Raw genomic sequence first — 144,179 nt, 5'->3', positions numbered from 1 at the left:
CAGGACTCATTTCCTTTAGGATTGACTGGTTGGGTCTTCTTGAGAAGACTCTCAAGGGTCTTCTACAACACCACAGTTCAAAAGCATCAATTCTTTGGTGCTCAGCTTTCTTTAGTCCAACTCTTGCATCCATACATGACTACTGGAAAAACCATAGCTTTGACTAGATGGACCTTTGTTGGCAAAGTAATGTCTCTGCTTTTTAAAATGCTGTCTAGGTTCATCATAGCTTTTCTTTCAAGGATCAGGTGTCTTTTAATTTCATGGCTGCAGTCATCATCTGCAGTGATTTTGGAACCAAAAAATAAAAAACAGACATTTTTCTGGAACTTTCTTGCTTTTTCAATGATCCAATAGATGCTGGCAATTTTATCACTGGGTCCTCTGCTTTTTCTAAATCCAGCTTGAACATCTGGAAGTTCATGCTTCATGTACTGTTGAAGTCTGGTTTGGAGAATTTTGAGCATTACTTTACTAGCATGTGAGAGGAGTGCAATTGTGCAGGAGTTTGAACATTCTTCGGCATTGCCTTTCTCTGGGATTGGAATGAAAACTGACCTTTTCCAGTCTTGGGGCCACTGCTGAGTTTTCCAAATTTTCTGGCATATTGAATGCAGCACTTTCACAGCATCATCTTTTAGGATTTGAAAGCACAAATGAAATTCCATCACCTCCACTAGCTTTGTTCATAGTGATGCTTCCTAAGGCCCATGTGACTTTGCATTCCAGGATGTCTGCCTCTAGGTGAGTCATCACATCATCATGGTTATCTGGATCATGAAGATCTTTTTTGTATAGTTCTGTGTATTTTTGCCACCTCTTCTTAATATCTTCTGCTTCTGTTAGGTCCATACCATTTCTGTCCTTTATAGAGCCCATCTTTGCATGAAATGTACCCTTGGTATCTTTAATTTTCTTGAAGAAATCTCTAGTCTTTCCCATTCTATTGTTTTCCTCTATTTCTTTGCATTGATCACTGAGGAAGGCCTTTTTATTTCTCCTTGCTATTCTTTTGGAACTCTGCATTCAGATGGGTATATCTTTCCTTTTCTCCTTTGCCTTTCACTTCTTTTCTCAGCTGTTTGTATGGCCTCTTCAGACAACTATTTTGCCTTTTTGCATTTCTTTTTTCTCTTGGGGATGGTCTTGATTACTGCTTTCTGTACAGTATCACAAACCTATGTCCATAGTTCTTTGGGCATTCTATCGGATTTAATCCCTTGGATCTATCTGTTACTTCCACTGTATAATCCTAAGGGATTTGATTTAGGTCATACCTGAATGGTCTAGCGGTTTTCCCTGCTTTCTTCAATTTCAGTCTGAATTTTGCAGTAAGGAGTTCATGATCTGAGCCACAGTCAGCTCCCAGTCTTGTTTTTGCTGACTGTATAGAGCTTCTCCATCTTTGGCAGCAAAGAATATAATCAATCTGATTTTGGTGTTGATCCTGGTGCTGTCCATGTGTAGTCTTCTCTTGTGTTGTTGGATGAGGGTGTTTGCTATGACCAGTGTGTTCTCCTGGCAAAACTCTGTTAGCCTTTGCACCACTTCATTTTGTACTCCAAGGCCAAATTTGACTGTGAACTATAACGTCCATGGAATTCTCCAGGCCAGAATACTCAAGTGGGTAGCCTTTTTCTTCTCCAGGGGGTCTTCCCAACTCAGGGATTGAGCCCAGGTCTCCTGCATTGCAGGCAGATTCTTTACCATCTGAGCCACCAGGGAAACCCAAGAATCCTGGAGTGGGTAGCTTATCCCTTCTCTGGCAGATCTTCCCAGCCCATGAATTGAACTGGGGTCTCCTGCATTTCAGGTGGATTCTTTACCGACTGAGCTATGAGGGAAGCCTGAAAGCACTGGAATAGTAAAATCTCAACTTCGATGACTTGCTGGATACTTAGTTGGACAAGTCTGAGAGGTAAAAGTTGTCTCAGTCGAGGGCAGTCACAGGGTCACCTCCCACGCTTGTGACAATTTAAACTCCAGGAGCTCTACCAGGTTCACAATCTGAATACTAGGGAAAATTTCCCTGTTTCCAGCAGGAGTTGGGGGAAAGTGCACATTCTGAAATATGCTAGAGAATTCTGTTCTTCTTAAGAAGGTCTGTCCTCAAGAGAAAGGTTCTCTATTCCACCAGAACCTAACTCACCAGGCTTTTGTCAGAGCCTAACTATGATGATTAAGTTCATGCATCAACTTGACTACATCCCAGGATGCTGAGATATAACTCTTTAAAAAAATTTTCTGTGAGGGTGTTTCTGGTTGAGAGTAGCATTTAAATCAGTAGACAGACTAAAGCAGGTTACCATCCTCAATGTAAATGGACACCATCCAATTCTTTGAGGTTAAAAAAAAAAAACAAAAACGAAAATATGGAGAAAGGAAGAAATTGGCCTATTTCAGCCTGACTAAAAGAGCTGGGATACAGCTTCTTGCTGCCTTAGGAGTATAACTTATACCATTAGTGTTCCTATTTCTCAGGTTTTCAGACTATTACTGGAAACACCACTGGATTTCCCAAATATACAGCATGCAGATGGAAGATTGTGCAACTTCTCAGCCTCCATAAGCATAGCTTATGAGCCAATTCCTAATAATTCATTATATGTAAATGTGTATCTCCAATTGGTTCTGTTTATCTGAAGAACCCTGGTTAATACACAAACCAGTATGGGGGAAGAGAAATACGAAACTCCAGCCTGCTCTAGAAATCTCCTGCCATCCTGTTAAATGGTGAAACAACTAAAATGCACTTGTAAAATTCACAGCTTATTGGCACAGGCTCACCAAAAGACTGAGATCTAATCATAGGAGTATAGAAACTTTATTTCGGGTTTCTTTTACCTACTATGTCCATTTTTTTGGACAAATGTTACAAAACATTCTAAAAGGAAAAAAAAATAGGTGAAGCAACAGATCATGAAACCAGACTTAGATATGGCACAAATATTGGAATAATTAGACCAAGAATTTAAAGAAACAATGATGTTAGGAACTCTAGCAGGACAATTTACAATAGGTAAGAACACATGGGTAACATAAGCATAGAAAGTGATGTACAAAGAAATAACCAATGAGAAATGCTAGAGATTGAGATTACTGTAGCAGTAACTTAAAATAACTTTGATAGGTTCCTTAATAGATGAGACATGGCTGAGGTAAGAATATCTGATATTTAGAATGTATCAATAGAAACTTCCAAAAACTAAAAAAGCAAAAGAAAACACTGGGGAAAATAGCAGAATGTCCAAGAACTTTGGGAAAACCACAAAAACTGAAAGGTACACACGATAAAGGTACCAAAAGGAAAAGAAAGAAGAGAAAAGAAAAAATATTAGGAGCAATAATACAAGACAACTTCCCCAAATTAATGTTAGACAGCACATCATAGGTCCAGCAAAATTAGAAAACACAAAACAAAATTAATGCCCAACTAAACACAAAACCCTACAGGCAGGCATCTCATGTTCAAAGTGTAGAAACATGGATAAAGAAAAAAAAAAGTTTGAAATAAAACACAGAAAAAATTACAACTTACTTTTATTCAGAAACCTTACAAGCAAGAAATGAGTATTTTGTATCCTGAAAAATTATCCTTCGTCATGAGGGAAATACAGGGTCTTCTAAGAAGATGGAAGAGCAGAGAACCAGAAAACTGTGTCTCCACCTAGCCAACTGCTTGGCAGAATGTATCTGGTTCAACTATGAGTGAGTGAGTGAAGTTGCTCAGTCATGTTCAACTCTTTGCGACTATATTTGCAACTATAACTATATTGGTACTCTGTTTAACTATAGGTTTAACTATATTGGTACTCTGAAGTCTGTTGAAGACTCAATTTTCAAGAGAAGTCATGGATGAAAAACTGCAGTTAATATTAATTTCATTTATAACACAGCTGAATTTATCCATCACTCAACCATCAGCCAGTGAAAGGCAGCTTTGAAAGTGTTCCTGGAGGAACTTGCACAAAAATTTCAGGAACCAAGGTCAGCAAAAAGAAACGTGTCCTCCAAACATTGGGCATCTGTGCTCTGATCACTGGTTGCTGCTTCTAAGCACAGAAATGTGAAGAAAAAGTTTGTAGTCATAGTTGTTGCATCTCCCTCTATTGTTGTAAATCCCTCCTCATCTGGCTAAATTGAACTAGAGGGGGATTAAAGGTCAGGATATTCCTATCCCTTTATTTTTCTATTTTCCCATTTTGGCAGACATTAAAAACGTTAAAAGCAACCATATATGTGAGGAAATTAGAAAGTCATGATGTATGTCCAAAGGAAGGCACAGGCTCAGAAAAGACCTTAACTTTACAACATAGAGACAGACTAAAGCAATAAAATCATAAGCTAAAAAACTGTGGGGGAGAGGGAAATTTTGGTTTCCAGAGTTACCATATTTTTAGACTTAAACGTCTGCTTTTCAACAAGAAAATCATGAGTCATACAAAGAAGCAGGAAAATTCAAAGTAAAAATGAAAACAGAAACTGTCCCTGAAAAAGATGGTGGACCTACTAGACAAAGATTTAAAACAATTATCATAAAAACACTAAAAGAACTAAAAGAAGATGTGAAAAAAGTCAAGAAACAATGTAAGAGCAAAATAAAGTATCAATATAGAAAAAATCTTAAGCAGAAATTTAGAAGAAATGCAAGAGTTGAAAAGTAAAATAACAAAATTAAAAAAAAAATCACAGTGGAATCTGAAGGTCAATTGAATTAGTCAGAAGAAAGGTGAACTCGAAGATAAAACAATGGAAATTATCATATATGAGGAGGCAAGGGAAAAAAAGAGATTTTAAAAAGTGAAGAAAACCAAAGGAACCAGTACACCACCACCAAGAAGACCAACATATGTACTGTGGGAGTCCCAGAAGAGAAAAGAGGAATCAACTCAAAGAGATTGACACTGAAACAAAATATAATCAAACTGTCAAAAGCCAAAGAGAACTTATGAAATGCAACTCTTTACATGTAAGAGATCTTCAATAAGATTGCAGAAGATTTCTCAACAAAACTTTGGAGACTATAGCCTGGTATATCTAAAGGGCTAAAATAAAAAAAAAAATTTCTGCCAAACAAGAAATCTAGATCTGGCAAAACTCTTTCAAAAGTAAAGAAGAAATTAATAAATTCCCAAATAAAAAAAGTTGAACAAGCTCAATTAGAATTGCCCTGAGAAATACTATAGAGAATGCTGAAGGCTGAAACAAAAGAAAATAGACAATAACTTAAAGCCATATTAAGAAACAAAGATTTCAGTGAAACTAAATAAAGTGAAAGTGAAGTCGCTCAGTTGTGTCCGACTCTTTGCGACCCCATGGACAGTAGCCTGCACCAGGCTCCTCCGTCCATGGGATTTTCTAGGCAAGAGTACTGGAGTGGGTTTCCATTTCCTTCTCCAGGGAATCTTCCTGACTCAGGGATCGAACCCAGGTCTCCCGCATTGTAGACAGATGCTTTACCATCTGAGCCACCAGGGAAGTCCAGTAAAAATAAATACATAGGCAATTATAAAAAACAGACTGGGACTTCCCTGTTGGTCCAGTGATTAAGAATCTATCTTCCAAAAAAAAAAAAAAAAAGAATCTATCTTCCAATTCAGGGGATGTGGGTTTGATCCCTGGTTGAGGAACTAAGATGATGTGGAGCAATCAAGCCTGTGTACTGCAACTAGAGAAACTTGTGCACTTCAAAGAGACACTTTGTGCCACAGCAAGAGAAGTGCACACACTGCAACTGGAGAGAAACCCTCACACTCTGCATCTAGAAAAAGCCTGTGTGTCACAAGGATCCAGTGTAGCTAAAACTAAAAAATAAAAATAAATTAAATAAATAAATATTAGTATTATTGTAACAATGGTACATAACTCCACTTTTTATGTTAAACATGATTTAAAAATTAATTAAAAATCATTGTCTAAAAGCTAGCTTTATCATAAATTTGGATTGTAACTCCACATTTTCTTTTCTACATAGTTAAAGGGACTACTGGATTTAAAAACTCTTTTGTTTTGGCTACACAATGTATAAAATTGCAATTTTGTGAAACTAACCAAAAGATGTGGGGACAAAGCTGTTAAACAAGCAGAGTTTTTGTATGTTATTGAAGTTAAACTGGTATAAATTCAAATTAAGATGTTATAACTTTAGGATGTTAAATGTACTCCCCATGGTAATTACAAAGACAATAATCAAAGAATATACATAAGAGGATATTATAAAAGAATTTAGCAATTTCACTATAAAAAATCAAGTAACTACTGAAACTGAAGAGTAGCGCAGGAAATACGGGATAAAAGAGCCACACGGACTATAGAAAACAAATAGGAAAATGACAGAAATAAGTACATCCTTAATTTTAATTTATACCTAATTAATTTAGGTATAAATGAATAAGCTTTCCAATCAAGAAACAGAGATTGGTGGATAGATTTTAAAAATACATAAATAGGTTAAAAGTGAAAGAACAGAAGAGGATATCCCATGTAAATAGTAACCAGAGGAGTTGGGGTGGATATATTAACATCAGACAAATAGAATTCAAATTAAAAGAGGTAACCTGAGATAAAGAAGTATATTATATATTAGTAAAAGTTTCAATACATCAGTAAAATAGACAATTATAAGCATTTACATATCTAATAACAGACTATCAAAATATCTGAAGCAAAAAGGCAGAACTGAATGGAAAATAGACAGCAGTACAATAATACTTAGAAATTTCAACATCTCATGTATATTAGAAAATCCAGACATAAGATAAGTTAAAAAACAAAACATAGAGGACTTGAACAATACAACAAACCAGCTAGATCTAAGAGACATGTACAACACATATGATGCAATAAAAACGGAATATATCTTTTTCTCAAGTATATGGTACATTTCAACCAAATATAGACCAAATGTTAGGCCATAAAGTGTTTCTATTGATTCATGAATTTGTGGTAATTTAACAACACACTCTTCTAAAAAAGATGGGTCAAAGATATAATCACAAGAGTAATTAGAAAGAATTAGAGATGAATGCAAACAAGACACAAGTTACCCAAATTTGTGTGGCATAGTAAAAGCAGTCCTAAGGGGAAATTTTATAGCCATAAATAATTATACTAGTGACAAATATCTCAAAACAACAAACTAACATCACAATTTAAGGAACTAGAAAAAGAAGAACAAATGAGACAAAGCTGCAGAAAAATAAGAAATAATAAAGATTAGGTCAGAGATAAACATAAGAGAGTAGAAAAATAAGAGATAATAAACAAAACCCAAATGGTTCTTTGAAAATTACAACAACAAAGAAAGGACAAATGTTTAGGTACATGGGACTGAAAAAAAAAAAAATTCAAATTACTAAAGTCAGAAATGAAACTGGGGACATCATTACTGATTCTCCAGAAATAAAAAGAATCATAATAGAACATTATTGGCAATCACATGGCAATAAATATGATAACCTAAATGAAATGTTCAAATTTCTAAAAACATAAAATCTACCCAAACTGGGTCATGAAGAAATAGAAAATCTAAACACATTGATAACTAGTTAGATTAAGTCAGTAATCAAAAATCTCCTTACCAAGAAAAATCCTAGACTTGATGGCTTCACAGGTGATATCCACCAAACATTTAAAGACTTAATAATCACAGTGATTCCAAAAATTTGGCGAGAATATTCTCTAATTTTACAAGATCATCATTACAGTGATACTAAAGCCAGAGAAAAGCACTATCAGAAAACTACTCACCAATGGCCATTGTAAACACTGATGCAACAAGTCTTAAAAAAATACTCACTAACCAAATTCAGCTACATATTTAAAAGATTACATGGCACAAGAAAACTAAGCTTATGCCTAGGACATAAGGATGGTTCAACACACAAATATCAATGAATGTAATACAATACATTAACAGAATGAATGGAAAAAGCATGAGCACATCATTCATTGATGCAAAAAATAATCTGATAGAATTGAACACACACACTCATACTGAAACACTCAACAAACTAGGAATAGAAGTAAACTACCTTAACATAATAAAAGCCATAAATAATAAACACAAAAAATATACTAAATGTTGAAACACTAAAATCTTTTCACCTAAGATTGATACAAATCTTAGGTTTCCTTGAAACAAATCAAAGATACCCACTTTTGTCACTTCTATTCAACACCATACTAGATGTTCTAGCCAGAGCAGTAAATAAATAAATAAATTTAAAGTATCTATATTGGAAAGGAAAAATTAAAATTATCTTTGCACACATTATAATCTAATATATAGAAAATAGAAAATCCTAAAGATATTTTAAAAAAAACCCTTAGAATTGATAAATTAATTCAGCAAAGAAGCAGAATACAAACCCACACACAAAAATAAATTGCATTTCTATTCAGTAACAATGAACAATCTGAAAACTGCAAAAACATTTCATTTGAAATGACATTAATTTAATAAAATACTTAGAAACAATTATCCAAGAAAATGAAAAACTTGTACAATGAAAACTACAAAATACTGCTGAAAGAAATTAAAGGAAATATCAATAAATAGAAACATATCTTATGTTCAAGAATTGGAAGACTTACTATTGTTAAAATGTGAATACTGTCCAAAATGATCTACAGACTCAAAGTAGTCACTATCAAAACTCCAATGAATTTTTTTCCAGAAATCAAGAAACTCATCTGAAAATTCATATAAAATCTCAAGGAACCACAAATAGCTAAATGAACTCTGAAAAGTAAGAACGTTGGACTACTCACATTACCTGAATTCAAAACTTACTACAACCTTACAGTAATGAAAAGAGTGCTGCACTGGCACAAGGAAATACAGACTCACAGAAAAAAAGAGTCCAGAAATAGACCAGCATAAAAATAATCAAGTGATTTTCAACAAGGATACCAAGACCATTCAGTCAAAAAAAAAGAAAATATTTTCAACAAATAGTACTGAGACACTGAGTATCCACAATGCAAACAAATGAAGTAAGACCCTTACCTATCACCATATGTAAAAATTAACTCAAAACAGATCCATGACTGATCTAAATGAGAGACTTAAATCATAAAATTCTTAGAAGAAAACACTAGAAAACAACTTCATGGCATTGACTTTGGCAAAGATTTTTGGCATATGATACCAAAGGCACAAGTATCAAAAGAAACAACAGAAAATTAAACATTCATTCATAATAAAAACTCTCATCAAAGTTTGTATAGAGGGAATATATCTCAACATAATACAGGCCAATTATGACAAAACCAAAGCTTACGTCATATTCAATAGTGAAAAGCTAGAAGTCTTCCTCTAAAGTCAGGGACAAGACAAGGATGCCCACTCTTCCCACTTCTATTCAACATAGTCTTGGAAGTCCTAGCAACAGCATTCAGACAAGAAAAAGAATAAAAAGTATCTAAATTTGCAGAAAGGAAGGAAATTGTCACTGATTTCAGATAATATGGTATTATATATAGAAAACCCTAAAATCTCCACCAAAATACTATTAGAACAAATATACGAATTCAGTAAAGTTTCAGGATACAAGATTAATATACAGAAATCTGTTGTTTTTGTATACATTAATAATGAACCTGAAGAAGGAGAAAGCAAGAAAACAAGCCATTTAAAATCTCGTCAAAAAGAATAAAATGCCTGGGAACAAATTTAACCAAGGAGGTGAAAGACATACTCTGAAAACTATAAAACAATGATGAAGGAATTTGAAAATGATACAAAAAAGTAGAAAAATATTCCATGCTTTTGGATTGGAAGAATTAAAATTATTAAAATGATCATACTCAAAGTGATCTATTGATTTAATGTAAATTTGGTCAAAATAACCATGAAATTTCTCACAGAACTAGAATAAGTCTAAAATTATATGGAACCATGAAACACCCAGTCTGCCAAAGAAATCTTGAGAAAAAGAAGAAAGCTGGCGGTATCATCCTCCCAGACTTCAGACTATACTACAAAGCTACATTAATTAAAACAGCATGGTAATGGTACACACAAAAAAAGACAGATAGATCAATGAACAAAATAGAGACCTCAGAAATAAACCCGCTCAGTTATTAGCAATTAATATAGAACAAAAGTGGCAAGACTATACAATGGAGAGAAGACAGTCTCTTTAACAAGTGGTTCTGAGGAAAGTGGACATTAACATGTAAAAGAAAAAAATTAGAACATTTTCTTATACCATATACAAAAGTAAACTAAAATGGATTAAAGACCTAAATATAAGACTGGAAATCACAAAGTTCTTAGAAAAAAATACAGGAAGAATACCATTTAAAATAAACTGCAGCAATATTTGGAAGGAAAGTTATGACCAACCTAGATAGCATATTCAAAAGCTGAGACATTACTTAGCCAACAAAGGTCCGTCTAGTCAAGGCTATGGTTTTTCCAGTGGTCATGTATGGATGTCAGAGTTTGACTGTGAAGAAAGCTGAGCGCCAAAGAATTGATGTTTCTGAACTGTGGTGTTGGAGAAGACTCTTGAGAGTCCCTTGGACTGCAAGGAGATCCAACCAGTCCATTCTGAAGGAGATCAGCCCTGGGATTTCTTTGGAAGGACTGATGCTGACGCTGAAACTCCAATACTTGGGCCACCTCATGCGAAGAGTTGACTCATTGGAAAAGACCCTGATGCTGGGAGGGATTGGGGGCAGGAGGAGGAGACGAGAGGATGAGATGGCTGGATGGCATCACCAACTCAATGGACATGAGTTTGGGGAAACTCCAGGAGTTGGTGATGGACAGGGAGTCCTGGTGTGCTGTGATTCATGGGGTCGGAAAGAGTCAGACACGACTGAGTGACTGAACTGAACTGAACTGAAGGACCTCTTTGGGCTTCCCAGGTGGCACTAGTGGTGAAGAACCCTCGTGCTAATGCAAGAGACTATGCGAGATATGGGTGTGATCCCTGGGTCGGAAAGACCCCCTGGAGAAGGGTATGGCAACCCACTGCAGTATTCTTGCCTGGAGAATCCCATAGACAGAGGAGCCTTACGGGTTACAATCCATAGGGTTGCAGAGAGTTGAACACAACTGAAGCAACCAGTAACGCTGAAGAAGCTGAAGTTGAACGGTTCTATGAAGACCTACAAGGCCTTTTAGAACTAACACCCCAAAAAGATGTCCTTTTCATCATACGGGACTGGAATGCAAAAGTAGGAAGTCAAGAAACACCTGAAGTAACCGGCAAATTTGGCCTTGGAATACGGAATGAAGCAGGGCAAAGACTAATAGAGTTTTGCCAAGGAAAAGCACTGGTCATAACAAACACCCTCTTCCAACAACACAAGAGAAGACTCTATACATGGACATCACCAGATGGTCAACACCGAAATCAGATTGATTATATCCTTTGCAGCCAAAGATGGAGAAGCTCTATACAGTCAGCAAAAACAAGACCAGGAGCTGACTGTGGCTCAGATCATGAACTCCTTATTGCCAAATTCAGACTTAAATTGAAGAAAGTAGGGAAAACCACTAGACCATTCAGGTCTGACCTAAATCAAATCCCTTATGATTATACAGTGGAAGTGAGAAATAGATTTAAGGGACTAGATCTGATAGACAGAGTGCCTGATGAACTATGGAATGAGATTCGTGACATTGTACAGGAGACAGGGATCAACACCATCCCCATGGGAAAGAAATGCAAAAAAGCAGAATGGCTTTCTGGGGAGGCCTTAAAAATAGCTGTGAAAAGAAGAGAAGTGAAAAGCAAAGGAGAAAAGGAAAGATATAAGCATCTGAATGCAGAGTTCCAAAGAATAGCAAGAAGAGATAAGAAAGCCTTCCTCAGCGATCAATGCAAAGAAATAGAGGAAAACAACAGAATGGGAAAGACTAGAGATCTCTTCAAGAAAATTAGAGATACCAAGGGAACATTTCATGCAAAGATAGGCTCGATAAAGGACAAAAATGGTATGGACCTAACAGAAGCAGAAGATATTAAGAAGAGGTGGCAAGAATACACAGAAGTACTGTACAAAAAAGATCTTCAGGACCCAGATAATCACGATGGTGTGATCACTGACCTAGAGCCAGACATCCTGGAATGTGAAGTCAAGTGGGCCTTAGAAAGCATCACTACGAACAAAACTAGTGGAGGTGATGGAACTCCAGTTGAGCTATTTCAAATCCTGAAAGATGATGCTGTGAAAGTGCTGCACTCAATATGCCAGCAAATTTGGAAAACTCAGCAGTGGCCACAGGACTGGAAAAGGTCAGTTTTCATTCCAGTCCCAAAGAAAGGCAATGCCAAAGAATGCTCAAACTACCACACAATTGCATGCATCTCACACGCTAGTAAAGTAATGCTCAAAATTCTCCAGCCAGGCTTCAGCAATATGGGAACTGTGAACTGCCTGAAGTTCAAGCTGGTTTTCGAAAAGGCAGAGGAACCAGAGACCAAATTGCCAACATCCGCTGGATCATGGAAAAAGCAAGAAAGTTCCAGAAAAAAACATCTATTTCTGCTTTATTGACTATGCCAAAGCCTTTGACTGTGTGGATCAGAATAAACTGTGGAAAATTCTGAAAGAGATGGGAATACCAAACCACCTGACCTGCCTCTTGAGAAATTTGTATGTAGGTCAGGAAGCAACAGTTAGAACTGGACATGGAACAACAGACTGGTTCCAAATAGGAAAAGGAGTACGTCAAGGCTGTATATTGTCACCCTGCTTATTTAACTTCTATGCAGAGTACATCATGAGAAACGCTGGGCTGGAAGAAGCACAAGCTGGAATCAAGATTGCTGGGAGAAATATCAATAACCTCAGATATGCAGATGACACCACCCTTATGGCAGAAAGTGAAGAGGAACTAAAAAGCCTCTTGATGAAGGTGAAAGAGGACAGTGAAAAAGTTGGCTTAAAACTCAACACTCAGAAAATGAAGATCATGGCATCTGGTCCCATCACTTCATGGGAAATAGATGGGGAAACAGTGGAAACAGTGTCAGACTTTATTTTGGGGGGCTCCAAAATCACTGCAGATGGTGACTGCAGCCAGGAAATTAAAAGACGCTTACTCCTTGGAAGAAAAGTTATGACCAACCTAGATAGCATATTGAAAAGCAGAGACATTACTTTGCCAACAAAGGTTCGTCTAGTCAAGGCTATGATTTTTCCAGTAGTCATGTATGGATGTGAGAGTGGGACTGTGATGAAAGATGAGTGCCGAAAAATTGATGGTTTTGAACTGTGGTGTTGGAGAAGACTGTTGAGAGTCCCTTGGACTGCAAGGAGATCCAACCAGTCCATTCTGAAGGAGATCAGCCCTGGGATTTCTTTGGAGGGAATGATGCGGAAGCTGAAACTCCAGTACTTTGGCCACCTCATGTGAAGAGTTGACTCATTGGAAAAGACTCTGATGCTGGGAGGGGTTGGGGGCAGGAGGAGAAGGGGATGACAGAGGATGGGATGGCTGGATGGCATCACTGACTCTATGGACATGAGTGTGAGTGAACTGCAGGAGTTGGTGATGGACAGGGAGGCCTGGCGTGCTGCAATTCATGTGGTTGCAAAGAGTCAGACACGACTGAGCAACTGTACTGAACTGAACTGAACTTAAAGGATTAGACATTATAATTTACTCCTGGAAAGCAAGGATGGTTCATCGTATGAAAACTGATCAATGTAATACACCATATCAATAGGCTGAAAGGGAAAAATCCCACATGAACATCTCATTTGATGCAAGAAAAGAACTTCACAAAATTCCACACCCTTTCATGATAAAACCTCTCAACAAACTAGGAGTAGAAGGAAGCTGTGTGCGTGCTTACTAAGTTGCTTTAGTCATGTCCAACTCTTTGTGACCCCCCAGGCACTTCTGTCCCTGGGGATTCTTCAGGCAAAAATATTGGAGTGGGTTGCTATGCCCTCCTCCAGGGGATCTTCCCAACCCAGGGATCGAACCTGAGTCTCTTATATCTCTGGCATTGGTAGGTGGGCTCTTTACCACTAGCACCACCTGGGAAGCCCAGAAGAAAGCTACCTTAACTAAGTGGAAGCCATTTATGAAAAATTCACTGTGAAACTTATTGGCGAAAGAAGAGAAACATTTCCTCTAAGATCAGGCCCAAGGCAAGGATGCCCTTTTAACATACCTTATTCAAGACAGTACTGGCAGTTCTAGCCAGAGTAATTAGGCAAGATAAAAAACAAACAAACAAACAAACATAAGAGATATCCAAATTGGAAAGAAGAAAGTAAAATTATGGCTTTGCATATTACATGATTTAATGTATATGTAAATAACCCTAAACATTCCACAGAAACTCAGAACTAATAAATTAATTCAGCAAAGGAACAGGATGCTAGGCAACACCCAAAAGCCAGTTGCATTTCTTTACACTAACAATGAACAATCTGAAAAGGATATTACAAAAGCAATTTGAAATTGAATTTTAAAATACTTAGTAATTAATTTGGAAATACAGTACACAGGATGGGACATAGGGAAACTCTGTACTAGCTGCTCAATTTTTCTGTAAATCTGAAAGTGTTCTAAAAATTAAAGTTTACTAATAAAAAATTTAGAGAACAAAAAATTACTTAGTAATTAATGTAGCAAAAAAAGATGAAAGACTTGTTTACTGAAAACTACAAAATACTACTGAAAGAAATTAAAGGAAATGTCAATAAATGGAAACACATCCTATATTGATGGATTGGAAGACTTACTACTTTGAATTGTTGATACTACAGAAAGTGATTTACAGATTCAATGTAATACCTACCATAATGCAAATGACTTTGGGTTTTTTTTTCTTTGAAGAAATAGAAAAACCTAAAAATTATATGATATCTCAAGGGACCCTGAGAAGCCAAAACAATCATGAAAAATAAAAAAGTCAGAGTTTCCAAAACTTATTACAAAGTAGCAATAATCCAAAACTGTTGTGTTGGCATAAGGACAGACTTACATAGACTGATAGAGTAAAAGAGAGAGCCCAGAAATAAATCCTTATATATATGGTCAAATGATTTTTGACAAGGTGCTAAGACGATCCAATGGGTAAAGGCCAGTCTGTTCAATGAATGGTTCTGGGAAAACTGGGTATCCCTATGTAAAAGAAAAAAATTAGACCCTTAACAATATATCCAAAAATTATTAAGTATCAGGAACCTAAATGGAAGACCTAACGTATGAAATTCCTAGAAGAAAACAGGACAAAACCTTTAAAGCATTGGTTTTAGCAATGGTTTCCAGAATGTGATAGCAAAGGTACAGATATCAAAAGAAAAAATAGGCAAGTTGTGCTTCTTAAAAAAATTATTTTAAAAAGTGATACATTAGAAGACACTGCCAATGGAGTAAAAAGGCAACCCACATAGTATCAGAAAACACTTGGAAGTCATATATCTGATAAGGGGTTATTATCCAGGATATATACAAAACTATACGTTGGTCATAACTTTTCTCCCAAGGAGTAAGCGTCTTTTAATTTCCTGGCTGCAATCACCATCTGCAGTGATTTTGGAGCCCCCAAAAATAATGTCTGACACTGTTTTCACTGTTTCCCCACCTATTTCCCATGAAGTGATGGGACCAGATGCCATGATCTTCATTTTCTGAATGTTGAGTTTTAAGCCAACTTTTTCACTGTCCTCTTTCACCTTCATCAAGAGGCTTTTTAGTTCCTCTTCACTTTCTGCCATAAGGGTGGTGTCATCTGCATATCTGAGGTTATTGATTATTTCTCCCAGCAATCTTGATTCCAGTTCGTACTTCTTCCAGCTCAGCATTTCTCATGATGTACTCTGCATAGAAGTTAAATAAGCAGGGTGACAATATACAGCCTTGACAGACTCCTTTTCCTATTTGGAACCCGTCTGTTGTTCCATGTCCAATTCTAACTGTTGCTTCCTGACCTACATACAGATTTCTCAAGAGGCAGGTCAGGTGGTCTGGTATTCCCATCTCTTTCAGAGTTTTCCACAGTTTATTGTGATCCACACAGTCAAAGGCTTTGGCATAGTCAATAAAGCAGAAATAGATGTTTTTCTGGAATTCTCTTGCTTTTTCCATGATCCAGCGGATGTTGGAATTGGTCTCTGGTTCCTCTGCCTTTTCTAAAACCAGCTTGAACATCAGGAAGTTCACGGTTCACATATTGTTGAAGCCTGGCTAGGAGAATTTTGAGCATTACTTTACTAGCATGTGAGATGCGTGCAATTGTGTGGTAGTTTGAGCATTCTTTGGCATTGCCTTTCTTTGGGATTGGAATGAAAAACTGACCTTTTCCAGTCCTGTGACCACTGCTGAGTTTTCCAAATTTGCTGGCATATTGAGTGCAGCACTTTCACAGCACCAGATATCAAAAATGCTGGTACTTTGATTTTGGATGTCCCAGCCTCCAAAATTGTGAGAAGTATTTATGGTATTTTTATAGCAGCCAAAATGGATTAAGAACACCAGTATTATTCATGGAAGTAATTAGCTGTCTCAGCATAAGTCAGGAACAGAGATGGATTATACTCATTACTGCTAGCTTGGACTAAGGGAGACAGAGATGAGGTGAAATGAAAGCAGGTGATCAGACTTCTGTTCTGGGGTACTACAGAATTGAATGGCAGAACTGTATATCTGTCAACATGATTTATCCTTCAAAAAAATGGAAGAATGACTTTGAAGATAATTCAGAGATCAGTACAGGGCTGCCTGACACTGCCACTGTTGTATCATAGAGCACAGGTCCAGGTGCCAAGATTGTTTCTTCTTTGATTCCAAATGGCATAGCCACCTCCATGGTTTTTGCAGGCCAGATTGCTGCCCAAGGTTCTAAGGAGAAGGCTGACATCTAGGCGTCAGGCTGGACAACCTCCCCAATGGGCTTGGAAGACAGAGCACTGAGCCAAACAGAATTATTCTCCAGTCTTAAAAAAGTCTAATGGAATGTTACTTGCTAGGTTTTCATCTCATTTGGAAACAGTGACTCCTGTCTTCTGATTTCTCCTTTTTGGAATAAAAATATCTAAAAAAGCAACATGGCTGTCTGGGGAGGCCTTAAAAATAGCTGTGAAAAGAAGAGAAGTGAAAAGCAAAGGAGAAAAGGAAAGATATAAGCATCTGAATGCAGAGTTCCAAAGAATAGCAGGAAGAGATAAGAAAGCCTTCCTCAGTGATCAATGCAAAGAAATAGAGGAAAACAACAGAATCGGGAAAGATTAGAGATCTCTTCAAGAAAATTAGAGATACCAAGGGAACATTTCATGCAAAGATGGGCTCGATAAAGGACAAAAATGGTATGGACCTAACAGAAGCAGAAGATATTAAGAAGAGGTGGCAAGAACACAGAAGTACTGTACAAAAAAGACCTTCATGACGCAGATAATCACAATGGTGTGATCACTGACTTAGAGCCAGACATCCTGGAATGTGAAGTCAAGTGAGACTTAGAAACCATCACTACGAACAAAGCTAGTGGAGGGGATGGAATTCCAGTTGAGCTATTTCAAATCCTGAAAGATGATGCTGTGAAAGTGCTGCACTCAATATGCCAGCAAATTTGGAAAACTCAGCAGTGGTCACAGGACTGGAAAAGGTCAGTTTTCATTCCAATCCCAAAGAAAGGCAATGCCAAAGAATGCTCAAACTACTGCAAAATTGCACTCATCTCATACACTAATAAAGTAATGCTCAAAATTCTCCAAGCCAGGCTTTAGCAATACATGAACCGTGAACTTCCAGATGTGCAAGCTGGTTTTAGAAAAGGCAGAGGAACCAAAGACCAAATTGCCAACATCCGCTGGATCATGGAAAAAGCAAGAGAATTCCAGAAAAACATCTATTTCTGCTTTACTGACTATGCCAAAGCCTTTGACTGTGTGGATCACAATAAACTGTGGAAAACTCTGAAAGAGATGGGAATACCAGACCACCTGACCTGCCTCTTGAGAAATCTGTATGTAGGTCAGGAAGCAACAGTTAGAATTGGACATGGAACAACAGACGGGTTCCAAATAGGAAAAGGAGTCCGTCAAGGCTGTATTTTGTCATCCTGCTTATTCAACTTCTATGCAGAGTACATCATGAGAAACGCTGGGCTGGAAGAAGCACAAGCTGGAATCAAGATTGCTGGGAGAAATAATCAATAACCTCAGATATGCAGATGACACCACCCTTATGGCAGAAAGTGAAGAGGAACTAAAAAGCCTCTTGATGAAGGTGAAAGAGGACAGTGAAATAGTTGGCTTAAAACTCTACATTCAGAAAACGAAGGTCATGGCATCTGGTCCCATCACTTCATGGGAAATAGATGGGGAAACAGTGGAAACAGTGTCAGACTTTATTTTGGGGGGCTCCAAAATCACTGCACATGGTGACTGCAGCCAGGAAATTAAAAGACACTTACTCCTTGGAAGGAAAGTTATGACCAACCTACATAGCATATAGAAAAGCAGAGACATTCCTTTGCCAACAAAGGTCCACCTAGTCAAGGCTATGATTTTTCCTGTGGTCATGTATGGATGTGAGAGTTGGACTGTGAAGAAAGCTGAGTGCCGAAGAATTGATGCTTTTGAACTGTGGTGTTGGAGAAGACTCTTGAGAGTCCCTTGGACTGCAAGGAGATCCAACCAGTCCATTCTGAAGGAGACCAGCCCTGGGATTTCTTTGGAAGGAATGATGCTAAAGCTGAAACTCCAGTACTTTGGCCACCTCATGCGAAGAGTTGACTCATTGGAAAAGACTCTGATGCTGGGAGGGATTGGGGGCAGGAGGAGAAGGGGACGACAGAGGATGAGATGGCTGGATGGCATCACTGACTTGATGGACGTGAGTCTGAGTGAACTCCGGGAGATGGTGATGGACAGGGAGGCCTGGCGTGCTGTGATTCATAGGGTCACAAAGAGTCAAACACGACTGAGCAACTGAACTGAACTGAACTGATTCTGTGTCTGTTCCACCATTGCATTTTGGAAGCAGAACTTATCTGATTTCACAGGATGACAGTTGGATAAGAACTTTGATTCAGAGTGAATTAGACTTTGACTCTTGCTAATCTGATATAGATGGTATTTAGATAAGACTTTAGATTTAGAGTTGATGATGGAATGGTTAAGATGTTTGGCTGTTGTGATGTGGACACATGTATTTTGCATATCAGAACGTGAATTTCAGAGGTCTAGAAAGTAGAGTGTTATGGGCTGAACTGTGTATCCTCAAACTTCATATGAGCTTCCCAGGTGGCAACGGTGGTAAAGAACTCGCCTGCCAGGGCAGGAGACATGAGACACAGATTTGATTCCTAGGTTGGAAAGATCCCCTGGAGAAGGAAATGGCAACCCACTCCAGTATTGTTGCCTGGTGAAGCCCAGGGACAGAGAAGCCTGGTGGGCTACAGGCCATAGGGTTGCAAAGAATCAGACATGACTGAAGTAACTTAGCAGGCAAACTTCGTATGAAATCCTAGTCCCCTGTTCCACAAAACATGACTGCTGTTGTTGTTATTCAATCGCTCAATTGTGTCTTGGAGAAGGAAATGGCAACCCACTCCAGTATTCTTGCCTGGAGAATCCCATGGACAGAGGAGCCTGGCATGGGGTTGCCAAGAGTCAGACACGACTTAGTGACTAAACCACCGCAGCACACCAGGCATCCCTGTCCTTCACTACTTCCTACAGTTTGGTAAAACTCATGTCCATTGAGTCACTGATGCCATCCAACCATCTAATCCTCTGCCATCCCCTTCTTCTCATACCCTCAAACTTTTCCAGCATCAGGGTCTTTTCTGATGAATAGAATCTTTACAAGAGGTGGCCAAATTATTGGAGCTTCAGCTTCAGCATCAGTCCTTCCAATGAATTTTCAGGGTTAATTTCCTTTAGGATTGACTGGTTTCATCTCCTTGCTGTCCAAGAGACTCTCAAGCGTCTTCTCCAGCACTACAGTTTGAAAGCATCAATTCTTCAGTGCTCAGTCTTCTTTATGGTCCAATTCTCACATCCACACATGACTATTGGAAAAACCAAAGCTATGACTATATGGACCTTTGTCAGCAAAGTGATGTCGTTGTTTTTTAATATGTTGTCTAGGTTTGTCATAGCTTTCCTTTCAAAGAGTAAGCATCTTTTAATTACATTGCTCAAGACACCAACCACAGTGATTTTGGAGCCCAAGAAAATTAAGTTTGTCACTGCTTCCATTTTTTCCCCATGTATTTGGCATGAAGTGATGGGACCAGATGCCATGATCTTAGATTTTTGAATGTTGAGTTTAAAGCAAGCTTTTTCACTCTCCTCCTTTCACTTTCGTCAAAAGGCTCTTCAGTTCCTCTTCTCTTTCTGCCATTAGGGTGTTGTCATCTGCCTGTGTTATTTCTCTTAGAATTGTTGATTCCAGCTTCTGATACACCAGCTGGCATTTAGCATGATGTACTCTACATAGAAGTTAAATAAGCAGGCTGACAACATACAGCCTTGTTGTACATCTTAACTGTTGTTTCTTGACCTGCATACAGGTTTCTCAGGAAGCAGGTAAGGTGGTCTTGTATTTCCATCTCTTGAAGAATTTTCCACTTTGTTGTGAACCACACAGTCAAAGGCTTCAGTGTAGCCAATGAAGAAGAAGTAGATTTTCTGGGATTCTTTTGCTTTTTCTATGATCCAACAAATGTTGGCAATTTAATCTCTGGTTCCCCTGCCTTTTCTAAATCCAGCTTATACATCTGGAAGTTCTTGGTTCACATACTGTCGAAGCCTAGCTTGAAGGCTTTTGTGCATTACCTTGCTAGCATGTGAAATAAGCACAGTTGTGTCATAGTTTGAACATTCTTTGGCATTGCCCTTCTTTGGAATTGGAATGTAAACTGACCTTTTCTAGTCCTGTGGCCACTGTTGAGTTTTCCAAATTTGCTGGCATGTTGAGTGCAGCATTTTCACAGCATCATCCTTTAGGATTTGAGACAGCTCGGCTGGAATCCTGTCACCTCCAATAGTTTTGATCATCATAATGCTTCCTAAGGTCCACTTGGCTTTGCTTTCCAGGGTGTCTGGCTCTAGGTGAGTGATCACACCATCATGGTTAGCTGGGTCATTAAGACGTTTTTTGCACAGTTCTGTGTATTCTTGCCACCTCTCAATCTCTTCTGCTTCTATTATGACCTTACCATTTCTGTTTTATTGTGCCCATCTTTGCATGAAATATTCCCCTGGTATCTCTAATTTTCTTGAAGAGACCTCTAGTCTTTGCCATTCTATTGTTTTCACTTAAGAATGCTTTCTTATCTCTCCTTGCTATTCTTCGGAGCTCTGCACTCAGTTGGGTATACCTTTCCCTTTCTCCTTTATGTTTTGCTTCTCTTCTTTTCTCAGCTATTTCTAAGGCCTCCTCAGACAATCAATTTGCCTTCTTGCATTTCTTTCTCTTGGGCATGGTTTTGGTCACCACCTCCCATACAATGTTATGAAACTCCATCCATACTTCTTCAGGCACTCTATCAGATGTACTCCCTTGAATCTGTGCCACTTCTGTATAATCATAAGGGATTTGATTTAGATACCTGAATGGCCTAGTGGCTTCCCTAGTTTCTTTAAGTCTGAATTTTGCAGTAAGGAGCTCATGATCTGACCCACAGTCAGCTCTCGGTTTTGTTTTTACTGACTGTATACAGCTTCTCCATCTTCAACTGCCAAGAATATATTCAATCTGATTTCAGTATGGACCATCTGGTGACATCCAAGTGTAGAGTCATCTTTTGTGTTGTTGCAAGAGGGTTTTGCTATGACTAGTGTGTTCTCTTGGGAAAACTGTTAGCCTTTGCCCTGCTTCATTTTGTACTCCAAGGCCTAACTTGGCTCCAGCTATCTCTTGACTTCCCACTTTCACATTCCAATCCCCATGATGAAAAGGACATCTTTTTTTTTTTTTTTTTTTTTTTGGTGTTAGTTCTAGAAGGTCTTATTGGTCTTCATAGAACTGTTTGACTTCAGCTTCTTCATCATTAGTGGTTGGGGCATAGACTTGAATTACTGTGATGCTGAATGACTGTAGATCATATTAATTAAAATGAGGCTGTTAGATTGTGACCTAATCTGAATGGTGTCCTTATAAGGAAATTTGGACACATTAAGATATACCAGTGATGTAAATGCAGAGAGACTATGGGTGAAGACATAGCAAGAAGGCAACTAACTAGAAGCTAAGGAGAGGACTCAGAAGAAATCAAACCTGCTGACACTTTGACCATGAAATTCCAGCCTCCAGAATTGTTAAGAAAATAAATTTGCTATTCAAGCCACCTAATCTGTGGTATTTTGTTGTGAAAGTATTGGCAAAGTAATATAGACATATACTTCACACAAAATTTTAGTTATTTTGTTTTCCTACCAATTTACACATAATGTTAACGTTCTCTATTCTATGGAAATTGGTTGCATTAAAATTTCTATTTCAGATTAAATCAATTTTGATAAATTACATATTCTTGAGAACTGTTGAAAATGTCAAATTTATTTCTATAAATTCATGCAAAGTATTCTCATTGCTTAACATTTTTGCTTTTTCAATTATTTTTCCTTAACAGTTCTCATTTTGTACGTTTTAATATTTTTTAAAAAGTTAGCTAAAATCTTATGTATTTTACTAATTTCTCCCCACAGCACCAGCTAATTGTCTTATTTGTTCTGTTCTTCTATTTTCTTCTTTTATCTTTTCTTACTTGAAATAATAGTTCAGTATGAGGAACTGATAACTGTATATACCTATCATACCATCTACTTCAAGATGGAGAATGTTTGCATCATCCCCAGTAAAAAAATTTATATTAGTTTACTAGGATTGCCATAACAAAATATCACAGACTAGGCAGCTTCAACAAATTTATTTTTTCATAGTCGTGGACACTAGCAGTGTGAGACCAAGGTGTTGGTAGGGTTGGTTTCTCCTAAGACCTCTATCTTTGGCTTGTGGATGGCCATATTCCCCCTGTGCCATCCTATGGTTTTCCCTCTGTATATGTCTTTGCTTTAATTTCTTCTTATAAAAATGTTAGTCATACTGGATTAGGCACACCCTAATGACCTTCACTTAATTATCTATTTAAAGACGTTCTCCACATAGTCAGATTATCAAGTCCGAGGACTTCAAAGTTAAAAATAGAAATTTTGGAAAGACACAGTCAATCTATAACAATCTCCTAAACCTCTTTCTAGTAAATTTTTCCCATAAGGATCACTTTCTGACTTCTATTTACCATAATTTCAACTGCTATTTTGCTTCAAATAAATATAATTATACATATTTGTATCTGTGTGTAGCTTTTCTCCATACAATGCTTTTGTGATTCATGTCATTGTACATTATCTGTAGCTTATCTCTTTTTACTGCCAAGCAGTATGCCATTACATAAATACACCTCAACTTATTTATCCATTTTCTTACTGATGGTCATTAAAGTTATTGTCACTCTTTAATTATTACTGATTGGTGGGAAGATCCTTGTTAGTTTTCTTGTGAACATGTTTTCATTTAAGTAAATTCCTATGAATGGATTTTTCAGGGTCACTAAGTAGATTTAGTTTAACTTTAGAAGAAACTACCAAAGCAGTCTCCCAATTGGTTTACCAGCAAGACAAGAGGTCCAGTTTCTCATAGTCTTACCAAGATATGGTGCTGTCAGTCTTTTTTATTGTAACCATACTAGTGGGTCTATAGCAGTTGTGACATTTATTTCCATTACTCTGATGAGTGCATCCTTTTCTTGTGTATTCATATCCTTTATTTCATGAAGTATCTTTCTGTCCTTTGCACATTTTAAAAAAACTGAACATGCACTTTTTATGTTCTTTATATATTCTGCATACAAGTTCTTTGTAAACTGTAAATATTATGAATATGTTCACCCAATCTGTGGTTTGCCTCTTCAGATTCTAAGTGGTATCTTTTAAAAATATTTATTTTGGGCTGTGCTGAGTCTTTGTTGCAATATGTAGGATCTTTTGTTGTAGTGGGTGGGCTCTGCTGTGGCGTACAGGCTCCAGAATGCTTGGGATTTGTAGTTCCTGGCATGTGGACTCTCTAGTTGAGGTGCCTGGGCCTAGTGACTGTGATGCATGGGCTAAGCTGCCCTGCAGCATGTGTGATCTTAGTTCCGTGACCCAGAATTAACTCTCAAGCTCTGCATTAGAAGGCAGATTCTTAACCACTTGACCCCCAGCAAAGTCCCCAGGGGGTATCTTCTGATAAAGAGAAATCTTAAATTTTGAAAAAAATCCTTCATATAATTTTCTTTTGTGTTGCTAAGAAAGCTTTGCCTCCCCTGATGTCACAAAGATATTTTCCTAAATTATCATCTAGAAGCTATACAGTTTGGGCTCTTTCTTATAGGCCTGAGATGAACCTTGATATATCTATACAGGACCAAGAAAAATGTTGCAGCTCACTGTTTTCCACTTGGATATTCTGGTGTAAGAGCATCAGTTGTTGAAGACTTTTTTTCTCATTACATTTTCCAGGACTCCATCTGAAAATAAACTGACTATGTAGGTATGGTCTATCTTAGGATGCTATCCCATTTTACTGGTGTATTGGTCTATCTTTATGTCAATAACTCGGAGAAGGCAATGGCACCCTACTCCAGTACTCTTGCCTGGAAAATCCCATGGATGGAGGAGCCTGGTGTGCTGCCATCTCTAGGGTCACACAGAGTCGGACATGACTGAAGTGACTTAGCATAGCATAGCATATGTCAATAACTACACCGTTTTAATTTAACATTATAATACATTTTGAAACCAGACAGCCTAAGACATGCAATCTTTTCAAGATTGTTTTGACTATTTCAGATGCTGTGAATTTCCAAATTTTACAATCACCTTGTCAATTTCATCATAACTTATTACATCTGAAATATCCTATTTCCAAATAAGGTCATATTCTGAAGTTCTGGATGGATGTGACTTTGCGGGAAATATCAATCAATACAGTGTATCAGTCAGCCTAGGTGTTTATCAATTTTATAATTTCCCAAAGTCTCACTTTTGATTTTGTTGATTTTCTGTTAATTTCCATTAACTTTGCAAATGTCCTCAGTCAATACCTTTCAAACATTTCTTCAGTACCATTTTTATCTTCTGAAACCCAATTATAAGATTAAGATCATTTAATTTTGCCTTCAAAACTCATTCAATTCTTTTTATTTTTGCTTTTTTCTTTGGTTTTCAGCTTTTATACTTTCAATTGCCCTATCTTTTAGTTTACATCCTTTCCTCTGCATAGTCATATGATATTCTAGAATTATTTTGCTTTCTAAATAAACATTTCTCTGCTGAAATCCCCCCTTTTCATGCATGTTTTCTACTCTTTTTACTAGCTCCTTCAGCACTTTTATCATAGTTATCTCCCTCTGATAACTACAACACCTGAGCAATCTCTGAGTTTGCTTTTATTAACAATTTCCTGTCTGTATCAAATTTTTCTGCTCCTTTGAATGATTTTATAAGTTCTGACTATATGCTGTATATATTCTATAAAAGAACAGTAAGTATTAAAAACAGCAGTTGCCTCCCAAAAGGGGAATGCCTATTTTGTCAGGTATATAGAATGGAAGGTTAGTTAACATGATTTACAGTTGAGGTGGAGATGAGCTTTGTTACTGCTAGTTTGATTCACGTGACTCTACTGGAATCTTTGTGCTTTTCATTTGAGCTGCCAGTTATCCAAACATGGGGAATTTCTCTCTGCCCTACATTCCAACTGTATATTTTAGAATTTCTGAGGCATTCTCTTTATATTCTGTTCAAGTCTTCTGAGTAGGTGAATTCTCAGATAAACTGTATGTCAAATTACCATGCCTTGTGGAGGATACAACTGTTTACACTGGTAAGACCAATAATGCCTCAGAAAGACTTTTCCTTTGTCTTAGATCTATTCTACATTCTTACCTTCCTAATAAATACACTGTTTTAAAAACCAGCACTCTGGTTGGTTGAAAAAAAGACAATATTAGGGCAGTAATCCAACATTTATTCAATTTCATTTCATGGCAAGTCTGTATAGAACACTGCACAAGAAAAGTTGTCTTTCTCTTTCATAAATCCACTGAGTATTTACAGCATGACACTATTCTAGAAACGGATAATCTTGGTAAGCAGGATAATTAAAAAGAGTTCTCACATTATATTAGATATCTAGGTTGATATTCTAAAATCTGATTAAAAGAGAACTAGTTCAGGCTCCTACATGTTAGTCTGCCATCTCCTAAAACCCTGTTCTCATCAATAAACAACTGATGTAAGGAGACAAAACTGGGAAACAGCATTCTTGTTTTTCAAAATCATAATGCTGAAATAGACACATCCAAATCATTTACATTTCATGACTAAAATTCATTCTTCTGCCTATACTTGACTAAAAGGGAAATGTTGTCTTGCCATGTCTTTAAGAACACAGGAAACAGTATCTGTTGATTTTGTCAGCTTAACCTCCTATTCTCAAAAGTCTACTTTTAAAACCAAATTAATTGAACTACCTTACCCATTCATCCAAGCTATTAATACTACTATCCGATAGTGTTGGCAAGACATACTTTGAGGGAGGGTATGGTTAGCTTCCATTACTTCAGGCTTAAGATAAGGGATGAAGGCACATTCAAAAATTTCTATTTATAATCTCTTTTTAAACTTATTCATATTTTCAGCCCATGTTATTTCTAAGGGTAAAAGTTAAATAATGAAATTAAAATACTATTCAAGTAATATTTTTTGTTTTTAAAATAATTTAAAGTTGTTACTGTACCTCTAAGTTCTAATATGGAAGCACAAGTCCATGTTCTTCCCTGTGCCATCTGGCCCCCACATAAACTATAATTTTATGAACTTTGATTTTATCTGTTTCCTTCTTACCATACTGTGGTCCTTTACAACTTGGATTACAGCTTCCTTGAGGGACAGCAGTCAGGACTAGATACTGTTTCACAGATGTGGTTGCACATGATGTGGTTGCACATGATGAAAATCATGATTTTCAGAGGCATTAAAAAGATGTTTTACGGTTTGTACTGAAAATTTTTTTCAGTGATGTCAGATATCAATCAGTGTTTACTGAAATGTTTCCCATGTTCACTGTTGCTTTATATAGCTAAACAGTATTGTATTCTATTTTCTATCTTATAAGTACAGAAGTCTTCAGAAACATTTACCTTTTTACAACCAGCAAGCTTTTCATAATTGAGATCTATGGTTCTACCATATAACCATCTTCCCTTAATTGCTCTCTCTTACACTTTAAACCTTTCCTTACCATCTTTTATTCTGGCTATGGACCCACTTCTTCTAAAAAGAAAAACCTTGTTAATCTTTTTCAGAGATTCTTTTGCAAATCATTTGATCACTGGGCACCTTCCAGATGAGTGTTTTCTTCTTCTGAATTTTATCTGGGATCTGTAAACCATTCTTTATCTGCACAGATAAGGATTCAAGTAGAAGTGCTCCAATTACTTGCATGTCCAGAGAGAAACAAAATTATTTTGGTGGGTGCATGTATCATCATTATTCTACACCTAGTTTTTCTGGATTGCTGTTTCTATCCTTTAGAATTGGGGTTCTACAAAGATCACATCCCATTAAAAAAAGGTCCAACGTCTGTTCAAGGTTTCTTTTTCAAATAATTATAATTTGCTATAAATGAAATCTTAATAAATTCTTGAGTGCAGTTTGAGGTGACTTTTACATTAATTATACTTGCTGTTATTCAGAAACTTCTCAGCCTTGTGTCGGAACATTAATCCTGTTCTATACAAAATGCAACTGGAGTACATTTACCTATAGCTATTTTTTTTCATTCATTAGTAATTAAAGTTTCACATCAGAGACTAACCTTCATGAAACAAGTGAGAGCGAGCAGGTGTGACAGACCATTTAGCATAGTATCTGGCCTTGTGGCAGCAATCAAATCAATATCCACAGAATATCTTGTGCAAAGCTTAAGCAATTAAAGTGCTCATGTGAATTCAGGTCTACTTCCCTTTAAAGTTGGATTCCAGAAGAAATAAATTTTATAAAGACTGTATGAAATATATTAATATGGTAAAACTATTACTTCAAAACCCATTTCTAAAGAAGCTGTTGAGCATTGCTGATTATTTGGGGTCCTGAAATGTTTCTCTTACATAACTGCTCCAAACAAATCATGAGTTTTAATGGTTTTAAAAATGTGAAAAGTTGGATTTTGCAGACTGCTTGGTGCAGTTCTGGTTGTTTCTCTTTTAAAAAAAAAAAGTAGAAAAAAAATATACAATGTTGTAGTCCTTTGGTTTTACTTTCTGGGCTAAAAAAGTATAGGCATAAATGTTTTTACATGATCCTCTTGAAGATGTCCTTTAAAACAACATCAAATGTCTTAATTCATGTCTCTTGATTATCAGGATTCTTTCATGTCACAGTCAGCCTTGATTAAATGGTTGAAAACTTCGGAGGAGAATAAGTAACTTTCATGAATATCTCCCCAATCCCTGAGAATCATAATCACCAAAGGTATATCTTGTCGTTTCATCATACATCTCTGGAAAGTAGCCATGTTCGTTCATTGTTAACAGGGCAAGGAGCAGTGTCATAAAGGGTTAATCCATGTAAAGTGGCTTCGACACGTAAAGAAATTTTCTGGAACAGAAAAGAAAATTACATGTAGAAGTTTGCTCCTTAAAGACAGATCACATGTTCAATATATTCTGGGAATATCTTGGGATCCAGAATGTAAACCAATTCTAATGAAGAACAAGAGAGAGATGGCTGTTGTACTGCCAAAAGTATCATCTGTAGTACAAACAGAATTGTGAAAAATAAACTTCTTTCCTCAGAAGTTCCTTGGTTTTCTCTGGTTTCTATGAAGAATCAATAAAACTAAATGTTGAGGATGGCCTATATAAATGTAGCCTGAGTTGATAAAAACTCTCTGAGAGAGTATCTGCAAATTTAATTGTTTTACAACCCTATTTTCAAGGCTTAACCTTGCTAACAGAACACTATTTCTCAAAGCACAGAAACAAATCACGTTAGAAGCTCCTCTTCTGGCTCACTGCTTAAGAAGTTAATTTTTGAAAAGGCGAGAGAGTTGCCTATAGAAAGTTTCTTATTCCACCAAAGGAAGTTTGACAGCATATATCTAATTCTATATTTTCTTACCTGAAAATCACGAATGTAAGTCAGGAAAAAACCAAAGAAGGAAAGTGACATAGACCATTCTGCTGCCGTAGTAATCATGTGAAGCACATAACCCTTAAGTGACAACAACAACAAAAAAAACAGTTCTGTGAAATTTCACTCATATGACCTCAAATAAAAAACCTGTAATATTTATAAACCAATCAGTATTCTGAAATATCAACCCCTGATTTATTTGACATATCTCTAGAATTAAAGGTGGACATTAAAGACATCCTAAATGATCTATCACATTTTCATTTATAGCAAGTAAAATTTTCATTCAAATAACTAAGAACAGGAGAACTTAACTCTACAACCAAGAAGTTACTGCCTTTTCCAAAGTCATGAGCCATTAAATGCCACTAAAAAAGTTTAAGTAAACAATGCTCAGATTAATAGGTGGCTCAGTGGTATAAATAATCTGCTTGCAATGCAGGAGATGTAGATTCGATCCCTGGGTCAGGAAGATCCCCTGGAGAAGGGAATGGCTGCCCACTCCAGTATTCTTGCCTGGAAAATCCCATGGACAGAGAAGCCTGGCAGGTTACAGTCGACAGAGTCCCCAAAAGTTGGATATGACTGAGCAACTGAACATGCACACATGCAAAAAATGCTCATGACAAACTTGATACTACATTTTGAGCATTAAAATATGGATTCTGATTAGGAGTATCTAGTAAATTATTTCAGTTCTTACTTTGTCCTCAGGGTTCCAATGGAGTTTCTGTACTATATCAGCACCAAAACTGCCATTGTACAAAAGTGATGAGCAAGTCAGCACTATTAAAAAGAAATGTCAAGGAAGAATCTCAAGGAAGACATGTTAAGTTTAAGCTAAACTCAAAATTAAAAACAAATATCTTCAAAGATCTAAAAGGATCACACATATATTTGTTTCCAAGGCCCAAAACCATTTTCTTAAAGACTTCATATTACATGGCATTAGTAAAATTTAAAATGTGCCCAGATTATTATAAAATGCTTTGCAGAGTCAGTTTCTCTTTGCTCAATAAATTCTTAGTTCTATCATAAGCTTTGCTACACAATTGTTCTTAAGGAGGGAATCAACTCATCTTTCCTATCTTTGAAGTGAGTATGATTAGGCCAGACATTATCTTTGCTTCTCACTCAGTTACCATGTCCCAAGTAAAAATTTGAATTTCATGATTCAAATTAATTTAGGATTTAGTAAACCAAGAAGCTCGCCCACAAAAGGCCTGTTTACAACATGTCAACAGTGTTCACTTAAATTTTGTTGTTCAGTTCCCTTTCAAGGGTAGCCACATTTTACAGTAAAGGATACTGCTAAATGCACTTACTCCACACCAGATAACCAATAACAGTCTGATCCAGAAGACTTGCTTGCCATGAATTTTGGGCTGCATTTGGTAGGAAAGGATAGTCTGAACAAACATATACAATGAGCCCATACCAAATGTGAGCACAGCTCCACACACATGTACAGCAAAAAAGGTGGTTTTCTGAGAGGTAAAAGGAAGAAATAAGTCAATAAAAGAAACGTCAAAAGCATCACAAACACAATATTTAAAAACACAAGTCCAGCAAATTCAACAGGACATTCACTGAGTAGGAAAGCTATGTAGAGTCTACAGATTATTTCCTGAGATAATTTTCTCTCAGTACTCAGAATAAACCTGAAGATTACAGTCATCCAAATTACTTCATATGCCACTAGTGAAAACATGATAGTAATTACTCATTTACTCATTTAATCATGCTTATTTGGGTGCCTCTTATGTGTCAAGCTACTGTTCTAAGCATTCAGATATATGAGTAAACAAATCAGATAAAAATTTGGTCCTCACAGATTACATTCAAGTGAAGGAACACAAACAATAAAAAATAAACTTTAGAAATAATTCCATATATGTTAAATAGTGATATGGGTTATAGAAAAAGAGTAGAACAAAGTAAAGAGAACTAGGATGGTTGGGAATGCAGGAGGCAAGGAGTATCAACTTAAATTTAAATAAAATCTAAATACAATTTAAAGGTTAAAGAAATTAAAACATTCTTGTTTCTAGTTTGACTTGTTTTGATAAATTATACAATAAGAGATTAGCAGGAACTGCAAATTTTTTCTGTTACCTTACTGTTTGTTTTTGTATTATTGTTTTCCTTTGCCTTACTCTCATTAATATCCATTTACATTTTACTTTTTACTATATATGTCCCTGTTTAAAAGTGATGACAGTAGCTTCCCAAAAATTCTATTATCAAAGCCTTTGGTTGAAGTATTAGGTTGGTGAAAAAGTAATTGCGGTTTTGGACCACTGCAACTAGGCTCAAACATATCTTTATTAATCAAAATGAGAACCATCACAATGACACATTTTTGTCAATGAGAAATAAGTTTGTTTACTCCTGTAGCATAAAAATTCTTGCCTTGAGATTCAACAAACTCTTGGAAAGCATTTTCTGCCTCCTGCTAGTTGTGGAAGCATTTTCCCTGCAAAAAGTTTGTCGAGATGCTTGAAGAAGTTGTAGTCAGTTGGCGAGAGGTCAGGTGAATATGGCGGACGAGGCAAAACCTCACAGCTCAATTTGTTCAACTTTTGAAGCGTTGGTTATGCAATGTGCAGTTGGATGCTGTAGTGGAGAACTGGGCCCTGTCTGTTGACCAATGCCAGCTTCAGGCATTACAGTTTTTAGTGCATCTCATCTATTTGCTGAACATACTTCTCAGATGTAATAGTTTCGTTGAGATTCAGAAAGCTGTAGAGGATCAGACAGGCAGCAAGCAGACCACCAAACAGTGACCATGACCAAGTTTGGCTTTGGGAAGTGCTTTGGAGCTTCCTTTCAGTCCAGCCACTGAGCTGGTTGTTTCCCATTGCTGTATGAAATCCACTTTTCATCGCACATTACAATCCAATTGAGAAATGGTTTGCTGTTACACAGAATAAGAGAAGACAACACTTCAAAATGATGATTTTTTTTTTGCAGTCAGTTCATGAGACACCTACTTATTGAGCTTTTTCACTTTTCCAATTTGCTTCAAATGCTGAATGACAATAGAATGGTTGACACTGAGTTCTTCGGCAACTTCTTGTGTTGTTTTAAGAGGATCAGCTTCAATGATCCTCTCAATTGGTTGTTGTTAACTTCCAACAGCCAGTCACAGTGTTCCCCATCTTCAAGGCTCTCGTCTCCTTTGCAAAATTTCTTGAACCACCATTGCAATGTATGTTCCTTAGCAGTTCCTGGATGAAATGAGCTGATGTTGCAAGTTGTCTCTACTGCTTTATGACCCATTTTGAACTTGAATAAGAAAATTGTTCAAATTTGCTTCATCTAACATCATTTCCCTAGTCTAAAATAAATATACAAATAAACAGCAAGTACTAAGTCATTAGCAAAAAAAAAAAGTGAAAAATGTGCATTAAAATAGTGTATAACATAATCACATTTACTTAAGAATGTATTCTAATAACAAACAGCAAAGTTCAACAATGCAAAATCACAATTACTTTTGTACCAACCTAATACAGTTTTCTAAATGGATGCTGTCTGTGTCACTTGGTTGACAAGATACCACACAGCACATGGTATGAGGGTATGACTCCCCAGCGTTCATGCAGCACTATTTTCAATAGCCAGGACATGGAAACAACCTAAATGTCCACTGACAGATGAATGGACAAAATGTGATACATATACACAATGGAATATTACTCAGCCATTAAAAGGAATGAAACAGGGTCACCTGTAGAGACGTAGATGGAACAAGAGTCTGTCATACCAAGTGAAATAAGTCAGAAAGAGAAAAACAAATATCGTACATTAGCACATATATATGGAATCTAGAATGGACATGTAGACACAATGGGGAAGAGGAAGGTAGGACAAACTGAGACAAAATGGGATTGACATATATACACTACTATGTATAAAACAGACAGTTAATGGGAACCTGCTGTATAGTACCGGGAGCTCGGCTTGGTGTTGTGATGATCTAAATGGGAGGGATGAGGGGAGGCAGGGGCGAGGAGGAGAGGTGGGAGCGAGGTCCAAGAGAGAGGGGATATGTTCCCTGGTGGCTTAGATGGTAAAGAACTTATCAGCAATGCGAGAGACCTGGGTTTCACCCCCGAGTTGGGAAGATGTCCTGGAGAAGGGAATGGCAACCCACTCCCATACTCTTGCCTGGAGAATTCCATGGACAGAGGAGCCTGGTGGACTACATACAGTCCATGGGGTCACAGAGTGGGACATGACTGAGCGACTACACTTTCATGGCTAACTCACTTCATTGTACAGCAGAAATTAACACAGCATTGTAAACCAATTACATTACAATTAAAAAAGTAAAATTTAAATTAAAAGAAAAAAGAGGGTATGACTAAGGTAATAAAAGAGAGATTAGGTTAGGGGTTGGTTCTCTCCTTCTACAATCAACTATGCTAATTCACATACAGTCTACTTTTTTTAGCTGAAGGTGTAAGAAGTCTCAAGTATAAAGAAATAAAGATAACAAGTTATTTGGATTCCTTTGGAGAAAGTGCTACTTTGATAAATAAGGTTTGGGCTGTTTTAACTGGCAGTAAGTTATGAGCACTGGGAAGGGAAAAAATCATTGTTACTGTCACCTTGGGTCACAAAGAAAAAAAAAGTTCAGCACCCATAAATCAATACAAAATGGTATTATCTTCTTGGTTCATGTGAATTTACCAGTATATATGGATACAGGCTGCAAAAATGAAATTGACTTAGGGCTAAGAGCAGGATTTTTCTCCTTAAAAATATTCTCACATATATTTGTTGACTGAAAAATATGAACAAGATAAAGGTTGAGCGTGTGCTGTGTTTAGTTGTTCAGTCATGTCCAACTCTTTGTGACCCCGTGGACTGTAGCCCACAAGGCTCCTTGTCCATGGGGATTCTCCAGGAAAGAATACTGGAGTGCCACACCCTCCTCCAGGGTATCTTCCCAACCCAGGGATCGAACCCAGGTCTCCCGCACTGCAGGCAGATTCTTTATCGTCTGAGCCACCTTGAAAGTTATATTTTATTTGGAAGACTTTCTGAAGACTTCATGTCCAGGAGGTAGCCTCTCAGATAGCTCTAAGAAACTGTCCTGAAGAGGTAAGGGAGGAACCAGATATATGTAAGTTTTGCAACAAAGATGACTACTATTAATTAATAAAGAAAACCAGATATCTCAACTTAGTTTTGTGCTTTTCTATATATGGAAAGATGCAAGAGCCTGGGCTCACTGAAATCATTCCTTTGATAAGCACCTTAGCTATCTAGGTCCAGTATCCAGTCCCCATCCTGAGTCCCCTCAGGGTGCACTGCTGGGCGGTGGCTGCAGTGGCTGAAGGCTTGGCAGCTGGGAGCCCATTTGTCTCCATCCTGAGTTTTCTCAAGGCTCACTGTTGGGAACGGCTGTAGTAGCTTGATGACTGCGATAGTCTTTGTTTATTGACGTGGCAGGCAACATTTTTCATTCATATATTGATGAAGCTAAATATAGATATAGTCTGATGAATGCCCACATGTGATCAGCACACAGTTCCATCAACAAAATCCCATAGTTAAAAGAAAAAGAATAGAGAACATTCACTACTATGTTTATAATCAGAATGGAGGTGTATAAAGCTAGTTTTAACTGACAGTACTTCGGTTTAACCCATTTAATTTTGTCATTTAGAGACTAGGGAAACAGCAAAAGATCTTGAAATGGGCAACAGATACCCTTTCAATAGAATGCTAGAGCCTGTGGGAATGATTCTATAGAAATGTTAATTGTACTTGGCTTTGATTAGGCTATTTTGCAGGGAGAACTTTTACAATGATAGACATTATGTGTAGAGATAAAAGTTAACTTATTGAAAATGCATAGTAACACAAGTAATCAATGTGAATAGAAAGGCATACTGTGTCCTACTGAATGCAACTGACTTTCACTTTGTGAATAATGACCAGTTTTGTTAGTTTAGAATCTATAGTTTAGAATCTATTTGTGAATTCATTTGAGCATTCCTTTTCTGACTTGTAATTGTATGGTACTCCGACTTCTTTTTGAAGTGGTTTGCAGTATCCACTATTCCTCTCATTAATTAACAAACTAAATGCAATCTTTGACACATGTACCACAACAATCACAATTTTATCTTCTTTAAAAATATATCATTTAGGACTTCCCTGGTGCTCCAGTGCTTAAGAATCTGCTTGCAATGCAAGGGACGGATACTGGTTCAACCCCTGGTCCAGAAAAATCCCACATGCCATGGAGCAACTGATTCCGTTGGCCACAACTACTGAGCCTACATGCACCCTATAGCCCACACTCCACAACAAGAGATGCCATCGCAATGGGAAGCCTGTGCACTATAACTAAGCAGCAGCCCTCGATCACTGCAAGTAGAGAAAACCCTCACACAACAACAAAGACCCAGCACGGCCAAAAATAAATAAATCTTAAAAAAAAAAAAAAAAAAAAATATATATATATATATATATATATATATATATATATATAAAATTTAACAAAGACAAAAACATACTCCTTGACAAAGACAAGACAAATTATAGAGGTATGTGTGTGATCAGGGGCAAATGTTTGCTACAGAAATTATAAACCATGTACTGAATACCCTGTAATCTTCACCTAAAAGTTTTAATGCAACTTAAAAACTAGTCATGTATGGATGTGAGAGTTGGACTATAAAGAAAGCTGAGTGCCAAAGAATTGATGCTTTTGAACTGTGGTGTTGGAAAAGACTCTTGAGAGTCCTTTGGACTGCAAGGAGATCCAACCAGTCCATCCTAAAGGAGATCAGTCCTGAGTGTTCATTGGAAGGACTCATGTTGAAGCTGAAACTCCAATACTTTGGCCACCTGATGTGAAGAGCTGACTCATGTGAAAAGACCCTGATGCTGGGAAAGATTGAGGGCAGGAGGAGAAGGGAAGGACAGAGGATGAGATGGTTGGATGGCATCACCAACTCAATGGACATGAGTTTCAGAAAATTCTGGGAGTTGGTGATGGACAAGGAGGCCTGGCGTACTGCAGTCCATGGTGTCGCAAAGAGTTGGACATGACTAAGTGACTGAACTGAATGATATTCCTTCCAAAGTCTTCTTGAAGATAAATTTTCTAGGAAAGGAGAATGCCATGTGATAACAGAGGCATATATTACAGTATGCTGCCACAAGCCAAGAAATGCCAAGAATTACTAACAGCTGAGAGAGAGGCATGGAATAGATTCTCGCTCTGAGCCCCCAAAAGGGAACCAACCCTACTAACATCTTGATTTCAGGTTTCTGGCCTCCTGAACCCTGACAGAATAAATCTCTCTCATTTTTTAATATCCAGTTTGTGGTATTTTGTTATGACAGCTCTAGAAATTCAATATAGATTCCTGCCTAGTTATCCCTTCCAAGTTTCCTTGAGGATAAATTTTTTCTAGGGTTAACTAAAGAATGTTACACGCCATCTGGACCTACAGGGATTAGCCCTGGTAATCATTCATCTTCAACACACTCTGAACAGAGCTCAGGGCAGAGATTAGGAATGAGGCACTCTGTGTGCTGGGAGAAACTGGCACAACAGGCCTTCAGAGATAATTTTCAAGAGATAATTTTATAAACCCAAATTCTTATATCCTCTCATACTTAGAAAAGCACTAACTTAGATAGTCCTGCCTTATGACTAGCAGCAACTTTCTATGAGACGTGTGTTTGACTGAATGTACTCTTTCTCCAGTATCACATATATGCTGATGGGAACCCCCTTAACTTCTCTGGAGCAGTTCCCCATAACTATCTCAGAGGATGCCTCCAGGCTATCGTCCTCAGTCAAAGTCGCTGAGTTGTGTCCAACTCTTTGTGACCCCATGCACTGTATAGTCCGTGGAATTCTCCAGGCCAGAACACTAGAGTGGGTAGCCTTTCCCTTCTCCAGGGGATCTTCCCAATCCAGGGATTGAACCCAGGTCTCTCGAATTGCAGGCGGATTCTTTACCAGCTGAGCCACAGGGGAAGCCCTCATAAGTCCCCAAATAAAACTGCAATTCACATCTCTCACATCTCTCACATGGTATATTTTTATTTCAGTCGACACACTAGGATGGGAAAAATTCCTAAACACTGAGGACACATATTTGTTTTGCTGCATTTTTTTTTTTTTTTTGATTGTTTGGCTGTATGCTTGCAGGATTTTAGTTCTCCAACCAGGAATTGAACTCAAGCCCTCTGAAAGAGAATCTGTCAATGCAGGAGACGCAAGAGACGTGGGTTCAATCTCGGGTTCAAGAAGATTCCCTGGAGCACAAAGTGGCAACTCACTACAGTATTCTTGCCTAGAAAATTCCATGGACAGAGGAGCCTGGCTGGCTACAGTCCATGGGACCGCAGAGAGTTGGACACGACTGAGTGACCGAGCACACATATACAAAAACTTTGGCAGTGAAAGCACAGAGTCCTAACCACTAGACCACTAGGGAATTCCCTTGCTGGATGCTTTTATACACACTTGTTTTCAAAGAAATTAAATAATGTATTTTTTTAAGTCAGAGTTTTCAAAGGCCATATTGTAATTATTAGGTCTCTTTCAATGCAGACCATCACAGTAATCACAGGGAATTTTTTATCCATCCTGCTTAGTTCCTTTAGCCCCTCTCAATAAGTTACTAAATATTAATACTTAGTATGAAAGCATGTCTGTGCTAAGTACTATGTTAGGTTCTGGGTATACAATGGTGAATGAAACCACTGAGCTATACTTAAAGGAGAAATATATCAACTTAAAAATTAAAAATAAATTTTAAAAACATAAATAAAAGATTATACTACCAGAAGTGCTGCAAAGAATTAGTTTTCAGAGAATTAGAGAACACAAAGAAAGAAAACCTGAAATTTAAAAGATGAAATCTGCTGACAAAAAAGACTTCCCTGAGGAAATCAAGTCTGCCTACATCTATTTAGGCTTGGTTTGTAGCATGTGCAACAGAAGAAACAATGTATGAAACAGAGTTAAGTAAACCTTATTCAAGGAACACAGAAAGACCCCTGCTATGTGAGAGTTGGACTGTGAAGAAGGCTGAGCGCCTAAGAATTGATGGTTTTGAACTGTGGTGTTGGAGAAGACTCTTGAGAGTCCCTTGGACTGCAAGGAGATCCAACCAGTCCCTTCTGAAGGAGATCAGCCCTGGGATTTCTTTGGAAGGAATGATGCTAAAGCTGAAACTCCAGTACTTTGGCCACCTCATGCGAAGAGTTGACTCATTGGAAAAGACTCTGATGCTGGGAGGGATTGGGGGCAGGAGGAGAAGAGGACGACAGAGGATGAGATGGCTGGATGGCATCACTGACTCGATGGACGTGAGTCTGAGTGAACTCCGGGAGTTGGTGATGGACAGGGAGGCCTGGCGTGCTGCGATTCATGGGGTCGCAAAGAGTCGGACACGACTGAGTGACTGATCTGATCTGATCTGATGTATAATATAAGGAGGGGCAATGATGCAGCATGAGGCTATACAGGTAGACAGCAGTCAGATCTCACAGGACCTTTTGATTAATTAAGTAGCTTGGCAGTTTAACAAATTATTTTTTTCTCTCTTGATTTTCTCTCTTTTCAAGTGACCTTGGACCTGTGAGCTTTAAGCAAATCAAAACCACTATGAGGTACCATTTCACACCAGTCAGAATGGCTGCGATCCAAAAGTCTACAAGTAATAAATGCTGGAGAGTGTGTGGAGAAAAGGGAACCTTCTTACACTGTTGGTGGGAATGCAAACTAGTACAGCCACTATGGAGAACAGTGTGGAGATTCCTTAAAAAACTGGAAATAGAACTGCCTTATGATCCAGCAATCCCATTGCTGGGCATACACACTGAGGAAACCAGAAGAGAAAGAGACACGTGTACCCCAATGTTCATCGCAGCACTGTTTATAATAGCCAGGACATGGAAGCAACCTAGATGTCCATCAGCAGATGAATGGATAAGAAAGCTGTGGTACATATACACAATGGAGTATTACTCAGCCATTAAAAAGAATACATGTGAATCAGTTCTAATGAGGTGGATGAAACTGGAGCCTATTAAACAGAGTGAAGTAAGCCAGAAAGAAAAACAGCAATACAGTATACTAACGCATATATATGGAATTTAGAAAGATGGTAACAATAACCCTGTGTACGAGACAGCAAAAGAGACACTGATGTATAGAACAGTCTTATGGACTCTGAGAGAGAGGGAGAGGGTGGGAAGATTTGGGAGAATGGCATTGAAACATGTAAAATATCATGTATGAAACGAGTTGCCAGTCCAGGTTCGATGCACGATACTGGATGCTTGGGGCTGGTGCACTGGGACGACCCAGAGGGATGGAATGGGGAGGGAGGAGGGAGGAGGGTTCGGGATGGGGAACACATGTATATCTGTGGCGGATTCATTTTGATATTTGGCAAAACTAATACAATTATCTAAAGTTTAAAAATAAAATAAAATTAAAAAAAAAAAAAGGGGTACAAGGAAACAGGAATGAGGTGTACATGTATTTCTAAAAGATTACTTTGGCTGCAGCATCAAATTAAAGGGATATAACACCGAATGCAGAAGAACTATTAGGGAGGCTATGGCAGTAATCCAGAGGAGAGGTGGTGAAATCTAAACTGGTTGAGAAGGAGATGGTAGAGACAGTAGGGAAAAAAAATGGAGAAGCAGATGATTTTAAGAAATATTTAAGAGATAAACCAACAAGTCCCTACTTTAAAATAAAGTGCTTGCCTCTCTTCCAATTTAAGCTCTGCACCTATAAATCCTTTGTAGACCTGGTTTGTGTACAATTTTTCCTATATGAATCAACTAGAGTTTGTCTCTGCAAGACAGAAGTGGGGAGAAGAGAAAGAGGCATTTAACTCACCATTTTAAATAAGCAGTGAAAGTTTACATTAGAAAGGAAGGAAGGAGAACTGTTTGCTATGTGAGTAATGCTACAGGGTTTGCTTATAAACAGGCAATGAAGCCATGAGTAAAAGATGTAGAGCATATTCATTCAACAGGTCCAAAGCTGCATGAAAATAGATATTATCAAAAGAAAAAGTAATTTGAATCAAAATTACAAGGTCAATGAGACCCTTGTGATGAATGTGAATTAGAATGGAAGCTGAAAATAAAGAATGTATACAAATATACACTGTTTTAATGGCTGAATGAGATTAAGGGAGAAAGGCAGTTTTGCATGGGTGCTATTAGGAACTCCCACTGGAATTCACTGGGCTGTGTAAAAAAGTATCAGCTACTAATAGAAGTAGTATGTTAAATGTGAAGGTCACTTTGCAATCCATTTTTACTATACAGTGATGAAGACTCTTGAGAGTCCCTTGGACTGCAAGGAGATCCAACCAGTCCCTTCTGAAGGAGATCAGCCCTGGGTTTTCTTTGGAAAGAATGATGCTAAAGCTGAAACACCAGTACTTTGGCCACCTCATGCGAAGAGTTGACTCATTGGAAAAGACTCTGATGCTGGGAGGGATTGGGGGCAGAAGGAAAAGGGGACGACAGAGGATGAGATCGCTGGATGGCATCACTGACTCGATGGATGTGAGTTTGAGTGAACTCCCGGAGTTGGTGATGGACAGGGAGGCCTGGCATGCTGCGATTCATGGGGTCGCAAAGAGTCGGACACGACTGAGAGACTGAACCGAACTGACTGAACTGATGAGAGATATTGTTAAATTGATCAAGGGATAACTGGAGCAAAGAATCACTATCCAAATACTAAAAACCCCCAAACACATTTTTAAACACTGAACTATACAAATTGACTACAGAAGGCAGGACCATATTTGTGGTAGACAGCTAGCTAGCTGTCCACACAAATTTCTGTATCTCTTCCATAGTATAGAGTTGCCCTGGGAACTGCTGCCCAGCAAGATTTTATTTCCCAGCCTTTCTTGTATCTAGCAAAAATGAATGTGAGTAGAACATGTGAGTCACTGCCAGGTCAAAGTTTTTAAGAAGCAGGTGTGAATTCTGCATGTTCTCTTTGTTTCAGGCAGCTAGATGCAGAAGACAAAAGATTCTTAAGGATTTGCAAGGCCCAAAGATGGGCAGTGTGTGGACCTTTAAATCACTGTGGAAGGTAAGCCATCTACCAACCAAAAATACCAGCATGTGATGCATCTATGTGAAAACTAAACTTCAACTGTGTTAAGACACTGAAATTGTGGACTTTGTTATAGCAGCAAGCATTACTCTAATATCTGCTTGGATTATGTAACTGGATCTTTAGGTTTCCTTTTTTAGCATGTATTTTTATGGACTTCAGGAAAATACTTACGCTAGGCTAAAACACAAACCTGGAAGTTTGCCACAAGAGAAAGTCCTAAACAACTCAGTAATCCAAGTACAAGGCCAGCCTTGTTTAATCTGATGATTCGGTTCTCTTCAGGATTCAGAGCATGAACTTGCTTATAACGAACATAAATGGTCGCAACGCCTGGGAAAAGACAATTGGAAAAACAAAAAAGTAATAACTAAGGAATAAAGTTGCCGATAAAAGGCTCACAAAAGTCAGTGGTATCTAGAAACATGGAGTTCCCCACCTCAGCACCACCCTCCCCCCCCCACCCCTCCCCCCCCACCTGCACTCCACCCCTTGACCTCACTGCATGTGGGATCTTAGTTCCCTGACCAGAGATCAATCCCATGCCCCTTGCATTGGAAGCTCAGTCTTAACCACTAGACCACCAAGGAAGTCTCAAGAAACATAGTTTCCTTTTAAAGATAATCTGAGAGAAGAAAAAACAAAACAAGCAAAAAACCAGCTGTAGTTTCTAAAGAACTTTTAAGATTGTACTGTAAAACTACTATTATCTCTGTGTGACTGAGCAAGTTCTTTGCTTCCTGTGGGCCTCATGTTAAAAATATTTTGGAAAAATTTTAGAGGTGCGTTTGATGTTTTCTGAAAATCTCTAGTAATACATGTTTTATAAAGCACAAACTGGGGGTGCTAGTGGTAAACAACACACCTGCCAATGCAGGAGATATAAGAGACGTGGATCCCTGTGTCAGGAAGATCCTCTGGAGGAAGGGATGGCAACCACGCCAATATTCTTGCCTGGAGAATCCCATGGAAAGAGGAGCCTGGTAGGCTACAGTGCTTGGGGTCCCAAAGAGTCAGATATAACTAAAGCGACTTCACACAAACTATTACATATGATTAGTATTAAAGTCTAAAGTAATTAGTTTGAAGAATATGGATAAGATAGACATAGGCAAAAAAACACCAAAGGATTATTTGCTTCACTCTCATTTCATTTCAAATTGCTACAACTTGGCTCAATCAGATAAAGCAGACAGTAACATAGGAAAAAAACACAAAATCCCACTTGACTGTCCTTACTGGTTAAGAAAGGGCCAAATTAAACCTTCCATTGCAAAAATATTGCCAAAGAACTAAAAGTGTAGGAAACATAACAGAGATACACTTTTGTAGAGACATATTTCTGAAAACTTTAGTTATAAGATGAACTTCTGTACACTGAAATAATTTTTTTAACTTAAATGTTTGCCCTGAGCAAATAATAAACATGATATGGAAAAATGCAAATATTTAAAACAATCACAATTGGTGGATTGTGAAAAAGCATTATTTTAGTAAACCATTAATTAAAAAATTAGCTCAAAAAATAATGAAAGGAATGTAAAATAGTATGGTAGAACTGCATTTCTTTGGCATTAGAATATCGCTCAAAAATCAAAACAGAGTTTCATAGCTATTCTCAAACTTCTCAATTGTTTATCTTGAAGGAATTTTGTTGCGGTTAGTTGTGGTCAGTGTGTTGATAGCTCTTTGTCCTCTACTGGTTGCTTAAGAAATCCCCTTAAGACCTCAAGGAATATTTGGTTATACTTTACAGCTTCTATTTGCATGAGTAGTCAAATAGCTCTATAGATATTTTAAAAGATTTATTTCCATAATTTAGCATTTCTAGACATTGTTTTTACTTTAAAAGAAACATATCTGTCATCAATAATTTAGTGATGATAACCCTCCTTCAGTGAAACTAGCAAGTAAAACAAATAACCAAACAGTAAAGGGCAATTCAGCTATAAATTTTGATTCCCAAAATCATTCTTACTACTTACATAAAACTGCAGCGATATTTAACATTGCCCCAAACAAGCATTTTTCTGGAGCCACTGTACCAGTGTCACTAGAAGAAAAAAAAAATAGGTATGAGGATTTCTCATATTAGATATACACGTGTATTGCTTCTAATGGATAAGAAACAAAAGAGGTTATTTCAAATCCTTTATCTTTTTATAAATTCCATGACTCAACCCTTAATTTTATAATGAGAACATGACAATTTCAGCTCTCAATATTTAATGTTCACTTTTTTCTCATATCACTTAGGGTTATTTCTTTTTCATATAATAGAATTCACTATAAATTGATAAAATAGCTATCCTTGTCATGTTGAGGCTGCATTACTAACTTACATCTGTCAGGCAGCATGTTTATCTGTCTCACCTGAATATTCCCTAAATACCAAAGATCCTTTCAGATTCTTTGGACATCTGTTGTTCTCTGCCTATAATTAAAACCTAATTGTTTCTTGATTACTTTTTAAAAATATTTATCAAGCACCTAACAGGATTGTCAGACAGCATTTTAGGGACAAAAACACTGTGGAAATAAAAGAGACAAAACCCTTGCCTTTGCCCTTCTGGAGATTCCACTCAAGGCCAGTTTTGAGTTCTCTCCTCTCTACAGCCTAGGTGACTCACACAGCTTCCACTCCAGACTTCTATTAAAATCACAGATCACACTGTATTGCAATGTGTCTGTTTACATGCCTGTCTTTCAGTGCAGGATGAAATGCATAGATCCTGATTAACAGCCCACCATTTACTAACTGGGGAACCTTGAGTATGTTCTATGTATACTCAAGAACCTTGAGTATGTTCTATGTATACGGTTCTCCCCTATCTAAAAAATGGAGCTATCAATTCCTTCCCAGACTCATCAGATCAACATAAGGAAATGAAACTGTGGTCATGCATGCAAAATATCTAGCCTAGCTGCAGGCACACAGAAGACACTCTGTGAATGTTAGCTCCTTCCCCTTTCCTCAAACTACTGAAAAGATTAAAAAGACAAAGTCTTTATCTTCAAACTGAAGTAATATAGTAAGGAGATAAGAAGGATCTCAACCCTGATAATGGTAATTTTAAAAAAAGAGCAAAGTCATATCCGTTAAGGAATCAATAATAAATACCTGGTGAATATTTGGATCAGGATTAGGAAAATAAGGTATCAAATACTGATTCTAAGGATTGCTCCTTCCCACTCTACAATGTTTCTTAAGACACAAAAGATTTTGTTACTCTTTGATCATCTTCAGAGAGTGGGGACTGTCTTTGCTTCTACCTTTCAAATTTTCAAGAATAAATGCATATGTATTATTCTTATAATCAGAAAAAAATCCATGGAACGTCCTTGGTGGTCCAGTGGTTAAAACTCTGTGCTTCCAAAGCAGGGGGCATGGGTTTGATCCGTGGTCATGGAACTAAGATCCCACATGCTGCATGGTATCACCAAAAAATAAAAATAAACTAGAAAAAAAAAATCCATAATTTTAACTGTGGTATTCCAAATGATGCTCCTGTTTTAGATTACCCATAAGTAAATAACTTATGGGGCTTCCCAGGTGGCTCAGATAGTAAGGAATCTGCCTGCAATGCAGGAGACATGGGTTCAATCCCTGGGTCAGGAAGATCCTTCGGAGAAGGGCATAGCAAACCACTCCCGTATTCTTGCCTGGAGTATTCTATGGACAGAGGAGCCCGGTAGGCTACAGTCCATGGGGTTGCACAGAGTCAGACACAACTGAGTGACTAACACTTTCACTTTCAAGTAAATAATAGCATGCACTTCCAAGATGGCTGGCTAAGTGTGCTCTGGATCAGAATGATAAACTGGCCTACAAATAAAAATAGCCAAGCCCATCACCTCATCAGCATTGCATTTCAACCCAGTGGTCATTATGCATCATTAAAAAAAATTATCTGATCACTATTATATGTTATTTATATTATTATGCATATATTAAATACAAGTTCTTTTCTTTTTTTTGGCCACGTAGCATGGTTTGTGGTATTTCAGCTCCCCAACCAGGGATCAAACCCAGGCCCTTGGTAGTGAAGTGAGGAGTTCTGACCACCGGACCACCAGGGAATTCCCAAATAAAAGTTTAAATATTTTGAAATATAAAATACATAGACATTCTAACAATTTCTTCTTATACCCCAGTGGCTAGTCTCAGGAACCCTACCTACACATTCATAACTTGAACCAAGAGAACACCTGAAGCACACTTGCAGAATTGTCTCTGAACTGTGAATTATCCCTGAAGTCAAATTTATATTTGTTTATGTTGTATGGGGTCTTGCCTGGAGAATCCCAGGGACGGCGGAGCCTGGTGGGCTGCCGTCTGTGGGATTGCACAGAGTCGGACACGACTGAAGCGACTTAGCAGCAGCAGCAGCAGCAGCATGTTGTATGGGGAAGGTAACAATGAAGTCTTTCAGGTAGGGTCTATGAGCTGAAAGGAACTTTGCAGAGTATCTAGTCTAACTCTATCATTTTTCAGATGAAGACAATGAGCCTAGGGGAAGTAAACATAAGTACCACTAAGTTTACATACATTAAAATGTGGGAGGAAATTCTCCAGATAATACTACTAAGTTCATTAGCAAAAAAAAAATTAAAAGGCAGCAGAACAGAGACAGAAAAGGAAGTGTCTAGTGTTCTATCAGAAAATCACATGCAGTACCATCAGAGAACTGAAACTCTGATAAAAAACTCAGTGGCCTCAAATTATAAAAAGCTCTTTGAAATGAAAGCAAATTCTCTAAGGGGAAATAAAAATGATGAAACACTCTCAGGAACATGTATGCTCTCTTGGAGTTACTAGAGAATGAACTGGCCCTTTAAGCTACAGGTCCTTTGATCAGAGTGGTAAACAGTGGTGACTTATCAAAATTATTCCTAGAAATGGAAACTTTATAGCTTTGGATTTTATAAATCTTCTTAAAGTAGACTCAATCTGTTGGTGACCTGTGTGCTACACCATACCATCGTGGAAACAGTAAATGACATGGCATTGCCCTGATCTCTTCCTGACATTTAAAACAGATAAATTTAGCCTTTAAGTTTATCACCTTTCAGAAGTGCTCTATTTTCTGTGTTGGAAAGGTTATTTTTCAGAGGGTAAACAAACAAATAAATGAAACAACTATGACAAACAACCAAACTGGAAGGAAATCAACCAAGTCGTTAATCATTCCTGGAGGGGCAGAAACTAGAGGGAGGCTGGAAAAGACTTTGAATTTCACTTTTATAATCACTCTAGTACTGTTTAAAACATGTTATAATAACAACATATTGCCTTTATAACTGGAAAAAAAAAAGATTATGGACATAGCACATGTAATCAAATACCCATACTTAAACCACAAGTAGTTTTGATATTTCAAAAACATTATCAACAAATTTAGATACTTAGTTGTGTCAGAAAAATCTAGGCAACATGTCATGAAGAGTAAGACCATAGTCTCTAGAATCAAATGGCTCGCCTGGTCAAACTGAATCTTGGTTCCATCAATTACTGAGTCATATGCCCTTGAACAAACAACCTCCTTGGACCTCATTTCTTCCTCTATCAAATGGGGGTAATAGTTCCTAACTCAAAGGGTGGCTGTAAAGATTCAATTATTTAAGACCTATTTAAGAAGAATGCTTAGAACATTACCTTGTACGTAGTAAGCAAATCAATTGATCTTTGCCATTACTGTTATCTTTGAAAGAAAGTGAAACTGTTAGTCACTCAGTAGTGTTCGACTCTTACCCCAGGGACTGTAGCCCGCCAGACTCCTCTGTCCATGGAATTCTCCAGGCAAGTATACTGGAGTGGGTTGCCATGCCCTCCTCCAGGGGATCTTCCTGACCCAGGGATCGATCTCGAGTCCCCTGCATTGCAGGCAGATTCTTATTACCGTTGTTCTAGTATTTTTGAATTGTAAGGGGAAAATAATTCCAACTCTATCTCCTGAAACCTTGAATACTTATTTGGAAAACAGGCATTGAGGTGTCACAATTCACTAAACCTTAACCATCTGTCTCCATATTTCTCTATCACACAGAAAGAACCAAATACAACTTCCTTTTTTTGCTTTTATTATTGTAATATCAAACATAAAATTTGAATTTCAAAATGTTAAAATTAAATGTTGAGTTCAATATTAAAATATGAACGATACATACCATTCTCCACAAAAGAATACATTTCACTGACCTGATATAAGGCAAAACAGGGTCAACATGGTGAAGTGTTATAGCAGTGATATATGAAAATATGAAAGCAGCCGCCGTCCAAATTACAAGGGCTGAAGGAAGGAAACTGAGGCCTTGCTGAAACCACCACATCTCAAACAGGTCTCCTGAGGCAGAAAAAAAAAAAAAAACAAATTAGGTAAGATTATTCAAGAGTATTTCATCTATTCTACTTCAGCCATCCCATCCCACAAAATTGTACTTTTCATCCTCAGCTGTTTCACTTCTGATCAATTCCCATACCATCTACTGACACCTATTCTCCTTCAGTTTTGCAGTAAATGGAACCAGGAATCACCCACTTTCTGCATCCAGACACTATCTCTCTACCCCATCTTTCCACACATAATCAATTACCAAGGACTGTTAATTTCACCTCTTGGATTTCCTAAAATCTACCCCTTCTCTCCATCTTCACTGCTACTACTCTACCTAAACCACCATCATTTCTTGACCAGATTATTATTATAACCTTCTAAATGGTCCTCCCTTGGAGAAGGCAATGGCACCCCACTCCAGTACTCTTGCCTGGAAAATCCCATGGACGGAGGAGCCTGGTAGGCTGCAGTCCATGGGGTCTCTTAAGAGTTGGACACGACTGAGCGACTTCACTTTCACTTTTCACTTTCATGCATTGGAGGAGAAAATGGCAACCCACTCCAGTGTTCTTGCCTGGAGAATCCCATGGACAGAGGAGCCTGGTGGGCTGCCGTCTATGGGGTCGCACAGAGTCGAACACGACTGAAGCGACTTAGCAGCAGCAGCAGCAAATGGTCCTCCCTTAGTCTGGACCACAACCAACCCAGACTCTACTATACATTTTTTTTTAAAAGCATTCTAATTCTAAAATACCAATCTGACCACTTTATTCTCCTCCAGAGAACCTTTCAGTGCCTCCCGCCATGCCCTTACAAGTTTTCTTTCCTTCTTGACATGGCCTATGGTCTTTTTATTGTCTGATCTCTATTTATTCAATACATTCCTCTCTGGCCACTTCTCTGTCTGCTCCCAGTTCCCTGCCTTAGCTATCACCATCTTCACCATCAATACAAAAACAGTGTTTACTGTGTCAGCAAGCCTATTAAGTACCTTAAACATATGATATCTTTATTCCTCAGAACAGAATCATAGAAGTTAAGAGAACTGCCCAAGGTCATAGGGCTGCAGTAGAGATAGTATTCAAACTCAGGCAGTTCCATTCTAACACCAATCATGATGCAAATCTCTTTCAGGTTGCCAAGTGTGTCATGCCCTCTTGCACACCTTTGAACCTTTGTTTTGTCTGGCTACAAATAGTGTCACACCTCCTCCTCCACTACCACACGTTAACTGCTATACATTTCAAGTCTCAACTCTTCTAGCTTCATCTGAGTACTCCTGCTTTGTTTCCGACGGCACCCTTACTTTCTCAACAAGGACACTGCTTGTTTGGTTCTCTTTCTCACTTAACTTTAGAAGGCCTATCTACACATATACCACACATCACCACTTTCTCCCTTAAATTCCAGACTGAGGATGTTGGTAACTAATTAAGTGTCAAAAATATGAATTAGAAAATATTAATGTATCTTCATGCATTTAATATTTAAAAATAGAGAAATACTTTCAAATTACAAGAAATTACTATTACACATGTGAAAATAATTTCATATTTGGAGGAGTATCTTCTCATAGTGTGACAGACTGCAATTCAGTATTTCCCATGAACTCTGTAAAAACTTAAACTCTTATCTCCACGATCCTCCAATGTGCTCAGCTTCCTCATCTCAGACTGACCTTCCAAATAATGAAACCTCAGCCATTTTGACTCGTACTTCTCTTTAACTCTGATCATCTGACTTGCTACTAAATATGTACATCTAAACTTTGCTAAATAAGTTTCTTTTCCTTTATCCCTAGAGTCACCATTGTACACTCAACTTGAGTAATTTCCTGTCTGAATCATCATAATCTCTTTTCTGTTCTTTCTTCCTGTCACCCCTTAACATTCCATCAATTTTACTCCTCTATTTAGTTAATCATGCTTGTTCCCTGGGGCTTCCCTGGTGGCTCAGATGGTAAAGAATCTTCCTGCAATACAGGAGACCCAGGTTCAATCCCTGGTGCAGAAAGATCCCTGGAGAAGGAAATGGCAACCTACTCCAGTATTCCTGCCTGGAGAAATTCCATGGACAGAGGAGCCTGGTGGGCTACAGTCCATGGGGTCGCAAAGAGTTGGACATGACTGAGCAACTAACACTTTCACATTGGGTGCCTTGCTTGGGAACTCTGCCTAGGCAGTAAATTGGACCCATTGTTTCCCATCTCTCAGGGATCACTCCCAGTCTTTCTTTACCTGATGCCAATTCCTTGCGAAGTTCCTACAGGACTTTCCCCAGCATGTTTCTGGACAATAATTCTTAATTTCTATAAATTTTGAGTAACTTCTAAAAATTTGAATTTAAAATCTTTAGGAGTCTAGTTTCGACTTTGTTGGTTCTGACAGCCCTTGCACACTTTTTTTTCCCCCAATTTTTGACTATGAGCTCCATAGTTTCAGTTCAGTTCAGTCGCTTAGTCGTGTCCGACTCTTTGCGACCCCATGAATCGCAGCACGCCAGGCCTCCTTGTCCATCACTAACTCCCGGAGTTCACTCAGACTCAAGTCCATCGAGTCAATGATGCCATCCAGCCATCTCATCCTCTGTCGTCCCCTTCTCCTCCTGCCCCCAATCCCTCCCAGCATCAGAGTCTTTTCCAATGAGTCAACTCTTCGCATGAGGTGGCCAAAGTACTGGTGTTTCAGCTTTAGCATCATTCCTTCCAAAGAAATCCCAGGGCTGATCTCCTTCAGAATGGACTGGTTGGAGCTCCTGTTTAGATGATCTTAATTGGGAGTATTCTAAAAGGTTTAGTTTAAGGGTGAATCATTGCAGAGAGGGTCTGTATTTTTTTCCAGATACTCTGGCATATTATGAACCTAGGTTGACTTTAATTTCTTGGCTTCCAAGTTTTTCAGATCATGTATACAAGTAAATTTAAACTTTGAATCTGAGCGATGACAGGCTCTATAGTTTTAAGTTCTTATGTGGTATCTTTAGTCCCCCACCTGGAGCTGTGATGAAAAGGAACAAATCTGTGCTCCTTCTTTGCCAGGAAGGAGATATTTTTTCCTAGCCCATCTTTCATTGAATATGTAGATTTTTGAGGGTCCTGGCTGATTTGAGGGAAGAGGTGGTTCTCCAAGGCCACAAGTTGTACAACTGCAAATGGGAATATTTACACTTTATTTTTTATGAAAAAGTCATCCCCTGACACACAGGCATTACCTACACCAACTATATAACATGAATGGTGTCTCTGGAAGTTATACATCCGGGAGGTCAAAGGGTTATAAATTCTCTCTCTCTAACTTGGGTGGTAACAGGGGTAGCCTATCATTTATCCATAATTGTACCTCATTTCAAAGCCCCCTCAAAAGACACACTACTAGTTTACTACCCTGGTGTCAACTCTCTTCGACTTTTTAACCCTGGGAATTTCCCCTTCTTTCCTATGAGGACTGCTATACATTTACAAGGCTAATATAATTTATTCAGCCTTTGGGTGTTTTGGCAAAAGGGATTTTCAAAAGATTTTGTCCACCCTATTGCTAGAAGCATGACCTCTTCTTAAAAAAACAAAACAAAACAAAAACAAAAACACCAAAACTCCCAGAATCCCAAGGGCCGTGTTAATCTCAGGTATGTTGGAGGCTATGGTCCCAGTCAAGTTCCAGAGTATGGGATAAAGTCAGAGAAGAGAGTCAGAGTGGTGGAGATAGATGATTCATTTTGTTCAAAGTTGGGGAAAGCACTGTCTTTGTCCAGGGAGAATGGGAAAGCCTATTTTATTTTAGTTTACTTTTTCGGCCTTGCCACGCAGCTTGCAGGATCTCAGTTCCTGGACCAGGGACTGAACCCAGGCCATGGCAGTGAAAGCCTGGTACTCTTAACTACTGGGCCACCAGAGAATTCCCACACAATCTCTTCCTTTAATTGTTTGTGCATGTCCAAATCCTTCCTATCCTTCAAAATCGGGCTTAGATAGCATATCCACACAACCTTCCCTAATCCATTTGGATCTGGAAATGAACATTCCTTCTTCTGAGAACATCTGACTTGCACATCTCTTACAGCTCATTTTCTTTGACAGTATAAAAACTGGGGAGGGTGTCTGAAGTGGATAAAATCCTTGATGAGGAATTCCATTTCTCTACTCACAGAATAGGGACTTGCCCATAAAAAGTATTCAATAACCCAGACCAGATCCTCATAAACCCCAAAAAGGTTCATGATTTTTCTATTTCAGTTAACAGTACAAGCAATCCCCAACTTACAGTTCATCTTTACAATGGTACAAAAGCAATTTGCATTCAGTAGAAATCACACTTCAAATTTTGCCCTTTTCCTAGCCTAGTGATATGCAGTACAATATTCTTGTGACAAGATGCAGGTCCTGGTCATTTGCAACCATTCTTATTCCTAGCTACCACTGTAAACACTCAAATAAGATTCTCAGTTCTCTTGGCCTGTGTTTTTCCTTCCCCTCCATCCATTCTACACGCACTGCCAAATTAACTTTCCTAAAACACATTTCTGCTCAAAAACTTCTTTAAATAAAATTATGTGAACTTGGGCAAGCTTCATTAATTTCTCTGAACCAGTTTCTCCTTTGAAAAATGACAATAGTATTATTGGCAAAGGCTGTACTGTCCAATACAGTCAGTACCAGCCACAGGTGAAGAGCTGACTCACTGGAAAAGATCCCGATGCTGGGAAAGACTGAAGACAAAAGGAGAAGGGGGCGGCAGAGGATGAGATGGTTAGATAGCATCACAGACTCTATGAACAAACTCGGGGAGACAGTGGAGGACAGAGGAGCCTGGCTTGCTGCAGTCCCTGGGGTCACAAAGAATCGAATAACATAGCAACTGAATAACAACAACAAAGCCACTTGTGACTATTTAAATTAAAAACTTCAGTTCCTCAGTTGTACTAGATACATTTCAAGTGCTCAGAAGCCACAGCTGTAGCTACCATACAGGATGGTGAAAATATGGAACATTTCCATTACCGTGGAAAAGTTCTATTGGACAGCACTGGATCACTATTACAGGGATTACACTGACATAGCACAAGTAAAGAACCTAAACACTTACTGATACTGGTACCTTTTAGTATTAACTGTTAAATGCTCTAAAAGAATACCTGCTTCAGAGAGGTTTATTCAAGAAGTAAATGAGATAATATATGTAAAGATGCTGTCATGGGTGGTCAGTAGACGTGCCTCTTTCAGAATGTAAAAGATGAAAGTTCATAAAATACCGGTCTTCAAATATGCCCAAACCTGCACCTTTTTGTAAATCCTGAAACTCACATATAAACAAAATAGAGGCTGTTTCAACCCACATGTCTTTGCTAAGTCACTTCAGTTGTGTCCGACTCTGTGCGACCCCATAGGCGGCAGCCCAGCAGGCTCCCCCGTCCCTGGGATTCTCCAGGCAAGAACACTGGAGTGGGTTGCCATTTCCTTCTCTAATGCATGAAAGTGAAAAGTGAAAGTGGAGTCGCTCAGACGTGTCCGACTCTTAGTGACCTCATGGACTGCAGCCTACCAGGCTCCTCTGTCTATGGGATTTTCCAAGCAAGAGTACTGGAGTGGGGTGCCATTGTCTTCTCATGTCTTTAAAACCTGTAAAATTTCAAGTCAATGCACCAATATTGTTCAAGGGTAGAGCACTATGCTATTAATTTTTTCTTTAAAGAGTTGATATGTGTGTATTTTATAATAATATAATACATAGAATTAAATATTTTAAATCTGGGATATCAATTTTCTCATTCTTTCTCACATTAGACACCTTTCACTGATATCAAAAAGGATAAAATTAAATGAAGAACACTGAGTTCCCTCCCACAGAAGGAAAAACAATAATGAGGAAAAGATGATAGCTTATTATTAAGCCAAATAGAGTACTGACTAGCCCCTGAGATGCAATGGGAAGAACACAGTTTTAAGATCAGATTTACTTAAATGCAAATCTCAGCTTTATCACATCCCAGCTGTACAATTTCAGGCAAGTTACTTAGCTTCTGAGTTTCAGTATTCTGATTTGTAAAGCAGCTATTCCTTAGAGTAGTACAGAGTAAACATACAAATAATCCTGATGCTCATACTTAATCACTTAGTCATGTCCAACTCTTTCCGACCCTATGGACTGTAGACTGCTGGCTCCTCTGTCCATGGGATTTTCCAGGCAAGAATACTGGAGTAGGCTGCCATTTCCTCCTCCAGGGGATCTTCTGCACCCAGGGATAGAATCTGTTATCTCCAGGGTTCCCTGAACTGGTAGGCGGATTCTTCACCACTGAGCCACCTGTGAAGCCCCATAATAATGATAGGTGATTTATCAACTCTGTACAACCACAATTAGCCACAGGGATGGGGAATGACAGTTCTTAATTCCTGTACATGTGAATCATCTTAGATTCCTATCTCCTTAGGTTTTGAGGGTTCTAGTTATCTAAATTGACAATTTAGAGGAAAAGCAGCAGCAAATGGTTGTTGTTCAGCTGCTCAGACATATCCAACTATTTGGGACCCCAAGGACTGCAGCGTGCCAGGCTTCCGGGTTCTTCACTATCTCCTGAAGTTTGCTCAACTCATGTTCACTGAGTTGGTGATGCCATACAACCATCCTATCCTCTGTCACCCCCTTCTCCTGCCCTCAACCTTTCCCAGCATCAGGGTCTTTTCCAATCAGTCGGCTCTTCGCATCAGCTGGCCAAAGTATAAGAGCTTCAGCTTCAGCATCAGTCTTTCCAATGAACACTCAGATTTGATTTCCTTTAGGACTAACTGGTTTGATCTCCTTGCTGTCCAAAAGACTCTAAAGAGTCTTCTCCAGCACCACAGTTTGAAAGCATCAATTCTTTGGCACTCAGCCTTCTTTATGGTCCAACTCTCACATCCGTACATAACTACTGGAAAAACCATAGCTTTGACTATACCGACCTTTGTTGGCAAGGTGATGTCTCTGATTTTTAATACTCTAAGTTTATCATAGCTTTTCTTCCAAGGAGCAAGCATCTTTTAATTTCATGGCTACCGTCACCATCCACAGTGATTTTGGAGCCCAAGAAAATGAAGTCTTATATTGTTTCCATTTTTTCCCCATCTATTTGCCATGAAGTGATGGGACCAGATGCCATGACGTTAGTTTTCTGATTGTTAAGTTTGAAGCCAGCTTTTTCACTGTCCTCTTTTACCTTCATCAAGAGGCTCTTTAGTTCCTCTTGGCTTTCTGCCATTAGGCTAGTCTTATCTGCATATCTGAGGTTATTGGGCAAATGGTTTACCAGTTTGCAAAGGACCACTGAGAAATTTAAGTGCACCGAGGTAAGGAAGACTACTGTTGCCTATGTATTATCACACTGGAAAGCTGGAAGCACTGCCAACCAAGCAAAATTGGAATTTTAATGCTTAATAATTTAAGAAACCTTTCAAGATTCTTGAAAATATGCAGGAATAACCTTCACACAGCAATAACAGAAACACTTAACAAAATGTTCTTGCATTTCTCACCTATCTTATCTCTGCTTTCCTTGAAGATCCCTGAACCAGAACTGCATCTACAAGTTTTAAATTCCGCAATATTTAATGCCACAGGTAAAAAAGATGAATTCTTTATGCTGTTTCCTCTAAGGGGTGACTGCTTAGGGACAATAAAAAAGTAAATTCTGGATATTCCAAGTGAAGAAAGAAAGCCACAGGTACACAGAATCATGCCCAAAGCAAAGCATAATAGTAAATGGTTATTTTTCTAAACTCTAATTTGGCCTTCTAACAAACATACTATTCTCATAATGATTAAAAATTAAATAGTCTAGAAAATTAAGTAACACTTTTACAAGTCGGATCAAACATTACAGGGAGAGAAGTCGAGGGAGAATCTGATGGTGCATGGCAAATTAGAGCTGTATTTAGTATTGGTTTATAAATTTAAATTTGGGAGAACTGGAAAAATGTGGCGTTTTACAAATGTATCCTAATGTAAGCACAGTTGTGAAGATATAAAGGACTAGATATTTACCTTTCTATACTGGACTTTCCTGGTGGCTCAGACGGTAAAGAATCTGCCTGCAATGCAGGAGACCCGGGTTTGATTCTTGGGTGGGGGAGATATCCTGGAGAAGGGAATGGCTACCCGTACTCCTGCCTGAAGAAGTCTATAGACAAAGGAGCCTGGCGGACCCCGGTCCAGGAGTCCCAAAGAGTGGGGAACGACTGAGCGACTAACATACACACATACACACCACACACACAACACACACACACACACTACTCTGCTCACCCCAGGGAAGACTTGAGCTTCGGGTAAACACAAAGTGAAAGCGAAAGTGAAGTCGCTCAGTCGTGTCCGACTCTTTGTGACTCCATGGACTGTAGCCCCGCAGGCTCCTCGGTCCATGGGATTTTCCAGGCATGAATACTGGAGTGGGTTGCTGTTTCCTTAGCTGCTGCTGCTAAGTAGCAAGTCACCACAAAAACCTTCCTCCCCTACCTACCCCACCCCTCCAGGAATCCAAGCCCGGGAGTGACAAAGGGAAGGTATACTCAACCACAGTTTTTTGTGGGACTGGGGCAAAGGTTCTCGATAACCGCTTAAAACAAATAAAACCAAGGAATTATTTACATCCACCGATGCCTTCTTCCGGAGGCGCAAAGAACTGGGACGAAGAACTCGATTAACCCGTGCCTGGGGCAGAGAAAAGACGTGGGAGGCGGAGGCTTGGCAGGGCTTGGAGCAAGCTAGGCGTGGAAGGGTGCGGGGGAGGGGGAAAGACCAAGAACTCACACTGAAAGGTGAGGCGCGGAGACCTGAACCCAGCCTGCACCCACTCAAGACCCCTCCTCCCCAATCGGATCCCCAGCAGTCCGTCCGCGCTCCGGCTGCCACCTGGTCCCTCTCCCACAAGTCGCACAGCGTGGTCCCTGGAAGCTGGACGCCTCGCACGCCCGCCACAGGGTTGTGGGGCTCCTGGCAGCATCCCCGTCTCTGACCTGCCCGATCCCATTCTCTAATACACCCCTCCTTAGTTGGGGCTGGAGCCGGCCCTTATTCCCTATTTGGCCTACCTCGCTCAGACGACCCTGCCAGTACGGACCGCCGGGTCCGGAGGCGGCCGGCTGAACGGAGATGGGGCAGGGCCCCGAAGCGCGCTCCCGAGCAGCCAAGCCGGTCCCGGGGCGCGCTCACCGCTCAGAGGTGCGCGCTCGCGCCGCCGCCTGCTCCGACACTGTATCCCTTTACGGCAATCGCGAAAGTGTCGTGAACGTGCTGCCGCGGATCAGAGTCACCCAGTCGGCTGGAGTCGCAGGTCTTAATTCTAGCGGTGTGCTTTTGCGGGCCGTGGTAAGGATGCGAGGCTCGGTCCTGGGGAAACGGCCAGAATATAAAGAATGTGTCGGGGGCCACGATTCTCAAAAGGGGCGGAGAGAGGGCTGCAAGTTCTGGGGTGGGGCATTGGAATATATCTCTGTATGGACTCGAGCGAGGCGAACGCAGTTTCTTCCTTGCGCAGGGTAGCCTCGCGCGCGGGCTTGTGGGGAGGGCGAGGGGCTACTGCTCCTCTGACCCCGGATGAAGAGATTGAGGTGGCGCATTGCCAGCGCGAGAGCTCGGGGGCTACTGTGCTGGGTGTAAGGCTGGAGAAAACCTCGGCGGCCCGGGCTGGGCGGGCCGAGGGCTAGGGGCGCTGCCTGCGCGGAACCGACCTTGCCTATCAGGTCCACACCCTCCTGCTCAGGTGTTGCTAAGTCCACAAACCGTGTTGAATCCTGTGCCGAATTTGCCTTCCGTTTGGAATACGGTGCTGGTGATTCGTGGCTGGGGCCACACTTCTTGGTCAGCAACTTTTCTAGAAATCTCAGAGTATACTGACGATCTCTAAGGTTGCCAACTAGGGTTTATTTCAGAAGTATTCTTGGAAGGACGGAAGGGTTTGCTAGTCTTTGCCGGTGTCCCTATAACACTAGATGAATGGGATCTTTAAATGTTGCTGTGTTTAACTTGTTTTTACTCCAGTTCGGTGATTGGCGTTTTTGTGTTATTTATGACATTTTGCATCATTGGTATTAATATATATATGTGATTTTGCTTTAAGTCTCTTAGTTCATTGATGAGTCCGTGTTAACGGTAATAGGCAAGTTCGTAATTATCTTTAAACAAACGTTAGTGTCGTGTGTGTGAACAAGGAATGAAGATTCTGTTTCTACTCTCGTGCTACTGGGCATGTGTTCAGTGGAGGTATTGAATTGAGAGCATTTAGACCATAAGAACTCAAGAACCATTGGGTTTCATGTAAAATTCCAGATATTGAAGTTCTAAAGGCATTTTGCTACATATTCATTTTGTGCTGAGCAAAAACTGTTTGGAAGCCCCTTGTGCAACTTGTCTTTACAACCCTTGCATTTGGAAAAAAGCCAGATAAAGCTTCCTCTTGTATTAACCTGTTCTGACAGAGGTACCTTCATTTGTTGTCCAGCTATTAGATTATTACTGAATATTTACAATTATGGTTTCATAAATGCGTTCTTCTTCCTTTCTCATACCCAATCTCTTAAAATTTACATTATAAACACTATTATATGTTTGATATTTAAATATAAACTTGTTTTACAACCCCCGTTAGATATTACTGGATAGTCAGTGTGTTTTCTAGGCAGAGTAGACTTGTTTAGGCTAAAAGTACCGGTGACATTCTTTTTGAGGGTCATGCTATGCTGTCTCTTTTAAGGGAATAGGAAAATAATCCACCAAATGTTAAGCTTTGGCTTTTTTTGCTTGTTTGTTTGTTTCTGGAAGAAGTTGTTTCCTTTTCTTTTAAGGAATGCAAGATTTCACTTCAGCAAAGCAGTAGATCTGAATTGTGTTACACAGTACTGTTTTAGCTTCCAAGTCTTCTGAAAAGGCTTTTGTTTTTGGTAACTTGTTCTGTGTATCACTTGTTAAATAATGCTGAATGTAATCCTGTGATCCGTTTTTTTAAGCTTGTTTTTTTATAGTTTGCTCTGCCTCCCAAATATTGTTCACCATTAGTATTTTCCTTTAGTCGTACCATAGAAGTGGAAAGAGCTGTGTAGTCACCAATTCCTGTGAAAGGGTTGTAAGCATACTGCTGAATCAGTGCAGCTCAAAACTTGGCACCCTTAGACATAGGGGGGATGGGAATTCTGGAATTTCACACTACAGGTTGGATATTGTGTGAGCTTACCTTATTCTCTGCTGAGCGGTTGGAGATTCCTTTTTTAGTGTGACACTTGTCAGATTTTCACCGGTGCTGAACACTGGAATATTGTAGGCAGCATGTTATTATCTTTAGCGGCTGTAAGCACAGATGTTTTGCATCACAGACTTAAGGTCTACAAATTGTATATAATTTTAGTAAAGATACTCATTAAATGTCTATGATTTAATTTTTGTACCTTCATTGGACTTTTTACATAAATACATGTATGTGCAAAGAAGAATTTTGTTAGACCATATGTGCACCCTTCCCTGAACTCCCACAGCAGTTTGTTCACAGTATGTTATAGCTTAGCTGTTTACAAGGCTCCCCACCACCACTTTGAGCTTGAGGGCATGGATGGCATATTTCAATCTTTCTGTTTCCTCAAAGATCTCAAACAATCCAGTGCTATTAAATAACTAGATGAATCACATTTGTTCATTGTCCCACAAATAAGTACTGATCACCCACCTAGTGTTAGGTATGGTATAAGATTTTGGGAAAAGAATGTTAAGACATGCATGGCTCCTGCACTCCTGTGTCTTACATATCAGTGTGGGGAAAAGACCCCAAAAAAACAACAATTAACAAAAAAAACTTCAAAATGTGGTAAGTGCTATGAAAGAAGTATCACGTTCAAGCCAAATTATAGCAGAGGAGGGAAATATGCTGGTTACAAGTGGAGAGGTTACATGGGACAGTGATCAGTATTATTGTAATCTGAACACCAGGTAATGAGGATTTTAAAACATTTAAAATGTTCACTTTTATTGTTATAATTTGTTAAAACACTTTCTAAGTTAATAAATTGGCTGTGCTGCAAAATTATAGATTTCTTTATAGGTTAATTGATGGCTTTCTATAAGATCAGAATAAAATATTAACTCCTTGCCACAGTCTATAAACCTATGCATTGTTGGGCTTTTCATACTCTCCTTAATCTCACTCTTTCGTATGGTTTATTACTGTCCAGCTATAGTGATCCCACAGATATGAATAAGAAAAATAAGCTGGATTTTGCCTCATGGTCTGTTTTCCTTTCTTGGACTGTTCTTCCTCTTGCGCTTGGAATGGCTGTCTCCTTTTCCTCTGAATTTAGTATGTGAAGTGAAAGTGAAGTTGCTCAGTCGTGTCCTACTCTTTGCAACTCCATGGGCTGTAGCCTACCAGGCTCCTCGGTCCATGGGATTTTCCAGGCAAGAGTACTGGAGTGGGCTGCCATTTCCTTCTCCAGAGGATCTTCCCAGCACAGGGGTCGAACCTGGGCCTCCTGCATTGCAGACAGACACTTTACTATCTGAGCCACCAGGTATAAATGCTTCTTTTTCATGGTCTTCAACCACCTTGTCTACAATGTTTGTCTTCAACTATTTTCTGACTCTACATCTTGTTTTCTTCATACTGCCCATCACAGTGTGTAAGTGTGTAATGTCATTTGCTTATTTACCTTCTTTTACTTATTTTCCATTGGATTTGGGAACTGGGATCATGTCTATCTTGTTTACTGCACCCAGATATTGGCTGAATGCATTTGAAACTTGGAATCCATTTTCTCATAAAAACTTATCACTGATGGCTGGGTTTCTAAGCTACCCAGCACTAGTTTTAATTTCTTACATTAATTTTTTAGTTCCTTGTAGTGTGGGTAGAAAATGATGTTTTCTCCTCAACCTTTAAAGGTCATAGGCTTGACTCTAGATAAAAATTTCAGGTAGCCAAAATAATTTTTGTAATGTTTGTACCTTCTTTCCATACTCCTATCTCAGATCCTTTCCCCTTTCTCTCCATGGAGTCTCCTCTTCTATTGTAGCAACCTTCACTGTCTTGCTCCCTTGATATGCTTGCTTTTCACTTGCTGAAATTCAGAAACTCCTCTGTTTTTCCAGAGATGGTTTTCCTGGCAGTTGCCTCCTGGTCTCAGGTGTGATGGGAGGAAGGAAGAGTAGAGATGGATCTGTGGCAGTGTCAGCAACCTCTGACAAAGGGCAACATGTATCTGAATTTTTATTTGCAATCTTGTTGCTAGTAAGCTTCACAGAGATAGTGTTGCCAAATTGAAATATCCTTTTTACATGTATGTATTATATAATAACTAGGTCTAGGAAGGTTGGTCAAGATGTAGATTTTTCTTAAACAGAAATAGAAGGACAAAAATCTAGGTCAGAAGGGGAAAACACTTAAAAGGAAAAGTATCCAGTTTATTATATAGTCCTGCCAAATGCTCAAACTTAAAACCATTAGGATCAGAAACTTGTAGCTGTTTAGTGCCAAAAGCAGGCCAGCATCCTCAATATGTCACTTTTTTTTTTTAAACTATGGGAGAATGGGTCACTACAATAATAAAATATAAATTGAGTTGACCAAACTTTTTATTCCCATTTAAGTGGAAATCTGTAAGAGCTGATTGATTATAGCTCGCCAAATATGAAAATACATCATTCAGTTTGACTTCTGAAAATTTGGCCGCTTGATAGTATGGTATTTTGGTGGTCATCGGTCTGTTATTTCATCATCTAAAATGATTTTGTAACCAGATGTTTGACATTACATAGATATTACTTTAAAACAGTTTAAATCAGTTTCTTTATGATACAATTGAGTGTGTGAAAGAATTCTTAGAAATGGTAGAAAATTAACTTTGGTTTGTCTTGGCTTGAAATTATTTTATTATTTTTATTTCAGAGCACTTGAGTTAGTTAAACTGGGCTTCTTTCGTGATTTCTGAAAATGTAAGTCAGTTAATAACTACGGTAACTGTTCTCTAAACCAATTATTGAGATACAGGATTAACTGAGGTTTGGGATGCCACTTTAGATCATTAGTGACATTGGAATTTATTTATGGGAATAGAGAGAAGTTGTGGGCATATTTTGATACTAAGTTCATTGCTGAGTTGTCCTAGACCCTGTATCACATTCTATATTCCCATAGTGCAGCATTTCTGGGAATTTCGTACTGTGTTCTGGATAGCTTTCTGCCAGATCAAAGTACACCTGTGTTGATCAAATGCCACTACCCTTTTAGTTCTGTTAAGATTTTTTTTTCTTTTTTAATCCTTTAATGGTTTCTCTTCCTGCTTACTAACCATGAGTTTCCTTTTCTCTTCATACTTAATCCTTTTAAGAAATTTTCTGCTTTCCAATCTTCAACTAGACATTAGCTTCCTAGTTAAAAAATTGAAATTTTGATTTCTCACCCAAACTCCAGTCATTTGATTTTTGTCTAAAACATCTCTACATAAAAGTTGCATGTATGTCTTTCCTACTTTCATTCCGAGATCCCCTCTCATCTCATACCTCCCAAAAGTCAAAATAACTGATTTTCCTTCTAAACTCTTCTAAATATTTCCTCTTGATTCCTCCTCCTAAGTAGAAATTACTTACAGATTTGACTGTCTTCATATTTCCATTTTTACCACCCTACTGTAGGCCCTCACCACTTCAAACCTTTGGTGTCACCATACTAATTTTTATATGTAATCAGCTTGTCATTGTTTTCTTAACATTGGTTATTAACTTACGTAATTATGTTATTTCTGATCCTTTCTAAGTCAGGTACAAGTACTTCATGGGTTTAAATTTAAGGTTTATAAAAAACCTTATGAGGGACAGGGAGGCCTGGCCCACTGCAATGCATGGGGTCGCGCTGAGTCGGACATGATTGTGTGACTGAACAACAACAACATAAACAGTCATCACTTAATGCACTTATAATTGTTTTTTACTACGTCAGTTTATCAGTTCACTCTGCTAACACATAAATACTGTCCTCTTAAAGTTAATTTTTTTCATTGTTGTTTATTCCCTCATGGAATATTATCTATATCCCTTTCCACTAAAAAGGTCTGTCTTTTAATTTAAACAGAAACCCAGTTTATATGAACCTCATTTAACAGCTGTGTGAATTTGGACAAGTTAATTAGCCTCTCTGTGCCTTAGTTTAACTTTCTGTAAAAACTGGAGTAATTAATAGTATTGCCTGGAAAATCCCATGGACCAAGGAACCTGGTAGGCTGAAGTCCATAGGGTTGCAAAGAGTCAGACACGACTGAGTGACTTCACTTTCACTTTTCACTTTCATGCATTAGAGAAGGAAATGGCAACCCACTCCAGTGTTCTTGCCTGGAGAATCCCAGGGACGGCAGAGCCTGGTGGGCTGTCGTCTATAGGGTCGCACAGAGTCGGACACAACTGAAGTGACTTAGCAGCAGCAGCGGCAGCAAGTGCTCAATAAGTATTAGCTATTCACATTAAATAAAAATCTAGTTTAAGACCCATTCTATTTAAGTCATTTCTCCAATATTAAGACTGGTTTACTAGTTGTCTTTGAGTGTGTCTTGGACCTCAGTTTCTGCATATGTGAAATGATCAGGTCATTATTAGGTTTTTTCCAATTTATACTATGATAGCAGTGTGAAATTGAAAAAAAAATCATGAGCTTTGAAGTCTGGTAAGCTATAAGGTAACAGGAAGCATATTATTATTAAAATTCTTAATATTTTTCACATAAAGATGAGGTTATATGACTTCTTTTAGCTTTACACCAGTAAGAATTAGAACTAAAAGCAGATCCCTGTTTTTCTGATCCCTGTTTAATGTGTATTATTTTTTTGCCAGTTTGATTTTTTTTTAATTTACTGACATTGGTATAAATAGTGGCTGACAAATATATCTTTTTTTTCCTACCCCCAGGGAAAGACCATCCACCAAAAGCTATAAAACAAGATAAAGTATTCTCCTCAAATAAAAGAAAGCCAAGATCCATGAGTGGGCATCGGTCGACAAGGAAACGATGTGGAGATTCTCACCCGGAGTCCCCTTTGGGCTTCGGGCATATGAGTACTCCCGGGTGTGTATTAAATAAGTTGTTCCAGTTACCTACACCACCACTGTCAAGACACCAACTTAAGCGGCTAGAAGAACACAGGTATCAGAGTGCCGGACGGTCCTTGCTTGAGCCTTTGATGCAGGGGTATTGGGAATGGCTCGTTGGAAGAGTTCCCTCCTGGATCGCTCCAAATCTCATCACGATCATTGGATTGTCAATAAACATCTGTACAACTGTTTTATTAGTCTTCTACTGCCCTACAGCTACAGAGCAGGTAAGAGGAATTTCTTTTATAACAGATATAAACATTTATTGCATGCCAGAAACACTATAATTGGGATTTTTAGGTCATTTTAGCTAAAGGTAAGATAATGTGACAGCTATTTGTCAGCTGTTTTAAAGTATCCTGTCATATATACTATTAATAACTCTCATAACTACAACCTACTTTACATACACTATGTTTATGAGAAACCAGAAGCAAAGTGTGGACTCTGATGCCAGTAGATAAATTAATGTTAGTTGAGATTAACGTGAAGTATTCCTTTAAAATCAGTAAATCTCAATGCTTTACAAAAAGAATTTTATCCGCCTTTATTATGGCTAATAAAGTCTTAGCAAGGTTTAAAATGATCAGAGAGGAAAGTCTCTGGTAGGAAGATGGCACAGCTATAAATTAGTCATATTGAAAGTGTTCTCTTGATTTCCAGTGAGAGTTGTTGAATATCCCTTTTCTCTTCCTGTAAACATATCTGATAACCCTAGGTGTATCTCTGTCATTCTGTTATTTTAACACAGCAAAAAAAAATAGAAGAAAGAAACGGGGTAATGTATTTCCTGCTCTGTATCTTGCTGCGGCTGCTTTAAAAAAAGGAAACATGGTACTGCTGGGCATTCTCAAATACAAATGTCTTTGCTGCTCTTTCACCTTTACCTTCCCTCTACTCACTGCTTAAAACCAAAACTGAAACTCAGTGGGTAAATTGAAGTTATTTGGTTTCAAAATGTCCTTATCAAAAAGTTAACCAAGGTAGTTAGGTAGATGAAAGAGAATCAAAACATTTACTGTGCCAGAATGATCAGTACAGATAAGCCAAGAAGATAGAAGGTGATCCTCAAGTAAAGCTGTTGAAAGTGACTGTGTAAATCATAATGGCTACAATGCTCCTTGTCTTGTTTTAAATTTGAAGTAATTTTTTTCAATGTAGTCTTTTTCAGCTGATTTTTTTTTTTTAGGTAAAATTATCACCATTTAATCCTTTATCCCTTTCTGTTTTCATTAATTCATTTGTTTCCACATATAGCTCTTAATGTAAACAGTTATTGAGGGTCACAGTTACATATAAAACATATTTTTGTTTTTTGTCTTTTTCCAGATACTTATTTTCCCCTCGCCCTTGATTACCTTTTCTCTTTTACTATACAGATACAATTCATACAGATTATATGGATATATTTCTGGTTTCTCCTCATTTTCTTAACTCTCTTGCTTTACATCAATCTGGAAATAAAAAATAAACACCAATACAATTGTTTAAATATGTCTTGGGATTCTTTATCATATTTCCTTGGAGCTGTTTTTCCTGTAGATCACTTGAGGCTCTGACATCTGCTTCCAGAGGAATCTGGTCCAGATCTCACACATCCTTAGAGATACAACAGGGAAGTGGGTTGGTTCCAGTTGAAACCTTCTAAGTCCTAAACTAGTTCCAGGAGAAAGATCAGGGAATGAGAGCAAGTTCAAGATTAGCTTGGCCACTAATAGTCATTTTTTGAACACCTAGACTGTACCAGGCACCATGTTCCCTGTAATACTTTTCCTCAGCCTCTTTTCTTAAGTAATTTGGAATTATTAGAGTAACCCTGGCATTAGTTAAATCTTTGGGAAACTTCCAGAATAGGAACTATGCTAATTTCAGAATGCTACTTTGAGAAATCAAGGTAGATTATGACTATAATAGTTTCCTGACTTACACATTCAGTGTATCAGACTCTCAACCCAGCTGAGACCGTACTTGCTCCTGAATGAGAAGGCTTTCTTCTTAAAACACCTCTGCAAGTTGTGAAATAATGGAAACAAAGAAGAAATAGATAAATATTAAACTGTTCTATGTATTCACAAGAAAAAAGAAAAGTCCAAAGATAAGAAGGCTTTGCTTCTCTCTCTTATATATGTAATTACCATCTTGGTGTTTTCTAAGTGGTGGTTATTTAGTCACTAAGTTGAATCCAGTTCTGTTCCAGGGTAACAGATTTCCCCATTAAAATCCTAAACCGCCCCCTCCCCCAAGAAGTTCCTTGTTTTTCTAGTCCCCTAAAGCAGTAGTGTTCAATAGAATTTTCTGTGATGATGATAGTGTTCTGTGTCTGTGTGATCTGATATGGAGGCCATAGATACTTATGGCTATTGAATATTTGAAATGTACCTAGCAGCTGAGGAACTGAATCTTTGGTTTATTTTAATGACTTTAAACTAAAATAGTCACAGATGGCTGGCTCATGGCCATTAACAGTGCAGCTCTAGAGAATTACTGGATTCCTCTAGAAGTAAAAAGCAGTAAACCCAAGTTTAGAAGGGAGAGTTCTTAGTCACATAAGAGTAATCACTTAGTGGACTTCTCTGGTGGCTCAGTGGAAAGAAACCACCTGCCCATGCAGGGGACATGGATTTGATCCCTGGTCCTGGAAGATTCCACATGCCTTGGAGCAACTAAGCCCGTGCGCCACAACTGCTGAGGCCACTCTCTAGAGCCCACGGGCTGCACCCACTGAGCCTACATGCTGCAGCTACTGATGCGTGCACACTCTGGAGCCACAGCTCCTCAGTGCACATGCTACAGCTACCGAAGCCTGTGCGCCTAGTGCCTGTGCTCTGAAATAGAGGACACTGCAGTGAGAAGCCCATGCAGCACAACTAGAGAGTAGCCCCTACTCTCCACAACTAGAGAAAGCCTGTGCACAGCAATGAAGACCCAGCACAACGAAAAATAATAATGAAAATTTTAAAAAACAAATACATTAAAAAAAAAAAAGATTAACCACTTAGTCCAGTGCTGCCATGTAAACTTGGTTACAAAATCAGTTATTCTTTTCCAGGTTTGTAACTTGAGCTTGGGGGAGGTATATATATGATGATCTTTTTAGCAGCCTCAGTGTTTTAAAATATGAGACTCCAAAAAAAAAAAAAAAAACATTTAAGAGAAGATCTTTACCTTTAATAACTGAGTCTAAATAGGTCTCTGGGCTTCTCAGGTAGCTCAGTGGTAAAGAATCTGCCTGTCAATGCAGGAGATGTCGGTTTGATCCCTGTGTTAGGAAGATCCCCTGAAGAAGGAATTGGCAACCCACTCCAGTATTCTTACCTGAAAATTCCCATGGACAGAGGAGCCTGGCAAGCTATAGTCCATTGGGTTGCAAGAGTTGGACATGACTGAGCACCCACACACAAATAGATCTCTCTCAGGGAGATACCTCTTTGTAGTGCAGAATATACTGAATATTTTTTGCAGCTGAGTAGTATACTTTGCAGCTCTGAGCATTTAGTACAGTTAACTTGAAAACCAATATCTGAGAAAATATCTTGTGGTTATAAAATTGTTTTCATGGCCCTAGGCAATGAAAAATAGGAAAAAATGATGCAAAAACTCTCACTTTCTTACAGAGAACATGCGAAATAGAAGCTCTCTTTTTTAATGCATCACATTTAAATTCAGTTTTAGTGGTTTAGTTTCTGTCTGACAAAAGAGAAATTGTTTCTTGAAAATGTGACCATAATAAGTATTTGAAAAGTAATATAAGCACTCTGTCTAGTAAATAGATCATTATTTCCATAGTGTTGCTTCATGAAACAGTGAAAAAAATAAGTCACATGCTCAAATACATTTGGGAAATGGCAGCATGTTGTATCCTCCTTGAACATGCACAATATGTATTAGCAACCTTAAGGGCTGGAAGCAGTCCTACAGTGGAAAAATCGGTTTAACATTGTTTAATCCAGTGTTTTCCAACTGAGTTTAACATGGAAATTTTCTTTTTGAACATCTTCAAAAATACAACTTAGGAAAAACCTTATTAGCTATTCATTAATTGATTCTTAGAGTCTAAATGTTAGGAGGAATCTTACACAAGTCACCTAATCTAATCTCACATGGCATTTCTGTATTACCCCTGTGAAGTAGTTACCCAGCATCTGCTTGAGTATCCCTGCAAAACAGGGAATTTAATTCTCTCATAATTCTGATTGTTTTGAGAAGTTTTTCATTATGTAGCACCCGGATCTTCTTTCCCATAGCTTCCAACTTCTCTGGAGAATGAAGATAACATATCTGCAAGTAAAAATATACTCGCCAAACATAATATTAATATGTCTTGTTACTGTTTTTTAAATTTTATTTCACAGGCACCCCTGTGGGCGTATATTGCTTGTGCATGCGGCCTTTTCATTTACCAGTCTTTGGATGCTATTGATGGAAAACAGGCAAGAAGAACTAATAGTAGTTCTCCTTTGGGAGAACTTTTTGATCATGGGTGTGATTCACTATCGACAGGTATTATTGATTTTTTAATGTGAATGATTAACAGTGTTAAAAGGAATATGAAAACAATGATAAGATAAATAACAGGCTTGTGATATTATAGTAGTTATCAGAAGAAGTGATTTTATATTAAGTTTTAATATTGTCAAAAAATATAAAGCTGGTTAATACTTGTTCATTTGATAATATCAGGAAATTTAGAAATTAATTTCTACCTGTTATTTTTAACCCTAAATATTATTGTTTTGGCACCTGTTGTTTTTAAATTCTTAGGGCATAATTGTATGAAAAAAATCTCATAAATTATAGGTGAGAGTTCAGTAATGGGACACTAAGAAATTCATAGTCTTTGTATTTTTGTTTTTGCCTTTTTGAAGTTTTTATTAAGATATAATTCACTTACTATAAAATTCATCCTTTTAAAGTGTACAATTTAGTGACTTTTAGGGTAGTCACAAAATTATGCAACCGTTACCATTATCTAATTCCAAAGTGAAAAGTGAAAATCGCTCAATCCTGTCTGACTCTTTGCGACCCCATGGACTATACAGTCCATGGAATTCTCCAGGTCAGAATACTGGAGTGGGTAGCTGTTCCTTCTCAAGCGGATCTTCCCAACCCAGGGGTCAAACCCAGGTCTCCCAGGCAGATTCTTTACCAGCTGAGCCACCAGAGGAGCCCAAGAATACTAGAGCGGGTAGCCTGTCCCTTCTCTAGGTGATCTTCCTGACCCAGGAATTAAACTGGGGTCTCCTTCATTTCAGGTGGATTCTTTACCAGCTGAGCTACCAGAGAAGCCCTCTAATTCCAAAACATTTTGTCAGATGTCAATTTTTTCCTTTCCACTCCAAAAAGGAATCATTTGCTAGTAGTCACTCTGCATTCCCTACTTCCCCCAGGTCCTGGTAACCACTAACTTACTATCTTTATGAATTTGCCTGTTTTAGACATCTCATATGAACACTTAGTAAATTCAGCCATTATTTCAACTCTAAAGATATTTATGAATTCTGAGTCTACTCCAGGTTATATTAGCTATTAATTTTGTACTGGTAGATAAATGTTGATCAGTTTTATAAGATAGTCTTTAATTTAAATGGATATTATACAGAAATTTGGAATTTCATTGTAGACTTAGACTGTAACTGTGATAGTGGGCTTCAATGAAAAGACTAAAAAAAAGTACACTAAGGTAATTATTACACAAATTAGTACACAAATGTAATAATGGAAAAAAATTGGAAGTATTTTAACAATGACCAAAATGTGACACAGAGATACTAAGTGAGCTAAAACTGTTGAAAAGAAAGTGGCACTGATAGACATGCAATGCAAGGCTGCCACAAACCTTTAATTGAAAAAAAAAATGCAATATCTGGAAGCACAGTATCTGTAAAGTGTAATAAAACGAGATATGCATATATTCCCAAAAAATGCTAAAGTATTTTAGTTGCTTTCAAGAAGTTTGTTTTCACCTAGTGGTATAGTGAAATAACAGATTGAAGTTACAGGGTAAATGTTAATATAAAAGACTATAGCCTGCTTTCCTGTTTCGTAGATGACTAAAAAAAGATTAAACATTCATAGCATGTTTTCTTTTTGCTTCTTCTAAAATCATTACGGAGATCAGTCCTGGGTGTTCTTTGGAAGGACTGATGCCAAAGCTGAAACTCCAGTACTTTGGCCATCTCATGCGAAGAGTTGACTCATTGGAAAAGAATCTGATGCTGGGAGGGATTGCGGGCAGGAGGAGAAGGGGACGACAGAGGATGAGATGGCTGGATGGCATCACCGACTCAATGGACATGAGTGAACTCCGGGAGTTGGTGATGGACAGGGAGGCCTGGTGTGCTACAATTCATGGGGTCGCAAAGAGTCGGACACAACTGAGCAACTGAGCTGAACTGAACTGAAAATCATTACCAGCTTAGTTAATGTTTGTTAATCAGATTGTTTAGTTTTCATTGTAATCTTTCTTTTTCAGTTTTTGTGGTTCTTGGAACTTGCATTGCAGTGCAACTGGGGACAAACCCTGATTGGATGTTTTTTTGCTGTTTTGCTGGGACATTCATGTTCTATTGTGCACACTGGCAAACATATGTTTCTGGAACATTACGATTTGGAATGTAAGTAACACTTAATGGTGTGTGCTTTTTCTCTCTCAGATATGAAGAATGTTGCTTATAGATGTTTAAGTATTAGAAATTGATCAAATCACTAGTAAATAAAAGAAATTTTCATTATTTTATCATGTGTCCTTCTGTCACACTGTTTAAAAGGAAATATTAGAAACTCCCAGCCAATATTTTTAAAGTAAAATAATAGCCCCTTCACTCATATCCAACTGTATTTCCCTCAAATTCATTTTTCTTTTTCCGCACTGTTATTCATCTTAATACTGTGTTTTATTTTGACCTATGAAGTTGTATTTGCAGGAAAGAAAAGATAGTTTATGAAAGCTAAGAGCAACTCTTTAAATATCATAGCTTAATTAGATTTTACTCTCTTCACATTGTTTTTATTTATGAGTCTGTAAATATCTAAGCTCTTGATATTTTAGTGGACATGAGCACACCATATAGATTATTACTGCCAACAAAATGCTTAAGAATTTAAAAAATGAAATAGGAACTTTCTTTAAACTCAAAATGAATAGTTCCTACTTGATGATTAGTGCTTTTCTGTAAATATTGTGTGTGTGTGTAAATATTAATGAGTAAGCCAGTCTTGGAAAGGTTAAGGATGGAATTCACCAACTCGTGTTTAAGTATTATAGATCTGATTTACACTACTGTAGTTAGTCTTTTATTTTTTTCCTGGTGTAGGTTAAATGAAAAAGAACGTGAGAAAAGACTCTGAAAACTTCATGGAATATCATAATAAAAATCTCTGATGTGAAGTGATAGGAGACCATCTTAACCAAGTCTTTCATTAAGACAAATCATTAATGAATTTTAAAATTTTAGGTCACTGATAAACTTAGTTTTCTAGTCCTTGAAAAAGCCAGAATGCATAGAAATTTAGCTGTCCCCTACAAGTTCTCTTCAGGTGATTTTTGCTAACCTTATTTAAATAGGATTTAAGATGTTCTTATGACAGTAAATGAATAATTAATAATAATTTGAATGTTAACTAAAAGACATGTCTTGGAATGACTTAAAAATAGAGGGATTTAGAGAATGTGTGTAAAGCACAGCTTAAGTGACAATAGTGGCCATGAGTTTCTAATTGAAAACTGTATTCTGTGCATTCATCAACAGTTCATAAAATGATCTACGCTCAGAAAATATAGAAGATATTAGATACTTTTAAAAAAAAAAGCAGTAATCAAAAATATTGTGTACAGATTTTTTTCAATATTTTCATAGTTTCATTGTAATCTCAGTAATGTTTTCATAGTCTTTATCTGCATTAGGTAAAAACCACAAAATATAAAGGACTAAAAAGATCACTTGATTTGCCCTAATTCAGTTTTAATTGTTAGTGATGTTATTGTTTTCAAAAATAGCAGAATTTGTAGTACTTGGGTTTCACATAGTTTATGTTTCATTGGTTATTATGTTAGGGTTAACTTTCAAACCCTTATTTTGAAAGCTTATTTATCATTTAGTCCTAATTTATTTCCTTTCCTTTCAAGTAAAGCAGCACCAGTCTTACGGTGTGGGAAGTGAAGAAAGGAAAGAAAATGAACCATGGAGCAGGGGAAGGGTTAAATAGACAGTATTTTTAGGAGTGGTTTGCTGTGACTGCTTTCTTTTTGCCAGTCTTGAAATTGCCTATGTGGTATATTCCTTTGATGAAATATATACTTGGAGAATTGCAGGCAGTTCTATATTGTTAAATCATAAGATGCCTGTAGGGGTATGGTAGGAGATAAGGCTGGAGAAGAACCGGAAAATCATGGGCCTTCTGTATTCTGCCAAGAAATGAGGGCTTTTCATCCTCAATCAGTGGAGAACCTTTGCAGGAAATGAGAAAAGATCAGTCTGGCAACAGTTTGGAGGGTGAATTGGAGAGGGCTATGACAGAAGTTAGATCCTTTAGGAGGCATTAACGTAATTAAATATGAGGAATGATGAAATCTGAACTGGCACAGTCACAGTGCTATTGTAGAGAAAGGGGCAACTTCTCTGACCATCCAGTGGTTGGTACTTTGCCTTCCAATGCAGGGAGTGTGGGTTCAGTCCTGGTTAGGGAGCTAACATACAACATGCCTTGTGTCCAAAGAACCAAAACATGAAACAGAAGCGGTATCATAACAAATCCAATAAAGACTTTAAAAATGGTCCACATCAAAAAATCTTAAAAAAAAAAAAAAAAGACAAGAAAGGGATATGTTGGAGAGAAACTTAACAGGTACAAACTATAGGCCATAGTCTGTATATGAATATGGAGAATGAATGAGAGAGCAGAGGTTGGAATGAGTCCCATTTCCCCTTCTAGATGGGAAAAGGAACCTATTTGGAGGAATAGTTTTCTCTAGAACATGTATGTGAGGGAGAGGAACCTATTTGAAGAAATAGTTTTCTCTAGAACATGTATGTGAGGGATTTTAGACATCCAAACAGAATAAGAATAGCAGAAAATGTAGAGAGCAAGCCTAGAAGAAGCCTGTGAAAATTATTGAACAGCCAGAGTAGGAGGAGGCATACCAGAATGAAAAGCCAGAAGAGGGATGAATTTCAAAAGAGAACAATGCTAAATGCTGCCAAGACTCAAAATGAGGCCATACTGTAGGGAATAGAAATGAATGGAATTATGAGCTGTATCTTTGCTCTGATCACTGAAATCTGATTTGCTAAAAGCTGCCTTGCACAGAGTATCAATACCTTTCACATCTAGACAGACCTCTGTCCTGACGGTGCTTCTGGACTAAGCAAGTAGAGATCTGATGGAGATAAGTACTACTAATTGGGACCCTTCTTGACCCAGTTTATACCTTTGGAACTTTTCCTAGCCCTGGATATGAAAAACTGAGGGAGGGATATGGCCTTAGATGTTAGAACTTCATAGAAGCATAGGTTAGGAGGAAAAGAAAAATTATGAATTGAAGCTCATGGGTAAACATTTGTAAAATAGTCTTTAATTGTTCATGCATTATATTAAATGAAAGAGTTCATATTTCTTAAGGCCTAAGCCTTCTATATCTAGATACTTTTAAATATATAACTTGTATGTATAGAATCATTTTTATAAATTAAATGCTTAGAAACCCTAAACAATTTTTAATAAAACTATATTTATATAAAATGAAGGCCTTAAAAAATCTTACACATTGTAAAAGGTAAAGCCATTAAATTACTATTTCAGGGGAAAAAAAATACTCAAGTTATCTTTTCAGAAGAGAATAAAAGAAAGAAATTGTAATAGATTGAACTCATGCCAGTGTCTTTCCTCAGGTGTTATCTCTATATTATCTGCATCTCAGCTTTGGCAAGGCCCATGACTTTAGTGAGCCTCATTTCCCAACTTGTAGGTGTTTTGATATCTAAGGTTCCTTCTTTGAATCTATTACTTTTACAGATATTATTTCAGCTTATGGCATTTTTCAGTTCATACATCTGAGGTTTCACATTTACATTAACCAAAAACCTGGCCACCAACATTTATTCCTATGTAAATAAATAACTTATGACTTTTTCCTTGTCTGTAGTTAATTGAAAAAAGTTACTAGGCTATGTATTTACTGGTAGTCTGACAAATCAAGTTCATCTTCTTATCCAAATAACCTCTATAAAGAATAAGTACTCAGAGACCTCCTACCTCCAAGTAATTAAAAATTGTTGTCTGTTAATACATAATCTACTTTCTGTGGATTAAGAATTAGGAAATTTCCTATATATAAAATAGATAAACAAAAAGATCCTACTATATAGCACAGATAAACCATAATAGAAAAGAATATTAAAAAGAATATGTGTATTATATATATAAAGCATATATTTTATATATATATAATGTTATATCTTGTATAACTGAATCACTTTGCTATACAGTAGAAACTAACATGACATTGTAAGTCAACTATACTTCAATAAAAAATAAAAGAAGAAGGAAGTTTCCTATTGAATGCCTGTATAGGGTCTACCTGTCTTTAAATGTTTAAGATTTATCACATGAATTATTTAGTACCAGAGATTTTCCTTTTAGTTTCTAGTTCCTGTTTTTTTTCCCCTCAGTAATAATTAATTCAGTTGGACTTGCCCATTTATATTTTATGAAATTATTATAGGTAATACTTCCTTGGTGGCTCAGACGGTAAAGCGTCTGCCTACAATGCGGGAGACCTGGGTTCAGTCCCTGGGTTGGGAAGAACTCCTGGAGAAGGAAATGGCAACCCACTCCAGTATTCTTGCTTGGAAAATCCCATGGACGGAGGAGCCTGTTAGGCTACAGTCTATGAGGTCACAAAGAGTCGGACACGACTGAGCGACTTCACTTTCATACTAAAATAACTATTTATATTAATGTAAAACCTAGACTGTAGTTTGGACTCTCAGATCATCAGGTAAAATCATAGACTTCTTATTCTCATTCCTAAGTTCTTAATTTTTATTGTGTAGTTTTTATTGAAGTCTCTTCTATACTGCCTCTCTTTTTCTGTCACCATGTGTTCCAAAACTTCTTTAGTGATTGCATTGGATGTTTTAATGATTTTTATGACTAATAAAGTAATCCCATACAGTAGAGAGATATAATGCTTATGAGGAATTAAGAGATGAGAGAGGAAGAAGAATAAGATTCTAGACTAGAGATTATCCGGAAGCAGGATAGATAAATGGCCAATTTGATTTTTGCTCTGACCGTATCAAAAGAAGTCACACGTTCACTTTCCTACCTGCCCTTTCTACATCCATGTGATAAATTTTACTGAGCTTGCAAAGGCAGGAGCAGGATGAGGTACGGAGAAGTAAAGGGGTGTCAGATGATTAGTGGTTTTGCAGACACATAGATGACTGTCCACTGGGGCTCCTGGGAAGTATTTTTATCCACCAGGAAGTCTGGGTAGGTTCTGGCACTGAAGGGACCTATGTCACAGACAGCGTGATTATTTTTGACAAGCAGTATTCAACATTCCTAGGTAACTGAGCATTGACTGTGTGTTTTTAGTTGCATTGTTGCCAACTGCCTATTTGTAAGTCATTTGTTCAGTGTATTAGTTTTGATTTTTAAACTTCTATACTATTTTGATTTGGGTGAGAATACCTGTATGCATAGGGATAATAATAGTGCTGTATAAATTGTATCATTGAATCTTCAGATGTCTTTATAAGGAGAATGCTGCATTTTAAATCTGTTTTTGCTCCCTTGTTTTCGTAGGGCTCTTTAGCAAAAGTTCTGAGTAAAGTTACTTTGAAATGTTTGTTTCCTTATGCATAGATTGGATGTTACAGAGTCCCAGATCATAATTATAATATACCAGCTTCTCACAGGAACCCTGGGACCTTGGTTCTGGAACTTCACGGTAACTGCTAGAATATACATGCTGTCCAATGAACAATGGCGTGAACTCAATAAAGACGGCACCTTTGTCATGCACAGAGTAATTAAAAAACAAAAATTCAAAAGTCTTCCTGGTGGTATTTCACAGACAAACAGGTCATTAGAAAACAAATAATTTTAATATATAATAGGGCAATAAAAATCCACCCTATTAAAATTTTTTGAAATTAATATTTCTGGTGATTTGATGCTAAAAACAGTTCTTTCCCATTTACCTGATGGACCTTATATTATTTTTGCTCTATGTAATATTTTTGAAACAAATACCTTTCCACCATTAAACAGAACTTTTTGGTATTTATATTTTGAAAAAAATAAGCCAAGCAGAGTTTTCCTTAGATAGGTAATTTGAGAAGCTTTTTTATAATTATATAGGAAAGATTCTGTTTATTCTTTTAATATTCTTTAAGATACCTGGTACTAGTTCTTCTGCTTCTATTAAATGATCTTGGTTTAAAAAAATAATACTAGAAGCTATTGTCACTTCTATTTGTTTTGCTTACTGTTTTCCTCTCTTAGTTGTGCTTTAAAAACTAAGTATTCTTAGCTTTTCATGTTACTATTGGTTGTTCTTTGAATACTTTCTTTTTTCTATTTTGTTTTGGTAAATATTATTTCCTTAATGCTAACAGATTAAGTAATAGTCTTTTTTCCCCCTTCATATTAGAATTATAATTTTGGCCTTATGACTTTTAAAAGTTAAAAAAAAACTTACTAGGAAGTGGTTTCCCTGTGAAATTTTCCAGAATCCTTTACACTTTAGTCTGAAAGGTTTTATTTACAAGAAAAACAGTTTTTCAAAAAAACTTTTACAGTTTAAATAGTATTGGAAAAAAATAATATTGGGGAGCTGTTCATATTATAGATCATTCTAGCAGTACACGGCTGTTGCTGCTGCTGCTGCTGCTGCTGCTGCTAAGTTGCTTCAGTCATGTCCAACTCTGTGCGACCCCATAGACGGCAGCCCACCAGGCTCCCCCGTCCCTGGGATTCTCCAGGCAAGAATACTGGAGTGGGTTGCCATTTCCTCCTCCAGTGCATCAAAGTGAGAAGTGAAAGTGAAGTTGCTCAGTCGTGTCCGACTCGTAGAGACCCCATGGACTGCAGCCCACCAGGCTCCTCTATAATACAAAGCTAGAAGGCTGTATTACATTTTGTGCATTGAGTCCCCATATCCAAAAATGTTTCAGTAATATGATAGAAATAGTGAGTCTCTGATAGTAGCGTGCTTTCTGAAAAGCATCTTGCAGCATTGTAAATCCATTTATTCAGTGGTGGTAGTGGTGGCTGTGGGGACAAATTAATAGTGAGGGATGTCCTACACCATTTTTTCAAATTAACTTGGAATATGGAATATATTAAGAAGTACTATAGGCATGTTTTAGAAGCAAAACTGAAGTCATTTTCAGTTGAATTACAACATATTGGCATAGTTATTTGTGAGATTCCCTCCTAGAGTAAAATAATGTGCATAGTTTAGGATGTGTCATTCTCTAGCACTCCTTTACCTTTAGCCTGTGTCTAGTACCTTCTCCAAAGACCTGAAGCTTTATACTCACTGCAGTTGTCTAGATTTATAATTTTTGATAGCTCATTTATTAATATTAAACTTACCAAAGGTTTTTCCACTAGTGTTCTTAATTAAATTAATAGTCAAGATATTGACTCTTTTACCTTCACCTTGTCTGTCTATAACAAAGTACCTTCTGTTTATAGAGTGCTTCCTATTAAAATGTTTTTTAAAATGTATTTTAATTTTACCATCATGAAAAATGTTTTGGAAATACATTTTTTTCTCCAGATATATTGTCTTTACTTTTATCAATTGCTAACTTGCATAGATTTTCCTTTGCTTTTAATGTGTGTTGCTATAACTGATTTGATCATAGAAATGAAATTGTCAGATGTACTTTCTTTTTTCTTTACAAAGTTCAGAGGACGTTCTAAGCTTCAGAAAGAGTTGTTCTTTCTAATTTATTTCCAACTTATTTCAATTTATTAGTATCTAAACCTGTGTTAGCCGTTGCCTGTTGTATTCTGCCATTTTAGGGTAAATTGTGTTAGAATATGAGAAGTGTCATGCTAAAACATACAGACATCTTAATGATAGCAAGTTAAAAGCATATGTCAAATGTTTGTCCCATATGGTTAGTAGACTGAAAATTAGAAGAGTTTCAGCACTGTGGAGGAACAATATTAATTTCTTTCAAGACTCTTCCACTTATCATTCTATAACCTTGCAAAAGTTACTTACCGTATCTGACCAGATTTCCTCATCTATAAATGGTGGTAATATTTCCTACCTCCCAGGATAGTTGTGAAGGTTAAAAAACTAAAAAAATGCTGTGTGCTGACTACGGTGCTTATCATATATAGTAAGTGTTCATTTTCATTATAAGGCCTGTGTTAATAACTCCCACTAATTTCTAGGTTTCTTCCAAAATTGATATTGCTATTTTGAGAGGAAGACTATGTCTATGACCTCTTTATTTAACTCTGAGATTATTACTAAATGAGATAAGAGTCCTCTCTTCTAATTTTTCTATTTCCAAAGGTGATAAGGATAGGCTGCCCCTTAAATTTGAGACCTAAACTTTCATTCCTCTTAGAGGACTTGTTCTGTTCTAGCCTTTGCCTATTTTTCTCTTATTCAAAGTCACTGAATGGATTGTTTTGTTTTAGTTTTCTCAGATATATAACACTTGACTTTAAAATACTCTTAGTTGTCTCTTAGCTATATGTTTAATGTTATTAACATTAAGTTTGTCATGCCCAGTTTGCCCATTATCAAGGGTAGAATTGGAAGGCAGTATGTTGAATTTTTAGGTCAGTCTTCAGTCTACTAATACCAATACAGCCACTAAGTTGAATCTGACTCTTTGCAACCCCATGGACTGCAGCACACTAGGCTTCCCTGTCCTTCACCATCTCCCGAAGTTTGCGCAAACTTATGTCCATTGTTAATGATGCCATCCAATTCTGCTTATGTATAAATTCCCTAGAACATCAGATTCATTTACAAATAATTGCAAGTCTGTGATTAATAACAATCTAATCCTTAACTAGGACTCCAGCCCGCTTCAGTGACTTCTAAGAAGAATACTTCTTTTAAAATAACAACTGACAAGTCAGATTATACAAATCAGAATTTCTGTGACATTGTGAATTTAACCCTAGTGCACATTCTCTGTTAACTAAGCTAGTAGCCAACCCAGTTAAAAAAATCATATTTATTATATGTAGTTTAACAGAAAAATTAACTTCCAAATTAACTGCAAGTACATCTTTGTAATACACATGTCATATGTAGAAAAAAACTAGATTAAATTGTCTTATTTCTGATATTAAAAATTCTAGGAAATAATGATTGACATGCTTATTAGTGTTCACAGAATGTCAGTTAAACCCCTTCACATCCCTCAGTTAATGCTGAGTCTTGTTGGAATTCAAACCAAATGCATAAAATGAAACATTCAGAATAGAAATTTTCTTTACAATTAGGTAGCTTAAATGATTCGGAGTTGTTATATCCCTTAATCACTTTTTTTAAAAGCTGTACTTCTCATGTAGTAATTGTCCTGATCAGGGAACTTTCTAAGCTGCCTTTCTATGGTGATGAAGGCTCCCTGAGATCATCACTCCAACTAGAAAATTTCTATTTCCTGTTCAGAAGTTTAAATTACTCCTATTTATTTAGGACACCCTCATATCTTTACCTCTTAATCAGTAGATCACTAGGATGCTGTAAGGAGTGATGGACCAAGGGATTTGCTATAAGTCTCTAAGGTTATTTTTACTCAGGACTGCCACACTTGCAGCCTCCCAATCAGAAAAATGAGAGAGCTGTCTCCACAACCAGTTTGCCTTTTTTCCATCTTTCTTCTGTGACAACCACCAGAATATTGTTTGTTGTTGGCTTGTTGTAGTAATTTTTTGTGTTCTGACCAGAGCACTCATAGATTTATCCACAGCATTTGGGGAGTTTTCTTTTGTTCTTTGACAAAACCTATTCTAAAATAAAGTAGAAGTAAGAAATTATTAACCAATACCAGTCAAGATATTTAAATACTTTCATGGTTATAGAAAATTGTATTTATTATCATCTAGTTCCCCCCTGTCTGAAACTCTTAGGCTGTGGGACTCTAATCCTACAGATAATGAGATTGGTTTTCCCAGGTCTTTTAAAAAAATCACTGTGGTGTTTTAGGTGGTTTTCTACTCCATAGCCCTTGTACTCTGAAGGGTTTATTTTTTGCTGTAGTTGTGGAGATTGATTTTTTTGTTTGTTTGTTTGCTTTTGTTTTAGAGAAATAGTTCCAGCACTTGAAAATATTATCACCCATGTTGTCATTTTGAAGAAAAAATTATAAGCAAGTGGCTATAGAAATGCCAAATTCCTGCCTTTATATAGAATTTTCCCTCTAGATAATTATGTCTTTTCTGTATAGCCAAAAAAACATAAGATGAGCCCCCTCCTAATATGTGTCACAGTAAATTCAGCCCATACTGAGAGACTTCTTAGTGGAGGATGAAAAAATAGACTGTCAGGTAACCAATTCTCTTCTAAACAGAATTATTAATTCTTGTTCACTGTTAATTGTTTCTGCCCCGTGTCCCTCTTAGCTTGCTTTTTCTGTCTTTGGGGATAGCCTTACACTGCACTCTTTTTCATTAACAGTCGGTGATTAGACTGATAATCATTAGAATGATTAGAGCCACACATCCAGGAGTGGTAATAGGCAGTTCTCATGATTGAGAGTAGGAGGGAGTACAGAGTATTCCTCTAAATCATATAATCACATGGGAAAAAAATATTCTTAACTAATTACCAACTGGTAAGTAAGTTTTCCTTGACTCTCCTTCCTAACATTAAGACATTGTTGATCTAAATTCAGTGATATTATCTGAATTGTTTACAAAATTCTGTCTTCAGAGTTTCCAAACAGGCTATAAAATCCATTAAAATCTCCCTAGGAATCCCAATTTGGGGCTTTGTAAAGATCATTCATGTTTCCTAATCTCTTACATTCATCCAAGGTACATAGATTAATTGCATGAGGTTCCCTCCATTTTTATTTTGTAATTCTATACTTCTGGCCCTTCCCCTCCCAGAAGGTTACTTCATATATCCAGCAAAATGTTGTAAGATGTCTACCCTCCTCCACCCAAGACAAAGTCGATCATCTTTGACACCTGCTTAGTCTCCTGAGTCTGCTACTGAGTGTAATTCCCCTTATTGGCAACATCACTCACCAGGTCAGCTCTACAGATTCTTTTTAGCCTAATTCAGTCCATTTTTCTTTCCAATATATGTGTGTATCAAGATAACTACATCACTATGTGTTTGCAGCTTAATGCGCTTCTGTTTAAAAAACATTCTTGAGCAATCAAAGATCAGTTTCTTCAGTTGTGAGAGACTGGCTTCAGTCTAGTTGTTTATGAGCATAAAACTCATATTTCTTAAGCTCACATTATAGATAGTCTGCTTGAAGTATCAATTTTAGAAATGGGGACTCTGTTTTGCTCTAGAATTTGAACCCCCTTGCTGTTGTTGCTATCCACTTTCTTAGACTGATTTTATTTTATTTTTTTAGTTTATCTTAAAAGATAAATTATTCACTTTGTTTAAAAACTAACATTATAAAAAAGTTATGCAGTGAATAGTTTCTTCTCATCCGCATTTCCCAGCTGTCCAGTTCTCACACTGCCCTCTCCAGTAGGTACCCACTGTTCTTAGTTTGTAATGTATCCTTCCAGAAATTTGTTATGTAATTATTGGCAAAAATTAAAATGGAATATTATTTTTCTTTTTTTACACAAAACGTAGCATATACCATTTTCTGCAACTTTTTTTTTTCACCTAATATAACTGATATTTTTCCATATCACCAGATAGAGCTGTCCCATTCTTTTTTTAAAAGACTACCTAATAGTCCATTGTATGGAAGTGCAATACCATACTTTCTATAACTATTCCCTCATTGAGGGATATTTTTAAAGCTTTGCTACCATAAATAATGCTGTAATAAATAACCTTGTACAAACATTTTGTGTGAGCATACCATAGGGTAAATCATCGAAACTGAAAGGCATTTGGACCCAATAACCTGAGAAGGACAGTCTCAAGATTATATAAAGTGCTAGTTTATAGAGGGAAAGGAACACCAGTTTATGCTTTACTTCTCAGTCTTTTTGCCCGTATTCTTTTTTCAGACTCTCAGGCTTCTAATTTCTACTGCCCTGTTTTTGTACCAGGTTTGTCTCTTCTTGACTGTAAAGATCATTTTCAGCAACCTCAAAGCTAATTCTTGACTGCTTTCAGTATCTTCTTTCTGGATGTCTTAGAGTAATTGACCTAATAAGCATAAGAATTTGAAAATTGGGTGAATTTTTTTTCCACACCCATACCATGGAAGGCATTAAATGAATATAAAGGGCAGTAAGTTTTGCATCTGTGATTTATGTTACTTTAGTAAAAGCTCACCATTTCTTCCATTTGATACTGCAAAGCACTTATTTCAAGATCTCATATACCAGTGCAGTGTAGTCCTCTGCTTGACATTCAAAATTTAATACACACACTTATTTTTTTCTTTTTCTTTCTTTTTTTTTTTTTTTGGTGAGAAAGGTTAAGCTATAGTTACAACCCAACTTCAGAAATTTTCTTTAGAAAGGAGGGGTTTTTATTGCTCTGTGAAATTGATTAAATGAAAATGCCCTGGATTTTATTTGATTTTGCTCATAACAAATTTTTGACATCTCCTTTTCCCCTTTCCTCAATATTTGAGATTTTTTTTCTATTGTGCATGATAGAGGAATGCTGCTAAGCTTGCAAGTAATTAACTTGAAATTGTTTTGAGTAATTCTGCTTTTTTGGCTTTTTGTACCTAATCAGAATTGATGTGACTGAAGTGCAAATCTTCATAATAATCATGCATTTGCTGGCAGTGATTGGAGGACCACCTTTTTGGCAATCTATGGTAACTCTTCACATTGTGTATCCCACGTAATGCATGTTGTCTTTTGCTTGTGTTTTTCTAATCCAGTATAATCCAGTTAAAAGGTGATATGTTAAATTATTTTGTTCTCTCTGGAAACAAAAAGTCACAGCAACGTTAGGACACAAACTTCTCTTTAGGGCATAGTGAATTTTACTATTTGGAGTTATATGGTTCAGTAGGTCCATTTCAAGGGTATTTTTAAAGGCTTTAGAATTATTATTTGTTATCCCATTGTATAAGTGAGGGAACAGCAGGTAGTGTATCAAGGTAACCAACGATAAGACTAAATCAGATCTTTTATTCTCTTGCTGAACTACATGAGTCTACTAGTTTCTCCATTATATGCTTAAAGCTGAATAATGAAATTTGGTAGTAAATTAATTCTGACCACAGAACAGAATAAATGCTTATTGAAATCAATGCTATAGGATTGTTTCAACAAGCTGAGACCCTGATTTTCAACCTGACCTGAAATATAGTCATCCCCAAGAAACACAAGTTCTTTCCACAGACTTCTGGAGAAAGAATATAACATATATATAATACAGGGGGGTCAAGAACACAGGCTAAGGAACCAGACTGCCTGAGTTTGGTACTGGCTTCACTGCCTACTAAGCGAACTTGATCTGTTATTCAACTTTCTGTGGCTTAGTTTTCTCCTCTTATAAAATGAGGACAATAATAGTACCTGTCTGATAAGGTTATTTTGTGGATTAAATGAGTATGTGTAAAGCACTCAGGAACAGTCCATCAAATGATAAGCCCTCAAGAGAAGTTGTGGCTGCTCTTACAATTGGAATTTTTCCTACTCCTAAACAAACACAGTTCTTAAAAGTCAGATTAATATTTAAGTATAAGGGAAATTTACTGAGCAAAATTTTCCCTTTACCTAACTCATTTAATGATGGTGAATTTGATACTCAAGGAAGTATAATTAACATGTTTCCTTAAGTATTTATTGCCAGAAATGCGTAATGCCTTTTGTTGACAGGATAGCCTTGTGAGGAGGGAAATGAAGGAATAAAAATAATCGTTAGTCAACCAGGAAAATTCTGAAACCGTTCATGCATAGTATCATTCAAAGTCACATCTTTTTTACACATTAGTCTCAAATGCCAGTACTGTTTCTAGTGAAATCCAAGATCTATAGATATATAAACATGTCCTATATTTATGTATCTCTCTGTAGATCTTGGATTTCACTATAATGTTATTTCTTTTGCTCTCTCATAGGCTAATTAAATAGTTAAACAGTTATAAGTAGCTATAAAAATATTAAATAGGTAATAGTTTTAAACAGTTTGGCTGTAGAAGGAAAGAAAAAGTAGTCTTCTCCTGAAACTATTTTATAAAGCCTAAAGCTTGCCTCTCACTTATTTTTTTTTATCTCTTGATGATATTATTTTTTTCATAGGCTTTGTGTTTTATACCAAAATATCTCCCCCTCCAAAATTACTTTGCATCTCTTATACACATATAAATTCCTTGTAGTGTTTCAACATATCAATAGCAAAAAATAGAATTTCTGGCTTAATTGTCTAGAAACAAGTCAACGTCAGGTATATACACCTAATTATCCATATCAGCATGAAAGTACGGGAAGCATTGTTGTCGGTGTAGTTGTGTATTCATTCACACAGGCTGTACACATATCCTTAATTTTTAGGTGATGCCTGGCAGTAAATTTGCTTCAAGTAAACATGTTCCCTTTGTTAAGATTTATACACAGAATCTGTACATGTGCATAACAGAAATTATTTTTCTTTAAAAGGATCAAATATTTTGTCCTGTCTTTATTGACAAGATATATACAATCATTATTTTTTATTATATGTTTAAAGAAGTAATCTGAGGAACTCTCAGACCCAAGACTGAATTGGAGGTCCCAGACCCAGCAATTCAATTCCAGGATTAGTGAGGTTAGATTGCAATAAGGAAACAGATTCCCAGACCCATGTCTTATTATTAGTATCATTGGTTCTACTGTTACCATCATTAAACTAAAAGGAAAGGACTTGCCCTCTCTGGTGATATTCAGAGGCTTAGAGAAATATTTGTGTTCTTTGAGCAGTTTTCAGTACAGATTCCCATAATTGACTTCAAGCACTCTGTTTCTTTTTTCTTTATACATGACCCCATGAGCTCATGGCTGAATAAGGTGTTTTGAAATGCATTGTCTTAGTTCAGGAAAGACTATACTTCCAGTGCTCTATTTGTGTGCCAAAATGGAGAGGAGATATTTATTTAGGGCCCAGGAATGAATTTTTTGTCTCTTTTGAGCCTGAGGACATAAAATGGAAATTGCCTTCCAAATCCTCATTTAAAGACTTTTACTGATATTTAAGAAAGCAGCTTTATGGTGAAAACAAATAAAAACGGTGTAAATGTCTTCTTAAAGCTGATTTTTAGAAGATCAGCTGTTTTGCAAAGGTAAGTGATTTCCATCTACTGCTTATTGATCACCTACTTTTTGCTTTTTTTTTTCCTTCAAAGAGATTTTGTTTGTTTTACCAGAGGTTGTAGTTAGTTTTTGTTTGTTTAGGTTGGTTAGGATTTGTGTGTGTGTGTTTGTCTCTTTCCCCCCGTGTTTTAAGAAAAGAAATTATTCTCATGCACAAAACTTACTACATAGTTTATACATTGCAAGAAACAAGACATTTTTTGTGTGTATTGCTTCTCCAAAAGAATATATCCTTTTGGGATGTCTTGGAACTATCTTCTATCATATATATCACTCTTGAAAAAAGGAATATTACTTTGGAAGGGATCCACATAAAATCCCCTGCTGTTTACTTTCACTGACAGTCGATTCTTTAAGTAGCAGTTGATGTGTGTTAAATAAATGTGTGTTAAAACAGGAGACACCTTTTCGAATCCAGTTTAAGCAAATTGTGGGTGTTATTACAGATGAGGAGCTTTACAGGAGAAGAGCTTCCCAGGTGGCACAGTTGGTAAAGAATCCACCTACCAATGCAGGAGACACAGAGATAGAGGTTCGATCCCTGGGTCAGGAAGATTTCCCCCAAAGGAGGAAATGGCAACACACTTCAGTATTCTTGCCTGGAAAATTGCCATGGACAGAGGAATCTGGCGGTCCACAGTCCATGGGGTCACAAAGAGTCGGACATGACTGAGCATACACACAAACATTACAGGTGAAGTTTCAGAATTCATTAGGTATCTTACTGTTAAACTGCAAGACTTCAGGAGTGCCTTTATACTTAAGTAAATCAGACATTCAGTTCAGTCGCTCAGTCGTGTCCGACTCTTTGCAGCCCCACGGACTACAGCGCACCAATCCATCACCAACTCCTGGAGTTTACTCAAACTCATCTCCATTGAGTCTGTGATGCCATCCAACCATCTCATCCTCTGTAGTCCCCTTCTCCTCCTTTTGAAAGATTGAAAAATTGAAAGATTCTCCTTTCAATCTTGCCCAGCATGAGGCTCTTTTCAAATGAGTCAGCTCTTTGCATCAGGTGGCCAAAGTATTAGAGTTTCAGCTTCAACATTAGTCCCTCCAATGAACACTCAGGACCGATCTCCTTTAGGATGGACTTGTTGGATCTCTTTGCAGTCCAAGGGACTTTCAAGAGTCTTCTCCAATACCACAGTTCAAAAGCATCAATTCTTTGGCGCTCAGCTTTCTTTATAGTCCAACTCTCACAGCCATACATGACTACTGGAAAAACCATAGCTTTGACTAGATGGACCTTTGTTGGCAAAGTAATGTCTCTGCTTTTTAAAATGCTGTCTAGGTTGGTGATAACTTACAAACAGACATATCCATATTCTTTGGAAGAAAGTAATCTCAAAATTATACTTTATGCTGAAATTTACAAAGCCTATAAGAGTATTTTATTAGTAACTTATATTTTGCTTTAATCCAAGCGATTCAACCAAAACCTGTGTCTGTTTTAATCTGTAAACCTGAGAGCTTAAGATTTTTTTCATCTCTGGAAAATGAATTACATTAGATAGGTATTATTTGGTTGTATAATTTGTGGCATGAGTCCAAAGGATTTTGGGCTTCGCTGGTGGCTAAGTAAGTGGTAAAGAATTTGCCTACCAAGCAGGAGTCAGGGGTTAGATCCCTGGGTCGGGAAGACCCTTTGGAGAAGGAAATGGCAACCCACTCCACTATTCTTGCCTGGAGAATCCCATGGACAGAGGAGCCTGTTGGGCCACAGTCCGTGGGGTCGCAGAGTCAGACACAACTTAACAACAACCAGACTAAGCAACAACTTGAGGATTTCACCCTAGCTATAGAGCAGACACTGTGACCCAGGTGAGTTTGTATTCTTTCCAGCCTCAAAGACTGAGGACACTCTGAGTAGGCCTGAGATGAAGGTGTTTTTAATACAGCTCTCTGTCAGTGTCTATAAAGTAGATGCACTTTGATCACCTTGAATACATTCCAGGAAGATGAGGACAGGAGGAGAAAGGTTGAGAAAGACAGACTGTGTCCACCCTCCTTGATCTTGAGTGAGGTGAAAGTGACAACTCTTTTTGTACTTTTTATAGGTGCTTCAGTTGGGCTGATCTTTAAGGGATCACGTGGTAGGACTTGGGATTCCTTTGACTTCAGATTTTCCTTCACGTTGCCTCAGATTTTCTTGTAGCTAACTTCCTTTTTCCTTCTTAATGAGGGGGCAAGATGTGTCTGCATAGTATCTCAAAAAAGTTCTACATGGAGAGTAAGAGAAAGGGAGGACATCTTAATCTATTTGACAAGTTTATATTGAGCACCTACAATATGCAGGGTTCTAGAGAATATAAAAATCAATTTAAGCATAAACCTACATTCAGGAGTGAATGTTTTGGTGTATATAGCTATCATATATGACACAAGTGAAGAGGGTCCTAAGAATGTTTATGATTCTTTGCCCCTAAGTCTGTAGCTTGGTTTGTGGTCCAAGCTTTGCCTGGCTTTTCTAATGTTGCTGTTTGTTCTTTCAAAGAGCAAAAACTTCCATGATCCTAAACCATTTTCACCAAATTTTAAAAACAATTGTGATGCTATTCAGTTCAATTGTGGCACAAATTACTGCTACACTCTCATTTAGTTGTGGCACTAAGTCACTGGCACTCATTTAGTACCCTGGCCCTAATAAAGGCATGCCCCTGTAATGGATTAATGGTTTGCTTCCTTTGAAATCTGAAAGAGTGTAGTATTTCCTCCTTAGCCAGGCAGGTCCTTTGTCTGGAGGGAAAGGGGAACTAGCCAGAGTATTGAATTTCAGCCAGGTGCATCAGATTTAGATTGTGATATCTTTAGTTTTCTGAATGAGAGCAAAGAAAAAAAAAAAAAGAAGAAATCTCTTGGAGTTCAGAGCGCCCTGTGGTGTTGATTTTCTCCTTTATTGAAAACAAACTTCGAATTTGGACTGTAAGGGTTTGGAGATCAATTAGAGAAAGAAGGGGACAATTTAAGGTGCTCCATAAAGTTCTGGGCTTAATTTTTTAAGTTGACGTATTTCATTTTAGAAAATTAAACACTGCCACAGTACAACTTGAAATTTGAATAGTTGATTTTCCCCTGTTTTTTTAGACTACAGTTTTGCAAGCGGTCCTAGAGTTGTGTAAATAAACTGAGTTCCTGAGAGTTTTAAAGAAACAGAGTATCTAACTGTTTAATTTTGTATCTGTCAATCTTCATGGGGTTTTAAACACAAAAAGAATGGGCAATGTCACATTTCTTTATTTGATTTTTAAAATATAGGCAGATGGCAGCCTTGAAAAGTATAAACAGCCCTGATTAAAATGTCTTCATTGTAAGAACTCATTGCCTATTAATCCGTTGTTTTTGGAATGATTGCTGTTGGAAAACCATTGCTTTTGGGATCTTACTCCTAGAGCCATTTTGTTTCTCTTAATAGAATGTATCATTTTACTATTGCTTTCTTTTCCTTCCATACTGGACAAAATTGGAGACTTGAAAAAAGCTAAAAAGAGAAGTGTAAAAAGGAAATTTTAAATGATTTTTAAGATTTAGTACAAGTGTGTTTTGTTTTAAATGAGGTTATTGTGTTTGCAAGGTTAGATACATGATCTCAATCTACTCAGCACCCCCCCCCCCCCCCACCGCCCTTACTTTAGGTAAATTGATTCATATTTTCAGTACACTACAAAAATTTATTACTTACTTCTGGAAAGTAAACTTGTATGTTAAAATTTTGGATACACAATTATAGAGTTGTACCTGCTTGGGTGTGTGTCATATATTTTTCCTCCTGTCCCTGAGTTTTCTGTCCTCCAGTGAGAACCTCTTGACATCAATATGGGAGCTGTTTTTACTTTTATGTGAAGCTACAATTTGAGATTGTCAGAAGCTTCTTGAATATGAATGATTTCTTAGTTGCTCTCTGCTTTTGCTAGCATCTTATATCCCAACAGTTTGGAATTGGGACCTCTTTTCAGTAGAACTTTGTCTTCCATTCTCAAGTTTGGAGATTTTTTTAATTCTTGTTGCACATACTTCTAGTCCTTTATACTCTATGCTTTTCTCATAACAATTAATAACTAGTTACAGATTTATCAGTAGAGTTCAAAAAATGCACAAAGAAAAAGGCAAAGCACACTTCTTTTATAAAAAGGCTGGAAGATAACCTGATTCAGTGTTGCCAGACTTCTGGGATGTGTTAGGTGAACTTAGCTATGACACAGACTAATAAAGTTGAATCAGTCTTTTTTTTAAGTTGTATCAGAAGTAAGATTAATTTTTATGTAGTCTCTCATTTGTTGAGATTTGTTATGTTGTTTATAATGGAAAGGCTAGGGAAAGTTCCATCAGTTTGAGTATTTACAAAGTATAGAAGGAATGGAGAATATATCAGAATATGAATCAAATAAATGTTTTGTTATTTTAATCTGTATATGTGTGTGTGTGTATATATATATATATATATATTAATTGCTCTCTCTCTCTACCTATTGAAGATTCCAGTGCTGAATATTCAAATGAAACTTTTTCCTGCGCTTTGTACTGTAGCAGGGACCATATTTTCCTGTACAAATTACTTCCGTGTAATCTTCACAGGTGGTGTTGGAAAAAATGGATCAACAATAGCAGTAAGTATTTCTTAAGATTTCCAGTGATTGTCTGTGCTCAAAGTTAGTTTTGTAATCTCTATACTTGGACTTAGTTTTGTAATTGCTTTGTTTTTCATTTGAGTTGTTACTTGAATTAATTAAAAATCACTTTTTAATTGAGAATTTGCACTTAGCATTAAAGAAAAAAGTAGTGTCTGAAACTTGTTTTATTTACACATGTAAAGATTTATATTTTCATATTTGCATATTTTTGTGCATGCACATATACTCACACACACACTTTTAAAAACGTGTATCTTTTTTAAAGAGTGCAATCTGCTTTGTAAAATATGTCTGGCCTCTTTACATAAAATCAGTTTGTGCCTAACCAGTCCACACTGCTACTTTTCCCTAGCAGTTCTGGTATTCAGTTATAAAATTGCTGGCTTTCAGACACCATGAGTTCTTAGAAGTTTGCGTTGCTCTGTCTTACATCAAGCAGATCCATACAGTATCTGATCGGTATAGAATACCACTAATTCCTCACTTCTCTTTACTCTAAACAGGGAACAAGTGTCCTTTCTCCTTTCCTCCATATTGGATCAGTAATTACATTAGCTGCAATGATCTATAAGAAATCAGCAGTTCAGCTTTTCGAAAAGCATCCCTGTCTTTATATATTGACATTTGGTTTTGTATCTGCCAAAATCACCAATAAGCTTGTGGTAAGCACCAGTTTTGTTTTTAACTTTCTTCTTATTTTGGTTTTATGGCCAGAGTTTTTATTTCACAGTTTGTTAAGCAATTCTAGAGTTTGCTCTCCTCCCGTGAAAATCTCTTAACATCAACATAGGAGCTGTTTTCACTCTTACATGAAGTTACAATTTGAGATTAACAGAAGTTCCTAAAACCTCTGCAACTCTTCTATCCACAGGTTAATTTGATTATTTAGTTTGTCTCTATTCTTCATTCTCATTCTGTACACTTAAGGCTCCTTGTGAAGAGCTTTTAGGGGGGTATTTAGTTGTCATGGTACATACCTTCACTGTATAGCTCTCAAACCCACTCTATGTTGTCATCTTAGTTTTGAACATTCAGTAGATACTGCTAAAGGATTCTTGAAACATGATATTTGATCACAATACTGATTATTGTGTAGCTCACAATTGCTGTAAAATGAAAATGGCTGCCTACATCACTCATTCTCTTTTATTCATAGGTGGCACACATGACTAAAAGTGAGATGCATTTACATGACACAGCATTCATAGGTCCAGCACTTTTGTTTCTGGACCAGTATTTTAACAGCTTTATTGATGAATATATTGTACTTTGGATAGCCCTGGTAAGTTTTGTACCGTGTTCTATTTCATGATTTGGAGGCTGCTTGTTTCTTGTTTCAGTGGGCCAGTCCTGAGACATAGATCATATAATGATTTAGGGACTTCCCTGGTTATCCAGTGGTTAAAACTCCACCTTCCAAAATGAGGAACTTGGGTTCTATCCCTGATCAGGGAACTAAGATCCCACATGCCATGGGGTGTGGCCAAAAATTTTTTTTTAATTGTAATGATTTAGAATACCAGAAAACATTTATGGGACTTCATGAGAGTTCCTTGTGACTTCGTCTTTAGTCATTCTTTTGTATTCTTATTAGTCCTGCCTACATCCTGGCTCATAAATTCCGTATTTCAGTAGTTGGCAGACTATACTGTATGGGCCAGTGGCCATGTTTTGTAAATAAAGTTTTCTTGAAACATAGTTATGGCCTGTCATTTATGTCTTGTCTGTCTGTGGTTGCTTTTATGCTTCAGAGGCAGAGTTAAACAGTGTGACAAAGTATGGTCCACAAAGCATAAAATATTCACTGAGTTTGTTGCTCCTTGGTATAAAGGAGATCTGTGGGGAAATTGAGTTACTAAATTGTATGGAATTGAAGATGAATTTCAGGAGAAGAGAAAGTCAGAAGCCTCTCCAGCTTTAGGGATGGCCTGAGCAGGTGCTGAGAATCTAATAATCTCTCTCTCTTTTTTTTTTTTTTTTTGTATTTTCCAGGTCTTCTCTTTCTTTGATTTGATTCGCTACTGTGTCAGTGTTTGCAATCAGATTGCGTCTCACCTGCATATACATGTCTTCAGAATCAAGGTCTCCACAGCTCATTCTAATCATCATTAATGATGTAACGATGTTACATAGGAAGCTCATGTTTTCTGCAGGAAAGAATCTGAACATATTAAGGCGAATGGGGCGGTTAAAAACAAGAATAATTTATAATAATCAATGTTGTATAACTTTTATTCTTTGTTATTGATAACACTTCTTATCTATCCCTGTGTGAGAATGGGAATTTCAAGTTCCATCCTGTAAATGTACGTGTTGTCATGCAGGGTTGGCCCAAGAAAGCATGCAAGAAAAAAATACCATGTGTTTGTAATTATCCTGGATTCCGAGTAAAATCGTCATGGGGAGCAGATCCCCACTGGTGGAGATTTCTAATGTAGAATATTTGCAGGCCAAAATTCGTTGCTTTATAATTTTAACAAATCATCATCTTTTTAGTGACATCCTTGTTTAGTATCTTCTCAAGCTTTCTTTACCAAGGAGCTCAGCTTGTGGCACAGATATATCCTACTAGCTTATGAGGTGGAACTTGATAAAGATTTTGAATTTGGATTGAAAAGTTTCCTATCTTTACATTGTTGAGAAAGTCATTTTTTTATTGCTCAAGATATGGTATATCTCATGGGCTTGGGAAATCCTGTTAGCATGCATAATAATGTGGTAACTTTGTCGATCCATTTTATTTTTTTAAATAAACATACGATCTGAAAGCCAGTCTTTTTTCTCAGTTTTATTCAGTGGAAAAACTAAATTTTAATGTCGCTTTTTCAATTTTTAAGCAAAATTTATTTTTGTTCCTTTGTAAATAAGGAAATTAAGTCAGCTACATCATTAACATGTGTCCTGTGACCTTTCTATTTTGTATAAAACTGATTAACTTAAAACATGGGAGTGCTATGTTCATTTTCCCTCTTGGAAGGTTTTTTGTTGTTGAGATAGTTGTCACCCTTGAGATTATAAGTCTTCTTTTCCCTTTTTAAAAAGTGAACCATAATCTTAAAAGTCCAGAGGAATTTAGTAAGTCTTTGTTGTTGTTCCTTGGCTGCTAAGTCATGTCTGACTCTGTGACCCCATGGACTGCAGCACACCAGGCTTCCCTGTCCTTCACTGTCTCCTGAAGTTTGCTCAGACTCATGTCCATTGAGTTGGTGGTACCATCCAACCATCTCACGCTCTGTCATCTCCTTCTCCTCCTGCCTTCAGTCTTTCCCAGCATCAGGGTCTTTTCCAATGAGTCAGCTCTTCGCATCACATGGCCAAGCTATTAGAGCTTCAGCATCAGTCCTTCCAATGAAAATTCAGGTTTCCTTTAGGATTGACTGGTTAGTAGCTCTCAGAATCTCAAGCCCTTCCCCCAGATTTAAAATAAAAGAGGCTTGTGCCTCTCTTGGCAATTGTTGAATATTTGCACTCTCCTTTTCTGGCTACAAGTTTGAAACAAAAAACAGGTGTCCTCAGTAACTATAAACCAGATCTGTTTCTATTGTGTATAGTTCTATTGCTTGAATGAAGAGGCAAACAGCAAACGTTTAAACTATTGACTAAAATGAGGTATCTTACTATTGATTCTTATTTATACCATTTCCATAATCATGGATACACAATAGCTGTGCTGCTTTGCCTGGCAACCAGAACTCTTTCTTGCACTTCTAATGATTCCATCAATTCCGTGTAATCTTGATGAGCAGTGGTAGTGAAACCTTTCATTTCTTTGTTAGAATGTAGCAGGAAAGGGAAGTTTTCACTGTATTTGCTTGCTACCAACTTCTGTAGCATCTGGGGTAGAGAAGTTCATATAAGAAAATGTTAGGGTAGATCAGATGTCACAAGGTAGGACAAAGGAAAAAAGAAGGAAGGATAATTAAACTTGGCAGGGTTACATCATTGTCTTATGAGACAGACACAGCAGAGGTTAACTGCCTACAGTGGAAACAGGTTTGGAGAAGCTCAATGGCATACCAATGTCACAACGGTTGTTCCTTTTCCAAATGGAGACTGGAATCCACATCTTCTGAATCCTGGTCCAGCATTATCTTCTACACTATACTAGGTTTTAGTGAGCTGAAGCTACAAACTGAGGTGCTAGAATCTTTTTCAGCATAATGGAAATCTGGAAGACATCTAGGTATTTGGTGTGTGCTTCCTTCAACTCTAGATAACCATCAACATGAGATCAAGTTATGTTTATAGTAAACCTCAGTTGGTCCTGATTCTTATGAGCATATTATATACCTGGTTAGGTGTCAGAATCAGCTGAAGAAGTTTTAAAAATATAGGTTCCAGGGTCCTATCTTTAATGATGATTTGGTAGGTTAAAGATGGAGCCTCATATTTTCATAAGCTCTGCAGGATTCCAGTCCTGAGATACAACTAGGATTAGGAACCACTGGCATAAACTACCTAAAAAGGTGCACTAACTCTTGAAAGCTGTGAAGAGTAGCAGCCTAGTTTGGGGTGGCATGTGGACAGTAGAACATGTGCCACCTGCAGCAGGTCTCTGTGCCCCTGAAATGAAATTATATTGACTTTAACTTCAATTCAGTAACCCCAGTCTCCTGTTCCATCCTGCAACAACATTTGTGTTCTCTGTACAGGATCCGGGGGCCTCTGAGGGCCACCCACACATACACACATTAAAAACATGGGATTTTTGAAAAAAAAGGATGCTTCTAAAAGTTTCCCATCCCTTACAGTATTTAAACAGAAGCTGTCAGTAGAGATACAGAGGGAAGAAGGACCAGGTGACTACTAAACTTTGGACTTTTAAGATGATGATTCTCTTTTCTTCCGAGAGAAAAAAATGTCAATGTGGAGATCCCTCTGCCCTTAGCCAAAGAGTTGAACTGGCTTCTCAAAATAATGAAGTTGGAAGTAGGATGTCTAAAACGGAAGGTTCCAAACTGGAAGTGATGGCCAGACAGACCTATTGATGGAAACAATGTAGTGTTCTTCACTGCCTTCTTCAGCTGCGATTCCTACTGTCAAGTCACTCTCAACTTCAGATATTTCACGAAAGGCTAGCAGCCTTTCGCCCCAGGATTCTGGAAAGCACACCTAACTTGAACCAAGAACCACTGCTGTATCCTCAGTGCTGCTGCTGTTACCAGTATCCCTCACCTCTTCTAGCAGAAGGCTCTCCTGGTGCCCATCATTCCCAGACACAGCACCAGAGTTCTGGGCACTGTTGCCAGTCCTCCGCACCTAGTCCAGTTTATTCTCACATCTCTTGCCTTGTTTTGCTGGTTATCTCTCCACAGTGGAAGCCAGAGATACACATGTAAAGAGCAAGATTTTCGTCTTTATTCTTATCCTCACATGTCCACAGACCTCTGTTTATATGTGAAGAAACTGAACATTTGGGCGACAACTTGTTTCTCTGTAGAGGATTTTGTAATAGTGCTTCCTGGGAGAGGGCAGTTCCAGAAATTTCTGGGGCTCTACACCACCTCTACTACTGTTCCTTGCCCTGTGTCACCTCTGCATAAAAGGCAGCTATGTGCCCAGCTCTGTGAGCACAGAGGTCCGAGCCTTCCAAAGTCTTGAGAAAGCTGATTTCAGAAATCCCAAACTCAAGACACCAACTTGAAGCAAGACCTGGTTACCAGGACTCTGAAGAAGGCTGTGGATTCTATTGACTGAGAGCTTCACATCATACCGTGCTGGCAGGGGTCAAAGTCCACTACTGGCCTATAGGTCTAGGCAGTCCTGTTCACCACAGCTCTTATTTCACAGTCTTTTCCTTTGGTTTCTTCTGTTTCTTCTGTTCCTCATATTCAAGTATTTTCTTTTGGAAATAATCTGTGGTGTTAGAGATATAGGTATTAGAGGCAGCTAATCTGGCCAGGCAGACTAAGATGAGCTCAAGAACAAGGGTCAGAGATACTCTCAATGTCTGCTGCCCATGCTCGCCCACTATACCCACATTCCTGTCAGGATCCCCATGCCATCCTAGGCCTTTGTAGATCTAGGTATTCAATTAGGCTCCTAAGGGGTCCTAAAACAGAATAATTAGTAGGAATTAGCTCTAGACTAAAACAAAAAGCAAAGATCCTCCTACTGGCTGATGAACAGAGCAACGTCTACAAAACGTCAGCCTCGGAGGCATTTTCTTAGGCTTCAGGACCTTTCTTTCCAACCCCATTTGATAAGATCACAGCTATTTTTGTGAACCTCTCTTAGAAGTGCTCTTCCCTCCCCTCCTAGGACCACACCTGATTTGGAGGCAGTGACCCTCTGGGCTTGGGTTGATAGGGAGCTTTCACTGAGTACCTGCAGGAGGGTTCTTGCTCTTTTCGGCTTCTTGGATGAAAAGGGAGAAGAGCTGTGTCTTCACAAATTTCTTCACAAACCGGCGGTTGGCCTTGGAGGTCAAAGCCTTATAGAAGGCCCGTTCTTGGAAGCGGCCTTGCCCATTCGCCTCCCGCTTGATGTAGGAAGCATAGTGGCCCACAGTCTTGACAAAGAACTGCACAAAAGGCCTTGAAACATGCTCATTGATTTGTTCAGAAGCTGCAGGGGATATAAAGAGACCATCTCTGGGGTAGCAGAAGAATGAAAACTACCCACCCTTAGCTGCAAGTGGCTTTCATTGCAGGCTGAAAACTCTTGGGCAAGGGGTGGGGTGAGGCAGGGTTCATAATTACTGGTTGATGAAAATGTAAGACTGGAGATGGGTTCACCATTGCTTAGGAAGAGTAAAATCTCATACTTGCCCTTTAGGATCAAGGCCTCTGGGACTAGCCCAGGACTGCGGAGTGAATTCCTTTTAGTTCTAGAAGGGAATTGTTGGGAATCATGCCCTTAAACTCTTTGGAGAAAGCCAGAATAAGAGGGACCTGGGACTTACTCTGTGACTCCTTGATGCCCTGACTAAGAGATTCTAAGATGTCATCCTGAAGCTTGGGTGGTAGGATGTCTTTTTCATCACCAACCTAGGGAGAGGACAGAGTCAGCTCAGAGGTCAAACAGTCAGGGAGGAGGTGTGAAGTGTTGACAGAGAATGTGAGGCATGAATTCTACACCCCATTCCACCCCCAAATAATTGGCCACATACAAGAGAAACAACAGAAGCTTCAACTCTAAACACTAGGAAGTCTCTGTCCCTCTGGTACTCGGTCTATGTCCTTGCTCTAAAAGCACTAACACTGACTGCCTTGTGAAGTCACACTGTCCTTGAGAGAGGTGAAGTCTTGTTAGCATACTTAAAGTTTGTTAAAGTAGTGGAACTCTGATGAGCCAAGAGCAAGTGAGTTGGTTGTGGGTCTGCAAGGGATCTGAACCCAGACACTTACTGACATTAAGAAGGTTCCTTCACAAAGATTCACCAACAGGACCTGAAATAAAAACGGGACAGCTTGGTTTCTTCCCCTTTCTCTGTTTCTGCCTGTTGCTGTACCTTTCAGCCCAAGCAACAACAAAATCAGCATCTTCAGTTCTCATTTCCTGTCTGCTACACTCCTTTCTCACCACCCACTCTTTCCTGAGAAAAGGGTATGAGGGTATAGGAAGCAGGAAATAGGGGAGGGAGCTAAGGAAGATGGGTTATACAATATGGGTAAATTGAAGCCAGTCACTCTTTCAATAAAAAAGCATTGATTATAGTAATAACTTCTATGTATGAAGCATTAAATGGCATACACTGTGCTCTGCACATCTTATCTCATTTAATCTTCCCAATGCTCCTGTAGAGGCAGATACTGTGCCTGTTCAGATGAGGAAATACCCAAAGAAGTTAAACTGCCTGAGCTGATACTGCTATCAAAGAGTAGCGCCAGTTTCCAAGCCTGGGTTGTGCTGTCCTTGGTAGCGCATCATTCTTCCTACAGTTCTTCAGTTCCCTTCCCTCTGGTGAGCTTTAGGACAGGGATGGGCATCTTTTGATTTTTTTTTTTAATGTTTACAACAACTTTATGTTCAATTGCCTAGAATTCCATTTTTAAAACTCCCACAGGGCTTCCCTGGTGGCTCAGTGGTAAAGAATCTGCCTGCCAGCACAGGAGACACGGGTCTGATCCCTGATTCAGGGAAGATCCCACATGCCACAGAGCAATTGAGCCCATGTGCCACAACTACTGAACCCAGGTGTTGTAACTACTGAAGCCTGCATGCCCTAGAGCCTGTGCTCGGCAACAAGAGAAGCCGCCACAATGAGAAACCCATGCACCACAACTATGGAGTAGCCCCCCGCTCTCTGCAACCGCAAGAGAAAAGCCCACACAGGAACGAAGACCCAGCACAGCCAAAAATATATAAATAAAAATTATTAAAATTCCCACAAGAGCTTTGGACCTTCCAGCAGGGAAGAGTGAGAGGAGAAAATAAGCCTGGGGGCAAAAGGAGGAGGGACGGAGAGGCAGTCATCACATGTTGGTAGGGTGCAGGCAGGACAAGCACAGGGCTGGAACTCGGGGGACCTGAGTTCTAGTATCAGCTCCATCACTGCCTAAGGGGCCTTTAGTCTAGACTGGAGATGACCAATACGCATCCTGCCAATTAGATTCCAACCTACAGACCTGTTTCTTTGAGACTTAGAGAATTTTCAAATCATTGAATTAGTTTCCAATATTTAAATTAAAACATTTCACACAGAATTTGGATCTAGGGCTTCTCTGGAAAAGTCAGGAGTTCTAACACTGATCCACATTCAGAGGGAACTGAGTTACAGCTGCCTCCTTTAGGCAAGGCAGGTGCTCAGCAGTTTATCATAATCCCCCAAAGCCTGTGTTGGCCATTTAAATGCCTGCTGGGTCCCTCTTTTCAGTTTGTGACCTTGGTCTCGACAAGAGGGTGAGTGATCCCTCCATGCACCCATCTCCCTAATAAAAAGAAGAGAGAAATAGGAATGTGTGCCAAAAGACAGAGCAGGCACTGTAATTATCCATCATCAGGGGAGAAAAGTTGAACTAGTTTAGGCGTGAAACCACTTGTATACATAGGCTGAGATGCCTTCATTTAGGGCAGGCTGTTCAGTTTGTGGGCTGGGAGGTAAGAGCATGTGTAAAGAATTTCTTTCTAAAGTTGTTCCCAGAAATCTTTCCAGTACTTGAGTATATTACTGTCTGTCCAAGGAGCCTTTCCAAAGAGCTGACCTGGGAGTCAAGGAATGCCCCATCTCTCTCCCTGACCCCTAGCCCTCTCCCATCCCTACCCCCTGCCCATTTCATCAGCTGGGGCTCTTGGACAGCACAAGCTGGAGTCTGACTAGCCTTCGGATGTCTTCCCGCCAGGCCACTGGGGGAGAAATCACAGCGTCCAAGAAGATGGCGCTGCAGCATCAGGAAGTTTCATAACTGCTGGGATTGGGACACTTATTGAGTTGTATTACTAAACATGGGGCTGACACTCTGTCCCAGTTAGTCACAAGGCAGAGGTTGGCTCAAAGGGCATGTGTGCTCAGCAGTTCTGAGGAGGGCAGGGCAGGCTAGGGACACAAGGAAGAGAAACAGCCTGCTTCTTCCCAGCAGCACTGCGGAAGAGGTGCTTTGCTTCTATCTCTGCTAGATTCCGGGATTGCCTGTGCAGCCTCGATAAGTGGATTGAGCTCTCTGGACCTTGGTTATTTCTTATGTAAATGGAGGAAGTCCTCCCACTAGGGCTGGTGCATGCCTCCAGTAGCTTACTTCGAGGCTCTGCCTCTTCCCTTTCTGTCTACACAGAGGGAGTCGGTGGTTAGCCAGACCAACCTAAGTAGCTCTTTGGCTTGAGATTATAGTAATGTTCTATCTCTTGAAAGTTTCTGTTGACAACTCAAGCAAAGCAGAAGTTGTTTTTCCACCACTGGAGGTAGGTTTATGTAATTAACACCCATTCTCACCACTGAGCTCTTTGGTGTATCTGGGGGTACTGCCAAGACTCAAGAGGCTGACAAAATCAAAGGGGATTTGGACCAATATCCTCATTAACCAACTGAGCTCTAAGCTAATTGGAAGGATGACCCCTACTACAAAAAAATATCTGCATTTTCAAAACTCATTGTTTCCAGGAAGACTGTTAGTTCACTTCCAAGCAATGTGAATAAATTCCAGTGGGGTGTGTGTTGTACAGACCAGCTGTGCTTGTCCATTCAGAAGAAAAATGGGACACCCAGGGCCTGCTCACTAGGACTAGCTAGCCTAGTACAGTTGGGTGAAGCCCAAATTAGCCATGTGCTGCCCCTTATGTCCAAAGGGAAATCATTCAGAGAAGGGAGCAGGCACTTACTGAGTATCAGCTATATGTCAGGCACCAGGCTAGGTGCTTTATGCTGATTTTTTTCCCCTAGGATCTTTAGGGTCTAAATGTTGCCATTCCAGTTTTACAGATGAGGAAGCTGAGGCTTAAAGAGGTTAAGCAACTTGCCACAAAATCACACAGCTATTAACAACAGAGGTGGGATATGGATCCAGGTCTGCCTGGCTCCAAATCAGGCCCCCTTCTTGCTGCATCGTACCTCTTCCATGGGGCTGTCCAAAACCTCCTGCCGGAAGCGCATTTGGACTCCAACCATGAAGGGAGTGGGGCAGCAGACAGTTCCCAGCAGGCTCTCGGGGACCACGGGGATGTAGGTGTGGGCCCAGCTGAAGGGGTAGAGCAGCGCGGCGGTAGCATGGATGCACTGAGACAGGGTGCTGGGGACAGGGCACAGAAAGTGAGAGTCAGAGGGGCCTGCCCAGGCCCCCACCCCCATGCCACCTCCCCACTGCCCGCCATTGACAGCAACTGCTCATGCTGGCTGTGCCGGAGCTATAGCAAGTCTGGGAGCCATGCCGGTCACAGAGCTTCTGGCTACCCGAAGCTGGGAGGAAGGGGTAGAAATCAGAAGAGGCTGAGGCTCCTCTCGTCAAGTATGGGGCCTCTATGTGATTCTTCTTTTCCACTGGGGGTGGGGTGGAGGGAGTGTCTTTAAAGAGAGAGGAGGAAGAGGAAATGTCTTCCATCTATGAGGTAATTGATCATTGATGGAGTCCCTTCTCTATGCTCACTACTGTGCTAGGGATGTGGATAGCAGGAAGCAAAAGACCAGCCCTGCTTTTAAGGCACACAGTGTAGTTAAGGAGACAAACATGTAAACACTGGGGTGCAGCAGAGAGGTCAAGTCTATTTCCTCCTTATCTCTCATCCCCAGGCTTTAACTCTCAGGGCTCCCTATGACCACTCATGGTTATTTAAACTTATCAGGTTGGTGCCTGAGCTTGCTTGGGAAATTCCTGGATTCCAGGAACCTCTGATCAGTAATTCCCACCCGGAAAGTCCCCCCGAGAGGACTCCTCCACCCTTTCCAAGGAAGCATTCCCTGTGTAATTACTGCCTAAGTCACAACTCAGACCCAAGTCCCCTCATGCCCCCTCCCTTTAACCCCCTCAACACACACACCCTCCCTGTCTTCTCTATTCTCCACTAGCTTTAGTGGCTCTTCAGTTCTCCAAACTGCCCCAAAGCCAAGGCCAACAAAAACACAGATGCGGAAACCTTGTTTCAATTCTTGGTATCAAGCTAGCGCTTCCTGAGTTAGAAAGATGGAGTCTCTGAGAGTCTAGCCAAGGCTTAGGCTGACTCGAAGTCCCTTTCCTGGCTGAGCGACAGAGATCTGAAATACTCAGTGTAGGAAGGAAGTGGGGAGTGGTGGGGTTTCCCTGAAGAAAGTTAACGCCTGAGAGGTGAGTCCTGCCAACCTTTGCCTGTGTCCAGGCCAGCTGACACCTGGAGTCCCCTTTACTTTCTAAACATTGATCCTAGGGGACAAAAGCCAGAATTCCAGCTCTAGCCACAACAGAAACTTCTCAATTCCCTACAGCAGCAATCCCCAAACTTTTTGGTACCAGTAACCAGTTTTTTTCCCACAGACCAAGGGCTGGGGTTGCGGGGGAGGGGTGGGATGGTTTCAAGATGATTCAAGCACATTACACTTATCGTGCTAATGATAATCTGTATTTGCAGCAGGTCCCCAGCATTGGCATCACTGCCTCAGTTCCACCTCAGATCATCAGGCATTAAATTCTCATGAGGAGCATGCAACCTAGATCTCTTGCATGCACAGTTCACAGTAGAGTTTGTGCTCCTATGAGAATCTAATGCCACCTCTGCTCTGACAGGAGGCAGAGCTCAGGTGGTGATAGGGAGTGGCTGTAAATACAGATGAAGCTTTACTCCGCTGCTCACCTCCTGTTGCATGGCCCAGTTCCTACCAGGCCATGGACCGGTGCCTGGGGGTTGGGGATCCCTGCCCTACAGGGCCAAGAGAGGAAGAGCTATGTCTAAAGCAAGAGATTTACACTGCTTCCCACAAAGATTAGCCCACAACTGGTGCCTTCTGGGGCTTCCCAGGTGGCGCTAGTGGTAAAGAACCCACCTGCCAATGAAGGAGACAAGAGATGTGGGTTCTATCCCTGGGTTGTGAAGATCCCCTGGGGGAGGGCCTGGCAACCCGCTCCAGTATTCTTGCCTGGAGAAGCCCATGGACAGACAAGCCTGGCAGGTTACACCTCATAGGGTTGCAAAGAGTTGGACATGACTGAAGCAACTTTGTATTGCACACACGGTGCCTTTTTGGTTATCACTGATTTTTACAGAATTTTCAACCCACAGACCCCACTGCCTGCCCAAACTTCCTTTCCTTTAAAACCCATGACATTCACCTGACCATCTGGTCTAACATTTGGGTCCCTAAAGTCCTTTCCTTCTTCTTTCCTAAAAGATAAAACCAGGATTGTCAGCTCAACATAAGCAGTTTTCTCCATCCACAGACATAAATGAGCCAACCTTCTACTGTCTTAAAATTTTTCTCCTGTCTCCATCTGTCACGTATCTCCCCATGTCTTAACCAGACTTGAAGCCTCTAAGAGGCAGAGACCAAGATATGATAGTATTCTGCTTCAACTATACACTATACAGGGATATACTCAACTATGAAATTATTATTAAGAAAAACAACTGGCACTTACCAGTGGGCCTGGCAGGGTGCTAGGTACCTAAAGTGCGTTACTTCATTTAATCCTTACTACGCTCTTATGAGGTAGACACAGTTGATCTGTCCAATTACAGATAAGGAGATCATGACTTCAAAAAGTTAAGAAACTAGGGACTTCCCTGGTGATTCAGTGGTTAAGACTCTGTACTTCCCTGGTGATTCAGTGGTTAAGACTCTGTACTTCCAATGCAAAGGGTACAGGTTCAATCCCTGGTCGGGGAACTAAAGATCCCACATGCCCATCCATCCAAAAAATAAAAAAATAAAAGTTAAGAAACTAACCTAAGGAACACCATATTGCTAAAGGTATAAGAAAAGAACTTGAATTGTTCTGCTAATTTCTACACTTGTGCTTCCTTTCAATCAGGAGTAAGTCTATATCTGCTTTAGGTCTAGGACCATCTTTTGTTTATCTGTATCTCCCTCATGCTTGGCATCTGGTTAACAGTTGACACACATTAAGTGTTTGTTGAATGAGTAAATAAATGGACAAATGAGGTGTGTTTGCCACTAGGATAATGGGTTTGACCTCCATACCATTGTACATACACCTTCCTGCCCTGTCCTCCCTTAGCCTTTCAGGAGCAGGATCCTCTGCATCCACCCTAACTGGTTTTCCCCTAGGCTGTCACAAGAATGCTTCATGTCCTTCTCAGAGCTAAATCACAAACCTCCTTCAGGCTTAGGCAGCAATCAAGTTTGGAGGCAGGAACCGGGAATTACAACAGCTATTACAGCAGCTATTTTCTAGGCTTTAGTGCAGATCAAGACAGTGTGGAGGAAAGGTGAGCACACAGGTCCTACAGCCTGAGTTCCTTGGAGAACCGTCCCGTCTGTCCCCTGGAACCCAGGGATGCCGGTCAGTTCAGGCGACCTGCTCAGTGACTGCACCAACCTGAGACCTTCTGCCAAGAAGATGATTCTTCTTTCCAGCACTGCAGAGGCAAAGATCTGAAGAATCTGCTCAAAACTGAGGCAACGCATGAGAGAACGAAAATCCACGTGCTCTAGGTGGGAATCCAGGGGCCGTGTCAGGGAAATGAACTGTCGGGAAACCAGAGAGAGAGGGTGTTACCACACTGAAAAATCACACAAGCCCCAGAAAGCTGGGTCTCTACCTACCTCTACCCTATCCTCCCCAAAAGAGTATATCTGATCCTACCTCCCCACTACTAAAAATCCACCCATGGTTTCCCTCTGCTCGGAGGGTGATGTAAACCTCTGTGTGGCCCACAGCACCCTGCCTCCCTCACCACCTCCACCACCTTGCTTCCCCATGTCAGCTCCCTTCTGTTCCTTCAGCGTGCCTTCCTTCTTTCCTGCCCAAGGTACTTCCCTCCCCTAGGTTGCCTTTCATTAAAAAAAAAATATTTATTTTGTTTTATTTATTTATTTGGCTGCACTGAGTTTAAGTTGCAGCATGTGGAATCTAGTTCTCTGACCAGGGAATGAACCTGGGCTCCCTGTATCGGGAGCATGGAGTTTTAGCCACTGGACCACCAGGGAAGTTCCTCATTCTTTTTCTTTTTTTTTAATTAGTTAACTAGTTTTTCATTGAAATGTAGTTGACTTACAGTATTTTCTCTCTTCATTCTTATCCTCCTTTATATCTCAGAAGCCTTCCTTGGCCACCTAATGCAACACCCATTTCTCATCATTTTCTCATGTAGCATCCTGTTTTCTTTTCCTTCCATCAATATAATTTTCAATGATCTATTTATTTGTGTGTTTATTTAAGTCTGTCTTCCCCACTAGACTTTTATCTCCATGAGGTCAGGGACCACACTTGTTTTATTTGCCATTTTGTAGCCAGAAAACAGCTGACTCAAAACTCAACAGTCTTTGAAAAACTGAGATAGTGGCATCCAGTCCCATCACTTCATGGCACATAGAGGGGGAAAAAATGGAAACAGTGACAGACTTTATTTTCTTGGGCTTCAAAATCACTGTGGATAGTGACTGCATCCATGAAATTAAAAGATGCTTACTCTTTGAAAGAAAGCTATGACAAACCTATACAGTGTATTAAAAAGCAGAGGTATCACTTTGCTGACAAAAGTCTGTATAGTCAAAGCTAGTAGTCATGTATGGATGTAAAAGTTGGACCATAAAGAAGACTGAGCACCAAACAATTGATGCTTTTGAACTGTGGTGTTGGAGAAGACTCTTGAGAGCCCCTTGGACTGCAAGGAGATCAAACCAGTCAATCCTAAAGGAAATCAATCCTGAATATCCATTGGAAGGACTGATGCTGAAGCTGAAACTCCAATACTTTGGCCACCTGATGGGAAGAGCTAACTCACTGGAAAAGAACCCAATGCTGGGAAAGATTGAGGGCAGGAGGAGAAGTGGGTAACAGAGGATGAGATGGTTGGATGGCATCACCAACTCAATGGACGCTACTTTGAGCAAACTCAGGGAGATAGTGAAGGACAGGGAAGTCTAGTGTGCTGCAATCCATGGGCTCACAAAGAGCTGGACACAACTTCGTGATTGAACAACAACAACAAGCCGGAAAATAGTACAACTTGGGGCCTAGCAAGCCTTCCACACTTTTTTTTTTGAGTAAGTGAAGATGCCCAACCCCTCCCCTTATTCTGATATGGGAAAGCCAAATTCAGAGGGACACACAGAAATATCCGGAATACCAGGGGTCAAGACTGGGATTCTTAAAACAATGTTCTACTTGCTGCTTTGTCTGTTTAGTGTCTTAAAGCAATAGCATCCCCAGTATCGAATGGGTGGGGACTCAGGGGTGGGGATGGGTGATAAGAAAAAGACAGGTGGAAGCCATAGGTAGGGATAAAGGACAGACACGGGAAGATAAGGGAGGTAATGGTGAAGAGTGGCAGTTTGGGAACTGGAGGCAAAGGCCATTCTAGTACTGGGAGCCTCCACTTACCATAGTTTATTATAAAAAAAAAAAAGATTTTGGTTACTTGAACAGTAACTAGGTCTTTGTGAGTATCAGGTTGAGGAAATCAGAGAACTGGGGTTTAAGTTCTGCCAATAATAATTTTAGCCAAGTGCCAGTCCCTGCCTAGCTCAGTTTCTTAGAATGTTAACCTGGTAAATGGGCACACTGTGATGGGAGGTGCTGCTGGAACCCACCCCCTCCACCCAGGGAGGGTCTCCCCCATTTTGCTCACCCACCTCAGTGCCTGAGTCAGGAATGAAGCTCTTGAGGGTGACAGTCTTCCCAGGAGCGGGGAAAGCTGCCTCTCGGAGGCCCTGCATGAATGGGTAGATGATGGCCATGGAGATTTGATGCCTCTTTTCCACTTCATCCAGGATCTGTATGGAAAAGAACCACAGGAGACATGACTCGAGGGATGCTCCTGGGCTGCCAGCCAAGATCGCATGTGTAAGGTTGCTCCAGCCAATCCTTAACTGGGTTCTTTCCTCTTGGCAGAAACCAGTCTGCTGTTTATCTCCTGCTCAAGACCTGATGTTTTTCCTAGCCTTCTTCTTTTCATCCTCTCTCTGCCATTTCATATTCCTCCCTTCTCCTAACGTCAACCTGAACTGCCTTCCCCAGGAAGTCATCCTAGAGTAAACTCCTCATCCATGATGGTACCATGTTCATTTGTGCTAGCTGAGGCCTAGAAGCTGGGCCTTTTGGGTGCCACTCTGACCTCCAACTTCTACTGGAGACGCCCCAGGGCCAGGGACGGTCTCCATCTGCAGAACCCTATACAGATGAACCATCCGCCCAAGCAAAGGCTGGTGGAGTTTATTGCCTTCATCCCCCAAGGGGTCTGTCTGGGGCAGAGCCCTTTCTTGGCTACTAAGACATGCCCCATGGGCTTCCCTGGTCACTCAGTTGTAAAGAATCCACCTGCCAATGCAGAAGATGCGAGTTCGATCTCTGGGTTGGGAAGATCCCCTGAAGAAGGAATGACAATCCACTCAGTATTCTTGCCTAGAAAATCCCATGGATAGAGGAGGGCTACAGTCCACAGGGTTACAAGAGAGTTGGACGTAACTTAGCGACTAAAACAACAACAAAGAAGAAGAAAAAGACATGCCCCATCCATCCTGAAGGACTCCTTTCTAACCCCGGCTCAGATGTCCTGGCACAAGAAGACCTCAACTTCCCCTCTATCCTGGAAGGAATCAGAGGGAGTCCCCCAAGCCCCGTTGTATAATTGTCTTTATATTTGTTTAGCATTCTGTCTTCTCCATATATCATGTCATCTACACCTCACATCAACCCATGAGACAGGAAGATGAGGCATCATTACCTGCATTTGACAGATGAGGAAGCTGAAACTCCCAATTTCTAAGCTGTAGCTCTTCTCATGTCCTACTTCAGCTGCTTTCTTACCTTGCTTAGACTCGGGGGCAGTGAACTCTCTGCAGGGGAGACAGTCTACTAGGTTCAGTTCCTACTTTTCTCTAAAGCCAGGTGAAGCCCACACCCCTCTCTGCCTGAGTGTCTCCAGAGTGCCTCGCCTGACCCCGACTGTCGGGGCGGAGCGCCAGGAGTCCAGGCAGGGCAGGCAGCCAGGCCAGAGCTGGAGGCCAAACAGGCCTGACAGGACTGGAGGAATCCTGTTCCACCCCTACCTTGGAGAACAAGCCGAAGCAGCCGATGCAGCTGATGATGCAGTACACCCTGGGGAGGCGAGGACCACGGCCGTCGGGCTGGGGAGGGACAGACAGGCTCCTTCAGTGTCGCAGCCTCTCCAAGGCCTCTGCCCAACTGGGGTTGGTGGGGCACAGGGCTGGGGGCTGGGCTGGGGGAATCCCACTCGTGGGACAGGCAGCTGGGAAGGCCAGAGCAGTCACAGAAACCAAAAGACCATGGCCTTGAGGGGGCTGGTTGGCTTACGGGCAAGCACTGCCTCTGTTAGCACCAACACCCTCAGGGGTTGACAAGGAGGGAGCAAGTGTGTTGTAGAGACATGAAACAGCTAGGGACAGTGTGCTATAAAAGTGACTTGGGGAGACCCAAGGATTGAACCTCATGGTCCCAATCCCAAGCGAGGCTCTGGGAGGGCCCAGGGGCCAAGGCAACAAGGCCTAGATAGAGATGACGGAGAGCAGATTAGAATGAAGCATCCCACAAAAGGGAATGGTTGAAAGCTAGGCAGAGTAAAGACCCAACCCCAGAAGCAAAGGTGCCCTGTAGGTGAGGAGGGGTGTGTGTCTCCGTTCTTGTGAGGTTGCACAGGGTACTAATATGGCAGCAGGTGCTGGGCTGTGCTCTCTCTTTACAACCACCTCTGCCAAGGAGCCTTGGCTTTTGCTACTGAGGCTGGAGCAACCCCAGCTGTGGGGCAGAATAGGATGCAGAGAGGAGGGGGCAGTTCTGAGCTGCACAGACCAAGAGGCGCCTGCAGTATCCAATCTTCCTGCTCCCGTCCACATTGGTCAGAACGAACGAGAAGGTCTCCCTGAGGAAGAGCAAACAAGGACCCGGTTTGCACTAGGTTCTAAAGCAGGAAGGCAGTCGGCATCAGGGGGGCTGAGCCGGGAGAGGAGGGCCAAGGGAGCTGCTGATGGATCCCGAGAGTAATCATAACACCAGTCAGTTTATGTAAAGTGCTTACTGGTGTCAAGCTCTAAATGCATCATCTCATTTAATTCTCAAAACAACTCTTCGAGGAAGGTTCAGTTACTAACCCTACTTCAAAGATGAAGAAACTGAAACTCTAAGGGAGTATTTCTTATCCAAGGTCACTCAACTCATAGTGGTAAAGCCAAAATTTGAGCTCAGGCAGTCACATTCCAGGGCTCACGGTGTAAAGGGCTTTGCCATGTAAGGATCTCATTAGTGGCCAAAGGACTTCTTTAGTGTCCATCTTCTGCCAGAGGCAGTCAAAACATAGTGACAATCACTTCTAGGACAGGAAGGAGAACCTCACCCTTCTCTGGACAGAAGAGACTGGTTAATCTGTTTAGTTAACATCTCTTGCCTTGAGAGACCCCAGGCAAGATATTCAAAAACAAATCAACTCCAGTCCCTCCCCAACAGGAAGGAAGCTGGTGAGAAATCCAGATGAAGGGGGCACAGGAATTTCGTGGTTCACACCGTTCCCTTCTCCAATCTCAGCCCCCTGTCCCAGAGCCAAGCCATTACCTGGGACACTCAGTGAGTGGGGCCCGCTCGTTCCCATCTGGGAAGCAAAACAAGGGGATGGCTCCGAGCAGCCGCTCCTCCTCCTCTTGTTGACCCCGAAGCAAGTTCTCTCGCTACAAAGAATAGGAAAAAGAGACAGGTGGGTGTGGAGGTAGGGGCAGGTGAAGAGGGCTTAGGGTCTGGCAAGCTTCTTTGGAGGCTCCTAAGCAGTCTGAGAAGCTTTTCCACTGGTGTGGGACTTAAAGCTTGCCTCTGTGCCCATCACTGCATGCAGACTGCATTCTGGGTCAGGCTGGAACAATCCCACAGCTGAAACAGCCACTCCTAGGCCAAGTCTACATGAACCTATGTTGGACTTCAGTATCCTTAATGGTGTTCATGGTCAGGAAGGGGGCCAGGACCACGCTGAATACAAAAAGGCCCAGAGACCACCCAGCTTCCTGGAAGGACCACATCAGAGAGATACCACATCTGAGAAGAGAAGCGGCCAGCTCAGTCACCTCACCACCAGCTCAGTTGCCTCACCGTCAGAGTTAATGAGAAGGGTGCCCTGACCCCACCCCTTCACCCGCCGCAGGACCAGACAAGAAGGAGCCTGATGCTTGGGCTGGGGCCTGCCTGCCCTTCCCTTCCCCTCCCACTCACCCCAGGGAGGGGATTCCTGCAAGGACCTCTGGCAGAAGGTAAGCTTCTCAACAGGGTGGCTGAGGATGGAATTGGGAAGTACTAGAAGGTCCCCCCAAAGGCAGAAGAGCTAACCTAGTTTCCTGGCTAGGGAACCTAGGTCTGTTCCCCACAAAGAGGCCAGACCTAGATTCTGTGGATGATAACGGAAAACAGGGCTGGGTCTGAAGGAAATGGGAGCAGTGAGTTCAGGGCAGCTCCAGTGGATCCCGGGCAGGGTGGGTAGGGGAAAGAGAGGGCATACCCCTCCCCATTGCCCCTCAAACATCTGAACCCTTGGCCCCCATTGCCCCTTCCTTCAGTCCTTACCTTGGGAAACTGGTAGATGATCCTGGGCTCATAATCTTCCCCTGAGTGCTTTTTTCTGAGAGAAACCACGAGGAGGTATTCAAAGAAGTGCTGCCCTCCAGCAAAGTTGGGTAGACAGTGCTCCAGGGCTCTTTCTGGTTCCTTCACTACTTCTCCCAGATTCTCCTGGGGAGGTCCTGAAATCAAGACAGCAGAGCCCATGGGTATCTCACTGATCTGGGGTCCCAGTGGAGGCTGTGGGGTTCTGGCAACTTCCGCACCTCCAGGCGGCCATGCCCACGCCGAGGTCCCCAGAGCCGGCCCAGCGCCTCACATCCCAGCATGGGCTCAGAGCCAAATAGGCAGTTTCTGTGCCTCCATGCAACATGTGGAATCACCAGGAGTCAAAAGAAGGAAAGAAACCACTGATTCAGAAGCCAAGGAAATGTACCGGGGAGGCTACCTGGGAGGCCTGCAGCCTCAGGGTAGTAGAGATTCTGCCTACCTGAAGCAATACACCCCCCAAGTCAACCTGGACTCAAGCAATCAGAACAGGCCAAGGGCCACGTGGCTGTGACCACACCAACCCCCACAGAGGGCATGACCGGCTCTAAAAACCAACAGGGGAAACCTCCTGGCTCGGTCACATGGGAGAACCGGGTGGAGGATGAGATATAAAAGGAAGAAGAAAAAGAAGTATTTAAAGAGGAAGAAATAACCCCAACAAAGAGGGCCATCCTGGAAAAAAAGGAAGTAGGTAATCTAGTCCAGACCTGCTCGGTGTAGAGGCAGTCGTTTGCGGAAGCGACTGAGGATCCCGCCTCCCACTTGTCTTTCCATCTTCTTGGGCCTGTCAGGCATGGAGTGCCCCCTTTCCTCCAATATAGACAGGCTAGAGAAAGCCTGAGAAACCCCCTGCCGTTTCAGTCTCCAGCAACGACTCTATGCAGCCAAGCCACGCGCTGTCTTCCAAATAGGGGAGCGCTGTTTCCATCCTGTGCACCCAACGGTTGAGCAAGAAGACTGCGGCGGGACCCAGGAAGGCAGCAGAACGCCTGCACCGACAGAGGCAGCATCCTGGCACTGCAGCTCAGACCTCAGCTCCTCCCAAGAGCCCCAGGGTGTGGTGAAAGAAAAGGTCATAGGCAAACACCCCCAGAGCCCAGCTGCTTCTGGGCTAAGGGCTTTTAATTCCGGGCTGAAGGTTGTGCAATGTATTTATGTACAACCTCTGGACAAGGAAGAATGCCTGATAACATCAGACTGTGAGCACCGGACCTCACCAGCCCCAGGACCAGGATCAGAAATCTCCACAACTGATCCCTGATCATTCGCTTCTTAACCTCTGCACTGCCCCCTGCTGCACTCTGGGACGTCTAGGACTTCAAGACTGCAAGCAAGAGCATGGACCAAAGACTCCTCGCAGCAAGGTTGCCACGGCCTCCCCTGATTAATATCAATAGACTTGACCTCATCCATTATCTAGGTGGAGAAATTGTTCAAGCAAGAGCAATTCCTAGATGTTAGCACAAACCTAAAAGTCTCCTCTCCTGGTGGGGAGATAGAGAACAAAGTCCATCTCTGGGCTGGAGAGTTCCTGATATCTCAACAGGATCTTCCATGATGCATCTCTTACCCGCTATGTCCTAAGGCAGAATTGTCTCACTGGAACCTGTGCCAGGGATCCAGCAGAGAACCCCTCCCCCAGATAGAAAGCACTGACTTAGGACATTCTCCCTGGCCTACAGTCTCCCTGGACAGTCCCCTGGAGGGGACTGGTTGCATCAGCAGCCTAAGGGGCATTCGGTGGAATGGAAAGTGTCCACCCTACCCCTACTCCTGCTCAGTCTTTTTTCCCAGATGGTCCAGGTCAACAGTTCTACACAAGCTAAAAGCAGAACAGCTGGCCCCTGGAGCTCCAGTGATGCTGTGTCTGGAGGTTGGGGAAGAGAGACAGAATAGCAATCCATCACCTGGGATTCTCACATAAACCCTTGAGTGTGTAAATGTACATGGTAAGAGAGAAGGACTTTTGCCAAGATGCTGTCCCTAAGAGAAGCCTGGCAGCAAAAGGATTTGATGCCAGTGTCTGCCACTCCTGCAAAGAATCAATAACCTTCTGGGAGAAAAGTGAGGTGCTGAAATAAGGGAGACAGCTGCTTGCTCTTAATAGCTCCAGACCTGACTTCTGTGGACTAGTAAAATCCGGTGTTCAGTGGCCCAGCCACGACTCCAGGGGAGAACGACAGTCACAGTAAATAAGAATGTTACAGTCTCTGCAATGGTGAGAACAGTACCCAGAACACTCAGATCTGTCACCACACATTACTTGCAGTCTGTACAGACAGGCTGCACAATACTCACCACCAATCTGAGGAACAGGTATCTCCTGATCAGAGGGGGAAACTGAGGCACAGGGTAATTCAGGGACTACTTGGGGACTACAACAGAATCTCTTGGGTGTGGGACTTATGAGAGTTTCATATTCATGCTCCTACCTTCTGGATGCAGTACACACCAAACATCTCACAGATGTGGGATGCCTCCTGTTTGCAAAAGACCTTGGGAAGCAAAATCTTTTCACTGATCATTCTGGAAGCTAAGGAAATTATTTCTTTCCCTAAATCGTTTGGGTTGCATATTCAGCCCATTTCTTCCTGCTTTATCGGAAAAGCCAAGAGAACAGCAAACCTCACAAACTCAAACAGAAGGACTCTTGGGCTGCAGACCAAGAAATCCAGAAAAAAAAAAAAAAAAAAGATTGCTTCCTTCTCCCTTTCAAAGGGAGTTAACAACAGAAGAGAAAAGGTCCATCAAACACAGGTTTATAATGGGTCATCTCATTTAAGGGCTTCTCACTAAACAACAAAATCTCATTTAATCCCCAGAGCCCTGGAAAGGCATTATTATCCTGAATTTTAAGTACAGGAGGGAGCCACCCTTTCTAGAGAAGTCAGAAGTCTGGTTACACTTGTTCCTCCACCAGGAAGCCCCTCCCACAGCCCTCTGAGGAAAAGTCCCCAAACCAGCTGGAATATAGGTGAGGAGACTTTGTGGGACCTCGGTCTTGAAAGCTTCCTCTTCTAGCTCAGCCGCTCTCAATCCAGGACCACTGCCACTCCTCCCTAGAGGATGATTTATACTTGCTCCTGTGTGCGCGCACGCACGCACACACACACACACGGACACACATACGCACATCCTCCTACCACACAGTTGCCTTGGATCCAAAAGGGCAAAAGAGGGAGGGGAAACTCCAGGGAAGGTGGAGAATAGTACAGAAGATGAAAAGAGCACACTCTTCTGCAGGCTGCATGCCAGACCTCAGGACAGGTAATACTGGCCGTGCATCTTACAGTTCCTCACTGTCCAGGAAGCTCCTCCAGTCACAATTATCAGCCTTGTTCTGGAAACAACTGGAATGTTTCTTCTGGGTTGCAGAAGCAGCCATTCACACAGGTCTCTCTCAACCCTTCCATTCACACAGGCTTCTGAGGATTGAGAGAGACCAAGGAGACACCAAGACAGTGTTCTGCCGAGAAGAGAGGCCACCAGCCCCACCCTGCCTCTGCACCTGCCACCACTCACACCCAGGGCTCTGTCCCCACCTATGGTCTCTGACCTCTCTGCCTCAGCACAGGCAGAATGACCAGATAGATAATGAAAACCTGTGTTCAGTGAGAACAGCCAGGGCTGGGGGTGGGGGGCAGGAGTAATGGCAGAAGGAGCACTGATTTCCCCCTCCAGGGCTTGGAATAGAAGGAGGTCTCACTCACTGTTTTCACTGCAAATGTTAGAAGGGGTGGGCTCTCTGGGAATGACCCCTACTTTTCTATTGGTTCCCTGCTTCTCAAAAGGTGGGACCTCTGGACAGAGTAAAATTGTGGCTGCTGAGCCATAGGACTGGCTAGTGGTAGCAGCAAAAAAAGTTTGCTGAATTAAAAAAAAAAAAGAAAAGAAAATGAATTCTGAATTCCCTTCCTTCCAAAACCCAGCGCTCCAGCTGAGTAGAAAGGAAACGAATATTGACTTCTAATTTAATTCCTACAACCCTGGACGGGAGGAATCCTTTTCGCTTCTCTAAATGAGGGATCGGGGATAAGGGAGGTTTGACTTGTCAGGTTCCCAGGCTCTATGGAAGCAGCTGAGCAGGCTCTACCCCGGCTCTGCTCGAGGTCACATTCTCCAGGTCTCCTCCTCGCCCTTGGGTGCGGGTTGGGGGGCGGGGCGGGGGTGACGTAGCCGGGAAGAGAGGTTTTGTAGCCGGCGGCTCTGCACGGGGCAGAATCGAGGGCTCCCACGAGGGGAGTCCAGGGTTGGGGAGGGGCGGGGCGGGGCGGCGGGCGGCCCGGGGTAGAGGCAGGGTCTCGTGAGGGCGCCGCGGCCCCGGCGCTGCAGGCACCCTGCGGTTGCCCCACCAGCTTCCTGGCTGGAAGGACACGTGGCCCCGGGGCCCCACAGCGGTTTCCTTTGGCTGACAGCCTCCGCTTCACCCTCGCTGGCGTGGCTTCTCCTCTGACCTCCTACCCCTTCCTTCCCCATCCGCCCATTTCCACCTCTACCTGCGCCCTTTCTCTCTAGCTCGCCTGACCCCTGTCCAAGCCCCCGGAATGCCCCCCAGACTGCTCCCCTATCGATCGCGACCCTCTGCAACCCCTGCCCTGGCCCCCCGCCCCCGTCGCCTCCCGTCCTGGTCCGCGGTCCCCCGGCCGTCCCCGCGCCCTCGCCCGGACGCGCCCCGGCCCGGCACTAACCCCAGCGGCCGCGCTTCAGCCTCAGGCTGGCTCGGAGGCGGCGGCCGAGCCCATCCATGGCCCCTCGGGTGCCGGGCGCCCGCTCCCAGGTCCGTGGCGGCCCCGCCCCCCAACGCGCGACCTCCGCCGGCACGACACTTTCACTTTCCCGCGGGGGGAGGCCGAGGGAACCCGCCCGGGGCGGGGCGGCGCACCTTCCGGACTCCGGTCCAACCCCCGGCGCACCTGGGCGGGCCCGCTCTTCCCTGGGCCCCAGGCGGGGCGGCGTGCGGTGACAGAGGGCACCCGACGCGCGTTCCGGAGGGGCGGCACCACCTCGCTCCCACTCTTCGTGGGGCGCTCCGGAAAGTTTGACTTTCCCAGCCCCGCGTCTCCACGAAGTCTCCCTCTACCTCCGCGGCAAGCGCGGGGAGTGCCCGCTCGGTGAGCGTCGGTGCACCTTCCAGGTGGCTCGGGCACGTAAACCCAGAAGGAGTTTTCAGCGACTGCACATCTCTCCAACCCCTTCACCTCTACCGCCTGCAAGGCCTTTAGCCTCTGTCCAGTTCCAGATCTCTCTCTGTGTTTGTCCTCCGCGGGACGCGTATCCCTCCCTGAGTTGCTCTTTTCCCTATTCCACTTCTCCAATTAAAGGACCGGAGCCCTGTGGGCTCCTGAGGAGGGGCTGGAGAAGAGGCTTAGGGCCTGGACCCTGCCCTCCATCCCGCCTGTTCTTGGGCAGTTCAGCCAAAGGAGGGCAATCCCCACCCTGCCACGGCAGAGACGTGAAAGTCAAGAATAGAAAGCTCTTTGTAAACTCTTCTGTGATGTAAATTTAAGGGATGGTGATAATAAAATGATGCTAGTGATGATGACGGCTGCAGCTAGCCACATTCCCCTTCTAATCCGAATACAGCCTTTCAGCTCCTGCTCTGTGCCGCTCATCTTGATTAGCTTCCATACACACCTAGAAAAGTGTGTAGAAAATCCCCTGATGCTGAGAAAGATGGAAGGCAGGAGGAAAAGGGGACGACAGAGGACGAGATGGTTGGATAGTATCCCGGACTCAATGGACATGAGTTTGAGCAAGTTCCAGGAGATGGTGAAGGACAAGGAAGCCTCGCATGCTGTGGCCCATGGGGTCACAAGGAGTTGGACACAACTGAGTGACTGAGCAACAACATGCTGCTGCTGCTGCTAAGTCGCTTCAGTCGTGTCCGACTCTGTGCGACCCCATAAACGGCAGCCCACCAGGCTCCCCCGTCCCTGGCATTCTCCAGGCAAGAACACTGGAGTGGGTTGCCATTTCCTTCTCCAATGCATGAAAGTGAAAAGTGAAAGTGAAGTCGCTCCCATACCTTAAAATGAGGCTAAAACCTCTGTGAATGGAGAAATTGCTCAGTCAAGCAACAACATACACACCCAGATTTCAAGCTTCTGCTGTCAGAAATGAAAATTTGCATCTGATAAGCTCCACTTGCTCCCAGAGAAGTCTGCCCTGGTTCCCCCTCTGCTTCCCAGGACCTTTAGGGAAAAGATAGAGAAGTACAGAGTCCATCTGAAATATCTCCATTCACAGAGGCTTTAGCCTCATTTTAAAGTATGGGAGATGGGGGGAAGAAGACACTGTGCAAGAAATATGTCTGGGATCTATAGCAATGACTCCCAGACCCATAGCCCCTATCCTTTCCATGCATGGCCTCCATGTGACTCTTCTGTCACAGCCTGTGGGTGAGCAGGAGTGAGCCCTGGTATTAAACTGTCTAGCCTTAACCCGGAGGTTCTAAAAGTTGCCTCTTCTCTGGGCCTATGCAATTTTGTACTTAATTACATAGCCTGTTTCTGTTCCCTATTCTCTGTGAATTCCCACACACAAGGACACATGTCTTCATCAAGTACTTTCTCTTGGCTGCATTTGTGTCTTAGGCCTCTCTGTATAAGTACAGTAGTTGTTCATGATAAACTTGTCCAATTGGTTGAACATAACTGTGCCTCAATTTTCCCAATCTATTTTATGGTGGTCTTACCCAAACTACTCCCTTCCTTTAAAAACAGATGAAGAAATTTGTGTGTAAGTACACCATAAAGTTATGTACAAGAATGTTCACATCGAATCTTTTTTAAAAGAGCCTTGAACTAGAAATAACATCACACACCCATAATAGTGACACGGATGAATCACAACATATGCTTGCAGTGGGGTACTATACAGCAGTAAGAATGAATAAACCACTAGTGCATGCAATAGCATGGCTATGTCATACAAATATAATGTTGAGCAAAACAGCCAGACACAATAGAAGACATATTTTAAGTTTCCATTTATGTAAAGCTAAAAACAAGCAAAATTAATATACGGAATGAGAAGTCAGGATGATGCTGCATTAGGGAGGAAGGAGGAAGTAATTGAGAACATCATAGGGCTTCTATGGTGCTAGTAATGTCTTACTTCTTAACTGGTGGCAGATGCATAGGTGTGCTCACCTATGCATGTGGTCATTCTTTGCAGTATATACTCACATGTACTTCTTTCTGTGTATGTGAAACTAAAAAGTTGTTTTTTAAAAGTATACATTAAGATGTTTGGATGATATAAATGGAGGCCTAAGCAAGTTGAGAATACTCTTGAGAGTCCCTTGACCTGCAAGAAGATCAAACCAGTTAATCCTAAAGGTAAACAACCCTGAATATTCATTGGAAGGACTGATGCTGAAGCTGAAGCTCCAATACTTGGGCCACTTGATGTGAAGAGTCAACTTATTGGAAAAGACCCTGATGCCAGGAAAGATTAAAGACAGAAGGAGAAGGGTGTGGCAGAGGACGAGATGGTTAGCTAGCATCACTGACTCAATGGACATGAATTTGAGCAAACTTCGGGAGATGAAGGAGGACAGAGGAGCCTGGCTTGCCACAGTCCATGAGGTCACAAAGAGTTGGACATGACTTACCGACTGAACAATAACAAAGCAAATTGAGAATTAATTGAGAAATTATTGGGATGTAAGGAAGTGGAGTTAGAGGGAGATTTGGGTTTAAAGTGGGATAAGATGGGGAAGATGAGAGCATATTTCGGGAATAGGGGCTGGAACCAGGGATTGGCAGAGAGGTAGAGTACAAGGAAGTGGTAGGTGGAACAAGGTCTGAGAGGGTTGAGAAGATGGAAGGGGCTTTGGCAGAAGACTGGCTTTAAATGGGAAAAGACCTTTATTTGTGGGAAATGGTCATAGATGTTGATTAATTTGTAGATGAGGAAGTGAAAAGTTAAAGGATAAAAAGAGAGGGCTCAGTTTCAACTAGAAAAAAATTCCACCTCCCCGCCGCTCCCCCCGGCCCGGCCTGCCCCCCGCCATTCTTGTAGTTTCCGCCTCCCACTCTATCCCTCTGCCTGTTGTCCCAGAGACTGGCTGTGGAGTGGAAGAAAATGTGCCAGCCTTTTCTTGAAGGTCTTGAAAGGAAGCCAACAGGTAAGTGTTATTTAGGAAGGCAGCATGGCTTGGGTGCAGAAGACCCATAGCAGAATGACTTGGGTGCATGGACTTAGCCCCAGGCTGCTGCTTACTTGCAGTCTTGGGTTAGGCTTTTCCTATACCTCATTCACACTGGGAAAGACTCTGATGCTGGGAAAGATTGAAGGCAGGAGGAGAAGGGTACAACAGGATGAGATGGTTAGATGGCATCACTGACTTGATGGACATAAGTCTAAGCAATCTCTGGGAGTTGGTGATGGACAGGGAAGCCTGGCATACTGTAGTTCATGGGGTCACAAAGAATCAGACACGACTGAGCGACTGAGCTGAACTGATACCTCACTCTCCTAAAACAACAGAATCACTTAGCAGGGTGCTTGTGGAAACTAGAAAGAATTGATATGTAATCCAAATATCGAAACTTCACATATCCCTTTAATGCACATGTAGTCTCAACTCTGTCTTTTAATTGCAGAAGTACCATCTATGACCAGGCTACTGTTTCCAGGAATTTCTGGGAAACTGTTAAGAAGTATTTACACATTCTGAAAATGAATACCGGTAGTTGCTTGTCATCAGAATCTGCAATAGGGAAGCAAACTGTTACTTTCTCCTTCCTCAGTTATGCATGTTTGTCTCAAGACAACTACTGCTCTCCCCGTGTCATTTTGCCCAATTTGGACATTGGCCCTATCTCCTGTTCAATATGGTGATAACTGAGATCAGGAAATAAGATTTGTTATGACTTTGCTGAAGGTTTTGTGATAAGAAAAGGATATTTTTATGAAACAGAGAATTTCAAAACTAAGTATCACTGCTCTTGGGGTTTGCAGAGGGGTCTTGTCCTGGTACTTCTCTGCCTGCCCCTAGTCTGCCCCCATGTTGCAAGGACCAGTAGACCTGACTGCAGTGGAAATGCCCTGAACACAGATCTGCCTCTGTGTTCACGTTCAGGGGGGAACCCCTGCCCCAAACGACAGGATGTGATCTTGTCTTTTGGCACAAAGCATCAGAACAAAACCAGAGCAAAATACATCTCCAAAGAATGGATTCTTCAGTACAGAACAGCACTGTCCATAGTCCTGTACAATTTCTCTTCATAACTTGAGGTGCACAGAAGCTCAACTCTCTGTTCTTCAAGCCACCTTGGAGTCTTGGCTTCTGATCTCCTGCAAAAAAATGACTTGAACAACAACCCATACATCTTCTAGGAATAATCAACAATACCCAGAATTAGCAAAAGACCTCTGAATATTGGAAAAAAAGACTACCTTTTACATTCCCACAAAGAAGTCCTGAAGTCAAAGTTCTCCAACTCTCTCCTGGACTATAGTCTCTGCTCTGTATTTGGGTAAGTCTGACCAAACCTGACGCCTTCTCTCTATTTAAATCAGACCTTCCTGTTCCAACATCAGATCACCCTCTTTCCTTTGTTTTCTTAAAAGCACTTAACAATTTATAGCTATACATGTATTTCTGAGATTGGTTGTTCAACTATTCTCTCCCTTTCTAGAGTCGTTCCCAGGAGGCATGGATCGTGTTTCCTTTGCTCATCCCTGTGTCCCCAGTGCCTAGCACAGTGTTGGGCACACATTAGGTAATCAGTAGACATTTCTTGCCAGTACTCTTGCCTGGAAAATCCCATGGACAGAGGGGCCTGGTGGGCTGCAGTCCATGGGGTTGATAAGAGTTGGACATGATTGAGCAACTTCACTTTCACTTCTCACTTTCATGCATTTGAGAAGGAAATGGCAGCCCACTCCAGTGTTCTTGTCTTGAGAATCTCAGGGATGGGGGAGCCTGGTGGGCTGCCATCTATGGAGTCGCACAGAGTCGGACACGACTGAAGCGACTTAGCAGCAGCAGCAGCAGCAGACATTTCTTGATTGAATAAATGAGTGAATGACAAGGTGGGTAGTCAGCCCAAAGTGTCTGCCTCTAAGGAGACATAAAGTTTATTGGAATATTTTGGTGTTCCAAGTTCTTTGTCAAGAAAGGTCCATCTAGTCAAGGCTATGGTTTTTCCAGTGGTCATGTAAGGATGTGAGAGTTGGACTATAAAGAAAGCTGAGCGCTGAAGAATGGATGCTTTTGAACTGTGGTGTTAGAGAAGACTCTTGAGAGTCCCTTGGACTGCCAGGAGATCCAACCAGTCCATCCTAAAGGAGATCAGCCCTGGGTGTTCATTGGAAGGACTGATGTTGAAGCTGAAATTCCAATACTTTGGCCACCTCATGCGAAGAGTTGACTCATTGGAAAAGACCCTGATGCTGGGAGGGATTGGGGGCAGGAGGAGAAGGGGACGACAGAGGATAAGATGGTTGGATGGCATCACTGACTCAATGGACAGGGGTTTGGGTGGACTCTGGGAGTTGGTGATGGACAGGGAGGCCTGGCATGCTGCGGTACAGTGGGTTACAAAGAGTCGGACATGACTGAGTGACTGAACTGAACTGAACTGAAGTTCTTTCAGGAGTAATACTCAGATTACTTAACTCCCAGTCTCTCTTTCTCTCTCTCTCTCTTTTTTTTTCTGAAAGAGTCTTTGATCAGAGGTATGTCAGATCAATGAGATCTGATCACAGCAGTCCCAGTCTCCTTTCTTGAGAATGATTGATAGCAGGCAGGTGACTCAGTTCTGGTCCAATGAAAGGTAGGGAGGTCTTTGCTAGTCAAGGGGAAATCTGCTGGGGATGGAAGCCAGGTACAGCTGGGCTGGCAGGAGCCTGGAGCTGCCTCAGACCTGCACTTCTTGTTACCTGACTGTGGTAACCACTCATCTTACAGATTAAGGCAGTGAGCTTTCTAAGTCTATGTTTCATGGCACCCAACACGGTCACACACACAGGTGATATGGAAAAGCACGAGTCTCACAAACAGCGCCAGTCCTGCTGCATGCAATGCACTCCATGCTTCCTTCCATTCCATCACTGCATAAAAAATACGCTTGTTTAAGGCACCCCAAGGCGGAGGAGCCAGACATCAAACTGCCAACATCAGCTGGATCATGGAAAAAGCAAGAGAGTTCCAGAAAAACATCTATTTCTGCTTTATTGACTATACCAAAGCCTTTGACTGTGTAGATCACAATAAACTGTGGAAGATTCTGAAAGAGATGGGAATACCAGAGCACCTGACCTGCCTCTTGAGAAACCTATATGCAGGTCAGGAAGCAACAGTTAGAACTGGACATGGAACAACAGACTGGTTCCAAATGGGGAAAGGAGTATGTCAAGGCTGTATGTTGTCACCCTGCTTATTTAACTTACATGCAGAGTACATCATGAGAAACGCTGGGCTGGAATAAGCACAAGCTGGAATCAAGATTGCCGGGAGAAATATCAATAACCTCAGATATGCAGATGACACCACCCTTATGGCAGAAAGTGAAGAGGAACTCAAGAGCCTCTTGATGAAAGTGAAAGAGGAGAGTGAAAAAGTTGGCTTAAAACTCAACATTCAGAAAACTAAGATCATGGCATCTGGTCCCATCCCTTCATGGGAAATAGATGGGGAAACAGTGGAAAAAGTGTCAGACTTTATTTTGGGGGGCTCCAAAATCACTGCAGATGGTGACTGCAGCCATGAAATTAAAAGATGCTTACTCCTTGGAAGGAAAGTTATGACCAACCTAGATAGCATATTCAAGAGACATTACTTTGCCAACAAGGGTCCGCCTAGTCAAGGCTATGGTTTTTCCAGTGGTCATGTATGGATGTGAGAGTTGGACTGTGAAGAAAGCAGAGCACCGAAGAATTGATGCTTTTGAACTGTGGTGTTGGAGAAGACTCTTGAGAGCCCCTTGGACTGCAAGGAGATCCAACCAGTCCATTCTAAAGGAGATCAGTCCTGGGTGTTCATTGGAAGGACTGATGCTAAAGCTGAAATTCCAATACTTTGGCCAGCTGATGCAAAGAGTTGACTCATTGGAAAAGACTCTGATGCTGGGAGGGATTGGGGGCAGGAGGAGAAAAGGATGACAGAGGATGAGATGACTGGATGACATCACTGACTCGATGGACATGAGTTTGAGTGAACTCTGGGAGTTGGTGATGGACACGGAGGCCTGGTGTGCTGTGATTCATGGGGTCACAAAGAGTTGGACGTGACTGAGCGACTGAACTGAACTGAACTGAAAATGATGTCATCACTCCCCAAATATGTATAATCTGCAGTTCAAAGCATTTTGGGGAGGGAGGTTCAAAAGGGAGGGGATATATGTAAACCTATGGCTGATTCATATTGAGGTTTGACAAAAAACACAATTTTGTAAAGTAATTATCCTTCAATTAAAAAATAAATAAATTTATATAAAAAAATTGGGGGTTTTCTGGTACTTTTGACTTCAGACTGTGGATCCAGATACCTGGGTTGCTATCCCACATCAGCCAATTCCTAGCTTTGTTACACTGGACAAGTTTCTTAATCTCTTTGTGGCTCAGTTTTCTCATATTTGATAAGGATAAGACCGACCTACCTCATAGTGCTGCTTTAAGGATTAAATGAGTTAATATACCCAAAACACGTGGAAAGGGAAGAAATTGGGAGGTCTGAACAGAAGACTGTTATCTTTAACAGTCTTATCTGATAAAGACTTATCTTTATCTCACAAAAATAAATAAGCCATGGTCCCTGTCCTCAGGAAGTTTGCATTCTTGTGCGAAAGATACTGTTAACATAGAGATGCTGAGATTAAGAGAAATACAGAACAGTCCCAAAACACGAGAAACATGTATTCCAGCTGAGGAATGAAATCTAATCTCTGGGAGGTAGGACTGGGATATACAATGAATTGTGAAAATTCTATTTACTTAAAAAAATTAATAGACTAATTTTAGAGCAATTTTAGGTTTATAGAAAAACTGAATGGAAAGTATGGAGAATTCCTACACATATCTTTCACTCCCATCCTCACACCCAGTTTTCCCTATTATTAGTATCTTGCATCAATGTACTCCATTGGTTACAACTGATGAGTCAATATTGATACACTATTATTAACTAAATTCCATAGTTTGTATTAGGATTAACTCTTGGTCTTGTAGATTCTGTGGGTTTTGACAAATGTGTAATGATGTGTCTCCATCATTACAATAACATATGTTGTAGTCTCACTGCCTTAAAATCCCTTATGTTCCAACCTATTCTTGCCTCCTTCCCTTCCTGGCAACCAGTGGTTCCTTTACTCTTTCCATAGTTTTGCCTTTTCCAGAATGTGATAGAATTGGAATCATGTAGCCTGTACATTGTCAGATTGGCTTCTTTCACTTAACAGTATCTACTTATCTTTTTAAAAAAGTCTCTGAATGCAAAATACATTCCCAAGAAAAAGAACAAAACAGTAAGTCTTTCAACACTATTCAGGGCTCTGAGTGACCAGTAGGAATAACCAATGTCCTTGACAAGCACCTGCTTAATAAATATTTATTGAACAAATATGAATTAATCTCCAGTGCTACGACTACAGCATTAGCACACGGTTAGTACATATTTGTTGAGCTGAACTACAGTCCTAAACCTTGATTTTAACTTAGGAGCTTTCCAATTCTCCTTGGCTAGTCCCTTAACAGGAACAGATAGTTCTCATGGTTTGAGCTCTTTATATGTTCCAGGAACTATGCTAAGCATTTTACAAATATTGTTTCAAATCAGCATTACTAATAATCTTTTCAGCCAGGTGTTAGAATATTTGCATTATAGATGAAGAAACAAGTTCAGAGATGTTAAGAAACTTTCCCAAGGTCACACAGCGAGGTAGAGTGAAATTTTCATTCACTCTGAGATGCAAACATTACCTCCAGGTTCTTGAGGCATTGCGGGTGAGTCCACCAGCAGTTTCTGTGGAGTCTTCTATGGAACTGACAAGTAAGTGGTCTGGTCCTCAAAGCCTTCCCTCATGTCCTCAGATACATATTCTGTATGATTACAGTCAGGCCAGTCTGATCAGTGCTCCTAAAATGCCCTACCTTCCACATGAAGGAATTCTTCAAAGTCTATGTGGGTTTTGTTGTTGTTGCTTTTCTCCATATGGGACAGAGGCTTCCCATAATCAGTGTCCCAGCTACTAAAAGTCCTCAGAGATACAAATGACCCCCTAGATCAGTTCTACTGAAATGGTTAAAAAAAAAAAAAACAAAACTCCACCATTCACCATTGTAGAGGTAAAGAAAGTGCTCTGAAGATCATGTGAAAGTGAAAGTGAAGCTGCTCAGTCGTGTCCGACTCTTTGCAACACCATGGACTGTAGCCTATCAGGCTTCTCCATCCATGGGATTTTCCAGGCAAGAGTACTGGAGTGGGGCGCCATGTATGGCCCTGTAATTCCTCAAAGATCCTTAGACATTTTTACATTAAAAAATTTTTAATGACCAGTTGTCCAACACTTCAGACTTCTGGCAGGGAAGATACATTAATCTAACAAGCGAATCTTCTAAACATGTAAACGAGTCTTGCAAATCAGACAAATCCACCTGCTAAATTTGGCAACAGAACAAAAGCAGAGCAGTGTGTGTGCACTCAGTCGTGTCTGACTCTTTGTGACCCCATGGACTGTAGCCCACCAGGCTCCTCTGCCCATGGGATTTTCCAGGCAAGAATACTGGAGTGGGTTGCCATTTTCTTCTCCAGGGGATCTTCCTGACCCAGGAATCAAACTCGAGTCTCCTGTGTCTCCTGCATTTCAGGAGGATTCTTTACTGCTGAGCCACTGGGGAAGTCCAACCAGAGCAGCACCATGAAGATAAATCACTTTACCTGAATGAACACAATTTACCAAAAGTACTGACCCCACCGTTATCTGTTTATTGTCTCCTTGTTTATTTGTACATTTTCTTAGAACTACATATTTTTCTCATCCAACCAAGAAAAAAAAAACCCTTAGTCCCATGACTGTAGTAACTGACATTTCAGAATCAGAGTTTGGTCTGAGACTCTGGATGACTAAACAAAGCTTACCTAATAATTCTAAGATCATTCTAGATGAGCCACAAATGAATAAACTGAACTTTTCTTATGAAGTCTTCTCAATTCTATAGCTTTTCTTACAACATAGCACATCTTCTATCACCTTTTTGCTATTTTGGACAGTAATCTTTTGTAACACTTTTACTGAGATGTTTTCATCTCAGTCAACTTTCTTTGGGCACACTATGTGGCATGCACAATCTTAGCCCCATGACGAGGGGTGGAATCTGGGCCTCCTGCCTGGAAACACAAAGTCTTAACCACTGGACCACCAGGGAAGCCCTTTCATCTCAGTACATTTTAATTCACTGATTTTAACTTCTCTTTTCCTTGTCAAAATTGCAATGAAATACCTTTATTGCCTGCAGTAAAATCTCTTTGTTTCTCTATCTCATTTGTCTCATTCACCATATTCTGGCCATTTATTGATAGAAAGAGCCCAGGCTTGTAGAATGTCCAGTCAGAAGGAACAGGTTCAGAGGCATTCCTATGGCCTCTCAAGGGCTACCACCTCTGCAAGTACAGTCTCAGCAGTAGGAAAATCCCTGCCAGTCTGTGGCCTCCCAGACTGTGTGTGTGTGTGTGTGTGTGTGTGTGTGTGTGTGTGTAGCCTTGTCATCACACAGCTAGTTAGTGGTTTTCAGGAGCCCTTGTCTTTAGCCCAATGAAGGGGTCTGATAGATAACTGTCTTCAATTTTTTCCCTTTTTTCCCTTAATGAGCAGATACTACAGAAAGCAGTGAGCACTCAGCACAGCCCTAGAACACAGAGATCAATAAATACTTGTTCACTGATTAATGACATTGACCTCCAGTTGTCCACATTCACCCTAACATCAGAGCCCCCAGCACACACCCACAAGTCTCTTCTTCTCCCCTCACCCCAGCCCGGCTCAGAAAGGAGCTGTGCTGAACAACCTTGACCATGGCCGCTGTGTAGGGGAAGCTAAGGAAATGATGAAAGACTTTGAAAGACAAGCGAAAAAAGGCAGAAGGTCACAAGCGGCAGGGAAGAGAGAAAGGAGGCTGGGTAGAGAGGCTGGGGGCAGGACGGCATCTCCTCACAATCGAGGCTGCCTGCTTGGTTCTCCGAGACTGCTCTCCTGCCCCACCCTTGGACTCCTGCAGGCAATATTATTTTGTCTTATGTCTTGGTCATATTTAAAGAGATGGATACACAAAGGTGTGTGTATGTACGCATATACAGGCTCACATAGGTGCCTCATGGCTATTTAGCTATACATACCAAAAGGGGAGATCCAACCAGTCCATTCTGGAGATCAGTCCTGGGTGTTCTTTGGAAGGAATGATGCTAAAACTGAAGCTCCAGTACTTTGGCCACCTCATGCGAAGAGTTGACTCATTGGAAAAGACTCTGATGCTGGGAGGGATTGGGGGCAGGAGGAGAAGGGGACAACGGAGGATGCGATGGCTGGATGGCATCACTGACTCGATGGATGTGAGTCTGGGTGAACTCCGGGAGTTGGTGATGGACAGGGAGGCCTGGTGTGCTGCGATTCATGGGGTCACAAAGAGTCGGACACGACTGAGCGACTGAACTGAACTGAACCAAACTAACACGTGTCCCAAACTGTACTCTGCTGAATGGAGCTACACAAACCCAGTGCCCTCAGGGAGCTGGCACTCTTGGGATGACATACAGACGCAAGGATAGGGACCTGCCTCCTATCCTCCTAGTGGATGCCTGTATCACACTTTTCTAAGAGTTGAAAAAAGTTGCAGCCTACGTCCTCATTTCTCCCCTTCTCTCCTCACTTCATATCTCACTCTAACACTTTGTCATGCAGCTGTCATTTCCTGAGCATCTCCTGTGTCCCAGGTGCGCTGCTGAGTGTTGTGGATTGAACCCCACAAACCTGAACCTGGCTCCGAGGAGATCCCCTCTCAAGTGTTCAGAGGAGTTCCCACCGATGTAAATTGCAGGCTTCTTGCGAGGACCAATGGAAATTTTAGTTATGAACGCGCTTTGAGTAACTGGATTATCCAAGCTGATATTACTGCCATATACAGAGTTCATGAGTGTCCTTGTAGCCGAGAGGAAGCAGAAGGTAACAGTACTGAGCACCGTCATGGACCACACGAAGGCTGTGAGGTCTGAGCAGCAATCAAGTTTCGTGTAGGTGAGAAACCTTGAGCAGAGTCCCATGGTGAATGCTCTTTTTGTTGTTGTTGCTTTCTGCCCCCTCTCCCCCCTTTTGTAATATACAAAGGAAACCAAATGCAAATTGTTACTTATTCTATAGGGGCCCAGAGTCCTCTGCTCATCAGGAAATGGAAAGTATCTGTTGCCCTTAGAGTCCAGGTTGCAAGAGACCTGTGTGTGTGTGTGTGGAGGGGGCGGGCAGGGGGGCGGTAAGGAGGGGGGATGGTTGTTTACCAACTTGTTCTGGGGAAGTAGGTGGAACCCTCACCCACAACACTAACCAGAGGAAACTGTTCCCCAAAGTCATTATGCGCTTCCTGCCAGAGCACCTGACATTTTAGTTCAGGGCTGTGGTGTGCCTTCACCTCAAAATCTTTCCATAGGTGGAGATGGGAGGGTTTGTGAATGACCAACCAACCGCCTCCCAGCTCAGACTTGAACTCTTCTTTCCTGCTGGCTGGAGGTAGAAGGAGCACCAGGCTTTTGGATTCCTGGCTCTGTCATTTGAAAGCTGTGTTGAAGAGAGGGTGTAAAGCCCACTGGCTAGGAGGGTTACATAACCGTCTCCCATTCATTTAAATTTTCCCCCTTTCCTTTCCAGTTCCCAGTTCCCAGGTTCCCTTTATCTCTTTTCCTGTTCAGCCAGCCAGAACGCAACATGTTTCGTACTTTATTTTGCAAAGAAGTTCTGTTTTCTTTGTTTCATGTTTTGCTCTCTAAACCAGATTCTGAGACCTAATTTTGCAAAATTGAGTGACTCTGCAAGTGTTTTGATAGCAACAATAAAAGTCTTCTCCAGAAGGAATTCTGCCTCCAGTTTTAATATAAAATCCATTTCCCCCCCTCACGGCTCCTGTATTGGCTCTTCACTCTACACTTCCCTACCTCCCCTGTTCCTCAATGTAACCTAAAATGAATGAGAGGGCCAGCCTATCCTGCCATCTCTACAGACTCTGCCCTGAGGATCACGTATAGTTTTGAAACTCACTGAAGCTCTTTAGACATCTCTACATTTAGAAATTTAAAATGACAAATCTTCAATGCTTCGAACATCTGGCAGGGGAGATATATTCATCCAAGTCCCCAGAGCATTGCTCCCACCACAGGTCATTTTTTTTTTTAACAAACTGAAACCAATCATGCCAACCCTTCTCCCCTCTGTCTCCCTCCTCTCTCTTTCAGTCAGCTTGTTTATGAAGTCTTCCAAAATCACTGCCGTCATGCCAGCATCATGGCAGTACATGTTTATTATGTACATCTGCCGAACACTGGGCAGGGTTTGTAACCAAATTGCAAAAAGCAATCTATGATAGAAATTGTCTATCACCAACCTAACACTCTTCCTACAGCTTGCCCCTTCTACTCTGCTAAAAAACCTCCATGTGTTTAGCTATCAGAAGTCTTCTGAATTTGGGGAGAGAAGATGTCTTACTCCGACCACAAGGACTGAATTTTCCTAGACCATACATAGCAATCTATTCTCCTAAGTTTGGCTACTTGACCCAATGAGACATTAGGGGAAGCTTGCTGGATGGGAGTTCCAAGAAAGTTTTTGCTTTCATGAGTTAGAAGAGACAAATTCAACTGCCAGAGCCCCTTTTGCCCTTCTGCCATTGCTTCTTTCCTGAAATACCAACATCATGCCTGGAAGTACAACAGCTATCTTGGGACCATGAGACACAAGAAAAAGGACAAAGATACAGTCTGTTAAGTATGGTTTAAGGGAAAGACAGCAAAAGGCTGGGATAATAATGGTAACCTTGAGTAGTTGAACATCCTTGGTCTAACCAGTTATGTGAAACAAATAAGTCTCTATTTGCTTATGTACTTAGGATTCCTGTCATATATATCTTACTGACGTATAGTTCTTGCTCTCCAGAAGAAGTTAATGGCTCAGTGTATATTATATGACATCAATCTTGACATAAATCTTGATTCCAAATTCAGTGCATGAAAAAAATTCCGTCTGTGATGGACATGGGTTTGGGTGGACTCCGGGAGTTGGTGATGGACAGGGAGGCCTGGCGTGGTGTGGTTCATGGGGTTGCAAAGAGTCAGACACAACTGAACAACTGAACTGAACTGAACTGAACTGATTGTCCCTGCTGCTACTAACCTGGTTTAAGCCACCATTCTCTCTCACGCAGAATAATGTAGTGGTCCCTTGACAGACCACCTGCATCTACCCTTTTGCCTCTAGTCTATTCTCAACACAGCAGCCAAAATGATCCCATAAATGTAAGTTAGATGGTATCACTCCCCTCATCAAAACTATCCAATGGTGTCCACATTGCTCAGTGTAGAAGTCAATGTCCTTAGAGTGACCTGCAGGGTACCTGTCTGATTTCACTCTTGGTTTTAGACAGTTTCTGTCACGTCACCTTCAAATTTACTTTTTCTTTTAATTTTACTTTAATTTGAAACATAATTGACTTACAAATGTGTGTCAATCTCTGCTATACAGTAAAGTGTCAAGTTTACTTTCTTCTTTAGGATCTAATCTACTTTTATGCCCATCCAGTTCATCATTTTGAATATTATATTTTTTAGCTCTTGAGGTTCCATTTTTTTTTATGGTTTCTATTTCTGTCTTCATTATTTCAACTGGTATACAAACACAGTGTGAAAGATATGGGTTTCAGTTTTTTCTGGGGACTTACTGAGGACTCTAACCATAGAGACAGTCTCTCAGAGAGCTTTGAGGGCCTGCTTGGAAGAAGGGGGCGACAGCATACATGTGATTTTGCAGAAGGGGGTGCATTCAGTCAAGCATGCTGTTAGTCACACGGCAGGAATATCTTAGCTAATGATTTTAGTGCTTTCTAAGTATGGGAAGATGCAATAAATTGGGTTCATAAAATTATCTCCTGAAAATATCTGTCTGAAGGCCTGTTCTGCCAATTTTCACAGAGCACAAAGTGCCTCCTTATTCCTGATTTCTGCCCTAAACTGCTTTCAGGGCATGTTGAAGGTCAGTGACTTTAGTGGCTAAGGACTCAATCATTGTTAGGCCAGATGGTGAACAGCATTCTTTAGTTGCCAGTTGTATTTCTGTTTTCCTTTAAGTTCCTGGACATGCTAATTATAGCTGCTTTAAGGACCTTGTGTGTCAATCTCCATTTTCTATGTCTATATACATATAACATTCTCATCCTGGTTGTTAGTCATATTTCCTGTATTTTGGCATATCTAGTAATTTTTTTATTGGATGCTAAACACGGGAACTGTTATGTCATTGAATGTGTAGATTTTGTTGGCAGGCAGTCAATTTACTGGCAGATTGGCTTCAGTGTTTTGAAGCTTGTGTTCAGGCTTTGTTAGAGAAGGTCTGCAGCGTCTTTGGGCCAGCATGTCCTTTACCAAAGATTGAACCTTCTGAGGTCCCAGTTTAATTTGCCAACTGCTCAACCAAGACTTTCTGCTCTGGCCAGTCTTACTTAATGTCTCCCAGCCCTGTGCAGGCTCTAGTGGGTGTTTAGTTTTCGGCTCTCTAGTGGTGTTTTTTGTTGTTTTTTTTTTCCCCTCTGTGATACATCTTCACCCATTCTTCTAGAGTTTAACACTTTGTGCATACACTTTGCATTCAGTGAGGATCCAGAGGAAACACAGATTCCTGAAGCTCTTTTTCTGTATTGCTCCCTTGTCTCTGGGACTCTGTTGCACAATTTCTGTATCTCCCAGCCTCTTCCAACCCCAATCTTTGTCCTCTCAGCTCAGCAAGATCACGATTCTCTTAATAGGTTACCCTTCCTTGTGCTGCAGGAAATGGTCCCAAGGCAGAAATCCAGGAGAGCAGCTGGGCTCACCTCACTTGTTTTCCTTCTCTCTGATGTCATAGTCCTGCACTGCCTGCTGCCTACTGTTTGCCTGCATTTAAATATGTGAAATAATGGTTTCACAGTTTGATCTAGTTCTCTAGTTTATGGCATGAGGGTTACTCAGTCATAACTGGAAGTGGTCACAAACTCTTTTTAAACGTACAGTGCATTTCAGCCTCTGCACTAGCTACCGGGATATGGAGCTGAGTGTAAATATACTGGCACGTGGTGGAGGAACTGAAACTCAGAGTGGGGAGATAATTTGCCTAAGATAAAGCTGTTGCTGGTAACAGAAGGCGTGTCCAGGTGTTTTTCATTCTCAGGCTGGTCTTTATGTTCAGCCATATCTTTTTTTCCCCCAACTTAGCGCCTCTGAGCACTTTTCTCTACTTGGTCCCTGTCTTCTCATGCTTGGAATGCTGACTCTTCTTCAGCCAGCTCCCTTCCAACGCTTCCCCAGCTCTGCTTTCAGACTATCTGGGAAAGGTCTTTCAGGTCCACATGTAACAGACCATTTATTTATTTATTTTGGTTTGAAACATAAGAAATCTGTTCTCCAGAAAGTTCTGGAGGCCAGAAGTCCAAAATCCAGATATTGGCTGGGCCACACTTCCTCCAGAGCCCCTAAAGAAGGACCCTTCCTTGTCTCCTCCAGCTCTGGCAGCCCCAGGTAATCCCTAACTTGGGGCAGTGTGACTTTAATCTCTGCTTCTGTCTTCATATGGTCATCTTCCCCCTGTGTCTGTGTCTAAGTCGTAACAGGCCATTTAGAAGCACTGAGACACTCCAGCAGCAGCCAGTGGGATGAGCTTTGTGATTCTCCCCACTTGGACATCTGCTTCAAGTCTGTCCCAAAGGCCCTTCAAGCCAACATGCAACAAGATGAGCCCGGGTCTAGGAAACTGTGAACAGTAACACGTTAGCAAATGGCATGCATCAAAAAACAAGTAGAGTAATAAAGACCTGCCTCTGTGTGTCAGGCCTGGAGGGGCTGAGAGTCACAAATAAAAGGCCTCTTTTCTCCAGGAGCACCGAGTTCGAGGGACTTGTATTTGGAAGCACATCTTGCTGCTGGTGCTTCAGGGCCTGCCTCAGGTATAGATGTCTCCCGTTGCCAAGGTCATGCCCTTACCAGGGCAGCCCATATCTGGGGACTAATTTAGGTGGGAGGAGAAAGGCCCAGGCATTTTAGTCTGAAGGAGGACAACTCAGCTGGACACCACTTGTTCTAGAGCTCCTGGCCAGGTTGGCCAAAGCTTTGTCAGGGCTGCATAATGAGGCAGCTTCTTCCTCTGCCCCGTCGTGCCCCCATCCCTTCCTTTCACAGGTGATGACTCCTGATAAATGACTTGTGCTGTGATTCCACACCTGTTACTGGAGAACCTAACCTGTGTCATACGGAACCACAGCTGGGCTTGGGCAGCTACGTGGAGTCCAGGTTCCCTGCAGCCAGAGTCTCAAGGTCAGGCAGTGGGTGATGACCTCACAGGAAGGTCACCCTACTACATAGGTTCTGTCTCCTCACAGCTCTCTACCTCCCTTCTTCATCAGTGTGACAGAAAATGGAAATAAACATCCAGAAGGTGTTGGAAAATAACAGATTTATTGAGTGTACATTCTCATCCAGGTACTATACTAAATGCTTCACGTGTATAATCAAATTTAATCCTTCAGACAACCCCACAGGGGAGGTCATCTTATTATCCCTATTGTGTAAAGAACTTTGTCTTCTCTGGCCTGCATCTGCAAGAATTGGAGCAGGTCCATGGGCAATGATGTACGCTTATCTCAGGCCCCTCCAGGACCCTGACCCCAACTTCTATGGCACGAACCCCCTCACAACAGCTTGCTTTTCATCTCTGGCTAGTGCTTACATCCTTCTTTTCCTCCTTCCTCCCTCGACTTTCAATTCTGCAGATCTAGCAGCCCCTGCACGGGGCCCACTAACAAATCAGAGGCTCTTTCAGTGCTCAACCCCCACCCTCAAAAATAGGAAGGCAAGATGCACTCAGCCCACATCCTGTATTTGAGCCAAGTTCCCACCAGTGGTTCAACCTAGGCAAGCCTTTATGCAACATCTTTCAGCTTCCCACCAGCTTAGCAACCACCAACTTGGGGTCTCAGGAGTTCACTTGCTCATTCATCTGTTTAACAACGATGCACTACTGATAATGGGCCTACTGTGGACAGCAGCCAACTGGAAGAACACAGATGAATGGCTTATTCATTTATTCTTACCCCTGTTTATTTAATAAAGACTTAACTGAGATCTTATTCTGTTTGAAGCAAAGCCTTGAAGTTATGGAGGAGGAGGGAGAGAAAGAAACAGTATTTTAAATTGAAGTATAGTTAATTTGCCATGTTGTGTTAGTTTCTGCTATCCAGCAAAGTGATTCAGTTATACATATGTATGCATGAGCACGTGCGTCTACTCAGTCATGTCTGACTCTTTGGGACCGCATGGACTATAGTTGTCAGGCTCCTCTGTCCGTGAAATTCTCCAGGCAAGAATACTGGAGGGGGTTGCCATTTTCTGCTCTAGGGGATATTCCTGTCCCAGGGATCAAACCCACGTCTCTTGCGTCTTTTGCATTGGCAGGTGGATTCTTTACCATGAAGCCATCAGGGAAGCCCCTATACATATGTATACGTTCTTTTTTATATTCTTTGTTTAAAAAAGATTTATTTATTTATTTTGGGCTGTAGTGGGTCTTTTTTTGCTGCTTGCAGGCTTTCTCTAGTTGCAGCGAGCAGGGTCTACTCCTTTGTTGTGGAGCACAGGCTCTAGGTGACCAGGCTTCAGTGGTTGCAGCACGTGGGCTCAGTAATTGCAGCCCCTGGACCCTAGAGCACTGGCTCAGTAGTTGTGGCACACGGGCTTAGCTGGTCCTCAGCGTGTGAGATCTTCCTGGACCAGGGATCAAACCTGTACCCCTGGCTTTGTGAGGCAGATTCTTAACCACCGGACCACCAAGGAAGTTCTTATATTCTTTTCCATTATGATTTATCACAGGATATTGACTATAATTCCCTGTGCTACACAGTAGGACCTTGTTTTACACACACACACATCCATTCTATATATAGTAGTTTGCATATGCTAACCCCAACCTCCCACTCCATCCCTCCCCCTTCCCCCTTGGCAACCACAGACCTGTTCTCCATGTCTGAGAGTCTGTTTCTGTAAGAAACAGTCCTGACCTCACACTCCACTTAGAGGAAAGGAGAAGGGCTGTTGTTGTTATCGTTTAGTCACTAAGTCATGTCTGACTCTTGGTGACCCCATGGACTATAGCCCATCACATTTCTCTGTCCATGGGAGTTTCCAGGCAAGAATACCGGAGTGGGTTGCCATTTCCTTCTCCAGGGAGAAGGGCTGCTGCTGCTGCTGCTAAATCGCTTCAGTCGTGTCTGACTCTGTGCGACCCCATAGACGGCAGCCCACCAGGCTCCCCCGTCCCTGGGATTCTCCAGGCAAGAACTCTGGAGTGGGTTGCCATTTCCTTCTCCAATGCATGACAGTGAAAAGTGAAAGTGAAGTTGTTCAGTCGTGTCCGACCCTTAGCGACCCCATGGACTGCAGCCTACCAGGCTCCTCAGTCCCTGGGATTTTCCAGGCAAGAGTACTGGAGTGGGGTGCCATTGCCTTCTCCGAGGGAGAAGGGCTAGAGTCCATTATTAAACTACTTTACCGTTGTCCTGTCTCATACACAAAGTCCAGAAGACATTTTTAGTTCAGGTTTAACAGCAAAAGGGGTTCTCAGACAGATGGGTACTTCTTTTGGGTACTTCTTTTGAGAGGTATAGGTCTTTCTGTTTAGGTCCTCTGGGTGTGTCACAGGCCAGTTCCTCTCACCAGGGAGGAAATACCTCTTTCTGAACCTGCTCTCGCTCCTCCCCGTCATGGGCCCTTGGCCTCATTTAGCCTCCCTACCCTGTAGTGGGGCCTCTCTCAGCACACATCCCATTTGTCCCCAGGCTGACATGTGCTGAAAGAGCCTGTGTCTTCCTCTGCCTTGAGACACATTAACAAAATCCCCCTTTCTGTTGCACCAAGCCTAGGCCTGAATCGGGTCCCAGATAGCAAAGTGGGAAGGTGCCAAGCCTCAGGAATGTGTGCAAGTTGGGGCAACAAGAAAAACCCACTTGCCATATTTAAAACAGAACATTTCTTCATCCTTTTTCCCTCTGACTTTCCCTGGTGTTCTACCTCTGTTTCTCTCCACCCTCCCCCGCTTTTTTGGTTTGTACCTATTTCCACATTGAGTGGTGTCATAGACTCACTCCTATCTCCCTATTCCCTTCCCTATTAATCCTCCCAACTTTTCAGACATTCTTTATCCCAGGAAGAAACCGAGGGCGTGGGGGAGACAGTGCCCAGGAGTTGAGCCTCCCACAAACTACCACCAGAGGGCGCTACTCCCCCTGGCCTCTTGCTGCCCGCGCACTCTCCCAGTCCAGACTGGTGATGGTTCAGCCGCAGGGCAGGGGCCTGGACCCAGAATTCTACCTGAACCAATGCCAGTGCCTCACTTTCCTCACTGACTCATAAAAAGTCATCCTTCACGTGTATTTCCTCTTCTGGCAGAATTGGGTTCTGAATTTCCTCCTCAAGCAAATCCCTAAAAAGTGTATTTCTGACCAAACCTTGACTTAGTAAATATAGTTTTTTTCCCCACCTTTAGGAATTTGAGTCTTTCCTGGGGCTTGAAACAGAGCTGAACTTTGCCTTCCTCGGTTCAGTCTCTCAGTCGTGTCCGACTCTTTGTGACCCTATGGACTGCAGCATGCCAGGTTTCCCTGTCCATCACCAAATCCTGGAGCTTACTCAAACTCATGCCATCCAAACATCTCATCCTCTGTCATCCCCTTCTCCTCTTGCCATCAATCTTTCCCAGCATCAGGGGCTTTTCCAAGGAGTCAGTTCTTTGCATCAGGTGACCAAAGTATTGGAGTTTCAGCCAAAGTACTGGAGTTTAGTTTTGCCTTCCTAGGTCCCTGTAAATCAAGGTGACCCAGAGTTGGCATTGAAATCTGGCTGTATAACCAAAATGGACATCCTCACACTCCCACTCCCCCGCCCGCATCTGGTGATTCTCGGTTCCTGTGATGCGGGTGAAAGCTCTCAGTGACTCTTGTTTCCACCTGAGACTTGCCTGAGGTCTGGCTGCAGTGCATGTTTCTGACTCTTCTTCTGCACCCTAGCGAAGCCCACACCCTCTCTCTCTCGACCTATCTGAAGGTTTGCTGTCGGCAGGAAACCAGCCCTGTTCCTCTCAGGGCACTGCAGCCATTCTCCGGTTAGTCTTCATTTCAATTTGCACTGCTGTGCTGGGTGCATTTTATTCTCTCTTCCTTCATCCTGCGTCTGACATAGCCCTCACCTGGGTTAAATGCATAAGATATAAATGAAGATTAACAGATCAGATTTCAAAACAAATTTTTTAACTGCACAAAGAAGATATAAACAAAATATAGAGTAAACAAAATGATAACAATTGAAATAAATATGAGAAAGAAAAGGTTAATATGTGTAATATAGAGAAAACTCCTAAAAAACAATACAAAAAAAAAAAAAAAGGGACAATCCAGTAGAATGGTCAGGCAATAATTCTGGCCAATAAATGAATTAAATAGTTACCCAATATTTAATTTTAATATAAATTAAAATAAAGCATCATTGTTTAATTGAAAAGATATAAAAAACTGATAATAACTATTATTTGTTAGAAAGGGGATGATGGACACATTCTACACACTGTTAGAAGGAATATTATCTGAGTAGCATTTTGAAGAGTAATATAGAAGTAGCAAATGCATGTTTTCTTGGTACCAACTCATCTCATTGAAGTATTTACTGTAATTGTGAAGTTTAGGAACTAAAATATCCGTCAGTGGGGAATTGTAGCTGTTGAAAAAAGCATATAAATTGACATATCCTGATTGATGATTGTGAGGATGCTTTATCATAAATGGTTGAGTGCATGTGTGTATATGTGGAGAGAGAGAGACAGGGATAGAGAAAGAAGAGAGTTAGGTATGATATGTATTAAACAGTCACAGTGGTTTCTTTAGAGGATGACGAGCTACTTTAATTTTCTGCTTGGTATACTTTCTTACATATTGAATACTTGCATGTACTTTAGGGTTTTGTTGCAGTGTACATTTGCTACAATTATCTCTTTTTTTCCCCCAAATTTTCAGTTCTGAATGAAAAGAACAATTTGTTTACACATTTGTCTCCACCACTAAGAACATAAGTTATTGGAAAGCTGGAACCATATCATATTAATATTTATAAAGTAGATGACATAAATTAAACATTCTGTTAATCTATTTTGAATTGGTTTTCTTTTACACAATTTAAAAGTTGCTGTTCTGTTTAGCATTCCTCCCTTGCCTACGTAGTATAATTTCTAAGACCACCAGTGAATGCCTGAAACAGTATATAGCACTAAACCCTATATATACTTTTTTTTTTTTTCTATACGGACATATCTATTGTAAAGTTTAGTTTATAAGTTAGGCACAGTAGGATAGTATCCTAATCACCTGCATCTCTACTCTTTCACTTTGGGCTATTATTAACTAAAACAAGGGTTATGTGAGCACAAGTGCTGCAATGCTCAGACAGATGTCACATCCAAGAAGGCTGCTAAGTGACTAACGAGTGCAGTGGGTACAGCACATTTATACTCTGAAAAAGTAATGATTCACATACCAGGTGTGCTGGAGAGGGATGGACCAAGGTTTTATCATGCTGCTCAGAACAGCTCTCAATTTTAAACTTATGAGTTGTTCATTTCTGGAATTTTCCATTTAATATTTTCAGATCCTGGTTGACCACAAGTAACTGAAACCGTGGAAAATGAAACCAAGGAAAGCAAAACCATGGAAGAGAAGGGACCACTATACTTCATTTCCTGTAACATTAGTATTATACTTAGATGTAGAATTGATTCTTGAATAATGTGGGAGTTAGGGATGGCAGCCCTCTGCATAGTCAAAAATCCACATAAAACCTTACAGTTGGCCCATGGTTTCACGTCTGCGAAATCAACCACAGATTGTATAGCACTGTAGTATGTGCTTATTTTTTAAAATCCACATATAAGTGGACGCATGCAGTTCAAACCTGTGTTGTTCAGGGGTCAACTATATTTATAAATTTGTCTCCATAAGTACAAGTTCCTTGAGGCAGATCACATGCATCCTTTATAAAGCCTCTAGCAATTCATTGCAAAGTATAGACTTTGCATAAAGTTTGCTGAACTTGTTGGATGCTAAATAATTGCAAACCTTACTCACTGCTTAGACTTCATTTTTTTCACTCATATTCTTCTTTTCCACAGTGGAGCTTTGAGTCTAGAACATACATTGCCAGGAGAAATATCAATAACCTCAGATATGCAGATGACACCACCCTTATGGCAGAAAGTGAAGAGGAACTAAAAAGCCTCTTGATGAAGGTGAAAGTGGAGAGTGAAAAAGTTGGCTTAAAGCTCAACATTCAGAAAACGAAGATCATGGCATCCGGTCCCATCACTTCATGGGAAATAGATGGGGAAACAGTGGAAACAGTGTCAGACTTTATTTTTCTGGGCTCCAAAATAGTACAGATGGTGACTGCAGCCATGAAATTAAAAGACGCTTTCTCCTTGGAAGGAAAGTTATGACCAACCTAGATAGCATATTCAAAAGCAGAGACATTACTTTGCCAACAAAGGTCCATCTAGTCAAGGCTATGGTTTTTCCTATGGTCATGTAGAATGTGAGAGTTGGACTGTGAAGAAGGCTGAACGCCGAAGAATTGATGCTTTTGAACTGTGGTGTTGGAGAAGACTCTTGAGAGTCCCTTGAACTGCAAGGAGATCCAACCAGTCCATTCTGAAGGAGATCAGTCCTGGGATTTCTTTGGAAGGAATGATGCTAAAGCTGAAACTCCAGTACTTTGGCCACCTCATGCGAAGAGTTGACTTATTGGAAAAGACTCTGATGCTGGGAGGGATTGGGGGCAAGAGGAGAAGGGGACGACAGAGGATGAGATGGCTGGATGTCATCACTGACTCGATGGACATGAGTCTGAGTGAACTCCGGGAGTTGGTGATGGACAGGGAGGCCTGGCGTGCTGTGATTCATGGGGTCGCAAAGAGTCGGACATGACTGAGCTACTGATCTGATCTGATCTGATCTGAATGCCTGTTGTGAGAGCACGAATCTAGTAAGGAATGTCTGTAATATAAGCTTTGTGAACAATGTAACAACAGAGCAGAAGTCCCTCTATTATGGGACTTCTGTAAATAAAATCCACAACTTGCATCTGGAAGAAGACTTGTTTTAAAAGAAAGTCTGCAAACAACTGCCATGACCTTGATAGAGAAAAGCAAAACATGATTGACTAAGTTTCCTTTTTTAGTCTGTGCTGTGTGCTAAGCTGCTTTAGTCATGTTCGACTGTGGGACCCTATGAACTGCGACCCACCAGGCTCCTCTGCCCATGGGATTCTCCAGGCAAGAATATTGGAGTGGGTTGCCATGCCCTCCTCCAGGGGATCTTCTCAACCCAGGGATCAAACCCACGTCTCTTATGTCTCTTGCATTGACAGGTGGGTTCTTTACCACTAGTGCCACCTGGGAAGCCCTTTTTCAGTCTTGGGGACAAATTTATTATTTTCCAGAATTAAGATAAAGGGAGAAAGAAAAGATAACATCTCTTCTGCTGCTGCTGCTGCTAAGTCGCTTCAGTCGTGTCCGACTCTGTGCGACCCCGTAGACGGCAGCCCACCAGGCTCCCCCGTCTCTGGGATTCTCCAGGCAAGAACACTGGAATGGGTTGCCATTTCCGTCTCCAATGCATGAAAGTGAAAAGTGAAAGTGAAGTCGCTCAGTCGTGTCCGACTCTTAGCGACCCCATGGACTGCAGCCTACCAGGCTCCTCCGTCCATGGGGTTTTCCAGGCAAGAGTACTGGAGTGGGGTGCCATTGCCTGCTCCGTCTCTTCTTCTACCAACATATTAATAATAAAGTATAGTGGCAGGAAAGAGGAGATAAATTCTGAATTACTTTGTTTAACATACTGTCTGTGAACCTGGCCATCTGATTAAAAAACTGGGATGAAGACAAGCAAAGAAATACAAGCCAGTGTATAATTCACAGAGACACTCATGAAATACTAAGGTTAACTTTTGTAGAAAGGCAGGAAATACCTGCTGCAGGATGGGAAGACCTCCATTCAAACCAAATAAATTATTAGTCAAATAAATTAGATTAAATGATGAGATCTTGTGGAAATATCAAAAATAACCAAATTGATGTTAAGAGGTCAAGGGTTTAATTTCAGGTTCTGTCTTTAATTAGATGTAGAATCTTGGACCTGTAATTAAACGTTTATAGGCCATGATTTTCTCTTCTTCAAAATGAGAAAATTAAAACTGATAGGTTGTTTTCAAAAAATTGCATTGTTGTTTTGAATAATCCAGCACACTGCCTTAAAATGTAAGCTTAGAGCAGCTGCATGTATACAAACATAAAAATGAAACTGTTCTGATTGAAGCTGGCATGAGTGCCTGGAACCATCTGTTCGCACAGGCTGCCCGTGAGGGAATCCAAGGAATTCCAGACTCCATGAAGCTCAATGTCAAAGTTGCTGGACAGCATAATCCTTGGAGTCACCTCCATTTCTGACTGACTACAATTGAAGGGCCCTCATAAAATTAACTGCTCAAAGTAAAAAATTCAGGTAGTATGTTGGGTGTAGATTTCAGCCTGGGAAACACGGAAGCGCCAACATCCAATGATGACATAGTTATTTTTCACACCTTGGTTGCCCTGTGACAGAAAATCTTTCATAAGTACTAGAAAATTTCTATAAGATCTTGACAGGAATTGAGTAAAGGGACAAAGCAGATAGTTAAATAGTTAATCCCACTAGGAGATTGTAAGTAGAAAAATATAGGAGACCCCTGTAAGTTAATGATTACTCAGGAAAACAAGTTTGCTTAACCGCAAAACCAAGCAAGCTTGCTTAGCAATAAAACTATGCTGCAGAAGCATGAGACATGCCCCCAAACAACAAAACAGTAGTGGCATGAGCCTCACCTCCTGCCCAGCGAGCTCCATAAGTTAATGATCCCTAGGACATGCTCTCTACACACAGTAAAAAACAATAATTTGTGAACCTAACTTGACCATTCAGAATAAGAAAACTCCCCTGCTTAACCTGGAAAAGGAGCTGATGATGAAAGCATGACACCTACTCAAGAAAGGCAAACAAATTCCTCTTCCTCTCCCCACTTTCCCTTTGATTATAAAACTGTAGCCCAGTAAGTTCTCAGGGCACGGTGTCCACCTGTAAGCCTAACAAGCATCCTATTCTAACGTTGTTGTTCAGTTGCCCAGTCGTGTCCGACTCTTTGAGACGCCAGGGACAGCAGCATGCCAAGCCTCTCTGTCCCTCACCATCTCCCGAAGTTTGCCCAAGTTCATGTTCATTGCATCGGTGATGCCCTCCAGCCATTCTAATAAATCACTTACCTATCACTTTGGCTCACACTCAATTCTTTCTGTATTAAGACATAAAAGACTATGGTACTGGAGTTCTTTGGAGCCTCCAAAATTTCACCACAACGGTTTCAATCTTATCACCTATTCTAATTTATTTGACTAATTATAAGCCACTGAAAAGATCCTAGGAGATCTTTGTCTACTGAAACTACTGAAATCTAATTCTGATTTTTATAGTAAGTCCCCTACTTTTCCAAGTTATAACTAAACAAATGTGATTGTCTTAGGATAAACTTAATTTTTAGCTTTTCCCAGGCTACCTAAATCTTAATGTAGCTAGTTCATCCCTGGTCCAATGACAACTATTTGGGAACTGTTGATCTAGTCCAGTTTCAACAAGTACAAAGCTCTATATTCACCCAAAACACAAACACACTGGTTTTCTGTATAAATCCTCAGATCTCCATACTGCTTTCTCCTAAACAATGGATGAACAAACAAACAAATGCTTTCCAAAGTTTCACTTTAATTTGCAAGGAGAAGGAACACTTTTGTATGCATAATGCTAATACTATATACAATATTAATATTTTTCTCTGCTATATTTTGTAAAACTCACTGAAGAAACTAGAAGAAAATTAAGGCTTTCCACACCATTTTCTTGACCCCCTCTTAGTGGACTGAGCTGAGTGATCTTCAAATTGAACCAAGTTCTGCTGGCTTCTGGGGCCATGGAGAATCAGAATAGGTAGGAATGAATTCCAGAATTAAGACTGTTGCTTTTGGTGTACACGTCCCTCCTCTACAACATGGCTTGATGAATGTCAGCTTTTTAATATTCTATGATCTGGCATCCACACAAAATGACTCCATTTAATATTTTATTTTATTATCTTGAGGCTATGTTTCATATCTAATTCATTTGGAGGACTCCTTTAGATATGCACTCATGTAAAAGAAAATGTTCTCAAGAAATGTACATGGCATAATATAATGTTACATATTTTAAAAAGCAGAAATAAAGTGTAATGAGATATGCTACATGTTAAAATGCACAAATTCATCAATGAACAGAATATAGGGGCAAAGAATAAAGAAACTTACCTAGTCAGTTTGCCACCTGAAAGTGGCATTTCAAATCAATGAAGAAAAAAAGAATTTTTAATAAATAATATTGAATCATGTAGCTAACTTTCTGGGGGAAGAAAAGCTGGATCTACATGCATTAAAAAAAAATTAACTCCACATAGATCAAAAATGTAAAAAATAAGCCACAGAATGTTAGAAGAAAACATAAGTAACTTTTAAAAATATAATCTTGGGTTAAAAAGGCCTGTTTGCTTAAGCAAGGTACCAAAGCCAGAACTCACTAAAAAAAAAAAAAAAAAGATTAGTTTTAATTACATAAAATAAAAAATACTATGTGCAAAAGCACCACAAACAAACAAAAAACTGAGAAAATACATTTACAACATATTTGACAAAGCTCTAATACACTTTATATATAAGTCAGGGTTAATTTATTCATTATGTAGATGTCTTTCAAATAAACAAGTATCCGATAGAAAAGTGGACAAAAAATATGCAGGCAGTGCTCTGATAATGAAATGTAAATGATTGCTAATATAAAATACTCATTTAAAAGAATGCAAATTAAAACAATGAGGTAACATTGTCAACTATGAAATTGGCAGACATAACAAGTTGAGAGATATGGAAACTCTTTGGAAGGCAGTTTTACAACAGTTCTCACAGTTTAAAAATTCAAATACCCTTTGACCTATCAGTTCTACTGCTAAGGATTTCTCCTATAAATAGACTCCTGCACATATAAAGAGTATATATTTTCAAGGATGCTCATTTTAGCTTTATTTTAAATAACAAAAATATCTAGAGATAAGTTAAATGTTTATCAGTAGGAAATGGGTAAGTAAATAAAGGTATAGCCATACAAAGGAATGCAATGAAATTGATTAAAAAAAGACTGAGTTAGACAGGGGCTGATTTGGAGGGGTATCTAAGTGTATTGCTGTTATTGTTCAGTTGCTCAGTTGTGTCTGACTCTGCAACATGGACTGCAGCATGCCAGGCTTTCCTGTCCATCACCAACTCTGGGAACTTGCTCAAACTCATGTCCATCAAGTCAGTGATGCCATCCAATCATCTCATTCTGTGTCGTCCCCTTCTCCTCCTGCCTTCAGTGTTTCCCAGATGTCAGCTCTTCACATCAGGTGGCCAAAGTATTGGAGCTTCAGCTTCAGCATCAGTCCTTCCAATGAACATTCAGGGTTGATTTCCTTTAAGATTGACTGGTTTGATCTCCTTGCAGACCAAGGGACTCTCAAGAGTCTTCTCCAACACCACAGTTCAAAAGCATCAATTCTTTGATGCTCAACCTTCTTTATGGACAACTTTCATATTCATACATGACTACTGGAAAAACCATAGCTTTGATTATATGGACTTCTGTCACAAAGTAATGTCTCTGCTTTTTAATATGCTGCTTAGGTTGGTCATAGCTTTTCTTCCAAGGAGCAAGCATATTTTAATTTCATGGCTGTAGTCATCATTTGCAGTGATTTTGGAGCCCAAGAAAATAAAGTCTCTCACTGTTTCCATTTTTTCCCCATCTATTTGCCAAAA

The 144,179-nt window shown here is 40.4% G+C and overlaps 3 protein-coding genes across 14 annotated transcripts; 1 reads left to right on the top strand and 2 right to left on the bottom strand.

The window, feature by feature from the left end:
* Window positions 1-25,984: 25,984 nt before the first annotated feature.
* On the bottom strand, window positions 25,985-56,887 carry DRAM2 (DNA damage regulated autophagy modulator 2). Of its 8 annotated transcripts, XM_055584770.1 has the most exons (10): window positions 56,717-56,886; window positions 56,274-56,336; window positions 55,671-55,717; window positions 47,520-47,664; window positions 43,306-43,373; window positions 41,514-41,653; window positions 30,485-30,662; window positions 29,879-29,961; window positions 29,161-29,253; window positions 25,985-28,638 (listed from the first exon to the last, which is right to left on the bottom strand). In XM_055584770.1, exons 4-10 carry the CDS (start codon window positions 47,648-47,650, stop codon window positions 28,531-28,533), a joined length of 801 nt encoding a protein of 266 aa, XP_055440745.1. In that variant the 5' UTR covers window positions 47,651-47,664; window positions 55,671-55,717; window positions 56,274-56,336; window positions 56,717-56,886; the 3' UTR covers window positions 25,985-28,530. The 8 variants fall into 8 exon arrangements, with proteins under 8 accessions (XP_055440745.1, XP_055440747.1, XP_055440746.1 ...); XM_055584772.1 differs by lacking the exon at window positions 56,274-56,336 and having other exon boundaries at window positions 56,717-56,887; XM_055584771.1 differs by lacking the exon at window positions 55,671-55,717.
* On the top strand, window positions 56,858-92,602 carry CEPT1 (choline/ethanolamine phosphotransferase 1). 3 transcript variants are annotated; one of them, XM_055584767.1, is made up of 9 exons: window positions 56,858-56,993; window positions 63,561-63,970; window positions 68,096-68,243; window positions 70,216-70,357; window positions 75,612-75,696; window positions 89,675-89,806; window positions 90,334-90,492; window positions 90,987-91,112; window positions 91,823-92,602. In XM_055584767.1, the coding sequence occupies exons 2-9, from the start codon at window positions 63,632-63,634 to the stop codon at window positions 91,940-91,942; spliced, it is 1,251 nt and encodes a 416-aa protein (XP_055440742.1). In that variant the 5' UTR covers window positions 56,858-56,993; window positions 63,561-63,631; the 3' UTR covers window positions 91,943-92,602. The 3 variants fall into 3 exon arrangements, with proteins under 3 accessions (XP_055440742.1, XP_055440741.1, XP_055440743.1); XM_055584766.1 differs by lacking the exon at window positions 75,612-75,696 and adding an exon at window positions 82,630-82,714 and having other exon boundaries at window positions 56,861-56,993; XM_055584768.1 differs by lacking the exons at window positions 56,858-56,993; window positions 75,612-75,696 and adding exons at window positions 57,466-57,485; window positions 82,630-82,714.
* Window positions 92,603-93,704: 1,102 nt separating this feature from the next.
* DENND2D (DENN domain containing 2D) lies at window positions 93,705-115,188 on the bottom strand. 3 transcript variants are annotated; one of them, XM_055584765.1, is made up of 13 exons: window positions 114,870-115,188; window positions 110,664-110,945; window positions 109,912-110,087; window positions 108,919-109,031; window positions 108,163-108,232; window positions 107,403-107,480; window positions 105,987-106,127; window positions 103,729-103,877; window positions 100,317-100,494; window positions 97,180-97,221; window positions 96,735-96,819; window positions 96,100-96,397; window positions 93,705-95,686 (listed from the first exon to the last, which is right to left on the bottom strand). In XM_055584765.1, the coding sequence occupies exons 2-12, from the start codon at window positions 110,749-110,751 to the stop codon at window positions 96,147-96,149; spliced, it is 1,371 nt and encodes a 456-aa protein (XP_055440740.1). In that variant the 5' UTR covers window positions 110,752-110,945; window positions 114,870-115,188; the 3' UTR covers window positions 93,705-95,686; window positions 96,100-96,146. The 3 variants fall into 3 exon arrangements, with proteins under 3 accessions (XP_055440740.1, XP_055440738.1, XP_055440739.1); XM_055584763.1 differs by having other exon boundaries at window positions 96,158-96,397; window positions 114,870-115,130; XM_055584764.1 differs by lacking the exons at window positions 110,664-110,945; window positions 114,870-115,188 and adding an exon at window positions 114,645-114,757 and having other exon boundaries at window positions 96,158-96,397.
* Between the last annotated feature and the right edge of the window lie 28,991 nt (window positions 115,189-144,179).

This window comes from Bubalus kerabau, chromosome 6 (genome assembly GCF_029407905.1).
Source record: "Bubalus kerabau isolate K-KA32 ecotype Philippines breed swamp buffalo chromosome 6, PCC_UOA_SB_1v2, whole genome shotgun sequence".
Lineage (NCBI taxonomy): Eukaryota > Metazoa > Chordata > Mammalia > Artiodactyla > Bovidae > Bubalus > Bubalus kerabau.
Note: the sequence above shows the minus strand (reverse complement) of the source record. Positions and strands in the feature narration are given on the sequence as shown.

Excerpts from the sequence above, each read along its gene's own strand:
- DENND2D (XM_055584763.1), bottom strand. The coding sequence starts at position 110,751 with ATGCCTGACAGGCCCAAGAAGATGGAAAGACAAGTGGGAGGCGGGATC. Across the intron at positions 107,481-108,162 it reads GATACTGCAGGCGCCTCTTG|CCCGACGGCCGTGGTCCTCG; the intron begins GTCTGTGCAGCT and ends GTCCCTCCCCAG. Across the intron at positions 103,878-105,986 it reads TTCCTGACTCAGGCACTGAG|TTCATTTCCCTGACACGGCC; the intron begins GTGGGTGAGCAA and ends GTTTCCCGACAG.
- DRAM2 (XM_055584772.1), bottom strand. The coding sequence starts at position 47,650 with ATGTGGTGGTTTCAGCAAGGCCTCAGTTTCCTTCCTTCAGCCCTTGTA. Across the intron at positions 43,374-47,519 it reads CCTGTTTTGCCTTATATCAG|TGACACTGGTACAGTGGCTC; the intron begins GTCAGTGAAATG and ends TTTTTCTTCTAG. Across the intron at positions 28,639-29,160 it reads CTTACATTCGTGATTTTCAG|AAAATTTCTTTACGTGTCGA; the intron begins GTAAGAAAATAT and ends TTTCTGTTCCAG.
- CEPT1 (XM_055584767.1), top strand. The coding sequence starts at position 63,632 with ATGAGTGGGCATCGGTCGACAAGGAAACGATGTGGAGATTCTCACCCG. Across the intron at positions 68,244-70,215 it reads GTGTGATTCACTATCGACAG|TTTTTGTGGTTCTTGGAACT; the intron begins GTATTATTGATT and ends TTTCTTTTTCAG. Across the intron at positions 90,493-90,986 it reads AAATCACCAATAAGCTTGTG|GTGGCACACATGACTAAAAG; the intron begins GTAAGCACCAGT and ends TTTTATTCATAG.